General features: G+C 42.2%; 1 protein-coding gene across 1 annotated transcript; it reads left to right on the top strand.

Annotated features, from left to right (window-relative positions):
* Window positions 1-30,125: 30,125 nt before the first annotated feature.
* Window positions 30,126-120,018, top strand: LAMB4 (laminin subunit beta 4; the record flags this gene model as incomplete). Its single annotated transcript, XM_079786374.1, has 33 exons — window positions 30,126-30,159; window positions 36,411-36,568; window positions 40,381-40,516; window positions 42,413-42,486; window positions 43,591-43,779; window positions 44,822-44,885; window positions 45,067-45,281; window positions 46,756-46,876; window positions 48,082-48,270; window positions 52,889-53,068; window positions 56,311-56,420; window positions 58,740-58,819; window positions 59,390-59,540; window positions 75,837-76,022; window positions 77,451-77,566; window positions 78,094-78,214; window positions 81,883-82,060; window positions 83,435-83,578; window positions 85,104-85,335; window positions 86,004-86,161; window positions 87,853-88,077; window positions 88,915-89,135; window positions 91,314-91,410; window positions 94,483-94,858; window positions 97,509-97,669; window positions 100,194-100,399; window positions 100,996-101,157; window positions 104,029-104,173; window positions 106,718-106,925; window positions 108,672-108,810; window positions 111,832-112,005; window positions 113,268-113,421; window positions 119,209-120,018. The coding sequence occupies 33 exons, from the start codon at window positions 30,126-30,128 to the stop codon at window positions 119,340-119,342; spliced, it is 5,238 nt and encodes a 1,745-aa protein (XP_079642500.1). The 3' UTR covers window positions 119,343-120,018.
* Between the last annotated feature and the right edge of the window lie 254 nt (window positions 120,019-120,272).

Here is a 120,272-nt window from a genome sequence, read left to right as displayed (position 1 = left end):
ACCCTCTCCTTCTCGATGAGACAGTTTGGGCACTTACAGATGTTACAGGTGTGTCATCCACTTGCTTCTCCTCGGCCCCATTCTTTTCATCATCTCAAACCTGTCTAGCTCTGTAAACTGCCAGCCTCCAGTTTGTCCCGCTGTTCCACCACCTGCCCTTATTCACCTGTGCCCTGGTCCCAGCTTTCCACCCCAAGACCTCCTGCTGGCACAGAGCTCCCCCTAACAGTTATTTGGATAACAACATGTTACAGTAGTCTCTCCCCCCCTCCCCCCACCCCCTGCTTATCCAAGCAGGATATGTCCAAGAACCCCAGTGAGTGCTTAAAATCTCGGAAAGTGCCCTAACCGGTTTGGCTCAGTGAGTGTTGGCCTGTGGACTCAAGGGTCCCAGGTTCGATTCCAGTCAAGGGCATGTACCTTGGTTGCGGGCACATCCCCAGTAGGGAGTGTGCAGGAGGCAGCTGATCGATATTTCTCTCTCATCAATGTATCTAACTCTCTATCCCTCTCCCTTCCTCTCTGTAAAAAATCAATAAAATGCTTTTTTTTTTAATTAAAAAAAAAACTACGATAGTACCAAACCCTATACATACTATGTTTTTTTTTCATATACATACATATCTATGATAAAATTTAGTTTATAATTAGGCACAGTAAGAAATGAATAATAATAACTAATGGTAAAATAGAACAATTATAGCAATATACTATGATAAAAGTTATATGCATGGCTTTGGGACTGTTATGAAGTAAAATAATAGCTTGAATACAAACACTGTGATACCAGACCTTCGATCTGATAACCACGCCTCTCTTCAGTGACTAATGGGCGGGAGCATCTACAGCGTAGAGACGAGGGACAAAGGGATGATTCACATCTCATGCTGAACGGAGCAGGATGATGCCTGGTGGTTTACCGTTTACAACTTACGAATTGTTTATTTCTGGAATTCTCCACTTAATTTTGGACAACTGAAACGGCAAAAAGCGAAATTGCGGATAAGGGGACCGCTGAATGTAAGTCAACGGTAAAATGCTATACAAACCTTAGGATTTCTAGCACAGAGAGCATTCCCTTCTGAACAGAAGGTTGGGCCCTGCCCTTCACACTGTGGGCCAGACTCCCAGTCCCCATCCTCAGGACGCTCAGCAGGCACAGCTCTGCTTAGCAGCAGGGGCTGGCAACTTGGAAGCCCGACCACAGGAAGCACTGGTCCACTGACACCTTCTGGTCCAGATGGTCTGTAACGGGCCTGGGTCACTGTTCATGGCTGGTTTGGGAAATGGCTTGTGGAGGCAAGAGGCATACAAAGAACTGAATTCTCACCCAAACTCAGCAGATCTCTCCCTCTCACAGATATTTCTACAAGTTACCACCAGGGGGCTCCCGTGCTTCATTCAGTGCAAAAGAAACGGGGAAAAGGAAGGCTCTGGAGAAACTGCAAACTGCCTTTGATCATCAGACTGTGGTCTGACAGCAGAAAATGATTGCCTGCTGCCACCCGGGGAAATGCATCTGTCACTTCCTCTGACAGGTTCACAGCTTCCAGGGAGTAGCCGCTGTGAGCCTTGTTAATCCCCATGCTGACTGTGGCCGGTGGCTGGGCTGGTCAGCAGGAGAAGGAAGAGGAGTGTGCCTCCTGGCTCCCACTCGGCACCCCTCCCTGCTGCAAGTGGTGGGGGGGAGGGAGCATGCCTTAATATGTCCCCCCTTTCTCTAGAGCATGCCATTTTGACTGCCACCAGTGCTTTGATGTTGTGTGATTGATTGGACAGCACAAAAAACACAGTTTACACACACACCACTTTTATTTTTACACTTTTTTTTAAGCAGGAGAGGGTGAGAATACTCCCAGAGTATTTACATTGAGAAAAAAAACAACAACAAATAGTTCCCAGGTTGAGATAGAAAGAGACCAGAATATACATTCCAACTCTGCCATCAGCTACCTGTGTAACCATGTGTAAATGAAACCCTCCTTACCTCCCATCTCTGTAGGCTTCCATTTCTTCAAAAAATGACAGAAAACAGATGATTTCTAATACCCCTTTCTGCTTAAATCCCATGGTTCTAAACCCCCCCCCCAAAAAAAAAAAAAACTTATTTTGAGCACCTATGACAAGTATTTACTAAGTGGGGAGGATACAAGATGAACTAAACCAGATGTGCCTGGAGTCTGGTTTAGTTCTGCTCCCATGGTGCCTGGAGTCTGTTGTGAGAAGACAGACATTAATCAAATAACCACCTAAACGAATGAGTAATTCCAAACTGAGATAAGCCCTATGAAGGGAAGGCACGCTGTCCTGTGAGAGCGTAATGAAGGAGGCCGACCTGTGCAGAGTGGTCAGGAAGCTCCCTGAGGAAGTGTGAGCTGAGAGCTGGGGGACAAGTGGGAGAAGAGAAGGAGAGACAAAGGCCCGTGTACTAGGAGCCGGAACCTGAGGACCACAGGACAGGTTTTTGTATTTATTCAAGGAGCAGTGGAAAGTGGGGAGTAATTATAGCCGTTGAAGGGAAGAGTTCTATGATCAGATCTGTGTTTGGGGAGGAGGCAGGATTCATGGGATTCAGTGTGGAGAGTGGGTTGGAGGGGATCCAGAAGACTGACAGGAAGGCACCAAGAAGCTTCTCAGTATTTAGTCAAGATGTGGTACAGTTAGGATCTGGGTGGTAACAAGAGAGAAGGAGAGAAGTGGTGGATTCTAAAGATATTCAGGAAGCAAATTGATGGGAGTAAGAGATAGGCCAGTGATGGCGAACCTATGACACACGTGTCAGCACTGACACGCGTAGCCATTTCTGATGACACGCGGCCGCTAAGGCGGCCGCATGCCGAGGATGAAACATTTGCTGCTCCTGAGGATGAAACATTTGCGAAATAAAGTTTTTTCCTCAAAGTGACACACTACCCGAGTTATGCTCAGTTTTTTGGCGAAGTTTGACACACCAAGCTCAAAAGGTTGCCTATCACTGAGATAGGCTATGGGAAGTTGAGGGTAAGGGAGGCTCTTAGATTTCTGATTTGTGTAACCTGATATGAGATTCACTTAGGTAGCAACATCAGAAAAGAACCAGAATTGGGGTAAGTCATGAGTTCAAGTTATTAAGTGAGAAGTTTGAAAAGCCTCCGAGACAGCCAAGTAGAAATGACTAGTGGGAATTGGATATATGGGCTTAATGCTCAAAAGAAACGTGTAAGCTGATAAGTAGTAATTGAAGCCATGAAGCACTGATGCAGTTTTCTAGAGAAAAAATATAGAAAGGGCTGAGGCTTACACCCTATTAAGAAAAGCGCGTGTATAGATGGAACTCTAAAGGAGATGAATAAACAGCAGCCAGAGGAGTTGAAAAGAAATGAGCTGTGTTGTCTTGGAAGCAAGTGAAAGAGACCATTTCAAGAACAGAGAATGGTTTACAGTGTCACATAACGCTAAAAAATCAAGCAAAATAAGGACTGGAAAATACTTTCTAGATTTGAAGACATGGAGGTCATCTGAGACCTCAGTAAAAGCTGTTGGGTGGACTGTGGTCACCAACTGGAGTGAGTTGAGGAGTGAATAGAAGGTGAGGAAATGGAGACAATGAGATTTGCCATTACTACATGGACAACCCATCTGTCCCTGGCTCAGTTCCTTGACATCTCTACCTCCATATTATAACCTAAACACCCCACTCTCCACCCTCAACCTCTCCTCCAACCTACTGTCCCCTCCACTTTCTCTCAGTCCTTTACCCGATTTCTTTTTCCATCCCTTTTCCAGCATGGATTTTATGATTCATTATTTTTTAATTTTATTTTTCAATTACAGTTTACATTCATATAGTTCATTATTTTTGAAATGCTCTTGCTTTACCCCAAAGTCCTTTGCCCTCTGTCTTTTCTAAATACCCGGGGAGGTATTGTGTTACTCAGGATGCTGCCTACTGTCTGCTTTCTACTGCCGGCCCATTGGATCTGAAAGAGAGAACAAAGGTCAGCATCATTGTAAAGTCATAAATATTTTCAAATGGTTCAACTCTTCACACTGCACAGTAGACCAGCTAATTATTCTCAGGTTAACTTACATTCTAACACTCAGTAATGACTACTTCAGGTCTTTTCTACTCACCTCAAACATTCAACCTTGCCCCCTCTCCCAGCCAGCCTCACACATCACCCTCTACAAAATGGTTTTACATCATAATTAGCTAAAACAAGAAAAAGAAAGGCAGAGATGGGAGTTGCCTCATCTTCTCCCAGTAAGCAAAAATGCCTGCCTCAATATGTTTCCATCTTCTACTGCAACCAGAACCGAGGGTCAGCTGCCTGCTGCCATAAAAGCCAAATTCGTGAGGCAGGTGTTGGTGAAAAGGAACGTGGTTTATTCAAGTGCCAGTCACCTGGAAAGATGGGGGACTCTTGTCCACATCTCTACATCTCAGTGCAGGCAGAGGTTTTTTATAAGGTGAGAGATGGAAAGCAGAACAAAGAGATCAAGGAGAGGGGGTTGAAAAATTCTCTCCATGCAGATCAGCATAGTCCATTCTGATAATGATCTCAAAACTGGTCAAGTGATGATCTGGTGTGCATCATCCTGGTCTTCGTCATCCTGGTTCTACATCATCCTTGTTCTACAATTGAAGGTCAACAAATCTCCCAAAACTGGAATGACTGAAGGTCAGCATCTGCATCTTCTGAAGTTAATTTCTAGGATTCTTACACAAACATGCTGTTTATTTACAAGCTGCACACTAGTCAGAGCCAGCATTTACAGAAACAATGTAAAAAGAATGGTGGGGGGGGGGGGTTACAATTCCCCACTGTTACACTGTCTCCCGTGAAAATGGAGGAGCCATCCTTCCTCCTGTCATGGATCAGTCCTCCTTCTTGGGTCTGAAAATCGCCCTCCCCCTTGGTGGATTCTTACCCATCAGTCATCCCTTCTGTTCAACTGGGTTTTCTATTGACATTTAAACACACTTGAAGTATCTCGAATCTGAAACAAAAAGACCCTTTTGAAACCTTTGATTCCCCACAAATACACTCCCTTCAATTATATTCTCTCCTCTACTTGATGGTCAAAAATGTTGAAAAGTTGAAATAATACCAGGAAAAATAAAGGAGAATGATCATAGAAGCTACTATTTGCCAGACAGTGCATTCTTTGTTTCTTCTATAGCCTTAAAATGTCTCAAGTTTCACACCATTTATCCTATAGACACTGGCTTTCTTCAGCTCTAACTATGTAGCCATTATCTCAGGGAATGACTCAACCTTCTTTTTAAGAAATCAGAGGTTCTCAGCCAGCACATTGAAATCACCTGGAGATCTTTAACGTCCCGATGCTTGCCCACTCGCCCGCCAATTGTAATTGTAATTGAGACATCGCTTGGCATCAGCTCCCCAGATGATTCTAATGTGCAGCCAAGACTGAAACCAATGGAAAGCTCTTGTGTGTGCACTTAAAGTAGCTAATGAACAGTATTTTTAATACATTTCTTTACACATGTTAATCTCAAATTCTCTTGTATTGCTCTCATAAAAAAAAAAACTAGGGGAAATAGACAATACATTGTTGGTGGGGGTATAAAATGGTATAGCACTTTGTAAAACAGTTTGGCAGTTTCTTAAAATGTTAAGTATAAATTTACCATATGAGTCAGAAATTCCACTCCTAGGTATATATCCAAAAGATATGAAAAAAAAATATGTCTACATAAAGGCTTGTATGCAAATGTTCATAGAAGCATTAATTATCATGACCAAAAAATTATTCAAATGTCCATGAACTGATGAATAAATTAACAAAATGTGGTCTATTCATACAACTAAATGGTAAGTCCATGCAATTAAGTGGGATACTATTTGGTAATTTTTTTAAGTACTAACACATGCTACAACATAAGATGACCTTCGGTAACATTAAGCTAAATTAAAGGAGCCATACACAAATACCCTATTTCATGATTCCATCTACTTGAAATATCCAGAAAACCAAACCTATACAGACTGAAAATATCTTATTGGTTGTCTGAGACTGGGAATGGGAACAAGGATTAACTGTAAATTGGCAGTTGGGTAGTTACCAGAGTGATAGAAATGTTCTAAAACTGGATTGTGTTGATGATTGCACATCTCGGTAAATTTACTAAAAAGCATTGAATTGTATACCTAAAACAAGGGATGTGATGTGTAAGTTATACCTCAATAAAGTGGTTAAGATCAACCATCCCTGGGCTTCTATGTTTCTGAGAAGTGCTCAAGGTTGTGTATAGATGAGGCTTATGATGAGTGCAGCAACATATAGGCCACTCCATGTCCCTGTCCTGTTTCCTCAAGGACACATCACGAGACCATGGTTCTCCAAGTATGGGCCCAAAACAGCAGCATCAACCCAGTTTGTTAGAAATGCAACTTATTGGTTCATCCCACATCTACTGAATCAGAAGCTCTGGGAATGGACCAGCATCTGTGTTTTACCGAGTGCTCGGGGTGATTCTGATGACGCTAATGGGTGAGAAACACTGCACACAATCTACATGCCAGGCTCTCTCCTCTCCCAGGAATAGGAGTGATTTATCTGTTGAGATTAAAAGATTAAACTAGGCTCTTTTCATAAGAGCAAAGAAGCTGAAATAACCCAAATGCCCATCAATAGGTAATGGATGAACAAACTGGTATAGCACACCAATATTTATACCAATGAAATACTAATCTGTAATTTAAAAAAAGGAGTAAACTACTGATAAAGGTAAATTATCATTCTGCTGCGTGAAAGAAGCCAAACACAAAAATATTATTTATATGGGACAGGCAACACTAATTCATGACAGAAAGCACCAGCAGTTGCCCAGGGCTGAGGGGACTTTGGGGCTGGTGGAAATGGTCTATATTTTGATTATGGTGGTGTTTATAGGGTTGTATTCATTTGTCAGAACTCAAAAGTAAATTCTTAAAATGGGTATGTTTTATTGTACATTGTTATATCTCAATAAATTTGGTTTTAAAAGGAAAAATAAAGAAAAAAGGAACTGGTCTAAGTGATCCTCTCTTCGTTCCTTCTCTCTGGTCTTCCTACCCAAAGAGGGGCCCCGGGCAGGGGACATGGGGCAGGGGGCCCTTGTCTCTGCTCCTGTTTGCATGTGGTAAATGCAACTAGTCAGGACCCAGGCCTGCCTCCTGGAGAAAGATCTGCCAAAAGCCAGCTCTCCCCTGCCTCACCCAGTGCTGGGTTCCACGGCTCTCTGTCCGGCATCTGAGTATGCATATCAGCTCTAATACACACCCACACCGCCCTGGGTAGGGCCTCCAGCTCTGGGAGACAGCCCCTTCCTAACGTATGTCTCCGTGTGACAAGGCCATCTTTGGGGCTTTTCTGAAACCCTCGCTTGTTGCTGTCTCCAGCGTGGCGCTTCGTGCCATCCCTTCTCTGTTCTTTGTTTTTCTTTCTCAGGTTTTTCCCTATCTTCCTTACTCCTTGCTCTCCTGGGCGTAAACAGCCTCATATTTCCTAGCTTTCAATTCTCCATCCAAAGGAGGTCTAATTTTCATTTCAGAAGTAACCTATTCAAATATTCAGTTTTATACTCTGTAACTCTTCCCTTCCCCAAGGCACCCAACTCAGTAAATGATACCACATTGGCTCAGGGTACCAGACCCTAGGTCACTGTTTTTCCTCCCCCACCCCAACAAAGCCAACAAAGCCAACAGCCACTTCTCTATGTTTTTTCCAAAATGTATTGGATACATCCAGGTAAAGATCTCCAGTCTCCCAACTATATCGCCAGCTCCTCTGGCCCACCCACAAACCAACACCACACAACAGAGCAGGGTTGGTAAACTTTTTCTTTAAAGGACCAGATAGCAAATAATTGAGGCTTTGCAGGCCATATGGTCTCTGTAGCAAGTACTCAGCTCAGCTGCTATAGAGCATAAGCAGCCTTAGACTTAAGACTTACGACATGTAAGATACTTACACAAATGGGTATGGCTGTTCCAATAAAACTTTATTTGCAATAATAGCTGTGTTTTGTGCTGGTCTCAGCCTATCGATAGTGATGCTATTGGCTAGAAATGCCTGGGGCAAGAGTTTCATCCATTTCAGGACCGCTTGCCTGAAAGGTAAGGAGTGTCTCTTTAAGACAATCGTTAGGATGCTCAATGAGGCCAGCCAGCTGGGAACGTTTACCTGGGTGGAAGTTCCAAAGACTATGAAGTTGGAAAGCCTGCTGTTGGGTCTCCTCAGAGGTAAAGTGTTGCCCTGGCCAGAGTCAATGTCTGTCTGCCCAAAGGGAAAAGAATACATTTAGTAAGGAAAGAGACGACCTGTTTTGAAGAGGAATTCCAGGAGGAGTCACCAAGAGGAGTCCTTTGTAAGTATCGATGATCCTGATGCTCTATCTGGAAGCCCCAGCAAAGGGGACAGCTGGCCGGTGAACTGGATGAAATCCCTCTGCGGGAGAGAGTGTGGGGGGCCTTCTCGGGAATACGTCCCCTTCTGGATAGCCTGTCGTTTGGTCTGGGAGTAGAGAGTACACTTGTCCATCAGAACCTTGGCTGCCAAAGAGGGATTCCCCTGGCGTGAGCCCAAGCTGTTAAGGGGTGATTCCCAGATGGCGCGAGGTTGCATGGCCCATTTTTCAAGTTGGTGAAAAGGGTCTGTGTTCTGCGGCATCTGTGTTTGGCTGAGTGTGGAGGGGTAAGTGAGGGAGGCTGTGATAATGTTGAAAACAGCGTTCAGTGTGGAGCAGTTCGTGTGGACAGAAACATAAGTAAGTAGCAACGATAGGAACTGGGGACTCTGCTCGTCTTCCCTATCGGGATGCCCCAGCTGGGTTTGCCTTGTCTGAGGAAATTGTCCTCAGCCGTTGGCAAGAGCAAACCTCAAGGCCTAGCAATGGCCCAGGAGCTTGAAACTGTAACTGCCTGAGAAAGACCCCTTTTTAGGGCGTCCCTGAGGGCTAGGTGAACAGCTCTGCCCCAGCAAGGAGTCTGAGGCATGGGATGCCCGGCCACCAGCGCTGCACCACGTACAGTGGTGGTGTGGCCACCAGTGAGGAACCTGACTCCCTGTTCTATCTCAGGCAGCTGCCCACCCCCCTCACCCCCACCCCAGGGCTTCCCAAGTGGCCAGAGGGGAGGGAGCAGGGAGAACTACTGCCACCTCCCAGGCTCTCTGGCGAGGGGCTGAGCTTGGGGGAAGCCACATTCTCCTGTAATTTGAAAGGCCTTTGACATCAGAGTTAGCCCTCTCCTGAAGGTACCTTTTCTATTTCTCTACCCCAGTGCCTGTAGAAATTTGGGTACAGAGTACTACTGGGTGGGGGCTGATTATGGCCTCTGTTTCTAAAAGAGCCAAATAGGATGCCAAAAGCTGGCGTTTAAGGGGAGAGTTTCCGGCTGCTGTTGAGGCTGGGGGTGGAAGCTTAGTCCAAACCCACAGAGGAAGTCAGATAGACTCATGTTCGGTCCAGAACTCCAGGAGGCACAGTCAGGTGTGGCCACGGACTCAACTCGGAGTGTGGCGCCCGCGGGACAAAGGTAAGCTCGTTGGACTGCCTGTGGGCAGTTCCTAAAGCCACTCTCAGGCTTTATCCCAATGGAAGCTGGCAGACCTGCGTGTGGTTGCATAAATAGGGCGCAGAATCAGTGAGAGATGAGGAATGTGTTGTCTGAAGGACATGAGAAGACCCAGCATGTCCCGTGCCTGACTGAGAGTAGCGGGTGGTGGGATATGATTGATGGTTGACTGTTGGGGGAATTTCTCGGCCCTCAGATGATGCCCAGAAACTGGATGGTGGAGGCTGCGCCTTGAATCTTGTGGGGGGCAATTGCCCAGCCGTGTTGGTGTGGGTGGTCTGTGAGGGTGAGCGCACCTACCTGTACAGCCTCCTCAGAGGGACCCCTGCAGATAGGTCATCAATATAATGCCAAGATGGCACTTTCCAATTGTAAGGCATTGAAGTACTGGCGGCAGAGTTTAGGTGCAATTGCAGGACTGTTTAAGTACCTCATTGGGAGCCTCGTAAATGAATATATACTGAGCCCCTTCCAGAGTGAAAGCAAGTTGGGCCTGGGATTCCTCCATGATAAGAACAGACTAGCTAATGCAAAAAGTGGAAGGATGCTCCTCAGCCATTGTATGCCCTCCTGCCCTCCTTCCCTCCTTCCCTCCCATTCTCTAAAAATCAATGGGGAAAATATCCTCAGGTAAGAGAGGGGGGGGGGGGGAGGGGGAGATGCCAGAGAGCTTGCTGGCTCACCTGCACTCCCCACCCACCGTGAGGACAGAGAGAAGGTGGCCATCTACAAAGCAGGAAGCAGGATCTCACCAGGAACCAACAGGCTGGGGCCTTGATCTGGGCCTTCTGGCCTCCTGTGAGAGAATGTATCTGTTGTTTAGCTGCCCATTCTATGGCCTCTTGTTATGGCAGCCTGAGCAGACTAAGACATATCCTTTGCAAATTATATTCTTTCACATTCTGTCCCCCAAATGCAAACAATCTTTGTGGTGTTTTTCCACTTCATATGTGTTTTCAGCATTTTTAATTCTCTTTAGTTAGCAAGAATGTGTTGTGTTACAATGAGGACAGAGAAGAAAATAAGCTGTCTTTAATGCCTCCTGAATGCCAGGTACTATCCAAAGTGTCGTACAAACACCATTCCCATGTCATAGTCTCATCATGCCTGTGAGGTGGCACCCCTTTCCTTTCCAAATATCACGCAGCCGTAGAACTCTCACATGTGAACTCATCTGTGTCTGACTCCAAAATATGAGCTCTTTCCCCCGTGAAATTACTTATCCTTAAACCTTAACTACACAAAATAAAACTCTGATGTTCAAATATGGGGGGGAGAGTGGGCCTATAGATAGAGGTATATTTATTTATTTATTTATTTTAATATATTTTATTGATTTTTCACAGAGAGGAAGGGAGAGGGATAGAGAGCTAGAAACATCGATGAGAGAGAAACATCGAGCAGCTGCCTCCTGCATACCCCCCACCGGGGATGTGCCCACAACCAATGTACATGCCCTTGACCGGAATCGAACCTGGGACCTTCCAGTCCGCAGACCGACGCTCTATCCACTGAGCCAAACCGGTTTCGGCTAGAGGTATATTTATAGTGGAAGATTAATATTTAAAAATGAAATCAAAGCCTGCTGTACAGTTTAAAGGTCAGTACGTTCTCAGTCCAAAAGCTGTAAGAGGAAAACACACAGCTGTCTACCCAGGACCCACGTTTATGCAAGAACAGAGACCCACATCTTACTCTTCAGATTTTAGCCTGCAGAGCACAGCTTCGGGGCGCCAGTTTTCAAGACTCATCCTGCTCTGCTGGTTGAGAGGCTGCCAGATGCTCTGGAGGGCAGAACCCACACTTGCAAGTGCTTCATAAAGTCCGTGAAACATTGTTGGGACTCGTTGGAGGCTGTCAGGGGTGTGTGCTGATGGTTATTTTCCATAGATGGGAAGGACACCATGAGAATATGAAAGTCACACCTCACTGCTTACCAGGTCTGCTCCGGGCAGCAGGCTCATGGGCAGACACTGATGTTGGGATCTCGGCTCTCAGCCCACCTCAGTCCCACCTCTGGCATAAGAAACCAAAGCGGGGAGGTGGAGGGCAAGTTTGGAGGTCTGGGCCTGCTGCTTTGCACATAGTTTCTCCAAGTAATAATGGATCATTCCATCTTTAGGTATACGGGCAGTGTTTCAGGGGAGCCAGCAGAGTGTAACAATAGTCCCGGGACTCAAAGCACCTTCAGATCAATTAGAGAAATAGGTGCCCTCGTGTCCAACAACTAGGGATCTAGGACCAGGCGCTGGGATAGGATGTAGACTATCATTACAAAGACAGATGTCATTGTGGGCTGAGGTAAAGGAGTTCCAGGAGAGGACCTTGAAAGATGAATGGAATTTGGAAAGGATAAGGATGGCAGGAGATATGGTACTTTGAGATGTCCATGTCCTAATCTCTATAACCTATGAATATGTAAAATGGTAAAAATGTACTTTGCAAATGTGACCAAATTGAGGATATGGAAGTGGGGAAATTTTCCTGGGTTATCTGAAGATGCCCAATATAATCGCAGGGTCCTTATAAGAGGGAGGCAGGAGAATCAGTGTGAGGAGTAGGAGACAGGACAACAGAAGCAAGAGATGTGAGTGGAGCAGGGACGGGACAGTGAAATGCAGGCATCCCTATGGAAGCCGGCCAAGGCAAGGAAACGGATTCTCCCCTCAGAGCCTCCCAAGAGGAAACCAGACCTGCTGACACCTTGACTTTAGCTAATGAGTCTGATTTTGAACTTCGATCCCCATAAGAGTGAGATAATAAGCTTGTGGTAATTTGTTACAATGGCAATAGGAAACTAATGTGGGGGGTATTCAATTCAGAAAAGCAGCAAGATAAACAAACCCAATAGGCAGTGACTCTGCGTGATAATAAACCCCCAGTCCCAGCATTGGAGTTGGGGAGAAGGGTGAAAAGTGTGATGCCATGATCTGTTAGTTTGCTAGGGCTGCCTTACCAAAGTACTACAGATTGAACAGCTGGAACAACAGAAATGCATTGTTGTGCAGTCCTGGAGGCTAGAAGTCCAAGATCAAGTTGGCAGGGCCGTGCTTCCTCTGAAGGCAGGGGAGAAGGTCCCAGTCCAGGATAAGTAGGTAAGCGGGAAACTTTGAGAAAGGTACTCCCAGAGGTTGTGCCGACTGCTTCGCCCTGCCCAGATTGGAGGTTAGTTAAAGCTGGCCAGCCCTCCATAGACGTTAAGCCTGTGCTCTCATCCCTGCATTCCACCTTCGCAGAGCTCGGTCACCATGTGGGCCGTGGCAAGCTGGTTTTTTGTTTTGTTTTTTTAAAATATATTTTTATTGAATTTTACAGAAAGGAAGGGAGAGGGATAGAGAGTTAGAAACATCAATGAGAGAGAATCATTGATCAGCCGCCTTTTGCACACCCCCTTCTTGGGGATATGCCCGCAACCAAGGTACATGCCCTTGACCGGAATTGAACCTGGGACCCTTGAGTCCGCAGGCCGATGCTCTATCCACTGAGCCAAACTGGTTAGGGCACAAGCTGGTTTTCATAACTCTACCTCCACTGTGTCCTTGATCTTTTCCTTTCAAGGGAATTAAGAGAATAATGATTTATGTCATTTTATTTTAAAAATAGGTTGCCTGATGTTGTTGTTTTAACCCCCCAAAATAAAAATAGATTGATAGTCAATTAAATACTTATTCAGGATGCTGTGATTCTCAAATGCCCTTGTTATCCAGTGCAGGATAAGAGAAGCATTCATTAAATAAAAACTGAGAGCGCATTGTGTGCCAGGCACTGTATGAGGCACTGGGAACCCAGCAAGTGTGAACTAGACATAATCCATGTCCTCAAGGGATTTGCAGACTAGGTATGAGGCATAAGACAAGTCAACACTCACCACACAGATGGCAGATGCTACAGTGGACACACCTCAGGGTGTTTTATGTGTCCACTGAGGAACCCAGCCTGGATGGAGAGCTAGGAAGTGTCCTGGAGCAAATGCTGGGAAGTTAGTGGCATTAAGCAGATCAGGGGAGTCTTAGTCCATTCAGACTGTCATAACAAAGTACCACAGACTGGGTGGCTTAGAAACAACAGCACTTTATCTCTCACAATTCTGCAAGCTGGGAGTCCAAGAGCAGGTGCCAGCATGGTTGGGTTCTGGTGAAAACGCTCCTTCCAGCTTCAGCCTGGAGGGATCTCTGTGGGGGCTCTTTTATGAGGGCACTAATCCCATTCATGAAGGTTCCACCCTCTTGACCTGAGCACTTCCCAAAGGCCCCACCTCCTAATGCCATCATCTTTGGAGCTAGGATTCCAACGTATGAACTTGGAGGCAACCCAAACATCCAGACCACAGCGATGGGTTAACAGACTGTTCCCGAGAAGAGCCAGATGGTGACTGTTCTTGGCTTTGCAGGTGGCATGTTCTCTTCCCCAGGTTCTCAGCTGTCATTGTAGTGTAGTCCTGGCAACTGTAGACGATATGCAAATGATCATTGTGGATATTTCTTCTAACATTATTCATAAACACTGAAATGTACATTTCATATCATTGTCATGTGTCACAAAATATTATTTTTTAAAATATTTTTTATATATTTTAAGCTTAAAAGCCAGTCTTAGCTGGTCGGACATTACAAAAGCAGGTGGTGGGACAGACTGGGCCTGTGTCTTGGACATTGCTGAGCCCTGAGCTAGATGAGGAAGTGAGCAAAGCCCGCGTGAAGAAGAAACAGTTCGGGAGAGAGGCGCATAGGCAAATTCAGGAACTACAAGCAGTTGTTAAAGGTTAATTTTTTAAAAAGTTAAAATCATGAGTCTTATACAAATACTAGTATAAGGCACACATGTGCCAAAGATTTTATTATTATTATTATTATTATAGAAAAGGGTTATAACATATTATGGCAGGTACCAACTCCCTAATGGGTATAAGGAAATATGCCAGACAACCCATTCCTTCTAGGAGCTGGGGAAGGTATGTATCTGACCTGGGCATTATTGGGGAGGGGGGGGGGGTGCGCAGGGTGGCAGCGGGGGGCACTCTCTGCCCTCAGCAGTGAATTAAGGTCAGCAGCTTCTCTCTGAGAACTCCAGCACACCAGGACAACAGCTATCAGGCTGGAACTCTAGTCTCAGGCAAAGATTTTACTTATTAATGAGAGAACCAGTAAAACATTACAACTACTCTGAAGGAAACGTTTTAAGACACATACATGTAAGCTATCAGAAATGCTGAAATCAGGTGGTCTGTGTCTATAAGGCAATGGCCAATTGTATCTCCACAGGACACAGTTTGCATTTCTGTGGACAAGAGTCATTTGCATTATTATCAGTATTCTAAGGCTTAGAGTGTGACATAGCTGAAAGACGGAGATGACCAGGAAGGATGCACTACGCAGGAAGCCAGTCTTTTTTTCTCTCATTTCAAAGACTTTCACAATTTCCTGGCACCGTTCAGCTGATTGGAGGGAAGGGCTCTGGGAGGATTTGTTGTTTTGGTAGGCATCAACAACCTGGTCTAATTTATTACTTCTGCTTCTTCCTTATTAAATCAGTTCATTTCAGGGAAATTAGAGGAACGATTAATATCTGTGTAACCATGGGCAAGTTACTTCTTTGTGCCTCAGTTTCCTCAGCTGCAAGATGAGAATAACTTAGTACCTACCTCACAGGGTCGATGTGGGGATTAAATGAGTTGGTATGCCCCATATGCTACAGAATACTTCCATTTCTCTGGACTCACTGACACCTCAAAGTGTACTGGCGTGACTGTACCACAAAAGTGCCACAGCAAAGAATGAAACAACAGAAAACTGGCCAGGCACCACGGGCTGTTCGAGTGGCAAAGATGCAGGATGGCTGTGGAGCCACGTGTCATTTGAGCTGAATCATTTCACTGTAGGTTTTGGTTTCCTCACCTTGAGGGCAAAGAGAACTATAATTATCCATGACTCTTTGGTAACATTTTTTACTTAGAAATGACACAGCTTGCCCAGCCGGTGGGGCTCAGTGGTTGAGCGTTAACCTATGAACCAGGAGGTTACTGTTCGATACTCAGTCAGGGCACATGCCCTGGTTGTGGGCTTGATCCCCAGTGTGGGGCATGCAGGAGGCAGCCGATCAGTGATTCACTCTCATTTGATGTTTCTACCTCTCTCTCCCTCTCCCTTCCTCTCTGAAATCAATTAAATATATATATATATATATATATATATATATATATATATATATACACACACACACACACACACACACACACACACACACACACACACATTAAAAAAAAGAAACGACACAGGTTTCACATTATCAACATCTTAAATTTTGCTACATTTTAACACTTCCCGTTTAGTGTTGAAACTCATTTAACAATTCTGACGAGGGTGATAAAAACTCGATGGACTTGAGTCGCCTGGCTCTCCCGTAAATGCCCTGTGAGTCCATCTACCTCCGTCTGGTGACTAGACTCCAAGGCGGATTCTGAGCGGGGAGCTGCCAGCAGGGCTCTGGCCCCAGTCCCTGTGGCTGTATGGATTGTCCCACCCTCCTCTGTAAGGAAAGGTACTAGGGAAGTTGGTTATAAAAGAAACTGAAGGGTAAAGCGACCAGAGTTCTCTCCAGGCGCCCATGGGCTCTGCCTGGGGTCACGCTGAGGTAACAGAGCAGCTGACGTGGCCTGCAGGGAGGGCTTTGCAGGAGGCCCACGCCCACCAGCCCTTGCAGCTTTGACAGCAGGCGTCAGCTCCAGCAAGCACTGATCTCAGGTCATTCAGGTTCCCCGAATCTTATTAACAGCTGCTTGGCTGTGCTTAGTGACCCTCCACGCACCCCATCGGGACTAGCAAGCCCCCTGGTGCCCAGGGAAGACTGCTTAGCCCTCGTGAAATCTCCTGGAGCCCGGACAAGCCTCTGTGGGTGCTGCTTCCTCAGCCCGGCTGTTAGGTGGGCCCCCGCGGGGGACGGGCCCGGGGTCACAGCTGGACAAGGGTCACCAAGGAATTCTGGTTGAGATAAGGCTGCCATCTCTTGATTTCTTTGCCAAAAAGAAAATAGCTTGGTTGCTTTTCCTGAACAATAATAAATGCTCATTTCTTCCCAGGCTGCCTACCTAGGGGTATGAAATGTTCGCTTCTCACATATTTGAGTTCAACTAAATGCATAGACGTGTGCACTTAAAACAAGTGGATTTTAAAATAATAATAATAGAAAGGAAGAAAAAGTGGATTTTGTGGTATGTAAATTACACCTAAAGGAATTTGCCAGTTTTGTGACTAAGAAGTGGAGCTGGGATTCCATACTGCTGAACTGGGGGCTTGGGCCTGACCTTCCTCTGTTTCTCAGATGAGGGAGCAAGTAAGAACACGAGTGAGTTAAAGGAGAGATCGGGAAAGATGTTCACCATCAAGATTGTAGGCTTTCAGGTGATTTTTATTTTCTTCTTCATGTAAATGAGCATTTATTATTGTTCAGGAAAAAGCAATAAAGCTATTTTCTTTCTGGAAAAGAAAACAAGTGATGGCAAGACCTCTGTTTAAGAAGAGCTAGCCCTCGCCGGTTTGGCTCAGTGGATAGAGTGTCAGCCTGCGGACTGAAGGGTCCCTGGTCCGATTCCGGTCAAGAGCATTTACTCCCCAGCCCTGGTCCAGGTGTGTGCGGGAGGCAACCAATCGAGGTGTCTCCCTCACACCAATGTTTCTCCCTTTCTGTCTCTCCTCCTCCCTTCCACTCTCTCTAAAAATCAATGGAAAAATATCCTCCGGTGTGTTAGATTTCAGCAAATAATTGAATCGATGCCCCTTCCCCTGGGAACTGAGCTTCAGGCCACTTCACAATGGACATTCCCTTTCTCTTAGACCACATGCCACTTGCTAAGACCATTATCTCTCCCTTGCGGACCTTCCCAGGATCTGGACCTGCACAGAGAATTCTTTGCCCAGAAAAAGCCCACCTAGAGTCCTTTAAAAACTTCTGACTCCCCATCTTTGGGTGCTGGCGCCATTTGGGGGCCCAGCCCCTCTGGTATCCAGATGACCTAATACATTTATAATCCCTTACCACTTGGGCCTCGTGCGTTCCTCCTTCGGTGATCCTACCAGGGAGAGGATTAACAACAAAAAAGAGCTATCCTAAGGGACTGCTTCAAATTAACTGGCAGACTAACCTTTTGATTTAATGGGCAAATTGTTGTTCTTGAAAAATACCTCCTCTCGAGCCGAAACCGGTTTGGCTCAGTGGATGGAGCGTCGGCCTGCGGACTGAAAGGTCCCAGGTTCGATTCCGGTCAAGGGCATGTACATTGGTTGCGGGCACATCCCCGGTGGGGGGTGTGCAGGAGGCAGCTGGTCGATGTATCTCTCTCATCGATGTTTCTAGCTCTCTATCCCTCTCCCTTTCTCTCTGTGAAAAATCAATAAAATATATTTAAAGAAAAATACCTCCTCTCTGACAACACTCTAACCCCAAACTTAATCCTAGGAGGTAAAGAAGCCATTCTGAGATGAAGGCATATATCCTAAGAATATGCCATCAATTAACAGGAAAATAGCCATAGTCACCTATACATGGTTATTTGAAGGCAAATTTCTGAAATTTGAACAGTGCTGCACTTTAATTATAATTTTTATTATAAAACTGGAGATACAGATATCAGGAAGAAACCCCTCAAGATATAATAAAATCACTCAAAAAAATACAGAAGGCTTTTTAAGTGTATATATTTAAATAATGTATTTTATGAAGTTCCAATGTTTGAAGTAACTTTAAAATACATGCAAATATTTAGTGTCTAGGGTTTTATATTTTGCACAATACTTTAAAAGGCTTCAGAGGAAATAATATTAGATTAATAAAGCAGATCACAAACCGATCAAATAACAATCTGGAAAGTCCCTCCATTAAGTCCCTCCATTCTGCTTACGCTTCCTGCTGGAATTTCTTCCTGAAAACCAAACGCGGCTCTTTGGTCTCCTGCCACCTGGTGCTCTATGGAAGCTGTTGGTTTGTGAAAAGAAATAAAACAAGTAAGTTCAGCTATACTGACTGTGGGCGTCCTCCTCTGTTCAGCCCTGAAATGGGAAAGAGATGATTCCGGTCCTCTAGGAGTTTGCTGTCCGGTGCGCCTGTAGGGAACAAAATTAAAACCAACAGTGGCATCAATTTAAGATATAGCAATAAATAAAAACATGCAATTATATAACAAGTAAGAACCTTTGGAAAAACACTTCAGAAAGAGCTGAAAAGTCTATAAAATTAGTGTTTGGGGAACATTTGTTGAATCTATTCCCTAATTTGATACATACCTAGGTTGTGGGTTCAATTTCCAGCCAGGGCATATAGGGGAGGCAACTGATCAATGCCTCTCTCTCTCTCATCAATAAAAACATATCTTTGTGTGAGGATTAAAAAAGAGAGAGAGAGCCTGGCCAGTGTGGCTCAGTGGTTGAGTGTCCACCTATGAACCAGGAGATCACGGTTTGATTCCCAGTCAGGGCACATGCCCGGGTTTCTGGCTCGATCCCCACTGTGGGGTGTGCAGGAGACAGCCTATCAATTATTCTCTCTCATCAATGATGTTTCTCTCTCTTCTCTCTCTCTCTCTCTCTCTCTCTCTCTCTCTCTCTCTCTCTCAATCTCTCTGTCTCTCTTCCTCTCTGAAATCAATAAAAATATATTTTTTTAAAGAGAGAGAGAATGGTGTATTCAGGGACTGAATATGTACAGCATAGCTCTCATGGAGAGAATGTGGAAGAGATGTTGTGGCCAGATTATAAACAGGTTTTGTTATGCACACTAAGAAAATCAGGGCCTGTAAGTGAACGGGAGCCAATGAAGGTTTGTAAGCAAAAAAATGTTACAAGTATAAGTGTGTGTTCTCTGGTGACAATGAGGAGAATAGCTCAGAAGAAACAAGGACAAGATTTAGGAGGCAACAAGAGTCTGTGTTAGGAATGATGGCAGCCCCAACAGACATGTTGATGTGAGCCTATAGAACACAGCAAGTGGCATAAAAAGCTGACTTAGCATTCAGAAGCTGGGGGATTTCCTTCATAACAGTATTTGCTGATCTCATCTTGGGAAAGCTAAGAGTCAATCTGAAAAGGTAATGACTTAAAACGTTCTGCTTTCAGTAATTGAGGTAATACAACTTTTTGGTCAAGACCCGGCCACAAAGTACTGAATTTGGTTTTTCTAAGCAAAATAAAACAGTTCAGTCAATAATATTTAGCCTTCTTTCTCCAACCTCCTCCCCCACTCCACTCCAGCCCACCCCTACTGTTCCTGAAAGGACCCTAAGCGTAAACAAGCCAGTGAAAGGTAAGACCTTCTGACTGCCGATCTTGTGTAGAAACAGTGAGAATCAGGTGCTGTTTCCAACAGAAGGGAACAAAGAAGGAAGCACCACGAGGACTGAGACTTTACCTCTGTCCGTTGGGTGGTGCTCTGAGACCCAGGCTGAGCCCTGCAGCTTCCTTCTGAAAGGACACAGTGGTCCTTTCGATGAGGTACTCTCCGTGTCTCCCCCCCCACCACCCCACCACCCCCGTTGCTGGTGGAAGTGGGCTTCCTGGGATGCCGTTGGAATAAGAATTTCTGGAAGCCCCACAGGAGGATGAGGTATCGTGGAAAATTTTATTTCTGTGGAATTAAACCCATGAATTTCCAAGGTCACACCCCCCTCTGCCCAGTCAAGGAAACAGTCCCATTTTTGTCTTCAGCACGGTTAGACACAAAGCCACTGCCCAGAATTCCCACTCCATATTCGCACAGCTCAGTCCAGCACCTGTTCCCGGCTGCAGGCCATTGTGTGTGGGGTCTGCATGGCCAAAGGCCGTGCGGCTTCTCGGTCCACACGGCTATGGAAGGAACACAGGAGTGCAAGGAGGGAGCAAAGCAAGGGGAACAAGAGAGAGGGAGAGGGAGGGAGAGAGAATTCTTTGTCTGGGGATTTTGTGTTCCCAAATTTTCACAGGCTTGCATCGGCTCCAGGCCTCTGGGCAGTTATCTTTGTTCCCAGCTTAGACTGACAGGCAAGCGCCTTCTCTACGTCACCCCAACTTTACTGCATGTGTCCATCTTCCCTTTGTTGGACCTCTTCCCCCAGTGATTTGCAGTGATTTGTAGTGGTTCCCTGGGGAGTGAAAAGTTTCAGCTTCCTGGTGAAGCTACCAGATGACCATGCTATAATGTCTGGCCTTCCCGTTGCTTTCTTCCTAATATTAATATTAATAACTGGCTAATTACAATGTTGACACCAGTTCCAGCAAGCCACTGTCAAAGGAAAGCCACTAATACTGCACCAAGCACCAGCCCATGCTGAGAAAAACACAGGGACTTTGGGGGAAGCAGCCGAAGAAAGAGCCGAGGCCACTTCCCCCTTTGTCACTGAACCCCATCGATGGTTTAGGGAGGCCAGGCTCAGAGATTTTGATTGTGTGCCTCAGGGGAATGAGAGCGAAAGAGAGAAATTAAGCATAGCTGCGGTCCCTGGCTTACAAATGCGTGGGTAAAGATGTCATGAACTGAGATGGTATGGAAATGAGGGAGATGGGCAGGTTGGAACGACTGTGAACATTGTATGCTTGAGGTGCTGGTGAGTCATCCGGATAGAGATTCAATCGGCAGTTGAAACATGAAATCAAAGTTCAGGAAGCAGGTGGGGTTAGAGTTAGAGAAAGAAGTGGTTTAAGTTATTAAATTGCCCAAATGAGTTGCCTGAGGAATACACACAGAAAGAGAAGGAGATGCTCAGGTGACAGCGCCGAGGAAACACCAATGCTTAAGGGGAAGGTAGAAGAGAATATTTTCTGCTTCATCTCCTTGGTATCTGAAAATATAAACAACTTTGTTTGCTTGGTGACTTCCTGATATATTCGAATCCAATTAAATAATGGAGATATAAAACTATCACCCCAATCTAGTAAGGACTTAATGGTATCATTTCCAGAACTTCACATTGTAGCATGCACTACCCAAGCATCCGGGTAATGGTGAAAACGGAGAGACTTTTCCAAGACTGAGTGAGTTCTGAAAGACTGGCCTTTTCCATCCTGAGGGCGAACCCATGTTGTGCTGCGGCAACAATTACAGGCAAGGACTGCAGAGTCCTTGGCCCAGCCACGATCTAGCCTCTGGATCTTCTCATTTCTTTCTTTTTTCTTCTTTTCTGTTTGGTATGAGCCATTTCTTCTTTTTTGACAGATGCCAATATAAATCAATGAAACAAGTTTGTTAATTTTGTCTTAATGTTGTATCTGTAGAGATGTTTACTGTTCAAATTCTAGAAGCCCAAAATATGCCATGGACTGTCTCGCTCTTCCTCTGTAAGTTTCATCAGACACAGATTCCTTTCTGAAGGTAAAGCTGGATGATCAAGCAAAAGACTCTACTAGTTAGTGAATCATGAAAACGTCTGCATTCATCACTCTTTTCCAGGTTAGAGTTTGCTATATAAAGTATTATTATTGCAAGTAGGAAGGAAAATGTGTTTGAATAGGCCCATAATTTTCACCCACGTGAACTTAGAGGATCTCCCCAAACAATTCATTCCTTGAGAGGGCGTTGCACCTCCGTGGCTTTTGTGAGCACAATGTAAGCTTTGAGTCTTCCTCCGGAATTTCACACTGTAGGAGCAACAAAGCACCGAAATCTTGGTTATAAATTTTGCAGGAATGTTACAGTTTGTGGCTATGGCCCCTGATTGCAACTCCCTGTAGTCATTGTTTTCAGAAGTTGGACACATAAATGACCATTTGCTGTAAAATCGAGCGCTCTCTCTCTCTCTCTCTCTCTCTCTCTCTCTCTCTCTCTCTCTGTGTGTGTGTAAGTCAAAAGTTAAGGCAAGTAACTTTACAAAACACCTTTTTTGGCAGGTTTTGGAATACTTCTCTTTTTTCCCTACCCTCAGATGCCTCAGGGAAAACATTTTCTACTTAAATTGACTCTCACTTTCAGGTGTGCCTTTACATGCCCTGCCTGCTGCCTGTGCCTCTCAACAGACTCTCAAATCCCGGTAAGTCTCACCTTCGATCTCACTGGCAAGTTGGCATTTTTTGGATTAAGTGAAGGTATCAGCAAGCTCAGAATTTGTTGGGTACATGGGGAACCAGCATAGCGTATAATATATCAGAGCATAGAGTATAATCATTGTTTTTACAGAAGGATCAATAATCAGACATGCATATATCCCACAGTACCCAATGGGAAGAGTGGAAGCTTAGTGCACAGTGGGATGCAGCCAATGACCTGAAGTTCTCTGTTCCTTGACGGAAGCATGAAATGAAATGTTGAGCTGCACCATTTAAAATTGTGTATTAGGTAAATGCTTACTTTATTATGGTGATACAACTTGTGACAAGTGAGAAAAAATTCAAATTCTATAGAACTGGCCATGACTTGAAAATGTTTCTGTTAATATCCTAGGTGTGTGTAAATACTGTGTTTAAAAAAAAAAGCATACTTTCTGCTGTAATTGAAAGGAAATAAGCTTTATAGCTTCCATTTTTGCATTCCTCTCTGTGATGCAATTTAGGCAATGCAGCTGGAATATCTGATGATTCCTGATACAAAGTGGGAAAAGATATTATACAAATAAGGGAAAGTTAAACATAACTTTGTTGACTGAGCACAGCCTTCAAGTGAGGGCAGATGAAGTAATGTTAGTGAACAGTCAGTAAATTAAAATCAATTAGCAACGCCAGAAAGTTATATATTTTACTGTCTATTGCCACCCTTCATACATTTTGAAACCTTTATTGCAACACAATATATTTTAAGACCTGCATCATCCAGCAACATTCATTAAACAACTAAAGGCCCAATGCACAAAGATTCATGCAAGAATGGGCCTTCCTTCCCATGGCTGCCGGCACCGCCTTCGCTCAGGCCGGAGCCACCTTTCCGCCTTCCCACGCTGTCCAGAGGCCCGGAGCAGCCGGGAGCAGTGCAGAACACCTGTGTCATCGCCATGGCAATGAGGCAAGCATCCCGCCCCACCCCCGGCCACTCGGTGCCTGTGTATGCAAATTAACCCACCATCTTTATTGGGTTAATTTGCATACTCATTCCTGATTGGCTGGTGGGTGTCACGAAGGTACAGTCAATTTGCATCTTACTCTTTTATTAGTGTAGATGACCAAAATACATCCACATGCTTCTCATCCAAAGAGGGGGTAATAGTATATTTATTCACCCCAATTACTTTTACATGCATCACTTAAACTCACCAATGAATTTAGCAAGAAAACATTTCATGTAGCCCCTGTGAGGCTTTGCACATGTCAGCTCTGATAAGCCAGCCTGAAAAGCAGCAATTAAATGGATAGCTTGAGGAAGGATGGTGTGGATGAGATTACCATGACACCTGAACTGTGAGGTATGTGCCATTGTGGGCTTCATAATGCCTGTGTACATGATTTCAGATAATAGAACTCCTAAAAGTTGCCAGACTTACTATAATATAAGACTCATGTAGTTTGGGGATTAGATCACCTGAAATGGGAAACTGAAAATAGGGAGTAAGACTAGAGCTGAGCAATTTATAGAAACGAAGGGTGGGATGCCAGGCCCTGGCTAAAGGTGCTGAAGCCACCTGCAGTTTCTCAGACTCAGCACTGTTGATATTTTGCGTGGGATAATTTTATGTTATGGGGCTGGGGTTGTCCTATGCATTAGAAGATATTGATTTCGGGGTACCCTTAGCCCCTACCCACTAGGTGTCAACAGTATCCCTCTCCCTTATTGTCACAGCCAGACATGTCTGCAGATATGGCCAAAAGTTCTCTGCAGGGAAAACCAATCCATTGAAAACCATTGCACAACACTTTTCTGAGAAGCAGAAAAGCTGATCTGGGCCTAGGATTTGCAGCCTAATTACAGGGATCAGCCATAATCTACATTCACCGAGAAAGAAGTCAAGGCTTTATTTGTAGTGGGACATAGAAAAGCGGGTATGATTTAAATCCCTTTACCAGATTTTATTGGATCATTTGAGGGAGAATACTTTTAGCAGCCAGCATTAACCCATCTCTTCAGTTACTGTGTCTCAGGCTTTCAGAGACAGCTGGATTAAAGGATGGTAAGCCCCAGTGTTCAATGGGGCCACTCCCATTCCTTGGGGGGAGAAAGAAAGCTAGGGACCCCAGCCCTTCCCACCTTCTTCTTACTGGGCCCTGCAGAAGTCCCTGGTGTGAACGCTTTGGACCATTGGCCAGTGCTTCTGACTTGGAAGCTGTGACTCCTTCACAGGATGTGGTTCAGGATCATTGCAGAAAGCCTAGTTCTAAATCAGTTCTAAGTGGAGACAATACTGGGAATGAAGCCCACTTTAGAATGTCTTCCAGCTATGATATGAAAAAATTAGGACTAATGATGGGTGGTTATATCTATAGCCCTCTTTAGCTCCCAAGCAATTTTTATTACAATATTTAAATTTTCAGATTTAAAGACAGCCCAGTTTCACACTGGCACTCTGGAAAGCAAAAAAAATATGAAATAGGGAAAATGTTAAGGACTAAAAGCCATAGACTAGGCCATGGGGGAAGAGGTAGGTAAAAGGTCAGCACCAGGGAACAACCAGGATTGGCAATTGATACAGGGATCTCAAAACCAAGGTTACAACAACCCCAGCAGGAAGGGGCCTCCAGGGCATAGCTGAGACTTTCAAGTGGGGGTGGATAAAGTGAGGTTAGTGGAATAGCCAGTAAATAAAAATCAAGCTAGAATTCTATGCATGCAATTAGTGTCACGGTTAGGCACTGGTGTATTTTAACACCAAAAAAATGCAAACTACAATTAATTCAAGTCAAATTTTTTAAAAATATTTTTCTAAGTACTTATTTAAAAAATATATTTATTGTTAAGAGTATTATGGATATCCCCTCCCCCCCCCCCCATTGCCCTTCTCCACCTGGTTCCCATCCCACCCCAGGCCTTCACCACCCTATTGTTTATGTCCATAGGTAATGCATATAAATATATATATATATTTTTTTTGTTGTTGTTGTTGTTGTTGTTAATCTCTTCCCACCCACCCTTCCCCCTTCCTTCTAAGATTTGTCAGTCTGTTCCATGTTTCCATGCCTCTGGTTCTATTTAATTCATCAATTCATTTTATTCATTAGATTCCTTGTTCATTTATTTTTATTTTTATAATCAATTGTCAATAGATATTTGTTATTCCCAATTTTTGTTCATATTTCTTCTTCTTCTTCTTCTTCTTCTTCTTCTTCTTCTTCTTCTTCTTCTTCTTCTTCTTCTTCTTCTTCCTATTATTATTATTCTTCAAGAATACCCTTCAACATTTCATGTAATACTAGTTTGGTGGTGATGAACTCTTTTAGCTTTTTGTTTGTTTGTTTGTTTGTTTGTTTTGTTAATACTCACCCAAGGTTATTTTTCCATTGATTTTTAGAGCAAGTGGAAGAGAGAGGGAAAGACAGAGAGAAACATAGATGTGAGAGAAACACATTGATTGGTTGCCTCCTGCACAAGCCCGACCAGGGCCTGGGCCAGGGAGGAGCCTGCAACCAAGATATGTGCCCTTGACTTGAATTGAACCTGGGGCCCTTTGATCTGCAATCCGATGCTCTCTCCACTGAGCCAAACTGTCTAGGGCTCCTTTAGCTTTTTCTTGTCCGTGAAGCTCTTTATCGGACCTTCAATTTTAAATAATAGCTTTGCTGGGTAGAGTAATCTTGGACGTAGGTCTTGCTATTAACCAGTTTGAATATTTCTTGCCACTCCCTTCTGGCCTGCAAAGTTTCTGTTGAGAAATTGGCTGAAAGTCATATGGGCTCTTCCTTAGAGGTAACTAACTGCTTTTCTCTTGCTGCTTTTAAGATTCCCTCTCTTTGTCTTTAACCCTTGGCATTTTAATTATGGTGTGTCTTGGTGTGGCCTCTTTGGGTTCCTCTTTGTTTGGGACTCTCTACACTTCCTGGACTTGTAAACTATTTCTTTCACCAGGTAGGGGAAGTTTTCTGTCATTATTTCTTCAAATAGGTTTTCAATATCTTGCTCTCTCTCTTCTTCTCTGGTATCCATATAATGTGAAAGTAGGTTAGATGAAGTGAAGGACAGAATCAGCAATTTAGAACACAAGGTGGGAAAAAAAACACCCAATCAGAGCAGCAAAGAGAAAAAATACTTTTAAAAAATGAGGATAGTTTAAGGAACCTTTGGGATAACATGAAGTGTAATAACATCTGCATCATATGGGTATCAGAAGGAGAAGAGAGAGAGCAAGAATAGAGAACTTATTTGAAGAACTAATGAGCAAAATCTTCCTTAAACTGGTGAAAGACACAGAAGGTAAAAGATACACAAGTCCAGGAAGCACAGAGAGTCCCAAATAAGATGAACCCAAATAGGCCCACATCAAGACACATCATAATTAAAATGCCCAAGATATTTTAATCAAAAATAAACCCAGAGACATAGAAACATGAACAGATTGTTGAATCTCAGAGGGAAGGCAGGGCAGGGTGGGTGGGAAGAGGTCAACCAGTGAACTTGTATGCATCTATGCATAACATATGGACACAGACAATGGGGTGGTGAGAGCCTGAGGGTGGGGGGCAATGGGAGCAGCCTGGAAGAGGTTAATGGGGGGAAAAGGAAGACCTATGTAATGCTTTCAACAATAAAGATTTTTTTAATTAAAAATAATAAATGCCCAAGGTTAAAGACAAAGAAAGAATCTTAAAAGCTGTAAGAGAAAGGCAATTAGTTACTTACAAAAAAGCTTCCATAAGACTGTCAGCTGACTTTTCAACAGAAACATTTCAGGCCAGGAGGGATTAGCATAAAATATTTAAAGTAACGAAAAGCAATGACCTATCCACCAAGGCTATCATTTAAAATTGAAAGAAAAATAAAGAGCTTTCCAGACAAGAAAAAATAAAAGGAGTTTATCACCAAACCAATATTATAAGAAACTAGTGGCCCGGTGCATGAAATTTGTGCACGGGGGGTGAGGGGGGTATGTCCCTCAGCCCGGCCTGCATCCTCTCCAATCTGGGACGTCTCAGGGGATGTCTGATTGCCGACCAGCAGTTGGACATCCCTCTTGCAATCCGGGACTGCTGGCTCCTAACCGCTCACCTGCCTGCCTGCCTGATTGCCCCTAACCTCTCTGCCTGCTGGCCTGCTTGCCCCCAACTGCACCCCCCTGCCAACCTGCTCACCCCCAACTGGCCCCCCCGCTGGCCTGCTCACCCCATCTGCACCCCCCTGCCAACCTGCTCACCCCCAACTGGCCCCCCCGCTGGCCTGCTCACCCCCAACTGCACCCCCCTGCCAACTTTATCGCCCCCAACTGCCCCTCCCCTGCCGGCCTGATCACCCCCAACTTCCCTCCCCTCCTGGCCTGATCACCCCTAACCGCCTCTGCCTCAGCCCCGCCACTATGGCTTTGTCTGGAAGGATATCCCGAAGGTCTCCCAGAAGGTCCCCCAGTCTAATTAGCATATTACCCTTTTATTAGTATAGATGTTAAAAGGGTAACATCTATACTAATAGATGTTACCCTTTTAAGGCCACATGCTCTGACTGAGGAAACAGCAACAAGAATCCGCCACCTAGAAAAAGTGCTCAGGGTCAGGTGGCCCACACAGAGCAGACTTCCTCAGGCTCCATTCTGGACTCTCCTACAGGGCTTCACTAGGTTTTGTATGCGGTTATTATACAAAAATTGGAGATTTTTATAACAGATCTCACTTTCAGCTGGAGATGCTTCCAGAGGGCTGCCTCTCACTTGGTCATTGTCTTATGGCACTGGACAGCTAGGATGACCCCAGGCTGTGTAAAGAACTTGGATCACAGAGTGGGAAATTCATCTAAAATCGGGCATTTCAAAACACTGTCAAAAGGTCTTCATAAGGAGCCTGGCATGTGAGTTTAGGAGGGTGGCATTCAAGGCAAAGGGCATGAGAGGAGGGTGCAACAAGCAGAAAGTGGTGTCCTAATGCTAGAGTTCAGGGAATGTGAGATTAGAGGGATAAAGATGTGGGGTTAGTAAGATAAACAATTCATTAGGACAGGCCTTGAAGGCTAGAATGTCAAAAATAATTCTCACATGTAAATACATGAAAAATATTTTTATACTCACTACCATTCATATAAATACATTAAAATAATAACGATAAGTTACAATTTTTTTCTTTTTAAATTGATAAATATTTAAAAATTCTTAATACTCAATATTGGTAAGGGCTCAGGTCAACAGCTGTTCCCATAGGCTGTTGATGAGAGTCTAAATTGGGACAAACTTTCTGGACAAACTGAATGGCAGTTTGAACATCCAAAGCTTTACACACACACACATGTATGTTCACATGTATATATGCATATGTGTGTATACTCTTTATGTATGCATATATATGTCTGTATACACACATGCTCTTTGATTCATTATTTCCACTCCATTTAATATATGCTGGGGAATAATTATGGATATAAACAAAGATTTAGCAAAAATATTTATAACAGGAAAATATTAGAAGCAAGGTACATATCAACCAATAGGGGATTTGTTAAAGAAATTTTGATTCAGAGGATGCTATCCAGTCATTTAAAACCAACACAGAAGAGCATTTTACCTTCTCTCCTTCCAACCCAGTGAGACGCATGTACACTTTCACCCATGTCAGGGCTCCTGCAGCAGTGACTTGGGGAGCCCTCTGTCCAGAGGGGCATAGCTGAATCCACAAAGGGGTCACCGGTTTGGTTTGCGGAAGCCCCCAGTGACTCTGAGGCCCCGCTAGGTTGAAAATTGCTTATGTGAAAATACAGTATATTGCTGGTACAAAAAGATGTGTAGGATATATTGGTTGAAAGAAGCATATGGTGTGATATCATTTTGGAAAACATGTATATGCAAGGGAAAAAGTATGGAAGAACATGTAGCAAGATTTTGACCACTTTTCTTAGGTGGTAGGGCTATGGATAATAATTCTTTTATTTCGACTGTCTGGATTTTCTGTTTTCAATAATGAGTGCATATTAATTGTATAATTTAAATTTTTTTCTAAGTAATGAGATGGGCAAAAGTCAGTTAAAATAAAAATATGCAAAGGAAATTATATTTGTTCCATAGTATTTCCCACATATGATTGCATTTTGTGATTTCAAAATAGAAAACAAATATTTGTAAAAGTTGTATGTATTCTTTTTTGTTGTTGTTATTAATCCTCACCTGAGGATATTTTTCCATTGATTTTTAGAGAGTGGAAGGAAGTGGGAGAGACAGAGAGAGAGAAACATTGATGTGAGAGAGACATACCAATTGGTTGCCTTCCGCATGCCCTGGTCAGGGCCAGGTATCGCCCTTGACCAGAATTGAACCCCGGACCCTTCAGTTTGCAGGCCAACACTCTATCCACTGAGCCAAACTGGGTAGGGCTATGTACTCTTATTTTTTAAGGACTTGGGCACTATAGGTATTTTGTGTCCCTAAAGGATAAGAACCATCAGACAACTTTTCAAATCATTTACAATTGATGCAATTAATTGAGTTTATCAGTGACTGATTTAACCTCCTTTTTTTTTTTAACCTAGCAGAATTGGAGTTAATCATTTCCTGACAAAAGAATGCAATTTCAACTGACCTTTCTTTTGCACCTTGGTGAGTATTAGTTGTCAAAAATCAATTTTCTGCTTGTATTAAATTGCTCTAAAATATTTAATGGAAATAGTTTTTAAACATATTCACCTTCTTTCTATACTGCTATATACTTGCATGGCTCTTCTGTTGTATAATTGTCAAGCAACTAAAAAATTTCACTCAAATATGTTTACTATCCACATATAGTTATTTCTATCACTCTTTCATGGAATATTATCCTCAGCAGATAAATAAATAAAGTAAGATATTAAAGAAAGAAAGATACTTTCAGATTCATAATTTGCAGCTATAATGCATTTCAATTTTTAAAAATAGCTCTTCCTTGAATGTAGCACTTGTCCCAGTGATGTGGTCCCAGCTTATAGGCAAAATTCCCTCTTCTCAATAAGCAGCAGCTCTGAGTTAAAAGGCCAAATTCTCTATGTCTGTGCTATTTTTAATAAGCTGAGAATATTTATATTAGCCATAGAAAAGATATTTCCAACAATTACTCTCTTTGATCCGTACTTTTCTGTCTATAACAGACCTGCTTTTGGTTCCTGAGTACTAACTTGCATAGCATCTTCTCTTGAAAGATTCATACTGAATTTCTTCATGGCAGCAAACTTTAAGAATGTTGTCTTTTAATTTTGCAATTTTTAAACCCCAAGGCAATTTCCCAATTAGATTTCCTGATCATGGAGGAAAGAATAGCTCTAGAAGGGAAATGCTAGTTTGTTCTCTGTTGAAAATTCCCTGCCTCAGAAATGTGAGTCACAAGCCAGTGGGAAGGAACAAGGTGTGTTAGGGTGCACCCCAGGACTCTAAAGCTCAGATCTGGCCTCAGGTAGTCAGAGAAGAGTTGTCTCATCTACACCTGGCTTAGATGTTCTCTTTGGGATGAAACCAACATTCGAAATTAGAAGCAACCACTGAAGATGACTGTGCCTTCTCCCCAGCCTCGATAGCGCGTGGCTTACACCTCGCTCAGACTCCTCCTCAAGGAGCTCCCTCTCTCTGGAGGAAAGGTCTTCAAAACTAAACTAGCAGAAAAGTCTGAGCTTCAATACATCCTGGATTTCTAAATCCAAGGTACCCTGATCTAACCCAAATGTCTAGGTTTGCCTATGGTCAAACCATAAACCAGGTTAACCCCACACCATCAGCTTGGGCACTCTCTGGTTCGACCTTAGGCATTCATACAAACACCGGAGCCTATCTGAACACTTTGTCTTGCAATCTGACTAAGGAAAACAAGAAGAAAAGAATCCTAAAACATGCACTGGCCCCAGGTTTGGGGAATGGGATGCAAAGTGCAAACCTCATCTAATGTGCATTCTTTGGACGTTTCCTTACCCATATAAATAATGCGTGTGAGTACATAGATGTATGTCTACAGCCTCTAAAACGCTGGCGTGCACTCCAAGGTACATGAAAACATCTTACGTGTTTCAGAAAATTATAGCAATTTACAAAATTACTGAGAGATTATATAATAATGGTTATTTCTACAAAGTGATCCTTTTTTTTACAGAAAATTTGCTGTGCATTTTCTTTAAATGACCAGATCTACATTAATTCTTAGTAAATTTCTATCTTTATGTTGTAAGTCATTTTTGAGGAAAATGTTGATTTTCTAAAGACATAAACATCTTTATTCTTCGTCTTTATTGAATTAGTTCCAGTGTAATAATTACCAATGTAATAATCTGGCAGCTGAAATCTCTAGCCCAGGAAGGATATTGCTCAGTTTATCTCCAGGCATGAAGTCTTAACTACTTATGTTTCAGGCCACTTTTTGCCAAGTATTTAGACCATAAGTTCATATTTGCACTTAGCATATTACATTAATAATAGTTAACTAAGTCCCGGAATATGCCTATTTTAGAAAAGTACACATCTGAATAAGACAAGTTTGGCCAAGTTAGGTTATAAAAGCAGGTTAAATCTCTAAGGCAACGATTCCAATAAAAGACTTCAGGATGGAACTTGTCTAAAGGAATAAAACCCTGAAGGGAAGTCTTAGTTAATCCACATGTAGCATTAGCAGAGACTTTATGCCTGACCTTATTTTTAAAAGCCTCTGTCTATTGGAATCCCAAATTCTAATTAGTTATTTGTCCTGGATGCCAATTCTATGAATAAATGGAGATCTGCGTTTGGATTATTGGGTGAATAAAAGGTAAATTCATGTTAACCAATCTAGGATCATTTATCATATAATGAAATAAAAACTGCATGATGGAACTAAGTTTCTTCATTCATCTATCTCAAAGAAAGAGAAAGAAATGTTGGGCTTTTTTTTTTTTTTAGAAGAATAATCTTTGCAATGAGATTGAAGATAAGAAAATTCCCTGTTCAAACTGACATTTGGTAACCTGTGGGGAAGTAGATATTATGTATCATATGATCTATGTATGTTTATAGACTGATAATAATAAAAAAAATAACCAGATTAAAAGAATGCTTCATGTGGGAAATGTATGCATAAGAGAAAGAACATTATTTTTCAGAAGCCTATATTTTTGGAGGACAAGTTGAAAGAAAGAAATCCATTAGATATATAAAACAAGTAAATAAAAAAATTTTTATTTTTACAATTGAGAAAACTGAGAAGAAATCAGCTTAGTTCATAGTATGGTAATTTTTTTTTTCATTTAAGGCCAATCCTCTCCTGTCTATTGAAATCAGGTCTTGGCATAAAAGGTCTCAGGGGAAAAGTACATAAGAGCAGCTGGGACAGGTTGTATGTGTATTATTTTAGAATGCGGGTTTACTTGATTCACCATCCAGAGGCTGGTGGGGTTATTTTGAGGAAAGAGAGAATTGTTGGTTTTTTTACTTTTCATTTTGAGATCATTGCAGGTTCTCATGCAGTTGTAAGAAATAATACAGAGATATCCCATATACCTTTCACCCAATTGCCCCATCTTGCATAACTATAGTACAATATCCCAACCAGAAAATTGACATTGATATATAGTCCATTGACCTTATTCAAATTTCACCAGTTTTACATACACTCATTTGTGTGTGTGTGTGTGTGTGTGTGTGTGTGTGTGTGTGTGTGTTTATCACAGGTGTAGGTTCCTGTATTCACCACCAGAGTTAAGATACCAAATAGTTCCATCACCTTAAGGATCCCTAGTATTACCCCCTTTATCTCCAACCCCACATCCCTCCCTGCCTCCCCAACCCCCTGACAGTCTATTCTCCATCTCTACAATTTTGTCATTCAAGAAATTGAATTATGCAGTAAATAACCATTGAGATTGGCCTTTTCACTCAATGTAACTCCTTTCATATTCGCCCACATTGTTGCATATTTCAGTGATTTTCACTCCTTTTTATTGCTAAGTGCTATTCCATGGTATGGATGTACCACATTTGGCTTAACCATTCACCTATTGAAGTAAATCTAGGTGGTTTCCAGTTTTTTAGTGTGTGTGTTTTTACTATTATAAGCAAAGATGCTATGGATATTTGTATGTAGTTTTTTGTGTAAACATAAAGGTTCATTTCTCTGGAAGTGCAATTGCTGGACTGTATGATAAGCACATGCTTAACTTTATAAGAAACCTCCATACTTTTCCCCCAAGTCGCTGTGCCATTTTACATTCCCACTAGTAGTGTATGAGTCAGCCCGTTTTTCCACATCCTCTCCAGCATCTAGTGTTACTGCTGCTTTTTTATTTTACCTATTCTGATAGGTATGTAGTGCTATCTTATTGTGGCTTTGATTTGCATTTCCCTAATGGCTAATGAGGTTGAACATCTTTTCAGGGGTGTATTTGCCATCTGTATATCTTCTTCAGTGAAATGTCTACTTGTGCCACTTGCCATTTTCTAGTTGGTTGGTTTCCTAATGTTGAATTTGGAGAGCACTTTACATATTCTAGGTCAACACCTTATTCAGATTTGTGATTTGCAATTATATTCTCCCAGTCTGCAGCTTGCCTTTTTACTTCACAAAGTTTCTAATTTTGATGAGGTCCAATTTATCAATTTTTCTCTACTTGGATCATGGTTTTGTTGTCAATTCTAGTAATTCTTTGCCTAGCCCTAAGTTCCAAAGATTTTCTCTTACATGCCATAGAAGTTTTGTAGTTTTATAGATTTACTAGAGGCCCAGTACATGGGATTTGTGCACTAATGGGGGGGGGGGGGGGGCGGGCATGGCCTGAGGGAATCGGCCCACTGTGGGAGCACCACTCACCCCAGTCAGCCAAGCTCTGCTCCCAATGTGGGAGTGCACTGACCACCAGGGGGCAGCTCCTGCATTGAGCATCTGCTCCCTGGTGGTCAGTGCACATCATAGTGACTGGTCAACTGGTCGTTCTGGTCATTCTGCCATTCGGTCACTGGATTTTTATTATATAGGATATTTTATACTTAAATCCATGATCCATTTTGTTTTAATGTTTGTATAGGTCATGAGGTTTGGGTGACAAGTTTATTTTTTGCCTATGGATGCCCAATATTAATCACTATTTATTGAAAAGGTTATCCTTCCTTCATTAATTACCTTTGCACCTCAAAAATCAGTTCAGCCTTTTTGTGTGGATCTATTTCTGGATTATCTGTTCTGTTGATCTATGGGCCTATTCCTCCACCAATATTACTCTCTTGTTAAGTAATTCTGGGTCCTGTGTCTTTCAACCTATTTTATTCCTTCAAAATTATCATGTCTATAATTTGAACTGTCATCAGGAGAAAACTAGTGCCTGGGTTTGGGCCTTGAGACTCATAACAGAATTTTAACCCTTTCATTAAATTTAAAAAGATACTATACTGTCTTGTTCAAATACACTTTTAAAAGAAGAAATATAACTATGTCTATAAATAGCTATCAATAAAATATTACAGTCGACTCACATTGGATTTGCATTTAACTTTATATGTGTGTTAACCTTAGACCTTAGCCCGAGGAAGATTCTACTTTGTTTTCTTCAATCTTCCCAACAGTAAACTAATCTATTAATATGGATGGGTTACAAAAGTGTAACTTGAACATAATAGAGCAAACCCTGGGCACAAACCATGTAGGAAGGAAAGAGTTAGGATTACCCTACCCACCCCTCATTTACATAGAGAGATTTAACAGTTATCTTAACACGAAATTTAACCCTTTGAAACAAATACAACTTTAAAAATAGTTTGTAAACTGAGAATTAAGAATGTTATCTCAGAGGCTGTACATGAAAAGTAGAGACTTGAGGTGACAATTGAGATAGAGTTGCTCTTGCAAATCATCTTATATCTCTTGTGACCAAATGCCTCCCAGACAGATCTGTGGGACAGCAGGTGTGAAGGCCTATGTGGGCTATACAGACTGAAACCCCAAGGGGCATCATTTGTTCCAGGGCTCATCTGAGCCCAACAATCCATATTATTAAAAGGATCAATTGGCCCTGGCCGGTTTGGCTCAGTGGATAGAGCATCAGCCTGCAGACTGAAGGGTCCCGGGTTTGATTCTGGTCAGGGGCACATGCCTGGGTTGCAGGCTCGATCCCCAGTGGGGTGTGTGCAGAAGGTGGCCAATCAATGATTCTCTCTCTCATCATTGAGGTTTCTATCTCTCTCTCCCTTTCTCTCTAAAATAAATGAAAAAATATATTTTTAAAAGGATCAATTGAACTTACACACATTTTAGGAGAGAATTCTTTTCCAATGATTTCTTAAACTCTCTGGTTGATTTGGTACAGGTTGAAACAACAGGTGTAAGAGACAGAATTAGGATTCTCCCTCCTCTTGTCTGTTTTTTGCCCTGCAATGATGCATGGAGAATTCCCAGTCCAGAGAAGCTGTCCCAGATTGGCTTCTTAGAAGCAGAGCCTGAGAGGGGGATTTGTGTGCACATGGTTTACTGAGGGATGCTCGGAGGAGTAAGGGTGAGGGAAGTGAAGTCACATATGGTCCCAGCTGGAGGCAGGCTCCAGCTCCTCCCAGGGAAAGGTTCTGAGCATAATTTGCACAGTGAAGTGGATCCTAGCCTGAGGCAATAGAACCAGCCTTTGAAGTAAGCATTTATCATTCATTGGCTGCAGGATGGCCCAGGTGTGGACATGAATGCAGGTGGTATAACCCTACAGGCTAGGAGATTTCCACCGGACTGAGGGCCCCAACAGCATCCAGGACAAGGGTCTTACTGATCAACAGAACTGCTATTAAAAATAGACTAACTTTTCCAATTTAGCCAGTTGCTTCTTTAAGCCTTCTGCTCCCCTTTCTAAGTAGCTGTTTTCTAAGTAGCTGTTTCTGTTGTGTTCAAGGGTTGCTCAGTTTTGCAAAAGCTGAAGATAAATGCAACAGGGGTGCCTGTCATCCCCCCACCGGCAACCTCCTAGTGGGACGCAGCACGCAGCTCACGGCTTCCTCTACCTGTGGGCTGGATGGAGCCCAGAAATACTGCATCCTCAGCTACCTGGAGGTGGGTTGGTTCTTTGTTTATTTGTTGGGCCATTATTTAATCAATGATGTAGATTCTCCCAGGTACCTCTGGGGCTGCTCAGACAACAGTATGAGAGACAACATGCCTTTCAGAACATCAGAGACACCATTCAAAGCCAGGAAACCTTGATAGATTAGAAAATAGGGAAGATCTGCTGCATCTATTTCTTGTAACCTATAGAATTAGACAGAAAAGTCTTTTCAGTTCAGTCTTTGAAGGGAATTACTATGCAATGCGGCTGCCGTTAGTGACTCACGTGGAGTTAGCATAATTGACTTACGCAGTGAAGCTTGAGGACCCCTCAGGGCCTCAAGGCCATTCTGCCAAACATGAGTTCTCATGGCCGGACCCTAGAGATAGCGGGGTGCAGCTTGGAATTCACTGTGCAGCCTCACAAGCCACTTGGAAACTGCCTTGCCTAAAAAGCAGAGTATCCCTCTGTGAATATGTTTGGGGCCTTTTTTTTCCTCTTAAAGACCAGTTTATTAAAAGGACAAGTTGCCTTACAGGTCTTTTCCTCCCTGTGTTCTGGGAGCAGCGCAAGTATCCAAGGTCATCCATGCATCCTACCTGCTGAAAAGCCCGAGGCAGTCACGTCAGTCCTTCAATGAGAGGATGTTCAGGAAGGAAGTTGGACACAGGCCTAATGTTGATGGCTCAGGCTTTTCCATGTATTGTTCTTTACGGCATCTCCTGGAGGTCTCTGGGAAATGCTTTGTATTCTAATTGGTTTCTAGTAAAAGAGGATGATTATAAATAAGTGGAGACACTACCTGAGAGCTTAGCACTGTTCTAAGTTTGGGAAGTATTTGTGTCAGAAAGCAAATGCTCTACATGTGCAAGGAAATGACCCTGGAGAAGTGTTTGCTCAACTCTAGGTCAGGTGGGATGGATGACTCTTTAAGTAACTTTATGAGTCCAGGGCCTGTGGACAAAGAAGTGGTTCTCAGCTCTAATATTAGAAACTTTCCGACCCAGACACCAGCCATCTTGTCCGTCTGCCACTGGCATTTACTTACTATGGCCATAGCCAACTCATGATGTACTCACACAATAATTAGAAAGTCATATTCCTACATCTTAATTTCACTTGACCAAAAGCAGAAAGAAATCAAACTTAAGAGGCTTTCTTTTTTTGGGGGGAAGGGGGGTGCACTAGAGAATCACAGAAATCTTAAAAATCTTAGAGCTAGAAAAAAAAATCTCCAAATCTCTCCAGGCTGATAACGTATCACAGGTGGGGCTACCAGTGCTGGTGCACATGGACAGCGTGCAGGGTGGAGGGGATTCTCCCATCTATTGTAAGACCCCCAAAATGAGACCCTTACTCTGTCCCACAATCGACGGCGTCCCCAATCAACCGCAGGAGGCGTCACTTGATGCAAACCGCAAGAGGCTTTTATTCCAGCATGCTGGGGCTCAACTCGTAACTCACGCAGGAGCAGAGGAGTTAAGCAGCCCAGTAGGAAATTTTACAAGCTTATATAGGCAAAAACTACACGTTGGGAGGGGTCACACACGAGAGGGAGGAAAAGGGGACCAAATGCTGCCTGGGAATTCAAAGGGGGAGCTGGGCTCGTTAATCTCATGTTTTATGATAGGGCTTTTTCCTGGGACAGCCTTGATGGTCTGGTTCCTATCACCAGGGGGGAGACTTGGAGGAGTTGAGATAAGATACACAGCTTTACAACTTTGATGGTCTTGTTCCCATCACAGGAAGGGAGAGACCTTGGGGAGATAAGACACATAGCTTTAATGGTCTTGTTCTTATCATTGGGAGAGAGACCTTGGGGAGTTGAGACAAGACAGACAGCTTTCAAAAAATTCTTTATTCTTACACTATTACCTGGCAAGCTGCTGCCAAGCACAGCATCCTCTCCAAAACCTGCAAGTCAACATGGACCCACAGTGCTACCCGAGCGGGACCCCCACTTCGTCACCACAACTAAACATCCTCTGCAGCCAGTCTCAGCAAAGACTAGGCTCCTGAAATGTTTACGGAAAGAGTAGCCCACAAGCTCTGAGTATAAGCATTTCCCCCGTACTCTGTGTATACTACTGGAAATACTTTGAAGCCCTGACATCTTTCGGTGGAATCCCAGGGCTTCTGCTACTCTTTAGCCTCCCCTTAAGCAGAATTGATCTAGTTTCCGTAGTTCATCAATTTCCCAAGTGCATTTTTGGTTTTCTTCAAGTCGAAGGCTTATGATGGCCAGTGATTCTAAAAAGGTGATATGGATCTCCTGAAAGGCTGGTTTATTTTTACAGACAACAGCTAAAACAGTCATTAAAATCATTACGCATTAGCCCTGGCCAGTAGCACTGTTGGTTAGAGCATCGTCCGATATGCTACAGTTGTGAGTTTGATCCCAGATTGGGACACCTGCAGGAATCAACCAAAGAGTGGAGAGGAAGGTTGATGTTTCTCTCTCTCTCCCTTCCTCTCTCTAAAATCAATTTTTAAAAAATATATTTTAAAAAATCATCATGCATTCATTCAACAAATTTTATTGAACATATGCTATGTTCCAGACACTATACGAGGTGAGGAGAATACAACCATAAACAAAACAAAGTCCTTGCCCTCATTCATCTTAAAGTCTAATGAAGGCGACAGACAGTAATCCAATGACTATACAATATAGTCTCAAGTAGTGATAAGCGCTTAGAGAATATCGCCAAGCAGGGTAAGGGATAGAGACTAGCAGAGGCCATAAGGGTGGGAGGAGGTGGAATTTTAGAAGTCAAGGAAAATCTCTCTGACCTGAGAACAGCTTGTGTTAAGATGTGAATATTCTAAGGCCGGGGAGTTCTTGGTAAGCTCCAGGAAAAGCAAGAAGTGAGCACAGCTAGGGCTGAGTGCATCAGGGAAGACAAGCAAGGAGGCGGCCCTGGCGAGGTCATGTAGGCCCTCGTAAGCCATGTCAGGACATAAGCTCAGTGTTCACCAGCGCATTCGCTGTTGTAGGCAATTTCCACCACAGGGGATGGTGATAACCGGCTCCTGCTCCCTGAAAGCTTTGCAAAAATGCTCCTCCAGGGCCCCACATATTAGCCAGGAACAACTGTGCGGGTCATTGGCATCTTTCAGAAATCCCTGGAGATTTCCTTAGGAGTTTTAAGTGAGTATAGCTACAAGCAGACATGAAGTTAAGCAAACTCCAAGGCCAATCTCGGCTGTATAGCCTTTGAAAATATATCTCAAGCAAAACTAGTTCCAGTTCCCAAAAAGACCTTCTAGTCTGTGAGACAAGAGGTAGGGCTCCCTGCTGTGAGTTTATAAAAGGCTTTTACAAAATCCATAAAGTGTAATATAAAGATTTTGGCATTGGAAGCTTTTCTGCCAAAAACTATGTCTGAGAGAGAAAGGATGATGATTGCAGATAGCCTAGTGGCCCACTGCTTTATTAGTTTCATAGCAAATATTCTTTTTCTTTTTTTTTTACTAAAGGAAATAATTCCACTCAAAGAGCATATTCTAATTGTTTCTCTGTAGTTTAAAATAATCTCCAGATCATCTGCCTCTTGTATGAGAAGAAAATTAGTTCCACATGTTTACATTTTTGTTCCAAATATGTAAATTTTATAAAAATTCTTTCATATTTTAAATTCATTTGTTATTGTATTTAAGCACCTATTGGTGGAAAAATTGATGTCTTGTTATTTCCTCTGCTTTTTATTTTTAGCCAGATTGAATGACAAATATAGTAAGTACAGCTTGTTTTTAAATTTAGGTCAACAATAAGTAATTACAATTCTTTATTTTAAATTTAAATGGTGACATTTTCCAGGGGGAACAAAAATGCTTCATTTGTGACTCCAGATTTCCATACGATCCGCACACCCATCCCAACAGCCACACCATTGAGAATGTGATTACAAGTTTTGAACCAAATAGAGAAAAGAAATGGTGGCAATCCGAAAACGGTATGAATAAGTTCCTTTCCAATTTTTTCTTCATATTTTTAATAAGGTGTCTTTCTGTATGATTTTAAGTGTCAGGCAAGGAGTTTTTTTGTTTTGTTTTGTTTTGCTTTGTTTTGTTTTTGAATGGAACAGTATCTACCAGAATGTATAAGAACAAATTTCCTTTTCATTTTAAGACAGATTATTTTTTCTAGAGAAATAGAAGTGTATTTTAAGCACATAACTCAGAATGTTTCACTCTTTCCATGTATGAGAAGAAAATATCTCTGCATTCTTTTGTTCTTTGTAAAAAAAATAATAAGGAAATTTATGAGGTGTTGGTAAATAAAGGCTAATATAAAACACACTAAGTGGAATTAATAATGCCAGGAGACGTCTCAGAGTTCACGCCATGTGCTTATCCTTCTTCAACACATGAAGGAAGAGAAAAAAATGACACTTTGTTTCTTTCCGCAAGCCAACGGTTTTAATACAAATTGAATTGAAAGGATAGTTGGCTACTGACTGAAGTTCTCTCCCTTCCTGATGTATGCCCTTCTCTGGTCACGATCAACTGCGATATTGAACCTCACACTGGCCCTGACTATTCTAAGTTTGAACCTGACCGGGGATTCCTCATGTCCCCCTTCCACCACGCCTCCCCCACCCCAGCTTTGGGCCTTATGTGCTTGAATCAATGTAGACTGGCTCACTCATGATGGCTCCTCTTCAACATGGTGCCAGTTCTGCTTTAGAGCTGTTTAGACGCCCATGCCAGCATTTGTCCCACATCTCCTCTCAGAAGGAATCCCCTCTGTCCCAGCTGCTTACATAGAACCAGGGTTCTCAGCCAAGAATTTTAGAGAGGGAAAGGAGATCTTTCTAGAAAGGGTGAGGAGCCCATGACAGAGCCTGGGATGTGGCTGCCCGCTCAGCAGCAAACGCTTCCCCAGCCATGCACCGGAAGGTAAGCTGCACGCCGTTCAGCAGCCCAGCCGCTGTGCTGTGGAGCTGTGCTGCCCAGTATCGGGGCCCTCGCCACATGTGCTCCTGAGCGCTGAAAACATGGCTAATTCAAATTGGGATGTGCTATACGTAGAAAACTATCCCAGATTTCTAACTCTTAGTTTGGGGTGAAAATGTGTGATAAAACATTGCTAATTTTTAAAATATTGATGGCATGTTCAAATAAGAATATTTGGGGGGGGGTGTTTAAATATATTAAAAGTAATTGCACCTGCTGAAATGTGGCTGCCAGAAAAATTTAAATGACACCAGCGACTCATATTTCTATTGGACGGCGCACTTTAGCGAGATCAGAGCTTCCATTGTGTCCAGATTAGGGCCAGTCCTCCATGTCCATGATGAGGTGATGGCAGCTAAGAGCCTCCGTGCAAAGTCCTGGCCAGGATAGCTCCGTCTTCTCAGCCACAGAGGAGCCCACAGTTCCTCACTCCAAAGGAAGGCTCTAAGCTGTGTTTTATGCTGACTGACAATAAAACTGGTGCAAAGATTATTAACAGCTGTTGGAAGGATAGGGCGTGTCAGTTGTACCATGCTCTGGCTTGCTAGCTCACACTTGTGTGTAGTGAAGATGTGAGTTCAAGGACATGAGCCCGTTGTTCCACCTATGGGAAGTGTCCCGGGTCTCCTTTGGTGGTATGTAATACTGCCACACTGTGGCCATAGGCACGGATGTGGGCACAGTCTGGGTAAATCCCATATTGCTCTCACATAGACCTTCTCTTGGGTATGGAATAGCATGGGAAACCACTCCAACAGACTGGGAAAGAGTGTTGATCACCAGCCATGGGCTTTCGAAGGGTTTTATTATAGACAAGCCACACCGAGGGATTAACGTGATAAACAGGGGTCTCTCAAAATCACTGATTTTCTCCTTTCTGGGTTTTTCTTTAGGTCTTGATCATGTCAGCATCAGATTGGACCTAGAGGCGTTATTTCAGTTCAGCCACCTTATTCTGACCTTTAAGGTACAGATGTGTAGGTCTACTGCCCCTTTATCTACTTACCAAATGCTGGGCGTCCCTGAAAGTCTGCTTCCTCGCTTCCTTGCAGAGAACAAAAAGCTATGTTTACCTGGACTCCAGCTTTTTCACTGGGGTGTTTGTTCTTGAATTGAAACAAAATACCACTGCTCATTAATTAGTAACTTAGATGGTCAACGACAACCAAAGAAAAGTCTTAGAAGATACAGCAAAAAGAAAAATGTCAAGCACTAGGGGATAGAGACCACAGAACAAGAAAGATACTTTTGGGCAAAAATGGCAAGAACTAGAAATTATTTAGGGAAATATGGAAAGATTGTGATCAAAAAAGGAAGAAAAGTCAAAGGGTCTTGGTTAAGGTTGCTGAGGTACCAGAGAAAATCCTGTGCTAGAGTCATTCTCTGATCATGCATCAAAATTCTGATTTTGATGTCAGGCCTGGTGCTAAGTTGTTGTTATAAAAAAATGAATATAAAATAAAAAGTTATTTAAATAAACCATTAGCCTTTGCCTCCAAAGAGCTCACAATCTAGTCATGGCTACAAATTTATATATTCATATATAAAGCACATATATAAATTTAAAATCATAATACGGGGTGATAAGTGCATAGACATATTAGAATGGTGGGGAGTTCATTGACAACGCTAAATCTGCTCAGGGGAACCCAGATAAACTTCATGGTATGTTTTCAAGGATATAAGAGTTTGCCAAAGGAAAAGCATTCTAGCCCCACCCCCACCCCCCCACCAAAAAAAAAAAAAGAATAAAAGAAAAAAACATGCAAATTGCTGTATAAAATATCCATTACATTAGCTTTTTAAAAATTAATATGCCATCTTTCTCCAATTAATAAATCACATGGCCATAAACATTTTTAAATGGAATTAGATTTTAGGGCAAAATATGCACTCATAAATACTTGCCCACTTTTGGAAAGAGATTTGGTATATGTTTACCATATAGAAATTTTAAGGGATACAAATAAAGTTTGAAAACATAGAATTAGAAAATATAAATATTTACTGTGAAGCGGGTAATTAAATCTCCCTTTGTGAAGTATTACAAGTTTAACTCATTTTTCCATAGACTTTTCGGCCTGCTGCAATGTTAGTTGAACGTTCCACAGACTATGGACACACCTGGAAAGTATTTAAATATTTTGCAAAAGACTGTGCTACTTCCTTTCCCAACATCACATCTGGCCAGGCCCAGGGCGTGGGAGACCTTGTTTGTGACTCTAAATATTCGGATATTGAGCCCTCAACTGGCGGTGAGGTAGCATTTCCTTTCTTGGATTCCTTTGCTGTAAAATAAGCCTGTTGTGGTTGTTGTTAATGTGGTTAATTTATAAAAAAGCAATTTAGGTAGTGTTTGCTGAAAAATAACTTGAGCTGTTGGGTTTTAAGAATGACAGTTTAAATTGAAACGAGTCCTGAATTCATCTCACATTCAGATAAATAATAAATACCTTCTAAGCAATAGTCCTGCACAGTGCCCAGCTGAAGGTGAGTGGGGGCTAAAATCCAGGCTGGGCACCAGGGCCTGGGGGGTTCAGAGGGAGGAGCATCTGTTTCTGACCCTTACAAGGGAGTGCGTAGGCGAGTGCAGCCCTGGACTAATTATCTCAATTCCTTGATCTACAAGCCACCACTCAGGTGGAATCTGCCAGGAATCTCCCCCTGAACAACGCTGGTAACCGGCAGAGGATCAGGGTAGGAGTGGGGCTGGCGGTATTATCTTATCAGGTGTAGTAGAAAGAACTGGTGGTGGGCGGTAGCTCCAGAATTCCCTGCCAAATCCAAACTGGTCATGACTTGCTGAGTTGTGACCCCATCACTCCACCCCAACCCAGAGCAGGAGCCCTTCTTGCGTATGGCATCACACAGTCTTCCCCGACAACTGTTTATAACTTTCATTTTCCTTCTTGGTACTTTTATTCATATGAAAACCCAACGATGGCCTGTATCCTGCGCTAGCTGGGATGCAATAGCTTGGCCTGCGGGTAAGATCAGGATCTCTTATGTAAGAGTATATACCCTTTAGCCCTAGCTGGTTTGGCTCAGTGGACAGCCTGTGTACTGAAAGGTCCCATGTTCTATTCCGGCCAAGGGCTCATGCCTGGGTTTAAGGCTCAATCACCAGTAGGGGGCGTGCAAGAGGAAGCCAATCAATGATTCTCTCTCATCATTAATGTTTCTCTCTCTCCCTCTCCCTTCCTCTCTAAAATCAATAAAATATATTTTTTTAAAAAGAGTATACTCTTTAACAATCAAGTTCTTGGGTAAAATACGTACATTTGCCTACATTTGTTTTACAGGTTGTTTTAAAAGCTTTGGATCCCAGCTTTGAAATAGGAAACCCCTACAGCCCCTACATCCAGGGTACGAATTGCTTTATATTTTTCACATCCATTACTTTTCTAAAAATCTCATGTTAGAAGTGTCCTTGTAATTACCTTTCTAGAGTACATTAAGGGGATGTCAGTCCAGAAGGGCACCTTGAACCGATACAACCTAAATGCACTTTGGTTCGTTGATTTTATTATGATTTTCCTTTCTCTAGACCTTGTTACATTAACAAACCTGAGGATAAACTTCACCAAGCTCCACACCCTTGGGGATACTTTGCTTGGAAGGAGGCACAATGACTCCCTGGATAAGTACTACTATGCTCTCTACGAGATGGTGGTCCGGGGCAGCTGCTTCTGCAATGGCCATGCTAGCGAGTGCGGCCCGATGCAGGCGGTGCCGGGAGATGTGGTCAGCCCTCCGGGAATGGTGAGTGACGCAGCCAGGAGAGCAGCTGGCTCCCTACCTTTCTTACTGTCCTGGTGCTCCAGGTAGATCAGACTTTCCACCTGGGGATCCACACAGTGCCGGCCTTGTGTCGGGGCAGGTCTGATTCAGCCTGGCCTGACAAAGCCCTGTGGATTCTGCCACATATGGGCATTCTTGAACTCATGACCAGGGTGTATAACTGGCGATTTTAAGATAGCCCGTCTTGCTCTCTCTTTGCTATTTGTTTTTTTAGGGAATGGAGATTTGTGAGGAGGACCCATACGTTTACATGCATTCCCTTACTCCACTGCGTAAGGCATTACCCTTACCCAGAAGTTTTGACTTCAGGTTAAAGACATTAGTACATTATTAAAATATTTGTAAAGTGTTTTTCCCTAAGGCAGTGGTCGGCAAACTCATTAGTCAACAGAGTGGCAAACAAGCCGCATGTGGCTCGCGAGCCGCAGTTTGCCGACCACTGCCTTACACAAACTTATTGGTGGTCTACTGTAGTCAGTGCCGTGGTGTTGGAATAATATCTGCTGTTGTAAGGATGGTCGCCCCAAGTAGCAGTCTTACACTGTGATGACTGTGTCTTCATAGTGCCAATCTCTTCCCTTCTTGGGACTAGTCTGAGGGAGTGATGTAGTAGAAGAATTGTATTTTCATGCAGAGTCCTGAGGGTGAATCTACTAAATAATTTAAACTAGTCATAACCAGACCCGGCATCAGACAAGGCTTGGTTGATGTTGAGGCTTTTTACCTTCTTACTGAGCTCTCTCCGTGTTTCAGTGGAAATAGAACTTCTCCCTTTGAACTTGGTCATTCAGGGCATTTTATGGAGAATCACACACCTTTCTCCAGTTTCTTTCTGTTTTCTAATTTCCTCTTTTCCCTTATGCTTCTAAACCACCCTGGACACACACGCACATGTACACACACACACACACACACACACACACACACATCATCCTATCCCTCATCTTGCTGAGGGCTGCAATGTGCATTCAGAAATACCAGAAAATTTATTGTAAATGTTTACCAAACATCTTAAATTTTTTAATTGTAAAAGCTATTGCATCTAAATAAAAAAAGATAGTATAGGTTGCTGTTGTAACTTTCATATGGGAAACTAAAATTCAAAGAGGCCCATGGCCTGGTGTTTCATTTTCCATTTAAAGAACTGCAGCATTGCCTGACCAGTGTGGCTCAGTGGTTAAGCATCGACCTATGAACCTGGAGGTCATGGTTTGAGTCAGGGCACGTGGCCATGTTATAGGCTCGATCCGCAGTGTGGGGCAGGCAGGAGGCAGCTGATTAATGATTCTCTCTCATCATTGATGTTTCTATCTCTTGCTCCTTCTCCCTTCCTCTCTGAAATCAATAAAAGTGTATTTTAAAAAGATGATAAAGAACTGCAGCATCCTCAAAGATGAGCCCTTCTTTACCACTGCTTGCTTATCACACAATGCAGGTGCATGGCCGGTGTGTCTGCCAGCACAATACAGCTGGCACGAACTGCGAGCGGTGCCGGGACTTCTTCCAGGATGCGCCTTGGAGGCCAGCCGCGGGCCCCCAGGACAGCATTTGCAGAGGTGAGTGGGAAGAGTCCTCAGCACAGACTGAGGACATTTTTTTGTTTGTTTGGACTGCAGCAACGAAGGTGGTGAACCCGGGCTCCCAGCTACATGATATGCTGATGTCTCCCGTTATCGCACATGGAAAAATCAACACCGTATCAAACCTTCACACCAAAAATTACCATGAATTTGAAAAATGAAACAATCTGATTGTTGGGTGAGCCCTTTCCAGGGGAGGGACCGAGCCATGTAATAATATCAGTGGGGATGGTACCAACCCAGGAATTGGGTGAGGTTAGATTCGGTACCGAGATCCCTACTATTGTCCTGAATCACCATACAGTCCATGAATGTGACCTTAAACGCAGATGTCAGATCATAGGAGAAATGAGGTCTGGGTTGAGTTTGACAGGTTATTGTACATTTTATAAAATGTTTAGGCTAATAAGGTGCAGGTTTTTTTGTAATGTACTTGCTGCCTCTAAATTCTGATGAACTTCCAAACGAACTTGTTATTGCTTCCTGTTCCCAGATTTGGGGGAAATAAGATTGAGGGGGGAAGAGGTCACTGAAAGAGCTTGTGGAAAAGCCCCATCCATGCGTCACGTCTACAAGGCCCAGCACATGTTTATGCCATTTATGGGGGGAAACAAACACCAACAGCATAGACATTGCCACGAAGACAGACAAACTCCCCCAAGCAGACTGCCTTTCCCTGTTGCCCTGGCGCCGCCCCAGGTGGATGAAAGGCCCTGCGACCACCCTCCCAGCCCTCGGCCCGCAGAGAAGGAGAGGCGGTGAGGCTCAGTTGTGACATCTGACCTGAGAAGCCCAGTGCCTACAGAACATGCGGTGTAAAAAATTCCAATTTACAAAGCATGTCAGTGAAAGTATTGTTTACCAAGCGACAATGAAAATATTGCACGTTAGGGCTTCTGGATCACCCGAAGGATTTACTTCCGTTTACTTGATTAAAAAAACGCACACCTAAATATTACACGTTTTGGGAACACATTTCAGAGAGAGTATCTGAGCAGAGTGAGAGTCCTGGAAAGACCGTTGAAAGCCCTAATTGAACTGTTTGTATACGTGTGTCCATAAAAGGAGGGTGGAGTGGCTGGAGAAAGAGGAGGGGAGGATGCGGGGATACGTGTGTGGGATGCCAGCGAGGCTGTTCCCAGACCTGGGTGAGTCCCTCAGTGAGTCCTCTCCTTTCCCAGCTTGTAGCTGTAACGGCCACGCTGACCGCTGTCACTTCGACATGAGCGTGTACCTGGCCAGCGGCGGGGTCAGCGGGGGCGTGTGCGAAGACTGCCAGCACAACACCGAGGGCCAGCACTGCCATCGCTGCAGACCCCTTTTCTACAGGGACCCCCTCAAGGCCATCTCGGACCCGTACGCGTGCCTTCGTGAGTCCCCAGCCTCTGACCGCACCCTTCCCACTGGTTTGAGCAAATGCTGATGGAGCAGGTCTCATTCAGCTTAGCAGCACCTCCAAACTGCGCTCTTTGGGGCAGTGAGAGTTTGCAAAACCACTTTAACTCTAAGAGCGTTCTTTCTCTTCGCAAACTGGGCCAGATAACTCGGGTCCATGGTGGTAGTCTTGCTGCAGTGGCTCACACTGGAGAATCAGGAAACTATTCTGGATTCAACCAGGAGGGGGCAGATGGTTTCAGAGGATGCCTGGACACCTGGACTTTCCCCAGAGGGCAGCTCCAGCAAGGAGCTGGCTACTGACATTAGCTACATTTGACTGCTGTCGGCCAGTCAACTAGATGTTAAGATGCATGAGCTAACTATTATTACCTTGCTTCTTTTTTTAACCTTAAAATGTTTTCCTTTTATTTCTAATCTCAACTTTTAAAAATAAAATATTTTAAGCATATACAAAATAACAGAATAATATAGTAAACACCCTTATAACCACCACCAGCTTTGTCAAAACAGAATACCTTACCCTATCATCTTCAAGACTTCAACAAAACAGGACAGGTACTCGTGATGTCCTAGGTGCACATCTGTCCCACTATGTTTGATAGCTATCACCATACTATTTTCACATATGTTTTACCCACAAACAATATATATAGGCATATTTTCAAACTTTAGATAAGTGACATTATGTTGTGTGTATCCTTGAGTATTTCATTAAACACTATATGTTTAAGATTTGTCCTTATCAGGTGGCCCTAGCTTTCCAGTTTTAATTCCTTCCTGCCTATAAATGCAACAAAATCTATTTGTCTATTTTTCTTCTGATGCTACAATAACCATATGTGTGACCTTATGCACATGCACAAAGACTGTCCCTAAGAGTCATACCCAGGAGTGGAATTACTTGGACATAATATGAACTTTTTCAAATTAATTAGATAATACTGATTGTCCCCTAAGTGGGTATACCAATTAACAGCCCCACCATCAGTGTATGAGAGTTCATGTTGCTCTATATTCTGGCCAAACTTGGTTTGGTCACACTTTAATTTTTGCTACTCAAATAGTATCTCACCAGTATTTTAATTTACATTTCCTTGCAGGAATGAGACTAGAGTGAGGCAAACAACTCACCTAGGCCCCCAAATTTAAGGAAGCACCATTCTCAGAGTCATGTAAGCATAGGGTTGCCACTTGCCACTTGCACTAACCTGACAGTGAGTGCCTCCTTAAATGTTGTGCCCTGGGCACCTGGCTTTTCTCTCTCTAATCCCAGCACTGCTCTCAATTATTGCATAGATAAATACTCCAACCTGATTTCAAACACAGTGCCAGTTACTGGGTCTGGCATCTTAACTCTACTGTAAACTAACAAGTTAGTCCACTATTATTTTGTGGATGCTGGTGGAGAACATGAAACTCCTGGGTCAAAAACAAAGGACTTTATTACTCACAGCACAGCAAGCCACAAGATGCTTGTATTGGTCTGAGTTCCCAAGTCCCCAAGCCCCAACTCCCATGGGGCCACTCGAAGGATACCAGATGGTTCCTGTACACCTAATGGGTTTATCTCATAGCCAAGGAACACTGGAAGAGGACTCATGCTTTTATAGCAGTGGAAGCAAGCTTGTTCTTTGTCTTGGGGGGAAAGGTTTCCTTGTTCCTCAAGGTAGCTGGCTGCAAACACAATCTTGAGATATGGCCTGGGTAAAGAGCAGTTGGGCCTTGCATTGTTGGCACACTCAGCAAAAACATTCAGGTGCCCAGTACCCAGAATTCCTGCTTCTTAGGCTATATCATCAATAGGATGTTATATTGGATGAGGAACTTGCTATGAAACTACAATTTCAAACTTTATTAATCAGAATACATAAAATGAAGTCTTATACAAAAGTAATTCAGTAGCTACCTGAATACATACAATACTCTAGATTTCAAACTTTAAACCATCACAATGTATAAAAAGCATACATGATTTTTTTTCTCAGATTGCTTAGTAGGTACCTAACTGCATGAAATTTTGCCTTACATGGCCTGTTTAAAATTTATACAAAGAACTGGATTCTCAGGAAAAAACAAATTTTTTAAAATATATTTTATTGATTTTTTACAGAGAGGAAGGGAGAGGGATAGAGAGTTAGAAGCATCGATCAGCTGCCTCTTGCACACCCCCTACTGGGGATGTGCCTGCAACCAAGGTACATGCCCTTGACCGGAATCGAACCCAGGACCTTTTAATCCGCAGGCTGATGCTCTATCCACTGAGCCAAACCGGTTTCGGCATGGAAAAAACAATTTTTTCATCAATGTCCTAAGTATCCTACATTTTTTTTTACCAGAATCCATAATTACACACACACACACACACACACACACACACACACACACACACACACAACTTAAAAGAAAATGAAATTGCTCTCCTAGGTACAATCAGTAAAATATAATGGTTTGAAACAGATAATCTAAGAGCATGGAAAGAGATTGGAAATAACTAAACCAAGTGTTTTGAACACATTGAACAAAGTCTTGTTCCTTCAGAACCGTATCAACTAGATGGTGCTTTTAAAGGAAACCGAGGGAAGAAAACGAGTCCCCCTGATATGAAATGAAAAAGCCGTGCTTTGTAAACAAGTTGTTTCTCAAGGAAAGGCAGATGAGGAGCTTATAAAAACTACCATCATGAGACGCCCCAGTTTCTCCCAGTTTACCTAAACACATGTTTGTGTGTGTGTGTGTCTATACAAATGACGTGTTTTAAGACTGACTAGCAGCAATCTCATATAAATTTTCTCTAAATTGTTTTTGTTTGACTCTAAATATTTACATAATCTGATTCCAGGCATAAGAGTTGACTAAGTTTAAGTCTTCCATGATTAAAACACAGTCAAATGTTTTAACACAAAACACAATGATTTGGTAGACTCAGCCACTGATAATAAAAGTTTATTAGAATTGAGTTGTGTGACACCAAGAGGTTTTACTGAAATTCTATCTTAAGGGCCCTGACATAGGGTTATTGCAAAGTAAAGTTACTACCCACTCACCCCCATCCAACAACGGATGCTTCTGCACATCATTAAATTCTACCCTGGAACTCAGCGCTGACCCTTTGGAGTGTCTCCCAAATAAAGCTGAGCCTTTTCCTTTTGGCTCCTTCTAAAATGAATCCAGTTTGTTCCTTCCTTTCTAAAAGCAACTGGCTTTAATTAGAAAAGAATTGTGGTTTTTCCAAACTAAACAGAACCCAATGCTGTTTTTCCATAGTAAGATTTTCTCACCAGTCACAATCCAATAGCAAACAATTGAAATCCAAAGATTCTGTCAGACAACCAAGTGATTACTTCAATGATGCCAAACAATGGGTTTGACTAGATTTTTATCACTACAACCTAAATGGTGGTTATGTAAACATAGCCTTAGACCTGAGAGTGTTATTTTTATTAATCTAAAGCAAACATGTATAAATGTGAATATAATTGGTCCTTAGTATCAGGATATTTATTTTAAAATTTTTTTTGCATTCCTTAAAAGTGTAATTCCTTGAAAACACAGCACCACAAAGATACAAGAGACCATGGTGGTCATCTGATGTCTCCAACTTGTCCTCTAACCAAACACCTCTGCCTGAACCCCTCTGCTGATGAAGGGGTCACTGCTCTATTGGGCAGCCCTAACCATTAGAGACTTCTTCCTTGTACTCAGGTTCTCCCTTTTGTAACTTCTAACCTCTGGAACCATTCATACTATCAGCATCCTTTATCATGTGACATTCCTTCCTTCAGTTGTTCAACTGTCTGGGGGGAAAAGCAGGGAAGGGGAAGTTGTACATTAGTTGCTCCTTCGCTACAGGTGACTATTTATCTCATTTTCCAAAATCTCTTCCAGGTTTTGCCCCACTAACAAGCATCCAAAAAGAAAACAGGATATGAACATTTCTTGCTCTTGCCCCTTTGTTTCTTTTAAAAAAAAATATATTTTATTGATTTGTTTTACAGAGAGGAAGGGAGAGGGATAGAGAATTAGAAACATCAATGAGAGAGAAACATCGATCAGCTGCCTCCTGCACACCTCCCACTGGGGATGTGCCCGCAACCAAGGTACATGCCCTTGACCGGAATCGAACTTGGGACCCTTCAGTCTGCAGGCCGACGCTCTATCCACTGAGCCAAACCAGTTAGGGCGCCCCTTTGTTTCTTGTAGGTGCTCCTTCCAGGAGCAATTCAGTGGCACAGTGTTATGCAACCAAATGTTCCAAAACATTTTCAAGACCCCCAAAGTAATCAATCTATTTTTAATGTCCAGGTCTCACAATGGAGACCTATTTTTAATGTCCAGCCATCTTCCTCTGGTCCTCTTACTTTAGAATTAAAAGTCTTTTTTTTTTTAATGTATGGAATTTTTCAACATTTTCTAAGACCAGAGATCTAAGAGATATTTCTGAGCAGCCCTTATCCACTTGTCTAATTATTTAAACATATTTAATGACTTTAAAAAAGTAAAATAGTTATATCATGAGTAAAATGCTATGCTTACATTTCAGGTTTCCCACAATTTGCAGTTAACTAAGATAATGCATGTCTGTGTCCCCAGCTTGTGAATGTGACCCAGACGGGACCATATCGGGTGGCATTTGTGAGAGCCACTCTGATCCTGCCTCGGGATCTGTGGCTGGCCAGTGCCTGTGTAAGGAGAATGTGGAAGGAGCCAAGTGCGACCAGTGCAAGCCCCACCACTACGGACTGAGCTCCACTGACCCTGTGGGCTGTCAGCGTAAGTCAACAGCGGCTGGGCAACCAGCCTGGATGTTTTAAAGCTTGGGGCTGCCCGTCAGCTCTAAAATCCAGTCATTGGTGTGGTGGTTGCCAGAGGGAAGAGGGTAGGGATAAAGGGGGTCCTAATAAATGGCGATGGGAGATTTGACTTTGGATGGTGGGCACACAGTGCAATATTCAGATTTTGTAACAGAAAGCCACACTTGAAACCTGTATGATTATATCAATCAATGTCACCTCAAGACATTTAAATTTTTTAAAAAGAAAGAAATTAAAATTCAATCATTGTAAATACCTAAGAGTCCTGCCAGCCTCTCAGGATTTTGTTTTGTTTTTTTGTTTGCTTGTTTTTGGCTACCAGAGTTCTTTTATGCTTTTTTCCATTTTTATTAAGTTTATTGGGGTGACACTGGTTAACAAAATTATACAGGTTTGAGGTGCACAATTCTACAACACATCATCTATACACTGTATTGTGTGTTCACTACCCCAAATCAGGTCTTGATTCATCATCATTTATCCCCCCATACCCTCCTCCACCTTCTCCCAACCCCTTTCCCCCAGAAATCACCACACTATTGTCCATCCATTGCCTCTCGGATTTTAAAAGTGACACAAAAACTCCCGTGAATTTTATTCAGTTCTCGGTGGTTTGCTGAGTTTGTCATAAGGGACCAGCAGGGGGTGCTCACATTTTTTTCTGCTGGAGCAAACAGTGGAAAATGCCAGGAATTTAATGCCAAGTTGTGAAACCTTTAGAAAAACAGCCTCCACTAGGACTCTCCTATACAGATTTGTTAAATCACATTACGGGTTTCTGTAAAGACTGATGACTTCTTGAGCAATTTTCATATGATGGTTTCTTTTGATTTTTTTAAATTAATTTTCCCTTTTCTTCTCATGTCCCTCCTAGTATTTTTATGTTCTCTGACAAAGGAAAGAAAAAATTAAAAAGCCAGGGGAGTAGCTACAGGGAAATAGAAAGAACCTTAGTTTTCTGGGGCCAAATGAAGAGACCCTTGGCTTTAGGATCACACACATTTATAGCTGCCTGGGGTCTCAAACAGCTGTAGAATCTTCAGGGAATCCGGGTAAATAATGTCCCTTCTGGCACAGCATCACACTCTACATTTTTCCCACATAAAGAACTGTATATTATTTGTATATTTTGAGAGCAGCTTGCTGAATCTCAGTGTGATAAAATTGTCTTCTTGAGTTTAATAGCAAAATTAAATTTCAGGAGAATGAATTACATAGTCAAACCAATTTCCCATCACACTTTGCAGAACTCCAGACATTTCCCCTGGCTGACTGACTGACTTTATGCCCTCAGAGGATAGGCCAAATAGTGGTTTTTGTTTTGTTTTGTTTGTTTGTTTTTTTGTCTTTTGTAACAGCGTTAGTGGGGTATAATTCACATACCATGCAATTCACCTTTTAAAGTGTACAGTACAATGACTTTTAGTGTATTAGAGTTGTGTAACCATCACTACAATCAATTTTAGAATGTTTTCATTATCCCAGAATGAAGCCCTATACCCTTCTGCTGGCTATATACCCAAAAGATTGAAAGCACAGTCTGAAAGAGATATTTACACTCGTATTCATAGCAGCATTGTTCACAATGACCAAAAGGTGGAAGCAACTCAATGTGCATCCATGAACGAGTAGGTAAACAAAATGTGGTATGTACTACAATGGAAGATTATTCAGCCTTAGAAAGGAAGGAAATTGGCGTATGCTACAACATGAAGGAACCTTGAAAACATTATGCTAAATGAAATAAGCCAGATAAAAAAGGACAAATATTGTATAATTCCACTTCTATGAAGTACCTAGACTAGTCAAATCTATACAAACAGAATATAGAATGATGATTGCCAAGTGCTGAGGGCAGGGGAGAAATGGGGAGAGATGGTGTCTAATGGGTAGAGAGCTTCAGTTTTGCAAGATGAAGCATTCTGGAGATTGGTTGCACACAATGTGAGTGTACTAACCCTACTGAGCTGTAAAATGGTAAAGGTGGACAATTGTATGTTAAATGTATTCTAGCACACACAGAAAAGAAAAGAAAACCCACATTCTTTATCTACTTAAATGGCGAAGATGGTTATTTTTTTAAATATGTTTTTATTTATTTCAGAGAGGAAGGGTGAAGGAAAGAGAGATAAAAACATCAATGATGAGAGAGAATCATTGATTGGCTGCCTTCTGCACACCCCCTACTGGGGATCAAGCCTGCAACCTGCAACCTGGGCACGTGCCCTTGACTGGAATTGAACCCAGGACCTTCCAGTCCATAGGCTAACACTCTATCCATTGAGTCAAACCTACTAGAGCAAGACAGTAAATTTTATGTTAAATGTATTCTGCTCAAAAAAAAAAAAAAATACAAACAACCCATACTCTTTATCTACTCCCTCCCTATTATCCCATTCCCCCAGCCCTCGGTAACACTAATCAACTTTCTGTTTCTACTTATTTGTCTATTATGAACATTTCATAAACTGGAATCCTATAATTTGTGGTCTTTTATGACTGGCTTCTTTCACTTAGCAGGGTTTACAAAGTTCATCCATGTTATAGCATGAATCAGTACTTCACTTCTTTCTATTGCTGGATAATATTCCATTGTATTAATATATCACACTTCATTTATCCATTTATCAGTTGATGAACCTTTGGCTTTTCCCATGAACACTGGTTTTTCCTGCATGGGAAATATATACATCTTGTTCTGGTAGCATAATTTCTTAGTCTTCATAACATAAGCAGGACTCAGAAATGTCTATGTGTGGAAGAGAAAGCGGGGGAGGAGAATGAAAAGGAAATGTAACAAGGCAGTAAGAGAGAGAGGAGAGAGATAGGAAACAATAGGTGTATCTGCCAGAGAGGGAGCATGGGTAATTACTGTGACATTCAGACACCCTTGCGCCGAATCCAGCCAGCATCACTCCGGATAACAGTGCCAGGCACTCAGCTTGCATGACTTCCTCCACTTTCTTGTCTCCTCCTAACTGCCATCCAGTAGGTCTACACGAGGGCTCTGGGAGTGTCTGGCACTGGATTTCCTGTGCAGGGTTGTGTGCCAAACAGTAATCATGCAGCCAGGCAGACAGTGAGCTTGGCAGGCCTGGCTGCTCTGTGCTCTGTGGCCACGTGTTTTGCTCAGTTGGGCTCCTAAGGACATTTACAAACGTGGGGAAATAGAAGTGAATGATCATGTCGCTGTGCTTTCAGCCTGCAACTGCAGTCCTTTGGGGAGTCTGCCGCTCTCGGCCTGTGATGTGGACACAGGCCAGTGCCCGTGCCGGCCCTTTGCCACCGGCCCACGCTGTGAGGAGTGCACTGTACGTATTTGCCTACGATTTTCCTTATAGGTTGGGATGCAGATTTCTATGCCATTGCCTAGGAGAGACTTGGTCTTATTCATTGCTTTCCTTGTCCTATTGTATTTCAATAGTCCTGTGCTAAAAAAAAATATTTACACTACAGAAATCAGCAAACACTAGGAACCGGCCCCATCCTCCCGCAGAGAGCTGGTTGTTAAACATTCACCAGCACGCCAACATTTACCAGATAGAACTGAACAGACCCAGGCACCATGTCAATATTTTGTTGTTTTCATCTTTGTTTGTTTCATTTTATTGTGTTTTGCTTTCTTGAGCTTCACAGATGTTCCTGGCTTTTAAAATTTTACTTTTAATTATAGTTGACGTTAGTTTCAGGTATACAAAATAGTGCTTAGACATTTATATACTTCACAAAACGATCATGATTAGTACAGCATAAGGAATATAGCGCATGTCAATAGCTTTATCCTTTGTTCACCTAAAAGTGCCAAGTATACGGGCATTTATCTGCCCCCTCCTTCAGGCTCACCAGACCACTGGGCCTCCTCTTCTGTCTTCCGTCCCCAGTCGCTTTACCACCCCTGCACTCCTTGCCTAAAAATACCTTGGACGAGCTCATTAAAAAAAAAAACAGACCAGAAAAAAACAACAACTTGGATTGATTGTAGATTCCTGTGGGAAATAAACTCTTGGTTTTTTCACAGACTCCACTAAACATATGCGCATGTATGTCTAAAATTAGTCAAATAAGACATTTTTACTCCATAAGCAATGTGTTATGCAACTAGGGAGTCAAACCCCACTCGTTTCTTTGTTCTCTGATCTTGGCAGCCCATCCTGACATTTTAGAAAGAAAAAACAAAAACTTAACCTAGTAAAGGAACAGTGACCTTGATGTGTCTGAAGAAATGTAGCTGATAAATATGAAACATATGCCTATTAGGACATAGTTTTGTGCTAACATTTTAAGTAATTTTACTGAAAACATATGAGGATGGAGCAGAGGAGGTGGGAAAGAAAGCATGGAAGTAGGGATGAAGAAGGCACTCTACATGAGCCAGGGCAAGTCATCTCCAAGCTTTACTTAGCAGCGTGAGCCACGGAGCCACGCCACGCGCGGTGACCACGTGCAGACAGCACGAAGAAGCATGCAGAGCTGTTTACCAGGATCCATGAAGACACCACGTCGGATCCTTCCAATAAACCTTAGACTCAGGCTGACTTTTTGATCGGCAGGTTAACGGCCAGTTTGCAGTTAACCCGACTGTATTTGCAGAAGGGAAATAACTGAGCAGTGGGCACTTGTCCACTGTGACTGAGCCCATGCACCTGCCAGGTGCCCCCCATCCACATCTGTCCCATGGTGCCCTGGACCTGCGCGGGGGCAGCCACAGGACAGCATACCCTGCCTGGAGGGAGTTTCACAACCACATCCTGAGTAAAGCAGTCCCTTTCACATTCTTTGTGCCTAAACGGAAATTTGGTTTGGGGAAACATATCAAAAGTCCTTTGCTGCATTTTTTAACAAATGATAACAACTTTGAATGTTTAAAATAAATATTTTTGAGTAAAATTGACCATAAAATTTTACCAAGATAAAAAAACAAACTATGGGTATTTAACAAACTCATTTCAAACAATAGTTCCATGCCTAGTAAGAGCCTGATTTTATCTGAGCATGTTAAATTGAGATTTGAGGGGAAAATATTTTTCTGAGCATTCTATAGTAAATCCTACCAGATTTAAGAAATAGTTGTTGGTTTTTCACCAGTTGTTTATACTGAATAAAGGTCAAGATGTTGCAATGATGAAAAGTCTTAAATAACAGAGCTGACTCTCTCAGGGAGAGAGATTATGCCAAAACTACTTTATTTATAAACAAGTGATTCTACTAAACTATGATATTCATATAAGAGTTCAAAATCAGTTTGATTGATTCTTTTATGCAGTAAGGGCATCTGTTGGTTTTATACAAGCATTTGCAAACAGGCTAGTTGAAGAACTTCTCTTGACTGGCTTTAACCCAGCTTGAGGCTAAATTGGTTCTGTTGGAGGAACTGTGTGGTTTCCATTGCATTTCCACTTGAACCAATACACAGACATCTCGCCTGTCCCCTGCATTTCAAGTCCTTGGAATGGGAGCTCTGTGTCCTTGAAGGTCATTACCAGGTGCACAGGGAAAAAGGGCTCCTGTGTGATTGTTCAGGCTGAGTGGCCATATGACAGGCATCAATTGAACTGTAGTGCATTCAATATTATACGCCAAAGCAGCAAATATCTTCACACCTGAATCAACTGAGCACTTTCTCTTTGTAGGTTGGATACTGGGGACTGGGAAGTCATCTCCATGGATGTTCTCCCTGTGACTGTGATATTGGAGGTGCTTATTCTAATGTGTAAGTCAGGAAAATGAATGACAATACTTTGTGACAATATTCCTCACTCACATATCCACATAAAAGCACATTTTTTTTATATGCTCATCGTCAAAGGTGAAGGAGTTTATTTCATGACAAGCAAAGGGAATTGAAAAGCGATGACCTCAAGACAAGAACTAGAGCCCAGTTGACTTATTTTACTTGAAATATTTTCAAGGCTGAGATGACAGTTCTACTGCCTGGGTCTCCCGTGAGAAGGTGGGATAGATGCCTGCAAACACGTGATCTGATCTGCCTTAAACACTAACTTTTTCCACCCTGTAAAGAGAAATCCTAAGGTCTCCTTTTCCTGGTTTTAGAGCAGAATCAGAGCCACTGAGGAAAGAAATGGCTACTTGATTTCATGGATCTGGATTGGCTGTTCAAGACCAGACTTGTAGAGCCCATGGTCTCTCCTTCCCCTCCCTAGGAAAGTGGATTGATCAAAGAATAGATCCAAACGTGGGGTACAGTTAGCTTGGCACTCCCATGCCTTCATTTTATATGTGTCCCCTCTGCATGTTTTCAGATGGATTTGTTTTCCCCCAGGTGTTCTCCCAAGGATGGGCAGTGTGAATGCCGCCCTCATGTCACTGGCCGCAGCTGCACTGAACCGGCCCCCGGCTACTTCTTTGCTTCTTTGAATTACTATCTGTATGAGGCCGAGGAAGCCATGCCCCTCCAAGGACTGGCCCCTTTGGTGCGTATTTCCTTTCCTTTCAATACAAACTTTATTTGATGGAATGTCAGTAAATACATACAGCACACCCTTAAGAACATGGGTAAGGTTCCTGGCAAAGCATGGTTTTGCCCACAAACGCAGATCAGAGTAGAGTTTATTCTATCATGGAACTACAGATTAGATAGACTCTTGAAGGCAGAGTCTGCATTTCATTGATCTGTCTATCCAAGTTCTAGGGCAAAGTGGATTAAGTTGTGATAAAACAGACTTGACTTTTGCTCTTCCATCGGATAGAATGTGTTTATTGAGCATCTACTTGTCTGTCTCCCCCACGACATTATGTGGATCCCATTCACCATTGTTGCACAAGTGCCTGTCACATGGGAGGAACTGGATAGATCTCTGCCAATGAATGAATGAATGAGGTACATGAAAGCAGTGTAAACATGCTCTCGCCTCCTGAAGCTGCCCTGGGATTAGCCGTTGTCATTGAAGTCAGTGATGGCCACAGGAGTGTGTGATCACAAGTGTCACTTCATCTCCTACAAGTCACATTCCTGTGGGATATGTCAACATAAGACACATCCAAACCTGTAAGAATTTTTATCAGTTTACTTGAGCCAAACTGATGACAGTTGCCGGGAAGCAAAATCTCAATGGATTGAGGAAATGCTCCAGAAAGTGGCAGTTTTACCACTTATTTTATACATTACAGTCAAAGGAGAAGACATAAGGGGGTGACATGAAATTCATTGGTGATAGATTAGGGACGTGGGAGAAAGCAAAGTATGAGAAATCATTGGGATTGGGTAAAAAGTAAAACAAATAGACACATACTTCTTTTCCATAGGTGGATATAGCATAGTTAACAGTTAACAATTAACAAGGTAACATTAACTATGAGGGGTTCCCATAGTCATGCACTCTGGTGAAAGATTGTACCCTGAGGATGTTGGAAAAAGAGGATTTCTCAGACATTCCAAAGGTATGTTGTCGTAGATGCAAAAAGACTACAGACAGGCCCTAGCTGGTTTGGCTCAGTGGATAGAGCGTCGGCCTGCAAGACTGAAGGGTCCCAGGTTCAATTCCAGTTCAGGGCACGTACTTGGTTGCAAGCTCCATCCCCAGTAGGGGGTGTGCAGGAGGCAGCTGATCAATGATTCTCTTTCATCATTGATGTTTCTAGCTCTCTCTCCCTCTCCCTTCTTCTCTGAAATCAATAAAAATATTTTTTAAAAAAAGACTACAGACAGGCTCAGTGAGGTACAGATGGACCTTTGTTAGAGAAGATGCCAGCCTAGGACATTACTACCTGCCATGACCTGCTTTTAGTTAGAAAGTTTTAAGTTCAGAACATCCTATGTGTTATTTGAGTTTGTAAGTCCGCCATGCAGGCCTCCCCTGAACTTGTCAGGTTTAGTATGTGGCCCCTTTTTCATCCACAGATATTTTCCCTAAAAACACTTTTCTTCAAGACTTGTTAGAAGCACAGGCTCACACGTGTAAAACGAATAGAGAAAGCACAAATTAGACTCCCATGCCATTCTCCAGCATGTGACTCCAGCCATATACGGGAATATGACAAAGGGAAATGTAATGTGAGGTGAAAGGTAAGGTCTTCAAGGAGAGAAATCATGCGAAAGTTCATTCTGAAGACAGGATTTGGACAGGAAACTGGGAACTCATTCCAGCTTCCAGGGACTAAGTCATTTCCTGATGTCTCTTCCTTATCTGCACACTGATAGAAATTCAAAGACATAAAAATTCATAAGGGATAAGAAATGCTACTAAGAGTATTGGAATTTTCTCTTTTAGTGGCTGGAATTGGGGCAGCTACAGGAGGCTTTTACTGTCCCTACATAGACTTACACCTGAGGGGGGTGAAATGGAAATGAAATAATTCAATGTCTGCATTCTTCCTGATGGTTTTTAACATTACATCTTTATAATGGTGATGAAAAGAAGACTTTTGGAAAGGAATGTTGGTATTTATTTTTAGGCTATACCAAATTATATATATATATATAGTCGTCTTGGCCCTGGCTCCTGACACAGAGCACCTACATCCTTTGGAATTCCTGAGTGGTAAAAGCACTTAGGAACATTTTTTGTTCTAATATTTGGTCTTTGATCTGACTCCTGATGCAGAGCACCTAAATCCTTTGGAATTTCCTGAGTGATAGGAGGAGATAGGAGTGTCCTTTGTTCTAGTGAGGCAACTCTTGATGGACTCCTGGATAACTTCGGGATGGGGACTGGTCACCAGAAAGACCAAGCCATTTCATTAGAAGCGTAAAATTTCCAGCCCCACCCCCATCCTCCAGGAAGGGGAGAGGGCTGGATATTGAGTTAATACCTGTGTAATGATGCCTCCATAAAAATCCCAGAAGTACTGGATTCAGAGAGCTTCCATGCTGGTGAGCACATTCTTGTGCCAGGAGTATAAGAGCATCAGGGAAAGGCAACTCCCCATCACACCTCTGCTGCTGCCACTGCCGGCAGCGCAAGCTTCAGCTCCAAGGGGACGGACACTCCTGTGTCTGGGACCCTTCCAGTCCTCACCCTATATATCCTTTCATCTGACTGTTTATCTGTATATTTTATCATATTCTTTATGTTATAACTAGAGGCCCGGTGCATGAAAATTCATGCACTGGAAGGACGTCCCTCAGCCCGGCCTGCCCCCTCTCACAGTCCGGGAGCCCTCAGGGGTGGGAGGCAACCCAGCAATCAGGGGAAGGCAACGCCCCATCACACCTCTGCTGCTGCCACTGCCGGCAGAGCAAGCTTCGGCTGACCCTGGTTACCTGAGCCTCGAGCAGCCCTGGGCAGCTGGGCAGTCACCACCTGAGGCTTGCCTATGCCTCAGGCAGGCCCTGGGTGGCTGGGAGACTGAGGGGACTGGGGGACTCTGGAGGCAAGTGCATGGAGCGGCCGGGCCCACCTGGGAGTGGGCCCGGCCTTGCCATGTGCCTGCCACCCCGGCGGGGCTGAGGGTACTGGGCACCTCCATCTTGTGGCTGTGGGCGCCACCATCTTTGAGGGCAGGGCAGTCAATTAACATATTCCCTCCTTATTAGATAGGATAAAGCAGTGATTGTAAGTATTTTCCTGAGTTATGTGAGCTATGCTAGCAATTTGTTAAACCCAAGGAGGGGGTCACAGGAACCCCATTTGTAGGCAGTAGGTCTGAAGTACAGGTAACAGCCTCTACTGCTGATTGGCATCTGAAGAGGGGAGGCAGTCACATGGGACTGATCTCATGCTAATGTTATCAGTGGAAATGGAGTTCTTGGGGTGCCTCGGGGAAAAGAATTTCCTGAGACCCCCAAGGAAATATGGGGTCTCATGGAAAGCTTTATTGATGATGTAAAATTAAGGGGTTCCCTCCAAGATCCCATCTCTGTCTGTCCCGCCATGGAAAAAGTCCAATCTTGTCTTTGGTGGGGCTGGAATTAAGGCCATTGTCCAGAGTATCTGTTCATTATTAAAGTACAGTACAGTACAGCACCTGGCTGGCTTACCTTGTGTTCCCAGCTGCAGTCCATTGCGTGTGAGGTCCACACAGCCATGGGCCATGTGGTTGCTTAAGACTCTAGGACAAGTGAACATACGGAGCAAATACAGGTCATGGAGTAAGTGAGAGCATGAAGAGGGATGGGGATTTTAACTTTCCAAGATGTCGAGCATTTGCACTGGCTTCACCCCACTAGTCAATTATCTTTTTCCCAGGCTATTCTGACAGGCAAGCACCTTCCCTATGTCACCCCCACTTCACTGCACATGCACCCAAATCTTTTGTTCGATCCCTTCCCCCAGTGATCTGCAGGGAAGGGACTGGTGGTTCCCTGGGGAGCGTGAAGCTATAGCTTCCTGGTGAAGCTGCCCAGGTGATCATGCTTACAACGTCTGGCCTCCCCTTTGCTCTCTTCCTACCATTAATATTAATAAACTAGCTAATCATGACGATAACACTAACTCCAGGTAGATAGTGTTAGAACTGAATTAAATTGTAGGACAGCCAGCTGGTGTCAGATACTTGGGTATGGGAATAACCCCACACATCTGGTGTTGTGAGTGTGGTAATAGTGTGAGAGTAGAGAAAAAAAAAACAAGAGCATTTGTCCTATCTATATATATATAAAAGGCTAAGCAACCATCCGACCGGCTGGTAGGTATGACGCTCACTGACCTCTAGGGGGCAGATGCTCAACACAGGAGCTGCCGAGCTGTGGTGACTTGGCAGCAGCAGTTCTCAGGTGACGCACCCCGCAATTAGAGAGTAGGGAGCCCAATTCCTCGCAGGGCTGCATGATTCCACCTTCGGCTGTGGGTTATGTTGTTGCTGGGGCACTGTCACCCTGAATCTGGTTTACTGCCAAGCTGCAGTGACCGCAGATGTCCTTTGAGCCTTGATGCTGCCCCAGGTGCGGCCAGCGGGGAGGGACCACAGGAGGTTGGCTCCAGGGCATGTCCGGCCCGTCTCACCCAGCACCACCCCACTGGCCACCTTCTAATTAATTTCCTTTCAATGTGCACGAATCCATGCACCAGGCCACTAATACAACTATAAATACAACATTTCCCATTTTTTAGTTAAGAAGACACAAAACAAACATGATTATCTGAAATAAGATGGACTGTTACTTAACATTTATTCAGTATGCACCATATGGTAGGTGCTGACAAGCAATTAAGCAGGATAACATCACATATATTAATATAGCTCCAAACTGTGAATATAGTGACTCAGATGAATCCTTACTCTTCTCTCCACGGCTTACAGAAAAATATTGAGGATACAGAATGGATTTAAAAGGCGAGGAAAATTGCTTAAAGGATTGGAAAGTAATACATATGACAGAGGAAAGGAAATTAAATGTTGTTTAAAGGTTAATAACATGAGTAATTTTCCTCACCACTAAGAAAATTATTAATTGTAGTATAAAGGATTTAAGTTAGCTACCATTTAATTATTTGTGCATTCATTTAACAAAGTTTATTATATGCTGTTATATAAATAAAACTTCCACTGATTTAATGCTCTGTGCTTTACACTTTATATACATTATCATATTCAACTTTCCAAATACCCTATAATATATAGGGTATTTGGAAAGTTGAATTTCCAAATACCCTATATATATCTCTGTAATTTCCAGATGAGGGGAAACATTAGAGTGGTTAAGTAACTTGCCCAAAGTCACACAGCTAGTGGATAGTGGAGTCTGGATTGAAAGCCAAGTGTATCTGCTTTCAAAATTTGCTCTGAATCCATCAACATATTGCCCATCCACATACATTCTGCTGAGCTTCAGGCTAAGGGTGGCATTGAAAGGGATTAGAGACCCTGCCCTCTTGGAGTTTTTAACTAGAGCAACTATATTTACATAGCTAGCTCAGGATTGGGGCAGTGCCATATGACCGAGAGAATCAATAAGTGCATTAGGATTTTGGAGCCTGAGTGACCCTTTATGAAAACGCTTAACACAAAAGTAGAATAATTTGGCCTGAGACTTGCAAACAATAAGGGTTTCAATTCGTAGACTAGATAAGAAGACAGTCCAGCCAGGTAATGGCTCAGAGGAAAAACAGTGCAGTTGTATTCCATACAGGCAGAACAGGAAGTTTATATAGGAAAGAAGTATTGAAAAGGAACTTTAGATTCTCTTATTAAAGAGGCTAAATTTATTCTCTGGATAATGAGAACTCATTGAAGCTTTCTGAGCAAGGGGGTGATGTGATGAAGACTATCCTCAGTGTTCTTATAACCGAAGTCTAACCCAAGAGAAGTCTGGGATGGAGGGAGAGCAGTCTGCACCAGTCCAGACGGGAATGAAGGTCTAAATTGAGAGGTAACAGAGCGAAGACAAAGGATGGAGATGGAGATATGAAAGGGCGTGAATTCCAGATCACATCTCTGAGTAATGGTTGTAATACTCAAATTGGAGAACGAAGAATGACAATTAACTCTCTTCAAAAGGTTATATACAGGCATACCTCAGAGTGTTGCAGGTTTGGTTCCAGACAATGGCAATAAAGTAAGTCATAATATTTTTGCTGGTAGAAGGTCTTGCCTTCCACTGTGAAAAAAAAAAGCAACATCTGAAAAGCACAAAGTGAAGCACAATAGCACAATAAAACAAGGTATGCCTACATATAGGGTGTCTCCAAAAAATGAATACACACACTTTTAATAATTATAAAGGCAGTGTTTATTAAAATACATTTCATTTTCAAAATTGAGCTATCAACTGCTAACGTGTATACACATTTTTGGGACACCCCAAAAAATATTTGTCTTAGTCCACTTGGGCTGTTTAACAAAAATACCATAGACTAGTGGCTTATACGCAACAGGCATTTCTTTCTCACAGCTCTGGAGGCTGGAAGCCCAGATCAGGGCACCAGCAGGCTCAGTGTCTTCTGAGAGCCCTCCTCCTGGTTCGCAGACACCTGTCTTTTGCTGACTCCTCACGTGGCAGAAGGGGCTGCTTTGATAAGAGCACTAATCCCATTCGTGAGGGCTCCACCTTCCTGACCTAATCACCTCCCAAAGGCCCACTTCCAAATACATCACATTGAGGGTTAGGTTTCAGCAAATGAATTTTCAGGGGAGGATACAAACATGCAGTCTATGTCCACATCCTTGCTACTCAGACTGTGGTCTGTAGGGCATCGATATTGTCATCACCTGGGAGTTCATTAGACTCAGAGAATCTTAAGCCCCACCCCAGACCCACTGAGTGAGGTCTGCAGCTTAACAAGATCCCAGGCGGTTTATGTTCATGTGCAGCTTGGGAAGCACTGGTTTATTTTCTTATAGAAACTGCCCGTGGTCACTGCAGTTAATATTGATTGCATTTAACATAGTGTCGAATTTAGTATAGTATGTATGTAGTTAATCCCATAAGGTGTTTTCTGTATAGAATTAGTTCAACAGTGTATAATTTTGTGTAATGAGATGAACACAATTGGTAAAGAAAAGAAAAAATAGACGAAGACCAATTAACATAATCTCAGTGTGGCTTGTCCAGAGGGTGCTCCGCACAGAGAGGTGGAGGAGCCAGTCAGAGCACAGCGAGACTCTGAAGAGTAAACACTAGAATAAGAGGGTCTTAAAGTGGCCACAGCTGACCTCAGGCCTGCATGCCCATGATGAGCCACCTGTGAAATTAAAAATCTGGTTTATGCTGGCCAGTGTGGTTCAGTGATTGAGCATCGACCCATGAACCAGAAGGTCAGGGTCCGATTCCTGGTCAGGGCACACGCCCGGTTGCAGACTCAAGGCCCTGGGAGGAGGCATACAGGAGGCAGTTGATTCATGCTTCTCTCTCATCATTGATAATTCTCTCTCTCCCTCTCTCTCTCTCTTCCTCTCTCTGAAACCAATGAAAATATATTTTTAAAAAAATCTTGTTTATGAAACCAACAGTGAAACATCAAGCAAATACCAATGTCCAGGGCACAGTGATAATTTGGAAATGAGCACTTGGAGATTCTAACTGGGTTGGCAGCTGAATGACTAAGGAGAAGATATAAAAGAGGAGCCCACAAAACCAGGATTTTAAGGAAACTGGAATTGCATGAATGCAATTCCTCCAATTCAGTCTGGCTGGTGCAATTTGGCTATCCTGGTATAACCCTCCGTGGGAACTTACAAGGCCAAATCCTACAAACTGTGAGAACTAAGAGGAATTGGTCTGGAGTGTGTCAAAAGTTACAATAGCTAATTAATCTTTGAATCTTTGTGCCATGTCTGTTGTTGATTTTCTACAGCTTTCTTCTTGAGATTTCATGTTAAAACGTAGCATTTTTGTACTTTTTCTTAAACACCATGAAAGCAGTAGATAAGGATAAATATTTTCCTAGTTTAGAATTTCACTAGTATAGGAGCCCTTAAAAAGAAAGCACAATAATCTTAGGACCCAGAATTCTCTGTTTTCACAGAAAAACAAAAAATTATAAACTGCCTCCCTCCATGACTGCTTCCTGAGGCTATTAAATGAGAATCATAATTACCTTTTAAATTATGGTATAATTTGAAATTCTTCAACTATGGTATAATTGGGTCCTTTGTTGCTTACTTGAGCTGTCATTTCTTTTCTTTTTAAGATATTAGCAACAGCTTTGCCTACATGTGATGTGTATTTGCAGCAACAAGAAAACTATTTCATAATTGACAAAGGAAATATAATATTGAAGAGAAGTCAGGAACAGAGCATACATGCTGACCAGCAGAGCGAGGTAAGCCGTTTCTTCATGGCCATTTCTGTCGTGCCTTCAACCACTAACCCAGATGCACCCAGAGCTGTGCCTGGTACGTGTACCCAGTACCCAGTCAGTGTGAGCTCTGTTATCCTCAAGAATAGAGTGGAGGAAAGGAAGAAGCAAGCCCCAAGTAGTTAGAGCCCCTTTGGTGCAAAACTTTGATAGCTTTATTTCTTTCCACAACAAGAATTTCTGGAAAGCTGGATTCTGAAGGGTTAGAGTCTCGGGTACTGTGAATCCACAATTTCTTGTCATTTTAGTAAGAAAAAGGTACAGTTCTGAGAAATGGCTCTCCTCCTAACTTGAGAAATGAAACATGCTGATGTCCCTGGGGATGGTGCATGGCTTTGCCCTCGATTCCAAGGCGGCTGTAGTCGGTCCGTGCTGGTGTGAGGGCCAGGACGATGCCACCTCCCCGGGGCCCTGCTCCAGTGGCGTCAGAAGGCCGGAGGGGGCCTGAGGACCTCACAGCCAGGCAACCATTGTTCACTCAACGCTGGGACTGCTTCAGGCCCATGTCGTTCGTTTAGTCGTTACGCCGGGATCTTTACCGAGAGTTCCCTTGTGCATGTGCGTGAGTGGGCACGTTGCGAAAGCAAACGAAAACAGACGTTGGCTGTCTTGTTTACAAACCTAGGACCTGAAACGGTTCATTTCATAGAAGAGACCTTCTTATGTGAATGAAGTGGTTGAATGAATGGCAACAGAAATATTTAGCCATGGAACCTGTCGCTAAGGTTGTCGTTGGGAAATGAGCCATGTGCACAAACAACTAACGTGTGCCAGGTGGGCCAAGTACACGAAAGAGGTGCGCGTACGTGACGTGGACTTCAGTTTAGGGACAACTGGCTCCTGCTGCCGGGGTCCACGAAGGCTGGGTAGCGCTGTTCCTCCCTGGGCATCCCCACATGCCAGTCATGGTGGCCTGGCTCTCTCCTGCTTCTGTGGCCCTGCCGCTGGCCCAGGGAGCCTTCTCTGGCTTCTCATCCTGAAGTCCTCCTGAATGAGAAGGGCGGGAAGCCGTCACTTCCCCCTCCCTGAGGCTGACTGGGCTCCCTGGGCTCCCTGGGACACAGGCCAGTCAGCCTCAAGTCGTACTGTGTGCAAGTAGAACCCTGGGAGTTCATTTCGAATGCATGTTCTAGGGCCTTCCCCTTGAGATGCTGAGTCCGAGGCTGGTCAGGAAATCTGCATGTTTGCCAAGCCTCCCAAGGTGATTCCATACGGTGTCCATGACAGCACTTGGAGAAGCACTGCTCTCAGCCTTCATAAGCTACTCTCCTAACGCGTGCCTGGTATGCAGACCTTCTACCCACCCCTGAAGACCCCATTCAGATTTACCTTTCTCTGACATTCCCTACCCTGACATCTGGGCATAATTCATTGCTTCCACCTCTGAGGTCCCGTAGATCAGTAGTTTTCAAAACTGTAGGTCATTCCTATTAGGAAGTAGGTCTGAAATCAATGGACAAGGTCAGCTTAGCACAACAGAATACAAAACAAGGGCATATTTTTTTGTGTGAAAATTTTATTTCCGTTTTATGTGAATGTGTGCGTACGTGTGCGTGCTGATTTATTGCCTTAGGTTGGGTTCCCTGGAAGCGGGGATAACAACAGAGATTCGGGTGAATGTGCTTTATTGAGGGAGCACTCATCAGGAGAAACCTGCAAGGGAGCGAGGTCAGCAGGCTGGGCAGGGGAAAGTGGGGCTCCAAAGCTGCCTCAGTGGCTCACCTCAGGACTACTAGTACGTATTTCTTGTGTCCCCTTTGTGCAGCACCAGCCTTGCCAATTATGGGGATTCCTTCCATGCCTGCTGGTCTACAGGCATGAGGAGCCCAAGTAACCATGCAACAGCCATAGCTGTAAGGTTAGTGGCATTTTTTGTCCCTGGCCAAGAATCAAGACATCTAGACCCACACAGCCTAATGTTGCAAAGACCAGAAGGCCAGATTCTTATGGTCACTATGAGAGACAATGAGCTTGGCTACTTCTCCTTGGTTCCCAAACCCATGTTCTCTCCCTTCTGGGGACACATAAAGGCCATTGGTTCAAGGAGTAAGTAATGTTCTAAAGAATACTGCCCCATCTCACAAGGTGCCATTTCCAAGCTAGTGATGCATCTTTAAAGGTCCCCATTCCACTGCCATCTCAGGTCAGCATCTTCTAGATGGCGTGGTTTGTGTAGCAGCAGTTGCTCCCAAAGTCAGATGACTCCTGCTACACTTCTTTTGCTGTAAATTAGGTCACTTGAGCTGAGGAAATGTTGTGTTTTCCCATGCTGATGATTCAGATACTCCGTGAGCCCTCAGAGAGTGGTGCTGTCCAAGGCCATGGCGTGTCGGATTCTTACTGTGGGAGACCACATAACATCACCTTGGACCAAGGGGCCCACTTCACTATCCTCCAATATAGGGGATCAGTGTACAGTAAACCCTCGATTTTGAAGACCTCAATTTAATAGACTTCTGATTTAATAGATAAAACTTCCCATCCATATGTCACATGTGAAAATTAACACCCTGCCCATTTTAAAATGCTTTTAACCAAGATTTGCTTTCAGTTAAATTAACAGATTATTTTTTGTTATTAATCCATTGTTATTTTTAATAAATTTTAGCAAATAGGCCATATGTTGAAAGAAACACTGTAGTGATTTCACCGACATAAATAAATATTACATATCTACAACTCTAGTCTACGTATTTAAACCCGTCACCACTCGTAAACAATGTTCCCCGAATGATTAGCATGTGATCACACTGCATCGCACATGGTAACTAGTTCTCTTGCCACATGGTGTGACTTTCTGCAGAAGTTTGAACATATGCTGGTCTATGTTCCAACCTGTGCTAAGCCCCGCCCCACCGTGTGCATCTGTTTATTCCCAGTGACTGGTGAATGCATGCATTTACTAGACCTATTATAGTAATGCATATAGAAAAATTTTCTGCAAACTTAAACTTTTCATACATACTTAATTTTAATTACACAAAACATGTCTACATCAGTAAAAACAGGTAAACTAATTTGTCAATTTTTTAACATACACATTCAGAGAACCCACTTTATTATATAACTAGAGGCCCAGTGCACGAAATTCAGGCATGGGCAGGGTCCCTAGGCCTGGCTGGCGATCAGGGCCGATCAGGTTCCCCACCTCCTCCTTCCCTCACTCCCTCAGCACCCCACCACCTCCGGTCGCTCTCCATGTTCCACGCCACCTCCTGGTCGTCAGTGCACATCATAGTGAGCAATCGAACTCACAGTCTCACAGTTGAACTCCCGAGGGGACACTGCATATTAGCCTTTTATATAGAGAGATGGACTTTCGGCTTTAACGGACACCCCTTTGCCCAAATTAGTCCATTATATCAAGGTTTTACTATACTATTTTGTGGAATATCTGGATGATCCAAATCCTTTTGGGCTATACTGCTGTGGAGAGAAGGAGAATTAACAGCCTTGGGATAAAACTGAAGATACACTACTACCCATTCCATGTAAATACAGAATGTTTCTGTTTCTTCTTATAGGGGATGAGAAAGAACACATTTTGCATATCAGTAACTGCATATCATAGACTAGGGTGGTGTTTATCTACTCTGATAAAAATACTCCATCTAGCACAACAGATACAAACAGAGCTACAACTTGGTTATGTTTGTGTTGTTTGTAATGGGAATATGATGGGAACCATCAATCATATTGAGAGTGGCACTTTGAGGATGCCTCTGATTTGCATTATTGTTTTTTATTTGCTACCTTGGCTTGGTAGGGTGTGGGTGTAGGTTGGCCATGTCACAAGCTTATACGTGGCATTTGCTACTATAGCAGCTTTTACCCTGCAGGTCAGAGAATGGATGTCCTCTGCTAAGCAGGCCCATTCCAATGACATATTCAGGAATTGGAGGAAACGATCAGTGTGTGGTTCAGTAAACCCAGAGAACCCACTGTGAAAAGGACCTGGGCCAGGACTCCATTTATCACCTGACCCTTATATTCTAATACAGGCACCCTGGTGCACTTCAGGTACCTGATTATCAGCATCAACTCTGGTTCTGTATCCACCAGCCCTTGGAAAAATCTAGATATTTTCCCTTCCCCAATCAACTCATGTAAATAACCATAGATCTCTTTGGGAAATAAGTGAAAGAATCACACTTACCGTGGTGTTGAAGAGTCTTTCCTCATGGAGACCTAGGCTCTCATTCAGCCACTGGGTCTGGGTCTGAGATGTGGCTCAGATCTGAAAGCTTGGCAAAGGATCATGTATTCCCATTAGGTCAGGTGACCTCAGCCTTCTGCTAATTCATACCTGATCACTTTTGATTACGTATATTAAGCAATACTTTTGTCGACTGCTCATCTATCTTCTCCTAGGAACACCATGCTCTATTAATCATCTTCACAGAAGATTCCTGTGGATCAGGCCCCTTTGTCTCCTATTCCAACTTTGCTGCTCATATAATTATACTCATGTTGCTTTTGAAAGTTAGGTGTTACCCACCCTTTGATAGTTTAGGTCCTCTTCTCCACCTTGATATGAAGGAGCTCCGTTTTGTACTGGTTTATCCTACCAGCCTTTGAAGGATACCCAGTACTCAGCTTCTCAGTGATGCTGGTGCTACCCCCTCACCAGTTCATTCCTTACTGTCTTGAAAAATGGAAAGTCCAGATTTCCCCAAAACATAGTCAGTTGGGAGGGTTTCTAGTCTTGTACCTTAGATTCATACTAACATGACTGCTTTTTTTTTTTTTTTGAGAGAGAGAGAGAGAGAGAGAGAGAGAGAGAGAGAGAGAGAAACATTGATTCATTGTTCCACTTTATTCATTTATTGGTTGATTCTTGTATGTGCCCTGACCAGGGATGAAACCTGCAACCATGGCATATGGGAACGACACTCTAACCAACTGAGCTACCCAGCCAGGACACATTCCTACTTTTATTAGCTTTATAGTATTTTCTCCACAGGCTGATACAACAGTTCTGACACCTCTACTTCATTAGTCTTGGCCACAATTTTTGCCAAGCTTCTAAGAGCTACTCCAGCAACATATTAGATCTGTCTCCCAGAGTTCTAGGGCCCTTGCCAGGGCATTAGATTCTAGCGTACTGGTGACCCCCAAATCAACTAACTCTCCTTACCCAGTTTCCTATTCTGCCCCCATGGTCTAGAACCCTCAAGATCTATACCCAGCCATTCTTTCCCAGTTGCTGCTAGTAGATGTTAACCAGGTCCCTCTCAGAGATCCAGCACTTTCCCTGTCAGTTCATGCTGAAAAACTTGATTCTAGTTGTCAGGAAAGTGGTCAGAAGGAGATGTACAGGCAGATCCTGAGGATGGTATACATTTTTTAAGATACCTGCAATCATTGAAGGTTTTGGCATTGTCTTCAAATGTGTTAGAAATGGACTGGGGATGTCTCAATTTTCCAATAAGAGTAAACGGATTGCTTCTACAGTCCAAGAGTGCTCAGGAGAGCCTTAGGGTTCAAGGTTCTCTTGGATATCACCCATATCTCAAGATCCATTGCTTGCCTGTGAAGGGCCTGCCTTTGGCATAGGTGACTTACCTAAGCTGAGAATTCTGCCTTCTCTGAAGTTCTACAGCTCTTACAGTTAAGCTTTTTGCCTGGTCTTCATTTCTCCCCTCCTCTAGGAGAATTTCTTTAAATGCCACCAAGGGGCCCTCTGATTCTCACACTTTGCTCTAAAAGGGTGGCTGATTTCCCTGAGCTTGTCATCTTCTCTCATGAAAGCATCAGTGGCTTCCAACAACAGCCACCCATTTCCACAGTCCTTATAATTACTGCTAGAGGCCCAGTGCACGAAATTCATGCACCGGGGAGGGGTGCCCTCATCCCTCTAGGGGGATGGCCAACATCCAGTGTGCTAATGAATTTTAGCACATCCCTCTCACAATTGGACATCCCTCTCACAATCCAGAACTACTGGCTCCTAACCATTCACCTACCTGCCTGCCTTATTGCCCCTGACCACTCTGCATGCCTGCCTCATCGCCCTTAACTGCTCGCCTGCCTGCCTGCCTGATCGCCCCTAACTGCTCACCTGCCTGCCTGATCACCCCTAACTGCTTGCCTGCCTGCCTGATTGCCCCTAACCACTCGCCTGCCTGCCTGATTGCCCCTAACTGCCTCTGCCTTGGCCCCCGCCGGGGTGGCTTTGTCCAGAAGGATGTCCGAAAGGTCGTTCGGCTGTCCAGTCTAATTAGCGTATTATACTTTTATTATTATAGATTCCCCCGTATCTCTCAATGCCAGAAATATTACTCATGCCAGTGCCTCCCCTCCCCCTTTGTGCTGCCCCAGCTCTCCGGAGATGACAGTGTTAGCAGTTGCTCTGCTACTGCACACCAGGGATCATCAGTTGTGTTACTCACAGGGTTCTCACTGCCAGATGAACAGTACATGAGCCACCTCCAGAACTGCATCTGAGTCAGTCCACTTTTAGGGAGACTGGTACCAACAGTCTCAGGTCAGAACAAAAGCCTTGGAAACAAAGCCTAAGACTGGATTCTGGTACAAATGATTTATTAAGGAAGTGTTTTCAAGAAAAACTTTTTTTTAAAATTGATTTAAGAGAGAGACATATCCATTGCTCTACTTCATTTATGTATTCATTGGTAGATTCTTGTGCCCTGACTGGGGATCGACCCCACAACCTTGTCTATTGGGACGACACTCTAACCAACTGAGTTACCTGGCCAGGGCTCCAGGGAAACTCTTTGAGAGAGCAAAGAAAACAAGATAGAGAAGGGGAAAGAGTAAAATGTGGTCTCAAGTGAAACAAGCCTTGATCCATAGGGCATTCAGAAGTGAACACTGCAGACAAAGCTGTCCCGCTCCCCAAGACAACCAGGCCAGCCTTCACTGCGAGCTGTCATGGGGGGTGTAGGAGGACAATTCTCCAGAGAAGGGGAGGCAACACACACACACAGCAAGTGGGTGATGGTGCACCAGCCAGAGAGGCACCTACAGCATCTACTGCAATTGTGAGAGTGTTTCTACAATGTTGGAAAATGTTGCATGTGGACGAGTTTACATATACCCCTGTCTTTTGAAACCTGGGCGTATAGTTTCTCACTCACATGTCTGCCTCCAGTGCAAGATTCTGAACTGCTCTGTGGCAGGCACTCTGACCTACTCATCTTAACACTCCTAATTCAGAGGCTGACATGGAATTGTTACTAAGTAAACATGAATCCAACGAAGAGAAGTTTGAGGTAGATCACAGAGCAACTTGAACTCCAGGCTAAGTAATTTGGGCGTGATTCTGTTGGCAGTTAGAGTTTGAAATGCTTGCTGGCAGTGGTGCGTAATATGTATTGGACTTGGGAGAGAATGGAGAGACCTGCCAAGAGGGTTGCAGCAATACAGGCAAAAGCAACAAGGGGCAGAATTCCCGTGGAGGCTGTGAGTGTGGAGAGGCAGATGCAAAAGCCATTAAAGAAAAATTATCTACAGGATCCAGATGGCCCCAGGCTGACATCTCGTACAGAGCCTTTTGGGGATGTTAATCAAGTGAGTGAGTTTTGTGCTTATCTGCCTCCAAGCAGATAGAAGACCATTTCTCATGTTTGCATGGAAGAAATATCTAAATAAATACATGTGAGTTTTCTCATTGTCATCAGACATTTAGGCAAGATCCATGAACTAGGCATGGGAATCTTTTCTTTCTTTCCATATTTTGGCCAGGGTCCTACAGTTATAGCTGAGAAAGCCCAAGGTCATCAATGTGGAATTTGCTGAATTCATTAGCACACGGAGTACTTAAAATTAAGGTGGTTTCCAGTGACACTGCTTTCAAATCAATCATCCTGTACGTAACATATGTTCCAAAGCTGCAGACTGAGCACGCTATTCTCAGCTGTACTCTGGCCTGGATCCTGGGTGGAATAATTTATCCGTGACTCAGATGGATCATATACGGAAATATGTGGGTTTCTTTTCTTTTCTTCTCCGAACTCTTCCAGGCCTTGACTATTGGCAAAGCTTATGTACATTTCTCTCTGATTTTAGGGCTCAGTGACTTTTGGCCGGGTGCCTGCCGTTCACGTTGTTTTCCGAGAGCCAGTTCCCGGGATGCCTGTTACGTGGACTGGGCCTGGATTTGCCAGGGTTCTCCCTGGGACTGGCTTAAGATTTGCTGTCAACAACATTCCCTCTCCCATGGACTTCACCGTGGCCATTCGCTATGAATCTCAGGTATTCTTTAAGTCCAATGCCTTCAAATGGTGAAAGATTGAAATACATTCTTGCACTAAATGTTTCCATCCCAGTCTTGCTAGATATGTTTATCATCAAAGCATTTGCAGAAGAAGTAGAACATCTGGAGAGCATTATACACCAAAGGGTTTCCTAAAGATATTAAAGCAACATAGTGAGCCATATGAGCACATGCTTTATTCCAGGGAGAGAAGCTAAAGTTGGAGTTATATATTTAAGGCACTCGATCTAAGGAAGTGGTGATGGAATGTTTGTATAAGAATAATAAATAACTAAAAGAACATAAACCCTGCCTCTCCTGGGACTTTTTTTCTAAAAACTTAATAAACTAACATCGTGCAGAGACTCAGACTCCAGGACTGCAGCAGAAGCATTTATTTGCATTTGGACTTTCCCTGGAAGAAGAGAAACGCTGGAAGCAGGCTGCCCTCTTGTCTCCCATCGCCTTACTACCCTTCCCGGCCTTTTAAGAAGTGTCTAGAACAGAATAGGGAACAAATTAGGAAAATACCTGATCTAAAGCAATAGCTTCTAACCTTTTCTTTGTATAAACTTTTCTTTGATAATCTGAAACCCCACAGACCATCTCCCCTGAAAAATATTTTCTATGGCGGGGGGGGAGGGGGGAGCGGGGGGAGGGCGGATGGTTCCAAAGTCGCTCTAGGGACCACGTTCTGGAAGCGCTCACTGTGTGCTTATGACCAGAGCTGCTGATCCGTTTTGAAAATCTTGATATGACATAATTCTCTGTTTCCCACTTACACTCAAAAGCCAAGGGGCTTCAATGAACTTTGACCTGGTGAGTATGACAAGAAAGTTGTCAAATATATATATATATATATATATATAAATTTTTCCATTGAGAAGGCACATCTCTAACAGCTTTAAAATGCTTTTCCAAATTGTAAGGTTTTCAGAGGATAGCTAATTGGCATATAAACAAATATAAATACATCTGGTAATAAAATAACTAAATCATATAATTTATATAATATATTTATATACTAATATTTATGTAATAATGTGAAAAAATACATCTCCTTTCGTGAAGAATTCCAAATTTTTGTTTTTGTCCTATGATTTATGAACATGATGAGTTAACTGCTGCTTTGGAAGGCAGGGGTCAAAGGGAAGACGTGTCAGGAAAACCAGCGTTCTTTCAGGCTCGTGAACTATGTCGCTGTGGCCAGAAACAATATGCCTCTACCTGGGTCACAATTCAGACACCAGAGAGTTGGGCCTGAGAGTGAACCTCTAAGACTTTTTTCAACTAGAAAATTCTGTTTGCCAAATGGGCCCTGGGTTACAAATTCGATCCCATGCAGTGTTCATCAGGTATATGTTTGTGCATGCAAAACAGGCTCCCACAGCCTCACAGTGACGTGCTGTTATGTCCCGCCTATCTAGTCCGCAGCTGGCTGGGCTGTCCAGATTGTGGTTAACCCCCCTGGGGGCAGCGAGCACTGTACACGCGAGATCCCACCGCGGAAGCCTCAGTCTTTCGCCTTACCAGCGACCTCGAGGTATGCTCCGGACCTGTCCTCAAACATTGGAGGTTTCCAGCATTTTGTTCATCTATCAGTAACTCGTATTCAGGAACTAAGTGGGAGAAGAGATGTATTAACCCTTTCCCATTTCCCTCAACGGCTTTGAGATGTGAGAAAGTGAAATGCTACAAGAATAAGAGTAAAATATTCAGTTATCTCAGCTGAGAGTCTGTGAGGTAAAAAGCTACTAATTTTGCCTCATCAGAGATTTGTGGCAAAATAAACCAGAGACCCTGTTGATATTAGCATGGCAGGTAGGATGAAGGGCATTTGTATTATCTTTTCCCCACAGCAGTCATGACAACCCACGGCCAATCGTTTCTAAGGCCTTGCTCTTTGGTACAACCTGTGCAAGAGCCATGGAGAGCCTGCGTTTACTGTCCACCTGGACCGCCTCCACCCCACATCGCAGCATAGGTGGAACGCTACCAAACACCGGGGTCACTTCCGTGACATAACTGTACTTTTCTCATTGAATTTTTGCTTTATTTCTCTTAATACAGAGTCGTGCTGCTTCCCACACCCATCTGTTTAGAACCAGATGTACAATATTCCATAGACGTCTATTTTTCCCAGCCCGTGGAAGGAGGGTCCCACGCTCATTCACACATCCTTGTTGATTCTGTAAGTATCACAGAGCTTGGTGGGTGCTGCCTTCTAAACTGAGCTCCATTAAAATCCCATGTGTAGACTCTCTGGTGAAATGTTTCTTGAGAAGTGTGAATGTATTTGTTTCATTCCAAAAATCAGCTATTCTCTCTAAAAGTCACCTAATAACAATTGAAAATCTTACAGAACAGTATGTGCCAGTAATGGTTTGAAGTGTTTTACATATTCTATCATTTATAGCCTTATAGAGTCAACAACCCTATAAGGTCGGTACTATGATTATTCTCATCTGTAGACGACAGGACTAGCTCAGGGTCACGGAGCTAGTAGTGAGGAGTCTGGAGTCAGAGCCAGACTGTCTGATTGCAGAGCCCCTGCCCTGAGCCAGGACAGCATTACTGAGTTTCAGGGGGAATCCCACCACTTTAAAATTAGCATCTTGCAAACTCCCATTTATGCATAGTATGCTTTTATATTGGAATCAGAGTGCTCATACAAGTATGGATGTGACATTTTTCACTCCGCATTATATCATAAGCATTTTTTACTATGTTTATGTAGTCTTATTTCTAGGAACAATGCATAGTATTTCTTTGAGTGACTGTTTCTAAATTTTACTTTTCAATTACAGTTTACATTCAATATTTTTTGTATTAGTTTCAGGTGTACAGCATAGAGGTTAGATAATCATACACTTTACAAAGTGCTCTCTGAACATACTTACTATTACTATAATATTATGGACTCTATTCTCTATTCTGTGCTTTACATCTCTGCGACTATTCAGTAACTACCAATGTGTACTTCTTACTCCCTTCACCTTTTTCACCCAGACCGCCAACACCCCTCCCATCCGGCAGCTATCTGTTTGTTCTCTGTGTCTATGAGTCTGTTTCTATTTTGTTTTTGTTTGTTTTTTATTTGTTTGTTTGTTTGTTTGTTTTGAGTGACTCCTTTCAGCATCTTTCCCCCACAGAGTTGGACCACAGACCGTCATTCTAAACCTCCACTCTATGCACTTCAGATCCAGGCTTGTCACTGGGCAGAGTTTGGCACTGAGTAAATTTATGTAATTTACTAATCTAGTCCCCTTCTTGTGGAATAGTTTCTTCTATTTGTCAGTATGTATAGTTGGTACATATTTTTTAGTGTTTTAAAATATAGCCCTATTTATCTAAAGTTTTATGGCTCTTGAAATAACTTATCAAATTAATTTCTGGAGCTATACTTCAACTAATTTTCAGAATTGCCAGTGAAAGTACCAGTTTCATCCATCTTCAGCAGAATTGTATAGAATTGTTTGGGAATTTTTAAAAGTAATTTTGTGTATAGAAATCCAATTGCTTTGTTTAACTTGTATTTTTAAATATTTGTAAGAATCTCTACAATATCTTGATTTAATTGGCAAACGGCAACCTACAAATTATATTAGAACACAGCCATGGCCTGTTTTTATGTATTATCTACGGCTGCTTTCAAGCTACAGAGGCAGAGCTGAGCACTTACTACAGAGACTTTAGGGCCTCAAAGCCAAAAATATTTACTACCTGGCCTTTTATAGGAAGAAGTTTGTTGATCCCTGATTTAATTAGATGTATCTATACTTTGTGAAATGAGTCTTCAAAGTTCAGTTTTTGCCATTGAACATTTTAAATTTATATCCTCAAACTTTGTTATTTCATCATCTACTATAAAATTCAATGTGAATCAGGTATAGCTTGGATTTTATTCAACAAGCTCATCTATTATAGCATCAAAAAATGCAATTGTTTTAAGATTATTTTACCAATGGTAGATTTCAGGATTTAGCAAAAAAGGCAAGGAAGGAAGGAAGGAAGGAAGGAAGGAAGGAAGGAAGGAAGGAAGGAAGGAAGGAAGGAAGGAAGGAAGGAAAGAAGGAAGGAAGGAAGGAAGGACACCTAGTTAAATTTGAATGTGGTATTAAGTATGTCCCAAATATTGCCCTCAAATATTGCATGAGACATATCTATACTAAATAAAAATTAGTCATTGCCTCTCTGAAATTCAGTTTTAACTAGGTGATTTGTATTTTATATGGCAATTTTAACCAAAGGTGGTCTAAAGCCTGGACCCGGGCGGGTGGGGGGGCGCTACATAAATCGTGGTGAGGTTCTACCATATTATGGTAGAAATTAAGTAGAAAGTAGAAACAAACTCTTGAATGTGAAATTCAAACTATCGTTATTCTCCTAGCTACACAATTCATATTCTCTGCCGAGGAGTTTTAAATAGAACTGTGCTCATGAACCAACATATGAGTTACAAATAGAGAAAATCATATCTAACAGGTTTAATTCAGGGGAAATAAAGCTAAGAGTTGGGAACCCAGGCAGCATAAAGAAAGGAAAAGGAGGAACATAAGGAAGTCCTAAATCACAAAGGGATGTTATTATTAATAATAATAGTAGTCATAAAATTCACATTTATAAGAGCCAACTGACTCCTCATTTTAAATCCATATCCTAAATATTTCTAAACTTCATAAACTCCCAAGATTATCACTTGATGATGTATTAAATGCATCCATTTAAATTATCCATTTGTCCCCTATCTATTGAGTGTGTATGAACCAGGCTCTGTGCTGGTTCCTGGGTGTAAAATACTGTTCTCGCCCTCTAAGAATTCTCAGCCTGATACAGAAGATAGTGACGTAAACAAAATCATGGCAATGGTGTTTGCTAGATACACAATAGAAGTAGATCATTTGAAATTAACTTAAAAATATATCCATTTGATCAGTTTTCAAGCAATCATTCTCTTATGTAAGTATGAAGCCCCTAAAACCTAAATAACAATTAAGAGAGTAAGCTGATCTTGGCAAACTCTCAATCTCAGAAAAGGCCGTAGGCCCCTGTTTGAGATCAGATTCCTCAGGGACTCGGGCGCACCTGATTTATTGAGGGCATGTGGGCAGGAGAAGAGGAGTGAGGGGCTAAGAGAGGGCAGGGAGGGACCGAAGAAGGATGTGGTCTCTGAAGTGTAGCTTCAGCCTGATCCCCGGGAGCTCTGGACCACGAATCACACCACGGAATTGGTTCCACCCAGAGGCAAAGTGGTGGGCCTGTGTGTGCCCGAGTCATCGGCTACAGGCTCACCACCCCTCCCCCTGGCCCCCCGTGAGTGCAGTAACTCCTGGACAAGGTGGCAGACCCCAGTTTTCTGGAGAAGAGGACAGCTGTAAGCCTTTCACAGTCAACGCCATGGCAGCTGGCAGGCAGGAAGATCTGCGCAGGGCACAGTGACCCCACAGTCCCTGACCCAGGATGCCCAGTAGGAGAAAATGGTTGCGCGTTGTATGATTACAGACTAAGGCAGTGATTTCCACACCATGGTAACACTATGAAATGCCCACAATTTCTTATTACAAGTAGCCTAGTTAACAGTCTTTTAACCCTAAGACAAATTTATTAGCAAGTTAAAAATATAGTAATAAGGACCCTAAAAAGATACAGGCTCATTTATTTCCTTTGCCGTTGATCAATAAATGAAAATATATAGTTAAAGGCTTCTTAAGTAAGTTGAAAATCATAAAATATTTAGTCATAAGCAATTTAAAGAACAGAATTTAGTCCCTTTTTAGTTATTACTCTCATATACGGATCTGATTTTTTTTTTATAACTGGAATCTATGAACATGTCTTCTTTTCTCGTTATTTTAAAAGCTTGGTCTTCTTCCCCAAATCGATGCACTGGGGGATTTCTACAGCAAGCAGGACTTGGAAGGACATCAGCTGCACTCCTGTGTTGAAATTGCCTCAGAACCAGGCGCTCAGGTGCTCCCCGGTGCGTGTGAAAGGCTTACAGTCAGCGTGTCTGCCAGGCTACACGATGGGGCCGTGGGTGAGTATCCCTGAGTAGGCTCTCCTGAAGCACCGCTACTTGTAAAAATGCTTTTTTGGAACATGAGTGAATCAACTTAATTTATTTTAGCATCGATTCCAAACAACCAGTCTTGCCTGATGATTAGATACACAGAGCAAGCTGTTGATGTGCTGGAATCAGAATGTGCGGTACCGGAACTGGACAGAGAGCGGAGCCTTGCAGCAGTAGCATTAAGATGCTAGATTTCTGGAATAATAGTCCTAAAAGTATATTTACTTAGAATCCTGGGATTTCAGGTCTGAAATGAACTCTAAACAACTTCTTTCATCCCCAAACCGTCACTTAATAAATGAGACCATTAAGGTCTAAAAACGTTACTTGCCCATTGCACTAAGTTTAGAGCAGGTTTCTCACCCCAGGTGGTTTCCAAATTTTGGCCTGGATAATACCTCGTTGTGGGGATGGGGTGAGGTCTGTCCTGTACATTGTAAGATGTTTAGCAACATCCCTATCATCTACCTACCTAATACTAGTAGGACCTTTGCCCTGTTTGTGACATCCATAAATGTCTGCAAACTGTGACATATGTCCCTTAGGAGCAAAATTCCCCCTCCCCCCCCCCCCCCCCCATTGAGAACTACTGCTATAGAGTGACAGCTACAGTGAGACCCTGGTCTTCCTAAGTTCCAGGTATTTGTTTTTTTAAAACTATGTTTTTATTGATTTCAGAGAGAGGAGGGGAGAGGGACAGAGGGATAGAAACATCAATGATAAGTGAGAATCATTGATTGGCTGTCTCCTGCACGCCCCCTACTGGGGATCAAGCCCATAACCCAGGCATGTGCCTTGACTGGGAGTTGAACCGTGACCTCTGGTTCATAGGTTGGTGCTCAACCACTGACCCACATTGGCCGGGCCCAGGCAAATGCTTTTTCTTTCATACTGAAGGGCTATGTCTTCAGGCTGTCCATAATCTCATGAAAAGTATGGAATAAGAAAATTCAAAGGTATAGTCCAGCACCAACATAGATCATTGGGAATTGAAGTAATAATAATATCAATAATAATATCAATAATAATAATAACTAAATTGGAACAATTAATTATTAAAATAATTTATTTTAAGCCTTTCATTAACTTAAGTAATGTTTATTGTTGTTACATTTAAGTAATGTTTATTGAGCATTTATTAGATGCCAAACACTGTTCTAAGTACTTCATAAGCATTATTGCCTTTAATCCGTATAATCCCACCTTATCCCCCTTTCACAGAGAAGGGATTAAGGCTAGAGAGGTACTACGTGAAAGAGAGGTAAACCAAAGCCACTACGAGCATGAGGTGCTTCTCTGTCCCTTGCTTCACCTCTAACATCCTTCTTTCGTTCCCTGCAGCCTGCCAGTGTCACCCCCAGGGCTCAGTCGGGCCCGGCTGCAGCCCACTGGGAGGCCAGTGCCCGTGTAAGCCTCACGTGGCCGGGCGCCGCTGTGACAGGTGCTCAGCAGGAAGCTACGGTCTGGGGCAGCACGGCTGTCACTGTAGGTAACAGAAAACAGACGCTCTTGCTCACAACCTTGGAGTTTCGCAGGGAGGAAAATGGATGTGTGGAGTCTAAAAGGGGAGCAGAGTGGGAATTTGACTACATTGCTCAGACTGTCTATGTAGATAAAATGTATGGAAATTTTTTTCTACCGTCCTTCATCTATCCGTTCACTGGGCACTGAGCGTGCAGAGCTCTGTAAGGAAGTGTGAGTGATGATGAAACCATGGTTCATGCTTCTGGGAATTTGCAGTCTGTATCAAATAGAGGGTCTCCAGGTAGGCTGTGGGACACCATGAAGGGAGTTGGCTGTGCAAACACAGCTGTGTGATTTGGTCCGTAAGCCAGGGGCTGGAAAGGCCAAAACAGTGATGAGATTGGGAAGGTGAGGAAGGGGCCAACACTGTGACCAGGATATGATGCTTTCTGATGCTGGGGTTGCAAAGTCTCGGAACTCATTTTATAATCTGCCCATTTGAAAGGACTTGGATGGGGCTTCACCCACAGTAGTAAATTCCATTATCCTACATGTCAACGTGTGCAGTTCTCTATTCTACGATGTAAACCATTAGTGAAATCCTGTTCCCCACAGAAACCTGCCTTAGGAACCATGAAAACCACCAGGTACATGAATTCTCCTTTCAGGTAGGGAAACATCTTGTCAGTCATGATTCGGAGAGATGGCACACCTTCCTGGTCATTGCCTGTCTAGCAAACTGCCCATCAAACAGCTTGGGTCCATGGCCACCTTTTTTTTTTTTTTTCAATTGATTTCAGAGAGGAAGGAAGAGGGATAGAGAGATAGAAACATCAATGATGAGAGAGAATTATTGATCAGCTGCCTCCTGCAGACCCACTACTGGAGCTCAAAACCCAGGCATATGCCCTGATGGGGAATCAAAACCTGACCTTCTTGTTCATAGGTCGATGCTCAACCATTGAGCCATGCCATCTGGATAATCACTGCTCTTTTTTTCCTTTTTATTTAAAAAAATGAATTGCTTATGGTCAGATACACAAAGGAATATTTTTTTTCCATGTTGTAGCACCCTGTAAACCAAACAGGCATTACATTTTTTATAGGAAAGATCAGCTTAAGTAATTCAACAATGTAGCAGAAAAGGGTTGGGCCTTTACTGTCTTGTCCAGTGAAAACTGTCCCTCTGACAGTTTTGAAGGGTCTCCTATATTTGTTATAGTCTTAAAGTTTGACTCCCAAGATATATGGAAGTTCAAGTCATTAAAAGCACACTACTTGTTCAGTTCCTCTGTATAAACAACATTTATCAAACCCAGTTGTTCACAGCTTACTGTTTGTTGAATGAATTGGTGAATTGTTATTTAACCAACAGTCACCTGGTGCTCACTCTATGCCAGGCTCTGCTCTAGGCACTTTAGAGACTCCCTCTATTCACCTTGATCAGAGTGAGCTGGTAAGTTAGGGACTGCAAAATCAGGACTGTACCGCTTTCACCAGCACACCATTGCCCCCCACCCCACCATGTTCTCTTTGCTTTATCTAGTGTGTCACTGCCACCCTCGAGGCTCAACGAGCACCGTGTGTGACCAAATCACCGGACAGTGCCCCTGCCAGGAAGAGGTGGCTGGCCGCAGCTGTGACGGGTGCCTACAGGGCTATTTTGGATTTCCCAACTGTCACCCCTGCCTTTGTAATTCGTTCGCTGAGCTTTGTGATCCAGAAACAGGATCATGCGTCAATTGTGGGGGGTTTACAACTGGAAGAAACTGTGAAAGGTATGGCATTCATATGTATGGTACTTTTATTTTTATTATTTTAAAATATTTTTTATTGATTTCAGAGAGGAAGGGACAGGGAGAGAGAGAAACATCAATGATGACAAAATCATTGATCGGCTGCCTCCCACACACCCCACACTGGGGATGGAGCCTGCAACCGGGCATGTGCCCTGATCAGGAATTGAACTGTGACCTTCTGGTTCTTAGGTCAGCGCTCAACCACTGAACCATGCTGGCTGGCTGTACTTTTATTTTTAATTTTTTCTTTTGTTCTAATCTCGTAACACTCTTCAAAGGACCACTAAGTAGAGACTAACAGTATTGAATGGTTGTTCTAGGTGGGAAGATAAGGAAGATTCTGTCATCCTTCAAAATCTTGTTATAAGCCAGACGGTGTGTGATTAAATTAATAACAAGCATTTGCCTGGCACCTTGCTTTTTATATTCCTGAAATAAGACATGTAAATTGAGTGCTATTGTATGGAGTTTAATAACTATACCATGGGACTTTCAACAGCAAAAGATCCTCATGCAGAGCAAATAAGCATCTTCTAAAAAATTGAGTTTTCAGAGCTGCATGGTCCTGATGCATGTAGCAAATGCACACTGGCTAACATGTAAGCTTTTCCTGGGAATGTTTTGGTAAAAATAAATTGCCTTGACAGATGCATCGATGGTTACTATGGAAATCCTTCTTCAGGACAGCCCTGCCATCCTTGCCCATGTCCAGATGTTCCCTCGAGCAATCAGTACTTTGCCCATTCCTGTTATCGGAATCCTTGGAACTCAGATGTAATCTGCAATTGTGCTCAAGGTTATGCAGGTAGGCAGGAGACTTTATGATGGTTGGTTTGCTTCTATTTCACATGGCTATCTGAAAAGGAATCACATATTAATAATTTATCTACCTTGACCCAATGAATGTTGCATGATATAAGTTAATGGTAAGAAGACACAATGTGGTAAATTGCTGCTTTATAAACAAAGAATTTGAATGATTCAAAAACCGATGACAATTTAAAATTCATCCCACTGAGCTATAAATTTTATTACTGTTCTGGAAAACAAACTGACCAAATGAGTTTAAATCAAATTAATTTATTTAAAATAAAATCATCACATGTTAAGATATATATGTGATAAAGTAAATATATGTGATACAGTATATTACATATAACATAAGCAATTAAAAAGTAAAAAATAATAATAATAACCAGTCCAATGCTTTCTTCATATAATTCTGACCAATCAATTTGACTGGCATTTCACAGATACAACTAATTTTTCCAGAAGTCTGGAAGCACTGATTTGGGCATTGAATGGAGACTGCATAAGTTAATATTTATATCTGTTGCTCAAAAATTTTATTTTGCATAGTTTAAGCGTGAGTGTAAACATGTAATGTAAACAAGGAAGAAAACTTACGAAGTCCACTTGATTTAATCACACTTAGAAATATGGTGCTCTATTTTCTTCAGTGATAATTACCATAATGATAATAAATTACATGGATAATATTTTTATTATCTCTATGGTTACACATCTCTTATTAATTGCCTTTTCTCTTATAGTTTCTTCTCCCTGTATACTTTGGCTTGGTTGACCTTTTTTTTAATTTTTTTTTTTTTATTGATTTCAGAGAGGAAGGGAGAGGGAGAGACAGAAACATTAATGATGAGAATCATCAATTAGCTGCCTCCTGCACGCCCCCTACTGGGGATCGAGCCCACAGCCCAGGCATGTGCCCTTGATTGGAATCGAACCCGGGACCATTCAGTCCACAGGCCAACATTCTGTCACTGAGCCAAACAGCCAGGGCTTGGTTAGCCATTTTTTAAGAACTGGGCTCCCAGAGCATTTCTAAATGGGATGAACCAAAATATGGCGAGTAGACCCACAGTTTGGAAACCTAAACAAGTGCAGTTGCCTCATGGTTGGAAGGGCAAAGAGTATAGGAGAGAAGGGATGGTTTCTGCATCCAGTGCTCAGTAAGAACACCCTCTTGTACTCATACCTCAAGGAAACTACTCTCAGCCACCTTCACTGCTAGACACATATCTCAGGCTGCTGCTGTTTCACCTCCAGGACCGGATGGGGTGGGCCCTGGGGAGGAGAAGGGCTGACATGAACTTTGGGCCCTGGGGTACACTATTTTGACCCTGGTTCTATAAGGATCCAGGGATCCTGTGCCCACAACTCTTAGGTTTTAAGAAAGACTAGAATCCATTCTTCACCAAAGATTTTTAGCCCTGGATAATCATTTTACCCTCTGAATGAATAATAACTTAAAATGAAGGTTTTGTTTTAAATTAGAACACTTTTCCTTATTCATCCTCAATGTGTGACCTCTCATTATCCCTAGAAGTGCCCAATTATTCTCTATTTATACCAATCTCCATCCCCCCTCGCCCAACACACACACACACACACACACACACACACACACACACACACACACACACCCCTCTGTCAACCTCTGTCACCTCATTCCCTTTTTCTCTCTCCATCTTTCAGGTAAGCAGTGTGAAGAATGCTCTGCTGGTTTCTATGGAAATCCCAGAATTTCTGGAGCACCTTGCCGGCCATGTGCCTGCAACAACAACATTGATGTTACTGATCCAGAGGCCTGCAGCCGAGTAACAGGGGAATGCCTTAAATGTCTGCACAACACTCAGGGGCCTAACTGCCAGCTTTGCAAACCGGGTCACTTTGGATCAGCCCTCAATCAAACCTGCCAAAGTAAGTCTGCAAGCCTCCTGGGGGGAAGGGGTGGGGGATTGTGGCAGCAGAGCAGAAGCTCATGAGTGTTGTAGAAGCTCTCCCATGCCCATTTCAGTTAGGCCAGGGTGTCAGCACCCCCTGGGTGATGGGCTGGGACACTGAACTCATCAGCAGAAATGGGTGCAGCTATAATATACTCACTGGTGTCATTAGTTTGCCTTCTCTGACTATTGCTCTAGTGGATTTTGAGCATTATTCCTCGGAGGATGGTCCAATGTGCACTGAGCCAGAGTCATCTAGGGGTGGGGATGAGGCATTAAAATGCAGATTCCTGGGCTGTACCTCAGATCCACAGAATTGATGCTCTGGGAGTGAGACGCACAAATATGCATTGTGACAAGCTCATCAAGTGACTTTAATGTATAAATACGAGAATCACTGATGTAGAAGAGGACATAGGTTTAATTCTAGAATAAAGAAAGAGGAGAAATAAACTTCTCTTTTTTAGGAGATATCAGCTGGGTGATATTTCAGTTCACCCAATTTAGTAAACCATTTGGTTTCAGATCTTTCACATAAATGGAACTTGGGTGAATGTCATGAGGGAAAAGGTGAGACTTGCAGTCTTTCTCACAGCCTACTATGTGAGCTCTTCGAACATAGTAGGCACAACCATATGGAACTGCTGTTCTGGAAGATCAACAACAGTTGAACGGGTTCAACCTACTTAATTCTTTGATAAATTCTGTACTATTGTAAGGTATTGAGCCCTTTGGAGAAATGACACATTTCTCCGTGTTTGCATGGGTTGTTGAAAGCCAGTGTTATCACTGAATTTACCTCCTGTTATCTCAGGATGCTCCTGTCATCCTTCTGGCGTGAATACCTCTGAGTGTCCCCCTAGCCAGGGAGCTTGCATTTGTGACCCAGACTCTGGCACATGCCCTTGTCTGCCCAACGTCACGGGGCGGACCTGTGACCATTGCGCTGATGGATACTGGAACCTCATCCCTGGCAGAGGATGCCAACCATGTGACTGTGACCCCCGGACCTCTCATGGTAGCCACTGTGACCAGGCAAGATACTTTAAAGTTACTAAGCTCATCGTGTCTATTTCCTGCCCCTTTTCTAGAATCAGCCATTTCTTCAAGGGGTGCTGTTTCCTTTTGTTGGAGAATGGTACTAGAAACCAAGATCTGGACACCAGATGACCATGTCTGTTTTATGGGCTCCCCTCCACTCCTCACACCCGCAGCCGCCAAACGTGGAACAAATTGGTAGATCTCCACATGACGGCTTGGCTTCCTAATTCAGGAGGAACTCCTAATGCTCATGCTCATGGCCTCACTCTCTGGCATGCTTCTTAGACCTTTTGGGAAGCATATTTGTAGCAGCCCTCAACAAAGAGTGCGGTTCAGTCATGGAGATTGAGGGAAGCCTGTGAAGCTGAAAGTCAGATGGCGCTGGTTTAACCAAAGAGCCCCTTACAACAAGAAGATTTGGGGTTGTCTGACCCAAAGGGAACTCCTAGGGGAAGGCTGCTCTTTACAATGAGAAAACACTTTCACTCGAGCACAGAGGACACATATGAATGTTAAGATTCTCAGCTGTTTAAACAACTGTGATAAATGCCTCTATCTCAGCCAGTAGGCGGTCCCCAGTGCATTCTCACAGAGAGATCCAAACGTGCCCTCCAGTATTTTCATCAACAATTTAAGATGGAGTTGGAGAAACAGGCTTATCAGATTTGTGGATATTGCACAGTTGTAAGCTAATGTGATAAAGACAGAACAAGAGACAAGATATCCTAACAGGCTGTCTTGTCTGGAAACAAGATGAGATATTAAGAGGATACAAGTCAAGTTTTACAATTGTGTTTTTAAAATTTGCATAAATATTGGGTGGGAGTAATAACTTGGCACCAGCTCATGCGAAAAAACATTTGAGGATTTTCATTGTGTGCTTCAAGTGAGCCAGCTGTGTGGATGGGCTGTCAAGGAGGCAATGCCCATTCAGACTGGAGTGAGGGGGGAGGGTCATACCCAGGGTCAGGGCAGTCGTTGTCCCACTGTCCTCTACTAGCCAAACAGCTCCATGAGCACAGTTGTCATTTCTGAGTGCCACATTTTAAACATTATATTAGCAAAGTAATATGTGTCCAAAAGAAAACAACCAGGATAGTGGCATAGAACCATGCTACTCTCTGATGAAGGCTTGAAGGAATTAGGGGTGGTCAGCCTGAAGAAGAGCAGCAAACACAAGTTGCAAATGACTATCTACAGTTAGGAAGAGGACTATAAGAGGAAAGAGGGAGGCTGCCAGTTTTGTGCAACCCATAAGACAGGCCTCAGAATAATGAGGGCAAGCTACAAGGAGCAGATTATACATCACTGTAATCAAGCATTGCCCAACAATCAAGGACAACCAGCAATATGACAGCCTTCATGAGCAACAAGAGCCCCTTACCTCTCTACATTTGAACAGAAGCTAGTGGTTACTCCAAAGATGGGTAGCAACATAGTCGATGCCGTCACTTTGGTAATCATGCTACTTATTCACTGGAAGATACTGGTAGAGTTGTTGTTCAAGCAGATTTGCTCAATATAACCTAGGGCCACTATACTAGTGATTTGCTTCTACATTTTTCTCTTGTTAATTTTGCAACCTCCTCGGTTTTCAAAAAAGCTGGTCAAGAATCCAGTGGGGAAGGTACAAAAACATTCACCCCTCTTCCCAAAACACAGTTAAATAACTATTATTAAATGATCAAATCTCAAGTGCAAAAAAAAAAAAATGTTTGTTGAGCAAAACACTGGCCCAGTTGGGAGAAACTCCATTGGACATTTCATCATGGAAACATTATTTGCCAAATTAATTGATGAATGTTAGTCCAGGTCTTTAGCCTCTCTGTGTTTTGGGGAAACTCCCATAACTGTAGAGGAAAAGAATGTGGCCCGTTTCCCATTATGTGTTTTGTTTTCATTTACATCTGTGTATGTTTCCCAGTTTGAGGCCACCTGTCCTTGAACAGCTGGAAGCAGGCGGTATATTCAAGAGCCCTAAGCCAAAACACATTAACTCCTGATCCTTGGTACTGTCGGGGGTGGATGCTGGCCGTGGGAATCACCCTTCCTCTGACTTTGCACAGCTGTATGTTCTAAATCACTGGAGGGAAAACTGTTTTGTATTAAAATGCATTTTTTTTTTTTAGATCAGAAAGCTTGTCAGTTCCTCACCCATGAATGTTCTCACAGGTTACAGGCCAGTGTCCGTGTAAATTAGGCTACAGTGGGAAACGCTGCAGTGAGTGCCAGGAAAATTATTACAGTGATCCACTCGGGCGATGCATCCGTAAGTATTGCTATTTCTAAAAACATGAGCACAGTCAACCTGGTCCTACCACGAGCATGCTATGAACCAACTGACTTTCAAACTCCTTTATTTTCTAGAAAACTCAAAAAGTTTAATTCCAGTTTTTAAAATAGTATTTTTTGTAGGCCTATAAAAAAAGATTTTTTTCTTCTGTACTAAAACTTTAGGCTGTATTAAATATTAGCCTAGATTCAAACGTGTAGCCTATATTAACATTCCTCAAAGTCATTAAAATGGAACAGGCCTGTGAGATCATAACTGGTAGCCAATTTTCTGCTATTTGGAAGCATGTTGACAAAAGCAGCTACTCTGGAGTGAATTACAGGCTGGGGGACGGCTCCCAGGAAGCCAGCAGAGGCTTCCTCAACGTGGCTCTCATAACTCTGGGTCTCCCACAGAGTCACTTACTCATTCACTCTACAACATTCCTAGAGTGCCTACTGAGTACTCTAGGAAGTGAACATGTAAGACAAGGCCCTAACCTCATGGAGCTTGTGTTCTAGTGCCTCTCCTGCATTGTCTCAGCACTCGCAGGATTTAGAGATGCGCGTCCAATAGAACTTCCTATAGAGATGGAAGTGTCTACATCTGAGCCGTCCAGTGCAGGAGCCATTAGCCACGTGTAGCTGTTGAGCATTTGCAATGTGGCAAGTGAGAAAAACAATGGTTTATTTTATTGAATTTGTTTAAATCTCTCAATAGCCCGGTGTGGTTAGTAGCTACCATATTGGAAGGGCAGATTTAATGTCTGGATTAGGTTCTAGGAGAAAGGATTTTTTGCATCTCTATTTAAAGTCAGCTTCCAAAAAGAAGTCAATCCAAAGAAATAACATATGTGATGGGTTTATCATCGTGTCACTTCTACTTATATTGTACCTCTTTCCTCCTTTCCATTCTTTCATAAATGTGCTTTTGTGACACACACAAAAAAAAGCCTGCATTTTCTTGTCCCACTCAAATATATATTCTGAATGGTTTTCCCCAGTCCCACACAGTTTTCTAAGTGGAATTACTACTTTAAAAACCAGGGAGAAATTTGGGTTCTTGGAAAACCTGTCTTCCAGAGTGCCTTTCCTTGTGTCCCTTTAATATTTCAATAATCTCATTTTATAAAAATGCTTTCATCTCTTATAGAGAAGACTTTGCAAATGGTCACCTAAACCCACAGACTCCACTAAAACTCCTGGAGAAGAATGGTTAGCTAGGGGAACCTTGGCTTCCAGCTGGGGATGTGACTTAGTCCCACCCCCTGGCCTCTGGACCAAAGCAAACCTGCCAGACAGATGTCTAGTTGAGGGGCCTAATATGTTCATCAGTTTTTATTTGTAATTGGCATTCCTTTATTCAAGCTGGCAAATGCATTTTTAAATCGCTTGTTCCTTGCAGTTAGTGCAATTACATAGGCTAGTGATTCCCTGGCCTTTTGGAAATTGAAGTAACTTCAGTAGCTCTCCCATCCTCCATCCTTAGGTGTAATACCAAAAATCTAGTTAACTAAAGTGCATGTAGCATAGGGTGGTGGGGTTTTTTTATTAAGACAAATTAAATTTATTTTTCTCCCTTTTTTAAGTATCTTTTTTATTGATTTCAGAGAGGAAGGGAGATATATATATATATCAACGATGAGAGAGAATCATTGATAGGCTGCCTCCTGCATGCCCCACACTGGGGATCAAACCTACAACCTGGGCATGTGCCTAGACATGTGCCCTGATGGGGAATCAAACCGTGAGCTCCTGGTTCATAGGTCAACGTCCAACCACTAAGCCATGTTGGCCAGTCTAATTTTCTCCCTTTTTAAAAAGACCATTTTTAGAGCAATTTTAGGTTCACAGCAAAATTGAAAGGAAGGTATATAGATTTCCCATATACTTTCTGCCCCCACAGATGCACAGCCTACCCCATGGTCACCATCCCCAAGAGAGTCGTTGTTATAATTGATGAACCCACAATGAAGCATTATAATCACCACAGTCCATAATTTACATTATGTCCACTCTTAGCATTGTCCATTCTGTGCATTTAGACAAATGTATAATGGCATGTATCATCACTATAGTGTCATGCAGAGTATTTTCACTATCCTAAAATTCCCCCGTGCTCTGCCTATTCTGCCTACCCCCATCCCTAACAACCATAAATCTTTTTATTGTCTCAACTAGAGGCCCAGTGCATGAAATTCGTGCATGGGTAGGGTCCCTAGGCCTGGCCTGTGATCAGGGCCAATCTGTGGGGTGACCCCGGGGTGATCAGGGCCCCCACTCACACCCACCTTGGCCTGGCACCACCCACTCACCTGCTCCACAATCCCGCCACAGTCCCGCTCTTGTCGGGGTCCATCGGGGGCCAGCAGCACCTCCACTGCTGCCCGCTGTCAGCACCGTGTTGCCGATGCAGCCATGTTTTGTGCCACCCCCTCGTGGTCAGCGCACATCTAACTCCTGGTCGGTCGAACTCCCGCACATGGGGATAATTTGCATATTAGCCTTTTATTATATAGGATAGTTTTGCCTTTTCTAGAATGTCCTATAGTTGGAATCATACAGCAATTAGTCTTTTCAAATTGGCTTATTTCAGTTAGCATTTAAGTTTCCTCCACATCTTTTTATGACTTGAAGCTCTTTAGTGTTTAACACTGAATAATATTTTTATTGTGTAATTGTACCACAGTTTATTTATCCATTCACCTACTGAAGGACATCTTAGTTACCTGAAAGTTTTGGCAATTATGAATAAAGTTGCTATAAGCATTTGTGGGTAGCCGGGGAAGATGGCCCTGATAGCAGGCCAAGCCTAGGGACCATACTCATGCACAAATTTCGTGTACTGGGCCTCTAGTTTCTACATAAAAACCATAAACTGATTCATTGGTGGAATGAAAAGAAGAATGCTGTATTTTAATGACCATTGCACAGATCCCTGAAATTATACTGGTTTTAAATGTTCACCTTAGCAACAGGAGTTGGAGAGATTCTCAAGGTCTTTACTCTTGAGCTAGTTATAAGCAAAAGACCAGGTGATGACATCTCTGCTCCTTCTCTCTCTCTTTAGCATGTGACTGCAACAGGGAAGGTACCCAGAAGCCCATCTGTGACCGGGACACTGGCATGTGTCACTGCCGGGAAGGTGTCAGCGGCCAGCGGTGTGATCACTGCGCACGGGGTCACGGCCAGGAATTCCCTGCTTGTCTTCGGTGTCACTCATGCTTTGATCAATGGGACCACACCATTTCTTTCCTCTCCAGCGCAGTGCAAGGGTTAATTAGGCTGGCTGCTAACATGCAAGATAAAAGAGAGACCCTGCCCGTCTGTGAGGCTGACTTCAAAGGCCTTGGAGAGAACATGTCTGAAATAGAAAGGATTTTAAAACATCCTGTTTTCTCATCTGGGGAATTCTTAAAAGTCAAGGATTATCATGACTCTGTTCGGTAAGATTTGTGCTCAAGCAATAGATAGTGAAGTTCCTGATTTATCTTAACTTCTACTTTAACAGCCTTCAGCTTAAAAAATGTACTTAAATGTGTGTTAACAATAGAGAAATAGGAAAATAAATCCAGTTAATAGACTGGTGATTATATTTGTCTCTTTTTAAAAATAATTTTTATTTTTAAATTACAGTTGACATACAATATTAATTTAGTTTCAGGTGTACAACACAGTGATTAGACACTTATATAACTTATTAAGTCATCTAGTACCCATTTGACATCATACATAGTAATTACAATATTATTGACTATCTTCCCTATACTGTACTTTACATCCCCATGACAATTCTGTAACTACCAATTTGTACTTCTTAATTCCTTCACCTTTTTCACCCATAACCCTAACTCTATTCTACGTGGCAAACATTAAAATTTTCTCTGTATAAGTCTGTTACTGATCTGCATGTTTATTTATTTTGTTTTCCAGATTCCACATATAAGTGAAATCAAATGATATTTTTCTTTCTCTGTCTCACATATTTCACTCAGCACAACACCCTTTAGGTTCAGCCATGTTGTTGCAAATGGCAAAATTTCATTTTTTTTATGGCTGAGACATATTTCATTGTATATATATGTACCACTTCTTCTTTATCCATTCATCTAACGGAGACTTAGGTTGCTTTCTTGTATTGGCTATTGTAAATAATGCTGCAATAAACATATAAATGCATTTGTCTTTTCAATTTAGTGTTTTGGATTTCTTCAGATAAATACCCAGAAGTGGAATTGCTGGGTCATTGGCTGTCTCATGTTATAGCCTTTATTTTAAAGTCTATTTTGTCTGGTATAAATATTGCTACCCCAGCTTTTTTTCATTTCTATTTTCATGAAATATCCTTTCCATCCCTTTTCTTCCAGTTGTGTGTGTATTTCAATCTGAAGTGAGTCTCTTGTAGACAACATAAGTAAGGGTCTTGTTTTGTTATCCATTCAGCCACAGTATGTCTTTAGATTGGAACATTTAATCCATTTACATTTAAACTAGTTATTGTCATTTTATTATTCATATTTTTTATCTTTTCTTTTTCTTCTTCTTAAAGAAAACCCTTTATTATTTTTTACTAAAGGCCTGGTGCACGAATTCATGCATGGGTGGGGTCCAGTCAGTCCACCCCAACCGGGGCCAATTGGGCAGGGCTGGCCGGAGTGAGAGGCCCCAGGCAGTTGGTGGGCCAGGCCCACCCCTGGTTGAACTCCTGGTTGAACTCCTGGTTGAGGGACAATTTGCATATTACCCTTTTGTTATATAGGACTAGAGGCCCAATGCACAAAATTCGTGCAAGAGTAGGCCTTCGCAGTCACAATTGCCTGGATCCCTCCCTTGCAGCCATGGCTGCAGTCCCAGCTTCATCCCGGAAGGATGTCCTGAAGGACGTCTGGTCTAATTAGCATATTATGCTTTTATTATTATAGATTATTATAGATAATACTGTTTGGTGGTGATTAATTCCTTTAGCTTTTTTTTTTTTGTCTTGGAAGCTCTTTATATGTCCTTCAATTCTAAATTATAGCTTTGCTGGGTAAAGTAATCTTGGATGGAGGTCCTTACTTTCCATTACTTCAAGTATTTCATGCCAGTCCCTTTTGGCCTTCAAAATTTCTGTTGAAAAATCAGCTCACAGTCTGATGGGAGCTCTCTTGTAGGTAACGAACTGCTTCTCTCTTGCTGCTTTGTCTTTAACCTTTTGCATTTTAATTATGATGTGTCTTGGTGTGGGCCTCTTTGGGTTCATCTTAGTTTGCAGCATCAGAGAAGAAGGTGATGGCAAACGAAAACACACAAGGTACACTCACCAACAAGGAACCTCCTTGTCACTTGTGATCATTGAAAGTTAAGACCACGTACAGAAGTAGCACTAAAAAGAGCCTTGCTGGAAGCAGACTTGTTCTAAATGAAGAACTGATCTTTCCCCGAGGCTGGGCAGGGGCTGTGTGTTGGGTAAAGTAATTGCTGGGTCATTGCCTGTCTCTTGTTATAGCCTTTATTTTAAAGTCTATTTTAAATAGACTTTTTTGAATGTAGATTTGCTCTCTTAGACTGATCTAAATGAGCCATGTTTAAATACATGTTTTTGAAAACCCAAAGCAAAGGGAGACACAGAGAGTATAAACAGTTGATATTGAAAGATTCAAAAACCTTTTTATTCTACTAGACCTTGGGTGCTGATCATTTTTTAAGTGAGTGATGAAATATCCCAGTTAACAAGAAAGAGATAAGCCATAAATGGAATTATAAACTGCCAAATGAAAAATAGGGGGTGGGGCCAAGACCGGTTTGGCTCAGTGAATAGAGCGTCGGCCTGCGGACTCAAGGGTCCTGAGTTCGATTCCGGTCAAGGCATGTACCTTGGTTGTGGGCACATCCCCAGTAGGGGGTGTGCAGGAGGCAGCTGATCGATGTTTCTAACTCTCTATCCCTCTCTCTTCCTCTCTGTAAAAAATCAATAAAATATATTAAAAAAAAAAAAAAAGAAAATTAGGGGGTGGGAAAATACATTCTAATTTTGAGGTAATTGCCCTAATAATGAGGGCAATCTATCAAATGTAATACAAGCTTCACTATGTTTACTCTCATTTTCTCCTATAGGAAACAAATCATGCAGCTAAGTGAACAACTGAAAACAGTATATGAATTTCAAGATCTGGAGGAAACAATAGTGAAAATGAGGAATGAATCAGACCTCTTACTTGAAAATCTTCAGGAAGAAATTGATTTGTACTCCAGTGCTCGTAATGCAAGCATTGTGGGTAAGAGAGAAAATGCACTTCAACTGTATGTTTCTGGACAAATGTTTATAAAATCCATAGTACATTCCATTAGTGAGTCACCCTGTGCTTACTGCCATAGCACCCCAGCACTTCAGAACATGAAAACACACCCATTGAAGACATTATTTGTATATGAATATTTCAACTTTTTAAACATTGCAGAACCTAGATAGTATTTGCTCAAAATAACAAATGACTGATACTAAACAAATACCAAAGCAACCTTCTAGAGCCAAACCATGCAAGTGGTCTTGTGAAATCAGCAACTTAGAAATGCTAACATGCATAAGGAAATAAAAGAGATATGTTTCTACGGTATGTTATCCTGAGTATGAGCCACTCCATTTCCAGCAACCATAAATGCAAAGGAATATGAAGCAAAAAAGACTTTCTCATAAGGACTTTGCAGGGGTGTGGAGTTATGTAACATACTAGAAGCCCACAATTCACATTGCATAGTTCTCAAAAATGAATGGGAGCAGTGTCGAAGTCAGGATCAACTTGGAGGAGAAATGGAACTCTGAAGCAAACCTTGGATTAGCTCTTCTCCTGATCTCTGATGAGATCTGTTATACTTGGAAATGGACAACCTGATACTACCAGAAGAGGCAGCACTGAACTTGTTCACACCTAACCCATCTAATTGGGAGGTAAAGCGAAAATATGCATGAAACTCGCCTTGAAGGCCATAACACGGTCTGCTTTCTCTGCCCTATGTGTATGCTCCTGTTTTTCATCTGATCTTGACCTTAAAGAGAAAAAATACATGACAATTATGACCCTAAAGGAAGACTTAATTTAGTGAAATAACCATCCATGATACTCAATAAATCCTATGTCAAGAATAAGGAATTTGTTCTGATTCCTAATCTGGAAGAAGGTGCCCACTGAAAGAACTGGACGTCTACCAGCGGTCACCCAAGCCAGGTAGAAGAATGGAAAACTGCCCTCAGGCTAAGCCTCTCAAACTTGCAGCCCAATAGCAGTTTCTGAAGTTTTTCTCAATGCCTGACACTGTGCTGGGGAGATGAACACTCAAAGTCCTTGTCCTTAAGTTATTCCAATCTAGTGGGAAGACAGGCATATAAACAATTGCAAACAAAAAGACTAAATTAGGGCATCTTCGATTGCTTCCAGGACAGAGCAGTGAAAATGAAATTCCTTCTGAGTTTCTTAGAAAAGGCTTCAGGGAGTAGGTGACAACTGAATTGGGCTTCACAGAATGAAGATAAATTTGCCAGAAAAAGGAAGAAAATCATTCCAAGTAATAGGAAGATGGTTTTGTTTTATGATAAATGAAAATCATGTGTGTTGAGGATATGTGAGTGTAAGAACCAGGAAGGTTTAAAAGATGAGGTATGGTTGGTGCCTGGATTCTGGTTATGTAGTGTGCAAAGAGTAGGACCTTGGGCCTCTGTTTCCTAAAATATGGAGTTATAGTTTAGAGCCCTAATATACCATCATTTACATTAAAAAATACCATGTTATTTTAATGAAATTGCATTTTAATAACAGTATGGAAAATATAGAGAAGTGCTTAATGTAGACATTGGCTCCATAGTCAAACCACCTGGCTTCAAATCCTGGCTTCACCTCCTACTAGCAGTGAGACCTCAGGCAAATAGATGACTTCATCAGAGCTTCATTTCCTCACTTATAAGGTGAGGGTGATCATAGTAATAAACATCTCACAGTGCTGTGAGAAGGTTAAGGAAGAACATTGATAGGAAGTGCAGGCCTATAGAAAACACTCTACAAATGCGAGCTATTGTCATCAGCCTCAACATCAGAGGTGAGCAAAAGACAGACAGCCTGCCAGCAAATCCTACCCACAGCCTGTCTCTGTGAATGAAGTGTCATTAGAAGACAACCTCCCCTATTTATTTACTATTTGTCTGCTGCTGCTTTCACACAACAATGGCAGAGCTGAGTCATTGTCACAGACCACTGTGGCCGGGAAACCTACTAAACCGCTTATCCCCTGACTCTTCGCAGAACAAGTTTGTCCACTCCCACTCTATATAATGAGGTGAATTTAGTTGGTTTATTGCATTAGGGTTCATAATTAATGCATAATTAATACATCTGTGGAACAGTTTACAAAGTATTTTCATATCGCACTCAATCCTCACAAATTATTATCACCAATTTGCAGATAAGGAAACTCAATCTAAGACATTAAACGATTTGCTCAAGGACCTAGCCAGACAGTAAAAGGTGAACCGACACTCAAACCCATGTCTGCAGATTTGAATCTTAATGTTCTACATCTACCATATATATATATATATATATATATATATATATATATATATATATATATATATTCCTACATCTAATCCTTCCTCATAGGAGTGTAAATTCAAGGAAGAGGATGTTGACTTTTTGTACTGTCATTAAGACAAAGATAGTGGCCAAATTGTGAAATAATTATCTTGATAGTCAATGTATAATTTCATTTGTTTCCAAAACATTTATCTTACCTCAATTTATGTTGATGTAGATTTCTCAGAGAACATCAAGAAGTATTATCACAGATCATCATCTGCTGAAAAAAGAATTAGTGAAACTACTTCCATCATAAATAACTCTGAGAAAACCAGGATTGACTTACTTACCATCTTAGATACATTAACCTCAAAAGAAAACTTGTCATTGGAAAAATTAAAACAGATTAAGATACCAGATATCCAAATACTGAAGGAAAAGGTAAATATTCATACAGTGTAATAAAAAATGTTTGTAGCTTCTACTTGGTCTCTTCAATTATATTTTCCTGTCTTACATCTTATTTCTTTTTTATTTATTTTGTAAATGTATAAATATATATAACATATATAAATGCCCTGTTAACAATGTATAAATAAATAAATGTATTTATTTTTTATTTCTTAAGTCAAAGTTTAAGAATAATCAAAGAGTAAAAATTGTGCCTTCATTTTATTATTTTATATTATTTACTATTTCCCAAGGGTACAGATTTCTCTTCCTGCCTCATTATAAGTAAAAGGTAAATTTTATTTCTTTAAAGGAAATTAACAGGGAAATGCTAGACATTTGACAATTTTCCCCCAAAACTGTAAGTATAAAAATGACACTAATTGGCACAATGCTGATAACGAATATTTTAGATACTGATTCAGTTACCTGAGAAACATTTAATGGGTCACATCTATACACTAAGCATGAATAACTATTGAGGAAACATGTACGAATAGAGCAGTGCCTTCCCGCCATGAACCTGGATGGCATTCAAAAAAATCTGCCTGCGAGTGGCTTTTTCATGGAAGTCATTTCTCCGTCAGGTGTGTGGAGAACGAGGGGACCTGCCATGTGTGCTCTCGTCATGTGGTGGCCCAGGCTGTCATGACTCCCTGCCCCTCTCGAGGAATGCCCTTCAAAAAGCTCAAGAAGCAGAGTCCATGATTCAGAACTTGAGCAGCCAGGCTCCAGGTCTGAAAAATCAGGTAAGTCATGTCTTCTGTTGCTTTATTTGTAAAGCTGTAGCAATAAAGAAAAGGAGCTATTTGGAATTTTAAAAACTGCCATTTAGCTTCTAAGCAGAAGGATGATTCTAGATATTAGGTATTCTTATGCCTGGAAATGTAGGATAAAACTATAGATGTCTATATAAATGTAGATTTAGAAGTAGATGTGAATATTGACATATTTTCTATTTAATATTTCTATTACTATGTGTTTGTAGGACATAGACTTGTGTGGACATATTTCTTTTATAGCAAACACTACATAGATGTGAAGACTCCTGGCTTTGAAGCTTTGAAAACTATAGATCTCCCAAAGTAAAGAATCATTTTTTATCAATTCAAGGGTATATATGAAATTCTACCAAATATATACAGTTTAATGTTAGAATTTAATTTAATGTTAGAAAATATTTTAACAGGAATATGTCCTTATGCCTTGAATTCCTTCTCTAATAATTTTAAAAGATTTCATTTACTTTTCTGGTCACATTGATGAGTATACTTTTTAATTACCTATTTTTCTTTAGCGTTTTGCGAATACATCATATTCTTCTTAAAAGGGTGAACACAATTTCAGGTATTCTGTGAATAGTACATTGTATTCATCTTGAGAATAAGATGATGAAGTGCCCCTTAGCTCACACCTTTTTTGACAATCTACGTAGAGCCTTTGATGAAAAAATAGTTCTTAAAGCACTGAGGTGTTTTAACCAATGTAAGTTAAATATTCTATCAGTCGGCATTCTTGTTTGCAAGTAACAGAAACCAACTCCTAAACAAAAAGGAAATGTACGCGGAGACGTCTCAAATGGAGAGGAGGATAGAGGGTCAAGCTTGGGAAAGGGTTGAGAACCACCTATGATACATGTGTGAGCACCTACACACCAGTACATGTATGTACACACACACACACACACACGAGCAACAGTTTCCTCCAGGAGCCTCACCTCCATGATCCTGAGGCCCAGCTGGTCCTGTGTCCTTGCTCCACATGCCCCAGAATCCAAGAATGGAGCAAGCCTCTGCATAGCCAAGCTGGAGAAAATCCCTGCACATACGAAATGTCGAAACATTTTATTTGCATAGTCATAATTCTGTGTTGCTACATAGTTTTTCACTTACGTTATTCTTCATTACTCTAATAAACATTCATGAGGACCTACTCTGTGCCAGACATTTATCTGGATGTTGGAAATACAGCAGTGAACATCACAAATGCAAATCCTGATCTTGCATCCTGGTGTTTAAAACAATCCTTAATTGTTTAATAGAATTTTAAATTATTATATTGTCCCTTCTTAAAAAACAGAAATTTCACACAATTTAAACAAGCCCCCTTAAACTATACTTTTAAAAGACAGGCCCTGAGGTACGTGTTAGCAGAATCTGGCTTAATCAGCACATTAGAGAACTGGAACGGGGTGGGGGTTGTCACGTTGATAAAATGGTGAGCTATTTTCCCCTTGCTTAGAAGGGGAAGCGTGCCAGAGAGATTGTGAGAGAATTCTCAGGAGTCAATTGTGACAGGGGATGGATTGCAGAGAGATGTTTTAAGAGTGAAGTAATTTAGCAATCTCTTTCTTTCTGAATATGGCATCGACTAATCTCCGCCGAGATTTCGTCTGTATAATTTGGCACTTTTCTATCCGGAGTATTTATTTCTGTAATTCTTATTTTACTGTTATACATTCTTACTTGCTGCTACCCACTTTTTTATATTGAGATATAATTGACATAATATTGCACTCGCTTTACTAGTAGATGTACAACATAATGACTTGGTATTGCTAAATGATTCGCACAATAAATTTAGTTAGCATCACCACGCCGTTACATTTTTTCCTTGTGAGAACTTTTGAGATCTACTCTTAGTAATTGCTATCTACTTTAAAGTTTAAAAAATTCTAGAGAATCAAGGAACAACTCAAAAAACTAAGATACATATTTTTAATCAGGTAAATACTTTTTGTTCCATCATTTGCCAAGGATATAATTGAATCCTTTTTCACAAAATATGTATGGCTCAATTAAGCTGGCTTCATTGCGGGGAAATAATGGAAGACCTCCCTCCCTCCCCCCCCACCCCCCCACCCCCCTCCACACACACACACAATCTGTTTGGTCCTAATTAGCCCTACTTCTGTCACAACCTATTCAACACAGCCCAGCTGGTGGGTGATAGTGTCCTTTGGCTTTACGTTTTTACTTTTCCTCAAATTTGCTCGGGTCCCAAGAAAAGGCCCATGACCTTTCTCAAATCACATATTTAAGGATTTACATTTCTAGGCTGCCAGCCTTTTAGTCCTATCGTTCCTCTGTCAAATGTACAAAGTGTTTGGGATTTATCTTTGCGGCCTGCAGTGAGTTCAAACTCATTTCTTAATACAGGGGATGCTTTCTTTTCAGCTTTCAAAGAAAAGTACATTATTTGAATTTGAGGAAGGTTTAGAAGAATAACTATTTTAACTTATAAAAGAAAACACTCTCAACTTATTAGACATAATGGCCCCTTTAAGTAAGTAGTCCTAAGTAATTTCTATGAAATTTGTTGATATTATGGAATGCTAAAGTCTCATTAAAGTAAAACTTGTGTCAGGAAAAGTCATTAGTATTAGGTCAGTATTGTTTTCAAATGATGATTTTGAATACTAATAATGTTGTAGGAGATAAATTTACATTATTAAGAAAACACATAATGAAAAAAATCTTTTTAAGAGTCTTTTCAAATGTTTTAAAATGGTTTAATTATCTACACTTCTTTTTCATTTTTGGTGACAGTTTTATTTGGTCCAGCTAAGCAATTAAACATCACAGAATGTACCTAATCATTGTGTGTTTTCCTTATTCCAGATAAAAAATATAAGTAAACTGGCAGAAGTCTCCAAAAACAATTCCTTACAGTTAAGTGAGAAACTGTGGAATATGAAAAACCGAAGTGAATCTGAAGAAGAAAACATGAATCTTTTAATCAAAAAACTGAAAAGGTTTCTGTTAGGTAATTCTTTTTAAATATTAGGACTAGTTTTTGTTTCTTTTTTTTAATGTATACTCAAACATCACAACCAATTTCAAATGACATTAATTGGGAATGACATGCCTAAATCAGGAACATAATACACCCTTTGATTTAAAGTTTCTTAATGAAAATAATCCCAAAATATTAACTCAGTACCAAAAAAATTGACTCTCTTTATGAGAAACTGACGTGGAACCTCATTCTCAAATGATGCAGTTTGGGTACAACACTGTGGAATTAATTTTAAGAGGCTTTGTGTTTCATAGTTACCCTCCAAATTCAATAATTTAACACTCAACACATGAATTAATTGACAGTTGGGGTATCTGTTATAATCTGGGCAATCACTTTATTTATTCTGTTTAATATTTATAAGAAACCCCTATGGCCAACCAAGTATATTTTCCAACCATCATGTTTCTAGAAATTATATTAGCAACTTCTAATCCTGATTTTCAAGATACGAAAAAATTAGGCAGTACAAAGAATGAATAAAAATGATCAAAATAATCAGTAAAAAATGAATGGGAGTGGAATTAGTCTACTGGACATTTTGTTTGTTCAAAAGCAAATTTTCAATGAGTTAGGAACTCAACTGAGATTGAGGAACACGGTAGCTCTCTCTACAGATACCAGTTTATTTGGCACAAATTGAAACCGCCAGACCAATTTTGTGAAAATGGTGGAATACGGTCCCAAACCCCAGCAATGGTTCAGAAAGTAGGTTCTTGCTTTCACCTAGTTCACTAGGTCATAAAGCTTATTCCCATATTAGTCCTCTTTCTTATTGCTGCTAAAAAAAAATACTTTAACTAACCTAAAGAATTGAAAAAACTGTTTCCAGATTATTAAAACAAAACTTAGACCAGACAAAGAGAAACATCCTATTCTATAAAAGAAAATTCTCTTTTCCGAGGCACAGGAAGCAGTGCCTTTCACCCACCTGTTACTTCTCCTTTCCTTGCTAGAAAGCCCAAATAAATCATTAGACTGTGTGGTGGCCCGCTATTCAGTTCTTCTTTGACCATTTTATTTTCCTTGTGATCTGTATTCCTTATGAACTAAGTTATGTGACATTTCTCCTAAGAGTCCCATCTAAAAAGTTTGAGCTTATGATCTCATGATAAATATCAATAAATGTTTGATGACTGAAATTGTGGTTAAATTAAATTCAGTTTTTATTATAACATTTTTACAATGAGAATTACCATTTTTAAAGAGCCAACTCCCTGATTCCATTTAAAATATGGTTTTAATTTATTCATAAACATGCTTATCACATTTTTTTCAGAAACATTACAGGGAGTAAAATATTTCTTTTATATTAAACAAAATAGCTAAAGCAAAAATGATTGCAAAAAGGATATATACTCATGTCACGCCATTCAAATACTAAAAATCCTCTATGGCTCCCACTGCCTCCTGAACAAAGTCCAAGTTACTTTAGGGACTTCTGTGGTCTGCTCCCAATCTCTGACTTCCATTCCTCCAATTTTAGACACCCCACTCTCCCCCCCCAAGAGGGAGCTGTGACCTGTTTCTTTTATTCTGTGATTCCCTCAACTTGGAATGTCTTTCACCCCTCCCCTCACCCTATGTCTTCACAACCCTCATCTCTGCTGTCCTCCAAGCTGGGTTTAAATGACTTTTTGAAATTCTTCCTGAAGTATTTTCTCCTCCCTCTGGATCCCACATCATTTTGTCTTATATTCATCTCTTCTGTTCTTGTATGATCAGTATTTATATAGAATGACTTCTGTTTCCCTACCTGATGTGAAACCCCTTGAGGATCAGATCTGTATCTAATTCATCTCTAACTATCCCTGTTGTGCCTCACTAAGGAGCTGGGCAGTGACAAAGACTTATCACTCCACACACTAACAGTCCACCTGCCACTTCAGTTCTCAAAGAGGGCAATTTTATTTTCCTGAAGAGCAGAGCATAGGTGTATTTAAATGTTTCTTTATTATTTGTTATTCACATGGTACTTTCTATATTATCACAGTCCCTTCTCAAGATAGGCCTTTAAGTAGTAGCATCAGTTATAATTACCCAATTATACAAATGAGCAAAAATTCTGAGCCTTTTTAATGTCATGGAGGATTAGAATCAAGTTTTACTGTGTCCAAATGCAATGCTTCTCCATTCTCATTCATTGTGTTTGAATCTTAATGACAGGTATCTAAACACTTGAACTGCTTTTGTTTCTGTGCTCATAGTAATCTATTTTTTGTGAGGACATTTTGTAGAATATAGGCAATATCCCAAGTTGGTAGTTTTTTACTTTTCCAACAAGCATTAGTGTAGCATGTATACAGCCCTACAGTAGCAGTGTTTCTTTCAGAGCAAGGGGAAAATTAAGCATAAAGAAGTATCTATGGGACATAGACAATTTAATCCCTGAGTTCTAGGGACACACAATCAAATGCAAGTGCATTGGACTTTGAGTTCATTGTAGCTATCCTTAAAAGATGGTGTTTGATAAAGAGACATAATGACCTAAAACCCAACCTTTTATTTAAGAGGAAAATGTGCCTCCAGAGGATATAGAAAAGGTTGCAAATCATGTACTTGACATCCACCTGCCAATAACATCACAAAATATAACCCATGAGCTTGACAACATACAGAAACTTATGCAACTCTGTGAGGACTACAGGACAGATGAGGACAAGCTAAATAAAGCAGCAGATAGAGCCCAGAAAATTTTGGTGAAGGCAAAAGCAGCTGAGTAAGTACAGTTTTAATGTTCTCATCTTGCCCTGGCCGGTGGCTCAGTTGGTTGGAGCATTGTCCTGTACAACAAAAAAGTTGGGGGTTCATTTCCCAGTCAGGGGTTCGATCTCCAGTCGGGGTGCATATGGGAGGCAACCAATCAATGTTCCTCTCTCTCTCTCTCTCTCTCTCTCTCTCTCTCTCTCTCTCTCTCTCCCTTCCTCTCTCTCTCAAATCAATTACATTTCCTCAGGTGAGGATTTAAAAAGGCCTGTTAGCGCAAAAATGCTAGAATATGCCAGTATTTTAAAAGGTGGTAGGTTCACTGGTAAATTTTTCCCTTCCTTTACTATAATGAGCAGTGCATTGAAATCTAAAGAAAAAAAAGGCTCATAAAAAGGTATGGTTGTGTGTGTTTGTGTGTTTGTGTGTGTGTGTGTGCGTGTTGGGTGTGTGTGTGTGTGTGTGTGTGTGTTGGGTGTTATGAGAAAGGAAGGCTCCTGAACTCCCACTGTAACAATAGAGGGGAAAAAGTATAGACAGGAAGGCTACATCCTGTATGATTCCAACTATGGGACATTCTGGAAAAGGCAAAGCTATAGGGACAGTAAAAAAGATCAGTGGTTGCCCAGGGTTGAGGGGAGGGATGAATAGGCAGAGCAGGGGGAATGTTAGGACAGTGAAAACACTCTGTATGACACTATAATGATGGATACATGTCCTTATCCATTTGTGCAAATACATAGAATGCACACCAAGAGTGAACCCTAATGTAAACTATGAACTCTGGGTGATTATGATGTGTCAGTGTAGGTTCATCAGTTGTAACAAATGTGCCCTCTGGTGAGGCAGGTTGATAATGGGAGGGGGGATATGCCTGTGTGTGTGTGTGTGTGTGTGTGTGTGTGTGTGTGTGTGTGTGTAGGGGGCGGTAATGGGAAATCTCTACCTTCCTCTCAATTTTGCTGCAAACCTACGACTGCTCTTAAAAGAAGTCTTTTTCTTTTTTTTTTTAAAGGAGAGGATGGGTTGGATGGGGAAGGGGATGTTTTGCAATTGAGCTATTTTTGCTCCGGGCACAATCATTTCTAATTACACCTCTGCCACGTTTGTCTGATACTTCACTCACTTGGTACATTCTTCCAAAGGTGTTTGTGAGCCCATAGATCTCAGTAGCTGGTGAATGTTCACTTGAGGTGAGCTCATTTCTATAACATCGCCTATCACTTGGAATGCTTGTGATTTTAACCTCTGACTGGGCCCCTGGGCAGCTGGAATGTCAGTGAGGCTTAAATAAACCAGAATAAACAGCCCGAAAATGCAGGCCTTTGGTTCTCTCTTTGCTCTCTGCGGAGCCTCTTGACTCTCTCACCCCGACTCCCATAAAGATTTAGAAACTGTTGCTTAAGTTTGAGAAATTACAGAACTGGAATTGGCGAAGAATAGTTTTTTGTTTGATAGTTTTTTGTTCAAAACTTGGCAGTGATAGCCCCAAACCTCTGTGTTTATGACAAATTAAGAAGAAATAAGAGCTTATATTTGATGTTCATATCTGGTGGAATCTGTTTCTGCACATGCATATATATATGTTTTTATTGGCATTCAATATGCCTGTTTCTCAAAATGAAGACTCCAGCCCTTTGCCTTACTTAAGAGTTTACCTTATAAATTTACTTTATAAATAATTCAGTAAATTTTTTGGTTGAATCGAATGAATTCTCAAAGTGAAACATATGAATAATTGTATAATATTTTACATTAGAAAAGCAGCAAGTGTTCTACAGAATCCTGACGAAATGTTGAATAAGTGGCAACAAGTTGAAATCACTCAAGAACGGGCAAATTCTAACATCACACAGCTGACTGCCGAGATAACAAAAATAAAAAAGAACGCGCTGCAGGTATTTCTCTATTTTCCTTGAAACTAACCTGAAATAGATTTTGAGTGTGGAAACAGCCCAGGTTTTACAAATGCCAATGTCACGCTTGACTTACCTGTCTGATGGGATTGTAAGGATAAAATAAGATTGTGGTCACATTATGCATTTAATGTTCTACAGAGTTCTCCCAGCATCACTTCATTTTGTTGTTGACCGATCCTGGGGGATAAAGCAGGTGCTACCACCAGCTTATAAATGAGAAAATTAAGGCCACACAGATCATTAAAGTAGATCTGAGGTCAGAGTTTATCCCTTCTGATACCAGGGAGCGTAAGAGACTCTTTATTATTTTTGTTGTTATTTTTCATCTTCACCCAAGGATATGTTTGTTTTTTATTTATTCTCGAGAAAGAAAAAAGAGGGGGAACCATTGATGTGAGAGGAAAACATTGCCGGTTGCCTCCCATACGCACACCAACCAGGCATTGAACCCACAGCCTTTTGGTGTGGGGGACAATGCTCCAGCCATCTGAGTCAACAGCCAGGGCAGAGACTCTTTAAAGCTCACAACCCAAAGAAAGAAAGTGAATTTGTTGCCAGCTGTTTGTAACTAAATGTGCATAAAATCTCATCGGAGTATCCTAAGACTGAAAGAATATCTTACCCAAAAGAAAGGGTTTCATCCGGAGTTCAGAGAGAGCAAGACCATGGTTTAGCACATGCGATGGATCCAGGAGAGGAAGCCTGGCAACTAGAGGGCAGGGCAGGACCTAGACCCAGGATGTGTGAAGTCTCTTTCTCCCAGCTCCATCATCTAGCACATCCCCGCCCCAGCAGGTTGCAAGTTACTCAGTCTCTGTTCTTCAGCTGTGTTTGCTAGCTCTAAATACATGCATCTTGAAAAGAGAAGCAGAAAGCAACCGAACAAGAAGTAGTGCACCAGGAAGTCAAGAGTTGCAGATGAAGAAGTTGCATACACAGGGAAACAAAAGAATTAAGAATGCCTCCAGGTTTTCCTCCTTCTAGGAATATTCTCTACAACAGCGATTGACAAAATATAGCTCCTGGGCCAAACAGGCACACCAACGGCCTCTGTCTCCAAAGTCACACCGTTTTATTGGCATCCAGCCACATGTTGTCTACGGCTATTTTTGTGCTACAATGGCTCAGAGTTGAATAGTTGCAGAAGAGACTGTGTGGATTAGAAAGTGTAAAGTATTCACTGTCTGGCCCTTTATTAAAAAGAAGTTGCAGAGACCTGCTCCAGGAAAACTCTGACATATGCTCAAAGGCACAGGAAGCAACTTCTAGTTTTAAAAATAGGGTGGACCAGTACTCCAATGAACCATCCTAGTAAGAAAATCAAAACGTTAGATCAGACTTTTAAAAAAATGTTTTAATATATTTTTATTGTTGATAGTATTACAGATTATTTCCCATTGCCCTCCCTTCCTCCCCTCTTCCCAGCCTTCACTAAAAAAAAAATTTAATGCACAGCTGAATTAGTTAGAAACAGAGGAAATCCTCGGACACCAAAAATGACACGGAAAACATGAATCCAGAAAGGTGATTAAGCATGAACCTGTTAGCAGAGGGCATCTGCTAACCTCTGGTGTGTTAGCGCTATTAGTTTTAATGGTCATCATACATAACAGACAAAAAAATGGATCCCATGCAAGGAAGGAATAAGACCCCTATAGGAAGCTGAGACCCCAAGAGGCAAAATCCTCAGTGAAATGTTAAACCACACACACACACACACACACACACACTCACACACACACTCTCACAGACAGAGAACACAATACAGACACTTGCCTCTTGCTCTGGGTAGAGGAGGAAAGTCCTCACTAAGAATCGCTAACCACAAGCTGGATCTTGTAGGAGTTTGGGGTGAGGATTCACACTACCTGGGTGACCCCAACAACCGAAGCTAAAAATGTCATTGAAAGTGGTCCTGGATTGGTAGTGCCCTCAGATGCCTGACAGAGACAAACAGAAAATCCCCCCCAAAGAAATGCACCTTAAAACCAAACCTCAAAGAATTCCACCCCCGCCCCAAAATACATTGCCTCAAACAAGATAGCAAACAACAAGATCAAAAGGCAATGGACTGTAGTTCTTACCATTATTGGGTGGGAACGTTTACTATGTTTAATAAAATTTTTAAAAAGTATAACCAATGAATAAGAGACAAGAGATAACAGATGACCAGTTAGATTTGAGAAATATTTAAATAGGACTTCTTGATATGACAAGTATAGTCATTGAAATAAGAAATAAATATAGCATGTTCAGTATTTTTTGTAAGGGGGTGGGGAATTAGAAGCCACATGCATCAAGCGAAAAGTAAAATCAGAATAAGATAATGATATATTTGCACAAACTTAAAAATATGGAACATTGCATATTGTTAGAAATACTGCATAGGCATAGAGTTAAAGGCATCAAGAAGAACATGGAATGATAAATGCTAGATTCTGGCTAGTGGTTACCTTTAGCGGGGGAGGCGATATGATGGGGAGCGGTGCACTGAGGACTTTGGCTCACTGGCCATTTTTTTGAAATATATTTTTATTGATTTTAGAGAGGAAGGGAGAGGTAGAGAGAGATAGAAACATCAATGATGAGAGAGAATCATTGATTGGCTGCCTTCTGCACCCTTCCCCCCTTACGGGGTTTCAAGCTCACAACCCAGGCATGTGCCCTTGACCAGAATCAAACCTGGGACCCTTCAGTCCGTAGGCCGACGCTCTATCCACTGAGCCAAACCAGCTAGGGCATCACTGGCCATGCTTTATTCTCACCCTGGCCGGTGGGTGAGTGGATATGTTTCATATTTTCTTTTAGACTCTCATATGTATGAAATATTTTATCATAACATTTTTCTTTTGTAAATGGAACTGAAAATTCAAAGGAATGCTTTTCTTTCCCTTTACACCTAGCTTATTTTCTGAAGAGTAATTACATCATTTCTTTTTTTGTTTGCTTCTTGTTGCATAAAGAAACTTTCTTTTTTTCTGGTCTTTCAATCAACAACAGACTGAAAATAAAGCCCAGGAGACTGAGAAGGAACTGGACTTAGCAAAGCAACAGTCAGCGCTGGAGGATGGACTTGCCCAGCTGCGGGTCAAGCTGCAAAGGAATCAAGAGCAAGCCATCCACGTGGGAGCTCAGGCGGAGTCGGCCCAGCACCAGGCTGGGGGCCTGGAGGAGGTCATTAGTCCCACCCCTGCCACCAAGAGCACACAGTGCTTCTCTGGAGGCTCATCCTTTATCCCCAGAGTTTTGTTCCGTTCACCAGCATGGCCTGTGGTGCCGGTCCGTGCGCAGTGGGGTCTGTTTGTGTGGATCCGATGGGCAGGGAGGTGGTGGCGGGCTGTCTCTGTAGAAGGCAGAGTCCTCTGGCCAAACCCCGTTGGAGTGTTTGCTGCCCACCCACTCGCCCCAGGGCTCTTAATGATCTTCTAGTCACATTTGTCCTGAACTCCCAAACTCTCGCAGTTTATGCCACTATATTGTACCTATTTGCCCTTTACTCTAATTCAGTCACATGACATGTAAGGAAAACAAGAAGTGAAAGTCACCTGCCGGAGAATAGATGAAGTTACAAAAATCAGAGTGAGTTAATTAAACAGTTGTGGAAAGTGGCCCACTAATTTAAGGTGCTGAAAGAACCTATCAACTCGTGTTCTTAGCAGGATATCTTCGCTTGGTAGCATTAATATAGTGGCTTAGACAAAAGAAAAATGCTAAAGTATTTTTACAATTGGTCTGTTAGCTTGCTTTTAAGCCCTCGTGCTCTGGGTAAAGTTTCCACTGACGGGAGTTGAGAACATTTTCTATGGAACAGAGGCTGACAAAGGGCTTCTTGCCCCCTCCCCTTCCCCCTTCCATAGTCCGTTCCTGGGTCTGGCCCTTATTCACCTAGTTAACATCCTAAATTGTCAACCACATAGGCTGACCCCAAAGATTTCCATTCTAGTTCTGAGGGAGATCTTCGTACTAACACTTCTGCTTCCCTGCCCGCCTCCCTTTCCACCTCATTTCTGTCCCACCTTTTTGCCAACCAAGCGATGTGTCCTTGCTGCGCCCAGAGCTCCCCTGCTGGCCCTGCCCTGCACGGGGCCCTGCAGCTGTTTGACGTAACTGAGGAGTGGGCCGGGCAGGACTGGGTCATTCTGTCCTGTGTGTCTCTCACCTTAACGTAGCTCAGGACAAACAGTCGGTCCTTCATAAGCATTTGCCTTCACATGGAGTAATGATTCAGATTTTGTAACAAAGTTTAATTAACTAAAGCTGATTTTTTTTTTCAACCTGAAAAAAAAATGCAATGAAAAGCCCTGTTGGAAATATCAGAGTAATTCAAGTATATTGACTGGATTATGGTTTCCTCTTATTCCTTTTTATGAACAGTGTCAGGCAAATGCCGTGCTTTCTCAATATTTTCTGATGATAGGAGTGTTGCTCTGTTACAGGAGTTTGTTGAGCTGAAAAATCAATACGCTGTTCTTCAACATAAGACCAGCGTGACAGGACTGACGAAGGAAACCTTAGGAAAAGTGAAACAGCTAAAAGATGCAGCAGCAAAACTGGCTGGAGATACAGAGGACAAGATAAGAAGGATAGCAGGTATCTCCTTTTCTCCAGCTTTATGGAGCTATAATTGACAAATAGACTCGTATATATTTAAACTGTACAATGTGCTGATTTGCTCGATGTGTACATGGTGAAATTATTACCCCAATTAAGTTAATTAACACATATGTCACCTCACATGGTTACTTTTTTCTTTCTGGTACCTTTGAGAATGCTTAAGGTCTACTCACGTGAACATTACACTGTTATTAACTGTAATCAGCAACATAAATACATTAGATCCTCAGAACTTACTCATCTTCTAACTGAAAGTTTGGACCCTTTGACCAATAACTCTTCATTTCACCCATCCCCAACCCCTGGCAGCCACCATTCCATTCCACTCTGTTTCTATCAGTTCCACTCTTCTTTCTTTTAATTCTACACATGGATGGAATTAGTGAGATCATACAGTATTTGTCTTTTTGGCTCAGCTATTGCCAACCTTCAGACCTCACGGACCACCAGTGGTCCACGGACCATCGGTTGGCAACCACTGGTCTGGCTTATTGCACTTAGCATAATGTCTCCAGGTTCATCATGTTGTAGCAAATTATATATATATAATTTTCTTTGTCCATCCATCCACAGACAGACACTCAGGTTCTTTCCATGCCTTGCCTATTGTGAATAATGCTGCAATGAAACTGAGGATGCATATATCTCCTCAAGATACAGATTTTGTTTCATTTGAATATACACCCAGAAGTGAGATTGCTGGATCATATGGTAGTTCTATCTATTCTTCTACCCATGCTGTCAATTTGACATTCTCCATCAGGAGGTAGAATTTATACTAATTTCAATGTATCATTGACACAATTTAACCACATATGAGTCCACTGAGGAAAAAGAAGTAGGAATTGGGTTTGTGCTTTGGAAACTTGCAAAGCCAGACCTGGTTTGGGGGCAAAGGATAAATAGACAGGAATTAAGGGAAACAAACAAGGGCCTGGAGGTTCTGGGTGACGGCAGCAGTGAGAAGCTATCAGCGTCCTGTGCCTGAAGGAGCAGGGGAGCAGATCGATGAATGCTGTGAAGTAGGCCTGTGGATGCTGGAACAGAAGGGAAGAGGCCATGGTTTTACTTAAAAGGGTACTGCTCTGGCTGCTGTGGCCCAGCGGTTACAGTGTTCGCCCATACACCTAAGGGTCACAGGTTTTTCCCAGTCAAAGGCACATACCTGGGTTGCTTGTTTGATCCCTGGCCCTGGTCAGGTCAGGGCAAGTGTGGGAGACAGCCAATCTCTCTCTCTCTCTCTCTCTACTCCCATCCCCATTCCCTCCTTCCCTCTCCCTTCCTTCCTCTCTTCCATTGTCTCTAAAAATCAATGGGGGAAAATACATTGACTGGCCAGATTATTATGATTTCTGAACACATAATAATCTGGCCACTCAGTGTATATCCTATATAATAAAAGGCTAATATGCAAATTGTCCCCTTGACCAGGAGTTCAACCAGCAGGCAGGCCGGCCAACCGCCCATGTCCTCGCCCCCTGGCCAGGCTGGCCGGACCCCACCCATGCACGAATTCATGCACCGGGCCTCATATATATATATATATATATATATATATATATATATATATATATATATATACACACACACACACACACACAACTGAGTGGCCAGGTTATTATTCGTTCAGAGATCATAATAATCTGGCCACTCAGTATATATTCTAGGATGAGGATAACACACAAAAGGGTGTTAATTAGCATTCACTCTGTGTTAATCAGAACAAACTGAGATTTACCTTTGGTCACCTTGAAATACCCTTTTCTTAACCCAGTGGTTCTCAACTGGGGGTGATTATATCCCCTCCTCTGGAGACAAAAATGTCTAAAAGACATTTCTGCTTATCACAATTAGGAGGTACAACTAGTATCTAGTGGATGGAGGTCAAGGATGGTGCTAAACATCCTATACATGGGATACCACCCAAACCCCCAACAAACAATTCTTCTGCCCAAAGTATCAATGGCACTGGGATTGAAAAACCCTGTCCAAACCTATGCGGCGCATTTTCTCCCCTCATGCAAATCGCTCTTTTAGAATCAGTGTGATCTAGACTCTAGGGCACCAGGTCACCTAGCAAGGCCAGTAGGTAGAAACCCAGAAGGAATCATGGACAAGGATTTTGGTCAAAATGGAGATCTTGATGCACACAAAGTGTACACACCTGGAAGGCAAACAATCAGAAAGTTCATTAGGATTTTTGCTTTCCACAACTAATACTTATGGTTTTTCTGGGCAATCATCATGTCCTTGACTACCTCTAAGAAATATCAAATGATGAATGGTTTACTTTTACTTTTGGTTGTAAAGTTTTAAAACAATATTTATTTGTAATATAAGTAACTCTCAAAGTTTTAAAATAATCCCAAATCCTCACTTTAAAATGCATATCATCACTATGACATGAAAAAAAAAGATAAGAAAATGCAACATTAGTGTGGGCCAAAGCAAAGAAAAACACATACCAAACGGTTAACATTAGTTATCTCTGGGAGGAGGAGAGTGAAGAGGAAAATGCACTTTTTACATTTATATAATTGTTTTAAAAGTAGTGAACTTGTGGGCACTTTTTTCCATTTTCCTAATAATTTTAAAGGAGATACTAGGAAAGATTAAAAAAGACAGACATAATGTTTTTTACTTTATACTCTGTCACACAAGCAATACCATGAATATCAATTTCTCCTATCCTTGATCCTTCCAAAAGAGCAAAATCATGGAGAGAATATTTTCTGTCTTATATTTGTGTCAGGATCCAAATTTTTTCCACTTATCCCCAGAGACTAAAGCCTCCATGGTTCTTGCATTAGGTTGGGAGAGAAGTTTAAGCTGGAGGACTTCTCCTCCGAGAGGTCTAAAACAACACATTCCTCTTTTCATGGTAAGACTGTTTTCACAACTCAACAAGACAGGAAAGACAGACGTTGGTTTGGCCACCTTCCCGACTCCGCCACTGGAGAAGGGGCTGAGCCACGAGGGCTGTGCTCTGTTCCCATCTGTTTGGAAGAGATGCTTGTGGGATCCCAGAAAGCAGCCCTTACTTACCTTGGCAGGATTAACGTTGAGAGAGTAGAAAATAGGCCCCAGTCTGCAGCCAGGGTCCCTCCATAGAACTTAGTCAGGGTCCCAGAAAGAAAGAGAAAGAATGCTTGGATGTAATTCTGGATCATGTGTTTGTAAACAGAGTTGTCTCAGTTATCTATCCAAGCAGCTGCATTTGGCTGAAGGGTCAGCTGGCAGGTCTGCCAGGGGCCAACCTTGGCTGAGAGGCTGGACCTCTCTATGGGGTCTTTCATCCCAGGCTGCTTTGCAGCACGATTGTTTGAAGGTTCCATGAGAATAAGTACAGAAGCTGTGAGTCCCTTGAGGTCCTGCAACATCATTTCTTCCACTTTCTATTGGTCAAAATAACTTGCAAAGCTGACCTGGTTTGGGGGGAAAGGATAAATAGACTCTTACTTCTTGATGGGAGAAGCTACAAAGAATGTGCAAGAATTCGGGGAAGCAAGTGCCGGGGGCATTAATCCAGCATCTAGAAGGGGTCAGGAATCTGGAGAAGGCTGTGTGTAAATTAAATAAGAGTCCAAAGATGAAACATAATTTTGGAAGGCATTTTGGGGGTCAGAGAAGACTTAACTAAAGGAACTAAGTTCTCCTTGTCTCAGGACCCCTTGCTTTTTATTAACACAAATTGTCCTAAGGCAAGGTAGATATACACTTCAAAGGCCAGGGTTTAGTGCACAGAATCCATTGTCAGATTGTAGAATTGCCTATGGCTGTTCAGGTGTTTGGCCAGTAGGAGGCAATAACATGTAGATTGAAATGCCCTTAGCTGTCTGGCAGTAAGCAATCAATTATGCATCCTTTTCAGGTTTGGGGAAATGCCCTCAGCCATTACCAGATGATTCAGCCCTGCTGACATGCTGGAATTGGCTTCAAACAAGCAAGGGCCTGGGGGTTCTGGGTGATGGCAGCAGAGAGAAGCCATCAGCATCCTGAGCCTGAAGGAGCAGGGGAGCAGGACATGAATGCTGTGAAGTAGGCCTGTGGGCACTGGAACAGAAGGGAAGAGGCCACCCTCAGGAGCTGGAGCTGAGCTGTGAGAACTGACAGAGCCTGCTGCTCACCAGGGAGGAGTGTGCTCGCTCTCCCCACCCTCCCTCCCACCACTTCTCAGAACCCACAGCGGCCAAGTGGGCCTGACAGCCAGAGGTCAGGGAGCCAGGTGATGTCATCCATGGAGCCAGCTTTCCAGGACACAGAGCCGGGTGGAGACTGGATCTGGTGGGGCAAATAAAAAGGAGCCAGCACAGTCTTGTTAATGAATGTAGTAGAAACATGGGGGAGGGGGGGCTTGTCTTTTTTTTAATAATACACGTTCAAAGCTGAATCCCCTTTTCAATCCCAAATGACCTATATTTGAAAGTTTCCAGTGACAGAATGTTGACCACCTTTCATAGTAGCTCTGTAGTCTTTGAGCAGCTGTGACTACTAGAAAGTTCTTTATATTCAGACAAAATCCTTAGGCAGCTTTCACCTGCTGGTTGCATTCTATTTCCTCAGGCTGACCAAAGAAAAAGAAGAAAAAAGAAAAAAAAAGCCCACACACTTACTCTGCTTTTCTGGCCCTCAAATACTTAAAAATAGCTATGGCACATGTCTTCTTTCCTTTATATGAAAATTGCCAGGGCCCTCCATTTTTGTTCATAGGACCGTTTCTGATTTTTTCATAATCCGGTTCCTTCCTCTAAACAGGCTACATGCTAGTTGGACAGTTACCCCAAACCAACTGAACGGCCAGGTGTGATCTGACCAAGTGACTTAGAACGTTTACCTTCTTTGGGAAGTTCCACTTCAGCCCAAAGCCAGTGTCTTTTCTAACAGCCACCTCATGTCAACCATAGCTCCTTATACCTCTTCCATCCACTATTCTGTGGACTCCTTCTTACGGTTTACTATAACTCCCAAATAGTTGTTGGTTGGAGAGTGGATCAATGAATGGATGGGCGGACAGATGGGAGTGAAGCCAAGAAAGGCATCACGTTGCTTTTCCTGTTCAAGGACTTCAATGTTAGCAGGAGACCATGACGTGAAAATGTCAGTTCTTTTTACTGAGAGATTGGGAAACCCTGAAGTGAAAGATACATGTTAGAAAGAATAGTTAATATAGAAAGAACAGCCCAGTCGGAGTGGCTCAGTGGTTGAGCATCAACCTATGAACCAGGAGGTCACAATTCAATTCCCAGTCAGGGCACATGCCCAGGATTCAGCTCGATCCCCAGTGAGGGGCATGCAGGAGGCAGCCAATCAATGATTCTCTCTCATCATTGATGTCTCTCTCTCCCTTTCTCTCTGAAATCAATAAAAATATATTTTAAAAGAAAGGAAGGAAGGAAGGAAGGAAGGAAGGAAGGAAGGAAGGAAGGAAGGAAGAATCTTTGGAAATATAGCACTTCACCAGATCCAATCAATGCTTATCTTCTGTCTCTTCATTTCTAGTCAACTCGAACTGGGTACAGATTCACATTGATAAATGCCTTTAGGTAGAAAATACTTTTAGACAAATGTATCAGTTTGTCTACTCTGACTTACATGAAAACCTTGAGAAGTCTGGTGAAAATAAGTGTTTCATCTAATGAATCAAAACACCAAACTAAATATATCTTTATGCGATACATAAATCCCACGTGTTTGGTATCACTTGGGCATCCAGGAGGAATTTATCAAATGGAAATATATAATTCATTTCATTTTCTTTTTTAGATTTAGAAAAGAAGATTCAAGATTTGAATCTAAGTAGACAAAAAAAAGCTGATCAACTGAAACGGTTGGAGGATCAAGTCATTGCCATTAAAAATGAAATTGTTGAGCAAGGAAGTAAATATTCAAGCTGCTAGTGTTAGGCGGAGCTGAAGTGCAAAAGCCAGTGCCTTTGTTTCTGGTTCCTGAGGAGCAACCTGAGGAGCTGAGCTGAACGTGGGGAGCACAAATGACCAGCCTCTTCGCCTCCCGAGCAGGAGCCCTCCCCCTGCGGCAGCTCTGCTCAGCGTGCTGGGGAGTGACACTGGGCCCAGGAAACGCCTCTTCGTGTAGAACAGAAGGGAGAAGTAAAGCCGTTGTCTCTGGTTTCAGAAACTTTTCCTCTTGCCTTTCCTAACTTAAAAATAATTAGTTACATATGACAAGTACAAATCAAAGTAAGATTCTATTTACTAATACTAACTGTTAAAGTGTTCAGGCGTGGGGCAATGGAGAATGGGGAGTTACTAACCAACTGGCATAAAGTTTCGGTTAAGCCAGATGAATAAGTTTCCAGAGATCTGCTGTACAGTATATGTGTAGCTAACAATAATGTCCACTTAAAAATGTATTGAGAGGGTAGATCTCATATTAAATGCTCTTACCATGCTACAATAAATTTAAATTAAATTAAATCAATTATATCTCGAATACTAGAATGGAATGAATATGGGTGGTATATACTAGTGTTTCTGTGTTTTATTTGGATTTGCTTTATCTGTAAAACCATTATTCTATTCTGAATAAAGTGCATGTAACTCAAAATGTAACTTGTTTTTTACACCCCTTTTCCTACATATTTATCCTCTTAGCCAAAGGATTTTCTTTTCCCCAAATGGCATTGGAACAGCATTCAAAAACTACTTTTCATCATTTGTCTGCAAGCATTTCTGCTGACAATCTGCCGGCTTTGAAGATGGAAGAATGTAAGTGGCCCCAAGAAGCCGGGAGAAAGAAGAAAACGGATTCTCTGCCACTGCTTCCAGAAAGGAACGTAGCCATGCGACACCTTGACACCTTGATTTTAG

This window comes from Cnephaeus nilssonii (genome assembly GCF_951640355.1).
Source record: "Cnephaeus nilssonii genome assembly, chromosome: 12".
NCBI classification, from domain to species: domain Eukaryota; kingdom Metazoa; phylum Chordata; class Mammalia; order Chiroptera; family Vespertilionidae; genus Cnephaeus; species Cnephaeus nilssonii.
This window is presented reverse-complemented; position numbering and strand designations above follow the sequence as displayed.